Here is a 118,796-nt window from a genome sequence, read left to right on the forward strand (position 1 = left end):
CATAGTTAATACCGGCAAAAAACATTCAAAAGGGCCCAATGTCTACAGGGCCCCCAAATGAGTAGAACCACTGCTTTTAAAAATGTAGACTGGGGGAGCAGTAACAATGTACTTACCAGTAGGAGTCTTGTGAGTGTGACACTGGGGAGAGGGGAGAGTGGTCGTCTTATATATGGCGATTCTGCAGGGACGTATTATGACTCCCCTGGCCCCTGGGCCAGACAGCAGGGAGGCCCCCCTCTCTCTGTGGTATTTTGAGGTTCCAAAAATGTGGGGTTTAGTGAAGATGTTAAGGAGCCTTCGTTGTTGGGGGGGGGGGGGGTGTAGTGTTTCCCCCCCCGAGAACATTTGAAAATATAGTAATTAAAAGTGCACTTTTAACACAATTTGAGACTACAAGTATAGACCAATGATGAAGTGTTTTTTGTTGCATGCAGGCTTGGGACTCAGGGCCCCCATGGGTCTTGGGCCCCTGGGTCTGGGCCCGATATGCTCGTGCTGTAATCTGTCCTTTCAATTCTCTGGCAAACAAAGTCCAGAAGCCTTCTGAGGAGATAGGTTGGTAGACAGGTCACAGTATCTGGATACCTGTGACTGGACATCGTCTCTGGGCCAACGTTCACTGTTGCGCAAGAGGAATGTATATACACTATGTGTTGTTATCAGTCATGATCAAGTCAGTGGGTAGAGTGAGGTTGATATGGGGAACTAGTAAAAACTGGTGCAATTAAAACATTTAGTTGAGTCAAGCCAGAGGGAAATTGTTCCGTCTGTTGAGCAGTTTTCAACTGTTTTCATGTGCACCAAGAGTTTATGATCCATATTGAAAACGACTCTGATACAGTCTAATGCAGTGGTTCTCAACTGGAACAGTCTTGGGACCCACCATTTTCCACTCTCATTCGGTCGCGACCCAATTTTTTTAGCGTTCAAGTCAATTCAATGCAATTCTCAAAATGTAACCAAGACTCGAATGACTGGTTGCACGCTATCTATCTCGCATAAACATTCAGATTGTATGTATGACAACAGATGACACAGAGGTCACTAGCCTATCAAAATAAAAGTTGTAAATTGTTGCAGGAAAAGTTGGATATTTTTTTTTTTAGAATTACGTTTTTTTTTTTAAACCAAGGTTCCGCGACCCACCCATGACCCCTCCGCGTCCCACTTTTGGGTCGCGACCCACCAGTTGAGAAACACTGGTCTAATGTAAACAGGCTCTTAGTTGACGCCTTAGGCGTCAGACATACCAAGGCGGAATGGAACGGAAGCGAGATGATTGAGGTCTTTCTGCTTAGTTTCGTCTGATGTGTTCTACTCTGCCTTTCACACTGACAGCGTCGGCGTGCGCGGCAAGTCCTGTTCAAAACCACCCCCCAAAGCTAGCGTGCTACTTTGCCATTCATTTGAATGAGAGCTCCTGGCCCTATGTGTTCCAGCTTGATTCCACGATTTTCAAACGAAGACCACTTGGCCCACAGCAGAGGCCTTGGTAACACTTTCTATGAAGACCATATCTATAGCGCATTATGAGCACATTTATAACAACGTATAAAGCGCATCATAATCATAGTGAATTTTAACTACACTCATAACGCTTCATGATGGAGTATATCAACAGTCATGAATAACTATAAATCTAGCTTATAATGCATTATAAATCTTGTGCTTGTGAATGGTTATAAACTACAGGCAGTGAAGGGGCTTATAATACATTATAACTGTCATAATGCACTATGATTAATTATGATGCGCATTATAAGTTATTATAAATGCGCTCATAATGCGCTATAGATATGGGCTTCATAGAAACTGTTACTGGGGCCTTTACATGCAGTGTGTGGTATTCAATTAATCATCAATGCATCACATTTACATTTCTACGCTGGCCCAGAATTGACACTGTAGCACTTTATGATGACCACCATTCTGCAACTGTGTCAAAGGTGACTGTGTAAGTGTGTCACGGTAGCCATGTAGGCCTAGTACAATACCTGTCTAAAATGCTGAGTGACGATGACTATACAGCCCCCTTATCAGTGACCCCCACTGTCTTTTGTTGGTGAGGGACGTGAGCAATCCATAGCAATCATTTACTGCAGAGATTCCCAAAGGAATTCCAAGTGGGACCTAAAATAATTGACTTAAAATTGAAATAATATGTGTTGCTGTTGGCTTTTTATTTGAGTTGTTTATTGTATTGGGTCAGAGGTAGGTCCCGAACATTTGACAAAATTTCAAGTGGGCCTCAAGTTGGAAAAGGTTGAGAACCCCGGATCTACAGTGGTCTGGGGCCGCATTTCAGCAGCTGCCCATGTCATGTGGACCTTCACCTCTAGTAATCTGACCCTGTCTGAAGCAGTTTCAATACACACTAAGTGAATATGGCCTTTTATTTTTGTGGTAAGCTGATTCGGACGGAAGACTGATAATGATGCAATGATAGCCATAGACTAGTAAAATAATTAATGACTAATTGATTGACAGTTAGAATTGTTTTAGAATTCTTTTGATTGACAGTCAAATGCAACGAGCCAGCGGTGTCGGCCTATCAGCGTTTGTTCTCAGCGTTGCTAAGGTACGTGTCCGGAAATTTTTGGCAGTCTCGCAGGTCTATCACTGAAGTTTCAAAACCGTTGAATGGTATACAGTAGCAGCCCGCTGTCTATTTACTACACACTTCAGTGCTCCCACCTCCACCCCTTTCCTCATTGCGCTTCACGTCCCAGATAGCATAGTGCATGGGTTCTCAACTGTTTCTTACTTTGGGGCCCACCTGAAATTTTAACAAATGTTCGGGGCCCACCTATGACCCGATAAACAATAAAAATCAAATAAATCAACAGCAACACACACAAAAATGTCATTTTGATTTTTAGAAAATGATTACAAGGCCCACTTGGAATACCTTCAGGGCCCATCAGTGGGCCCCGGCCCACAGTTTGAGAATCACTGGCATAGTGCATATTCCAATTGAAAAATAAATGAAAACATAGAATGCGCTTCAGGCCTATCACTGTAAAATGCCATGGTAAACGTTCTCTGAGGAATCTACAGCGGATTGGAAGAATCCTTTGTTTTCTTAGAGGTTCCTCACAGAACCTTTATGACTTCCCCTCAGTGTGTTCAGGGGCCGGATTCACAAAGCTTTCTGGTACTTTTCTCTTAACTTTTGTCTTAAGAACAAAGTTAAGAACATTCCATATTCACAAATAAACATCTTACATTTTTTCTTAACTTCCATCTTATCTTTTTTCTTAATTGTCGTTATTGACGTTAGTCTCGCAAAAGTTTTTTCCCCCCAACAAGAACGTTCGTTAAGAAGTTCTTAAGTCATAAATGTAAGAAGTTCGTAAGAAATGCCATAGTTCTTACGAAAATATTGAGGAATATCACTTAAGATAAATCTTAGGAACTTCGTAGTTTTTGTCTTAAGAATCGTCCTAAGATTAATCTTAAGAAAACTTTTGTGAATCCGGCCCCAGGTCAAGAGAGAACCTTGCTACCCTACAACAGCAAAGTGCAGTAACTATGCCAACATGGAAATTGAGAAAACGACCTTCAAAGTATTGGTATTAGGTTAGATGGCATAGCCATAGAGAGACTTGTTTTACCTATGGCAAACCAAAGTCATCAAATTCAGGATCAGTATAATTTGCTATCATGTGCACCTCTGTGATTTATGTGTCATCAGAGTTCTGATGTGGACAGTGTGATTGGGCAGACAGTGACAAGAGGGCACTAGGCTCTGACAACCTGGGAGTGCCATCGTCACTGAGACTCTATCGTCACTCTGATACGCAGCAATAAAACGCGGCCATCCACCTGTGGACTTTGCATGCCCCCCACATCGCAGCCCTGATTTGCATATATATACATATTTCCCCTGTCAGCCAAGACCCACTCACAATCACAGAGAGACACAAAGGATACCACTATACACATACAGGTAGGTGAGCCACTTACATGCACATTCTAATCAAGACATGATACTTTGGTTTTTAACTGAGCATCACTATTATGTCCATGTACTCTACATGTATATCTGTATGTTTTGTTTACCTTGTCATCACATTTATTTTGCAGTTAAAGAAGCTGAAGAGGAGTCATGAAGGCCTTCCTGGTTCTCGCATTTGCTATTGCTTCAGGTATGATTTCTCTATAACTTTTAAAATTATATGCAAAAAGGTCTGGAATTGAAAAATATACAGTATATACCCATAATAGACAGTTAGTGGGCTAATGAATGACAATAAGTGATTTTGTTTATATAACAGTTTGCCAAGGAGATATCTTGGCCCAGGACCAGACCTTGGCTAATCTGGACATGGTGAAAAATGCATTCTGGAACTATGTTGCCGAGGCAACGTTGACCACTGAGGCAGCCCTGCAGAAGATCAGGCAGTCTGAGCTGGGACAGGAGATGAAGTGAGTGACACTTCGACACATTTGTTAACCTGGGCCTGCCCATACCTCCTGTGATGCTGCAATGAGTTTCAGTCTGGCCAAGCTGGCAGTCCATTCAATTTCCAATTGCACACTGATTTGAAGCCAGTGAAATTTGAGCATTTTGTAATACAATACAACATAACACGTATTTATATAGCGCAGTATCATAACTATAAAGTAAAGTGATCCAAACATAGCCTAACTTCAAAACATGAAGACCTAGCTTACTAGCGCAGGAAGACTGTGTAGTTGTACTTCAGTGGCTCGAAGGGGCAGCTTTATGGTGAAGACACTCCTTCTCACAACAAGGCCTCACTGGAAGTTAAGTCAGAGGAAAGAGTGGTCTGACTGACCACTTTGATCAGTAGCACACAGAGACATTTGTTTGATGTGGGATTAAGCCTCTGAGAGCTCTGAAATCACCGGAGCCTGTCAGAAGATCGAGAGAACTTTGTCGTCGCGGTAGGCTGCTCACACATTTGTACTTTTCGTTGACCAATCTCAGATGCAAACTCCTCATTATGTTGTCCTGTTACTGAACTGCTGTGTGATTGTGTCTTATTCAAAGACCGTCTATACGGTATGTCAATATCTTTACTATAATATACATGTATTAATTATTATTGTTAAAATGATCACTATTTTGCAGCTCAAGGATTTCCAACAGTGCTGGTGCCATCAACCAATACGCAGCCACTGTTCGTGGTCAGGTGACCCCTCTGACCGAAGACCTGCTGGCCAAGCTATCCCAGGAGGCCGAGCAGCTGAAGGCCCGCGTGGAGAAGGACCTGAGCGCCATGGCAACCGAGCTGGAGCCCTATGCGGAGGAGATCAGACAGGACCTGCAGCAGCAGATGGAGGATCTGAAGAGGTCAGTAACTAACAAACATGTTTGGCCGGGCCCTAATAAATATCAATATGGGTCATTTCACGTGAAATCAGACACTTTGGGACCCGACCGACACGAATTTCAATCATACTTGCTGTGCCTGTTTAGTAGCAAGGTAGCACCCCAGAACTGCATTTGTGTGAATCTGACACCAATAGTCTATTAAGGGAGAAACAGACTAGCGAAGGTTTACATATGAGGGTAGGACACTATGCATTCAGCCTTGATTATATCAGTCAGTGTAAGTCACCAAAAAGGTGTCTGTGGTGTTATTTGAAAGCTCTTTTCTGATTTCTGATTTCACGTGAAATGACCCATATCAAACATTTTGTTATGTTACATTACGTTACATCACACTTAGCTGGCGCTTTCATCCAAAGCAACTTTCAGTTATTCAGTTATATCAGTACAGGGTATTGGTTACAGTCCCTGGAGCAGTGTGGGGTTAGGTGCCTTGCTCTGCTCACGGGCAGCCCTGGAGTCAGATGGAGTCAGCAGTGTGGGGTTCGGTGCCTTGCGGGCAGCTCAGCCATGAAATCAGTGTTTTAGGCTTGCCCATAGTATGTCCTAGATGTTGGGGATGTGCAATAACTAGGGCTGGGACTCGATTAAATTTTTTAATTGAATTAATCTTTAGGCTTTGAAATTAATTAATCGATTGAATCGCATTTTAATCGCATTTAAATATCTGACTTGAGAACAGTGATAATATTTGTTTTTTTCACATGGATTTTGAATAATTACAATAAATAAGCTTAATCTAAAAATATTATTCATTTTTAAAAGAAAAGAGAATTCTTCTTAATTTCAGCAGGCTGTTCACCATCAGGCGTAATACTGCCCTCCACTGGTCTAATCCAGAACTATGTAGCTATATTATACTGAGATTTTTTTTTTTTTAAATCACGTTAATTAATTAATCGCATCGCGTGATTAATTAATCGAAATGAATGCATTAATGTCCCAGCCCTAGCAATAACACATTTGGTACCCACCCACTGTGTTGACATGACACTTTTTTTTCACCCTTTAGGGACGTGAGGCCGTATGCCGAGGCCATGGACTCCGAGGCCCTGAGGGCCTCTCTGATGCAGAAGACCGAGGAGCTGAGAGGCGGCCTGGACCAGAACCTGGCCCAGATGCAGACCCAGCTGGGCCCCCACACCCAGCAGCTGAGGCAGAGCGTGGACCAGCACCTGCAGGACTTCCAGAAGAGCGTGGCTCCCCTGGCCCACAGCTTCCAGACGCAGCTGGCCCACAGGAGACAGGAGCTTCAGCAGAGCCTGAGCCCTTACGCTGAGGAGCTGAAGGGGAGGCTGGATCCCCTGGCACAGGACCTCAAGAGCCAGCTGGTCGGTCTCTGGGAGTCCTTTGCTAAGGACCGCCAGTAAGACCTCTCTGTTTGTAGTATGTGGGGTCAATGACGTTTTAGTAGTAGCACACGTCAGGATGGGGCAACTAGAGCTAATGCCATTGTGTGGATTTTTTTTGTTTTGTTATTTATTGGATCATGTAATAAGCATATTCATTGCAGTGCATTAATTATCAATTATTCATTAATTCATGTGCATTATCTGTGGTTGTATCACCTGAAGTCTGTGAGCCCAAAAAATCGTCATTCACCCATGAGCGCCTGTGGCACTGGCCCGAACACTGAATGATCTTGGGTCAAGTCATGGGCACCCACGAGGAGGACTTTACTGCAAGGGAATCAAAGAAGAACTTTTGGAAAACCTCATAATGTTGGCCTTATTAGATCGGCATGGGTATAAATTAAGTCATTGGTAGCTTAGTGTAACAAGATTAATTTTATTGGTGTAGTGAAACAGTGAGACCAACATATATTACTCGCTGAGGATCCCTTTAAAGGACCTTGTAGATTTTTGACACTTGTGATAAATATTTATATTTTCTGAGATGACTGCAAGATGTAGAGTCATAGGCAATCTTTGCCTTTTATGTATTGTCAAACAACAGAGACACCGTATGTAGGAACACAAATAGTTAAACAGGTAGGAATGAACTGAAATAGCTGCTTCTTGTGAATATTTTTGTATTTATTTATTAAGCAACATTTTTATTTTCTATTTCAAAATACTGCAGTAATAACATTAAATAAAATACCTGTACATTTGCATATCGTCTATTTTTTTTATTTAATACTTAATATCCTAAAGACAGAATACTTAACGTCCTGTAGAGTGGATTGATACAGAAGGGGGGGGGGGGGGGGGGGGGGGGGGGGGGCGTGGGGGGGGGATGAAGTTCCTAGATTTCGTGGTGATTTTGACAACCAAATTGGCAATGACATTTTGACAATCATGGATCCATGATCCTTTCCCCAAAAGCTTCCCACTATTGGCCTTTAGTAAGGTGGGCACCATCTAGTGGTTAAGGGGGTTGGTGTTGGAAATCAGAAGTTTACAGGTTTGAAACCTGTACTACTGTGGGGCACTGTGGCGCAGCACGCTAAGCCCCCCACATTTGGGCTTGCATGCCCACGGGGACCCCGGTTCAAGGCCGGCCGGGGTCATTTCCCAATCCCACCTCGTCTCTCTGTCCCTCTCGCTTCCTGTCACCATCTCAGACTCTCCTATCAAATGAAGGCATAAAAACCCTCATTGCGAAACACTATCCTAAAGAATACTTCTGAAAAAATGGTCTGGTGTGAAATAGACAGCTTGATCATTGTTGTAACTGCACAAAAGAACAAAACAAAAGTGCAGCAATTGGTGCATCTCACCAGGTCCTTGTATATTTATGTTTTCGTTTCAGAGACCAGTTGTGGCCTATCATATCCCAGCAGGGCCACTGACAGCTTTGGTCAGGCCCGGGACAAAATCGACTTAAAGGGCCCCCGATCCAATACATTTAATGTAACGAGGACCCAATTCTGGGCCCCTTCCCTGGGCCCGGGACAACTGACCCCTGTCCCCCCCTGTCAGCTTCCCTGTATAGTCAAACACAACTCCCCTTCAGGAGAGAGACTTTGTTCTCAGGGGTACCTATAAATAGAGGGATTTCGACTCTGAATAGGCTACCACTGACAAAACCATATAGGCTGGCGCATCAAAAACACATCAACACATCATATTACATCTAACAAGGATTTCAAGAACTGCAGGTCATTTGGGTGGGGATTGTTTATTCACACACAACTGAATCTTTTATTTTCAAACAAACCAGCCATGAAGCTTTTGCAGGTACTTCTATTTGTGGTTCTGGTGGTAAGTAACAGTATTCCCAAGTTACTATTTTACACTAATAATAATGGTACCACATGTAGAAATCGATTAAAAGGCCTATTTGTAATCCAATGTAATATATATATATATATAAGACTGACACTCTCTGACGCACTCTGAATCAGACCCTTGGTTTTTTTCCTCAAATGATTGTACGCTGGTGAATTAATGTCAAAATGAATGTAAACAAAAAGAAAAATGGGTAAATGTGACTTCTCTGCTATGACTGTGATCACCGTTCATGGTTAGGAGTCGTTCAAAAGAATCAATTCATTCTTGAATAACACAACGCTACTTTGCCGTGGCATACAGTGGCATACAAACTCTTCTTTTGCATGATTTGCAATACATGCTACTTGGAAAAGGAAAGGATGATTCATTTAAGCTTTTCATTTTTTTTTTATCAGTATAATAATTTCCTTGTGTTTAATTAATCGATCATAATCAAGTCCCATCCCTGTAAGATATAGTATGCAAAACTGCATATGATGTGTTTTGCCACTGCTTTGCAACTGAACTGGGTGAGGGTGCAACAGTAAATGGAAAATTAAAAGCAGCATTTCTAACCTTTGACATTTATTTGTACATTTGGTCTACCCTAAAGACATTTGCAGTTGGAGATTGGGATGAGGATGGTATTGAAGAAAGTGTCTTTTATGATGACTATTACTCTAGGCGCCCTGGGCCCCCTGGGCCCAGAGATCGTAGCCTTTTGGACGCGATCAGAAACACTGCTCTGGGCAAGGAAATCACGTGAGTCAGAATTATACAATCGAGTCACTACATGCACTGTACTTTTTTCATTCCCTTAAAGAAAATCTTTTTATGTAGTTATGCTTCAAACAATTATTCCTCAGACATCAAATATTTTCAGACTTGGGTTATGTACACCCATGCAACAGCCTAACCCGTAGACCTAAATTAATTTAATGATAAAAAACAAGAGACACACACACACCAAAGTGGAAAAAAAACTATTCCCAAGATTTTGACCAAATTCTGTGTTAGTTCCATGAATTCTGCATCCTGACGCTATGCTGCCATTCGGTCCGTAAAATAACCACACTGTATTGGTACAGGTTGCAGTATTCACTTCTGTCCATCTGTCTTCTACAGTGACAAGGTCTCAGAGAACTTTGATGCTGTTGGCCGGTATTTCACCAATGTGGGGGAGAAATTGGAATTGGACAAGCTGGCCCGCAAGGCCGGAGAGCAGGGGGAGAAGTTAGTGAAAATGGACCAGGATTTCGAGAGGCTGGGAACAGCTCTGGACACTCAGATGCAGACTTTTACGCAGGACCTCGAGAACAGGACCGTCGCTCTCGTTGGAAGCATCAACGATGAACTCAAACAAACGGCTGAAACTATACGAGTCAAGGCGGAGTCTATCATCGGGTCATTGGGGCAGAGTGTGCAGGCCCAGCTCTCCTCATTTTGGAAGTCTCTGACTAAAGGCAATGAATAACTACATGAGTAAAGAGAATGGGGGGTTGGGGAGGTTAACAGGTCATGGGGAACCATGCAGGCTTGAATCTGGCCAAGCCGCTGTGGTCATTTCCCAATGGCACTCTGTCCTGTCTGTTCCTCACTTCTCTTTCTAATAAAGGTCCATAAATAATATAATGTATGTCTCATCTGATTCACTTCTCAATGTCGATTTCATTATAGCCATTGTAGACCTATTGTATGTTTTATTGCAAGATTTAATGTTGAAAATAAAACAAATGCTCTTGTATTATAATGTTGTTTATTATTATAATGTCATTTTTAAAATGAAATAGTTTGACCCCACCAGTGTGAGGGTCACCTATGAGCATGAACATTAAAGAATTTGAATAACAAAACATTTCAATATATTAGTAATGGTCTTAAATTCCTGAATTATTAATATTTGTAAATGCAGTATTTTTTATCCAAGAGTGGAAGCTTTTGTTTGTAAAAATGCAATCCTTGCACTGTATATGAAGTAATATTCACAGACTTCCTGAATTCAATGGCATGCAGGGCTGCCTGAAATGATGAAACTGATTGACAGGAAAATGCTGTTAGTTATGTACAGTAAACACCATAAACATCCTTAGTGCCACACAAGCATATTAATCTGTAAATAGATACTTTGTTTAAATCAGTGTTTCTCAAAGTGGGGCGTAAGCCCCCCTGGGGGGCGCGGAGGCATCTCAGGGGGGGCTGGTGACATGTGATTTTGGATTTTTTCCCCCAAGGAAATGATTTCCTGTCTCGCCAATAAGCACATACGACTTCATTGCGAGCGTCGACGTTGCGCAACGCACGTCAGCGAGAACTTGTTGTCACGATGTGGGTGTTATTAAATACAGCGCATTTAAAGTCGGCCACAAATATGAACGAGACGATGAGCTCGCACCGGTTTGCTCTACTAACACACCACGTGTGATGAGTGGGGGGACAGGCAGTGAGGAGGAGCTGAAGTGGGGACCTGTGCAAACTTGTGTAGAGGTGTGAGACAAGACCCATAAACACACGTGAGTGAGTTGTTGACCAACCAGTTCATGGACGCGTGACCTCGGAGGCAGTCCGCCGACGAGCGCCGACGAGCGTTGAAGGGGATAAGCAACTGCAGAGGTTGCAAGATCTGACTGCACACGCATTCATCCCGCGATAGTTTTACACCATGTGACATGTCACCTCGTCAACGCAACGTCGACGAAATTTCGAAGTTTGACAGGAAATCTAACCGTCATGCAGCATTTTCCATCCAGGGTGCATTGCTGTGTAAATGCGCATGCATGCGTTAACACATCTCGATCGCACCTACTATGTCAATAAGTTTAAAGAGCTCACGCCCCCCTGTCTGTGCGCTTTGTGCCAAACGTGACGCACAACAAAACTAAACAGTGGAGATTTAACAACTCCCTGCTAAACGACAATGATTTTGTATCTATGATAGAGGACCGAACACAAGAATTTTTCAGTTTTAATTTGACACCGGATATACCTATTCAGACGGTCTGGGAGGCGTATAAAGCAACATGTAGGGGTTGGATCATAGGCCACGCGTCGGCCAAGAAAAAAGAGAAAATCACCAAAAAACAAATCGTAGTTAATAAGCTCAAAGAGATGGAGTTACAACACATGGAAGACCCCACTAATATCCAAATTAAGAAAGCTGTAGATGTCATTAGGACAGAACTTAAAGCCATCTTGCATGAGGAGAATTCATATGCGCTGTTCCAGTTGCGTCGTAAAGATTATGAATTTGGTGATAAATGTGGAAAAATGCTAGCCCTTAGATTAAAACAACAAGAATCCCGTCAGACTCTCTAGTATTTACGATGCAGATGGAAAATTGTGTAGTGATCCACTTAAGATTAATGAAGCATTTACTGAGTACTTCAGTGCCTTTATCAATCAGAAAGCTGTGGCTCAGAGGATGAGATGGATGACTTCTTAAAAGATATTGAACTCCCATCTATCTCAGCGCATGAAAAAGTTCTGCTGGACACTTCTATCTCTGAGAATGAAATCCAGCAGGCTATTAAATTACTATCTACTGGGAAAAGTTGTGGTGAGGATGGTTTTAGTAGTGAATATTTCAAATGTTTCCAAGGAGTTTTAATACCCATTTTGAAAATGCTGTTCTCAGATATTGTCTCAAAACGATCCATGCCGTTTTCAATGCGCCAGGCATCTATATCTCTCATCCCTAAACCAGGGAAGGACCACCTGCAAATGGGAAATTATAGACCATTGAGTATCTTAAATACTGACTATAAAATATTTGGTAAAGTACTGGCACTGAGAATTGAAAAGGTCATCCCTTCCCTGATCCATGTTGACCAAACTGGGTTTATAAAAGGTCGTTACGCAGGTAACAATATGCGGAGGTTGTTCCAGGTCATGCACTCTGCAGAGACCTCACAACAACCAGCAATTGCAGTGTCATTAGACGCAATGAAAGCCTACGACTACTTGGGGTGGAAATATCTATTTTATGTATTGCCTAAATATGGATTTGGGCCAATGATTATGAACTGGATAAGAGCATTATATTTTAAACCAACCGCCACAGTGAAAACGAATGGTATTAAATCCAAACTTTTTGAGCTCCATCGGTCAACCCGGCAGGGCTGCACCGTGAGCCCCCTTATTTTTATCCTGGCATTGGAACCATTAGCGTGCGCCATACGCGCCCAGAAGGACATATGCGGCATAACCATTGGCAACCACGAGTTTAAAGCCAATCTATTTGCAGATGACATTCTACTAACACTAACTAATCCACAACAATCAATCCCACAAGTATTAAAAATCATAGACGACTTTGGTAAATTGTCTGGATATAAAGTTAACTATTCTAAAAGTGAATCCATTCCTCTGAACAATTATACTTTTCAGTCGCACCTTGGCTCCGCCCCCTTTAGCTGGAAACCAGGAGGAATGAAATACTTGGGAATCAAGATACAGGCCCCTATTGATAAAGTGGTTGAACTAAATACCTCAGAGATGCTAAAGATGCATGAGGGATGACACCAAACGATGGTCTGTGTTACCTATGTCTCTCTGGGCCAGAGCTGAAATTATTAAAATGAATCTCTTACCAAGATTGACTTTTATAATCTCGTCCATCCCACTTAAATTCCCCACAAGCTGGTTTAAGGAGGTAAATAAAATACTGCATGGATTCCTATGGAACTATAAAAAACCGAGGATTAGCCAGAAAAAAATGAATGAACCACGGTCTAGGGGTGGAATAGCATTACCTGACATCTACCAGTACTATATTGCATTTAATTCACGGTATCCACTGCAATGGGGCTATAATACTGAGAGAAAAATTGGAAGCTGGGACTGGCTGGAAGAAAAGATAATCTCAGAACATTGTAAAGAGTTGACATTAAGTAAACTATGGTATAACCCAAAGACGCGACTAAATAACCCAATACTCAAATTCTCATGCGAAATTGTGTCAATAATACAAAAAGGCTTGTCTTTTACTGGATATTCACTGCCATCCTGCCCACTGTGGCGAAACTTCTTGTTTGAAGCGGGCGGGGTAACACTTAAAGATAACCAATGGCAGCAACATGGTGTAAACCAGGTGGGGCAAGTAATACAGAATGGGAAAATAGTGGCTTTTAATGACTTGAAAGCAGAATTTGGGTTGACTGATGTACATTTCCTAACTTATAATAGATTTTATTCCATATTTAAATCATTGATGTCAAAGGGTATACAGCTGGGAACACACAATGACCTGGAGAACAAGCTAATTACAGCCATAAAAGGAAAAGGCACTGTGTCAAAGATTTATAAACTACTATCCTCAGCGAAACCATGTGTGAATTTACCAGTAAAAGGTCAATGGGAACGTGAAATGGGATTGCCCATCTCCGAGTCACAATGGAATGCAGCGCTTAGAAATAGCACAACTAGTTCAAAATGTGTCAGATACAAATTGATCCAGTTAAAAACAATTCACAGAGCTTACATTACCCCAGAAACATTGAATAAAATGGACCCTTCTGTGTCCAATAAGTGCTGGCATGGTTGTGGCTCGGTAGGGACATTGACTCACATGTTGTGGAATTGTCCTGCTGTTAAGCAATTTTGGCAGGACATCATTAACAAGTTGAATTCTGTATTTAATATATGTATTACCCCTTGCCCAATTGCATGCTTGCTTGGAAATGAAATAGATGGAGTGCAAGCAAGGAAAATACAACATGTACTCTGTCTAGCGTTTCTGGTGGCAAAGCGGACAATCCTCATGAATTGGAAAGTACGCAAGAACAGCTGCTTCAACATGGACCAATGGCAAAACGAATTTATGGATACCCTAGCCATGGAACAGGCGGCCCTATCTTTAAAGCCAACAGAGAGGCCTGGTGGCACACAGGGACCCTTGGACTTTATAAGAACACAAATCTGAACTGAACTCTGAACACTGCAGCCCCCCCCCCCCCTTCCTTTTGTTTTGTGTATGTGAAGGTATGTGTATATGTTTGTGGTGTATGATTGTGAGAAAAAGTAATAAAAATTTCAATATCAAAAAAAAAAAAAAATTAAACATTTGTTGGGCATGTATTCGCAAGTGTCTTGTTCATGCACAATAAGGGATTTATTACCAATTTAACCTTAGTAAGCGTTTGCTTAGTACATGCCTTACAAGTTACTTATGCAGGTATTAACATTGTATGTATTAGTGCTAATAGATGTATCCCTAAAATAAAGTGTTACCATGCCCATTAAGGACTTTAAAATTACCCACAAAAAAAAAAAAAAAAAAAGTTTAAAGAGCTCACCAACATTATATTATTAATTTTCATGAATTTGAATAGCATAGAAAATGAACACACATCTGCATTTGACTGCAGTCCCTCTTCTTTTCCCTCTTTGTTAAATCTCACCAGTCACCTTTCCTTTGATTTTGCGCAGCGATCGCAAAATCAGTCTGCGCGAGTGGGGGGGGCTTGGAAGCATTCAGACACTCTGAAGGGGGGCATGATGGAATAAGTTTGAGAACCACTGGTTGAAATGCAGTTGAAAGGTGATAGTGTCCGTCTATTCTATCTATATGCTGATAGGCTACTTTAAAAACAACATCTAATCAACACGGTGGCGTTACATATGATGACATCATACTTGACTTTGGCATGCTGTGGGCAGAAAAGCCTGTTGCCACCATGGCAACTGAGATTTCAGATTAGATACACACACTCAAGTGGTGTGACTATAGCATAAGAAAAGGCATCCAGTTATTTGTTATATCTTCCAACCTCTCCCATCTTTTATGACGTGTCCTGTATTTGCCCCATCTATCATCTCTATCTTTTCCTCTTCAGCAGCAACACTGCATTTGACTATGAGCTCGCCTTACAGGTTGTTTGTGATGCCACAAGACTAAAGACTCTTTTCCACTGCCAGTTTTCTAGTAGGCCTACAGCTCGACAAAGCATGACTCGGACGCCACTTTTTGCTTTTCGAATAGGCACGACACAGCTCAATCGTAAATCCGTGGCAGCTATGTCGACCTGTAGGTCTACCAGAAAACCGGCAGTAGAAAAGAGGCATAAGGTCATCCCTCCTGACCTTTAAGAAGTTTGTGAAAGCTTCATATAATTTATAGACTACTTTACCTGAGTAGAACTTAATATTGAATATAATAACATTGGTCTCTAATGTAATAATGTAAGGTAATGTAAACTAATATATTTCTTTTAATATTTTTTTGGTCTTTTTGACTTTATTCAGGATAGTACAGTGCAGATGGTGACAGGAAGCGAGTTGGGAGAGAGAGATGGGGAAGGGTTTGCAAAGGACCCGGCCTGTTGTGTGACAGAACACTTGCACACAGAGCCCAAGTGCAAAACACTGATAGGGCCCCCACCACCAATGCAAGAGAGCCCTTGGCCCGGGTGCAAATTCCCCACTCGGAGGTTGTGGCCTTGGCGGTGTGCCATCTCGGAGGGTGTGCGTGCACTTATTGGCCATTTCCCAAAGTCTAGTGCATGAGCGCTGGAAGTGTGTCAGCCTAATTAGTCACGCCCAGTGATTGGATACTCCGCAGACTTCACCATAGAGTATTCAATCACTGGGCATGATTACGAAGCCTGATACACTTGGAAGGGCACACACTAGACTTTGAGAAATGGCCAGCGTCCATCATGGTATTCTTATTTGTCTTTGCCTGTATTGTTCAAGCAATGAGATCTCGGAGGGCGTGGACATGGCGGTGCGTCTGGGCCTATCGCTGGTGAGCGAGGTGCGGGACTCGAGCGAGGGCGTGTGGGAGCAGATCTCGGAGGAGGCAGAGCGGCTGGCCAGCCAGCTGGAGGAGGAGACGCGGCGGCGCGTGGTGGCCATCGAGAGCCACGCCGAGGCCTACGCCAGCTGGCGCTTTCATCCAATGCAACTTTCAGTTATTCAGTTATATCAGTACAGGGTATTGGTTACAGTCCCTGGAGCAGTGTGGGCTTTGGTGCCTTGCTCAAGGGCAGGCCTGGAGTCAGATGGAGTCAGCAGTGTGGGATAGCTCAACCATGGAGTCAGTGTTTTAGCCCATTGTATGTCCTAGATGTTGGGGATGTGCAATAACACATTTGGTACCCATTGTGTTGACGTGACATTACACTATATTTATTGAATACGATGACCATTTTTTTCACCCTTTAGGGACGTGAGGCCGTATGCCGAGGCCATGGACTCCGAGGCCCTGAGGGCCTCTCTGATGCAGAAGACCGAGGAGCTGAGAGGCGGCCTGGACCAGAACCTGGCCCAGATGCAGACCCAGCTGGGCCCCCACACCCAGCAGCTGAGGCAGAGCGTGGACCAGCACCTGCAGGACTTCCAGAAGAGCGTGGCTCCCCTGGCCCACAGCCTCCAGACGCAGCTGTCCCACAGGAGACAGGAGCAGCAGAAGAGCCTGAGCCCTTACGCTGAGGAGCTGAAGGGGAGGCTGGATCCCCTGGCACAGGACCTCAAGAGCCAGCTGGTCAGTCTCTGGGAGTCTTTTGCTAAGGACCGCCAGTAAGACCTCTCTGTTTGTAGTATGTGGGGTCAATGACGTTTTAGTAGTAGCACACGTCAGGGTGGCGCAACCAGAGCTAATGCCATTGTGTGGATTTGTTTTGTTTTGTTATTTATTGGATCATGTAATAAGCGTATTCATTGCAGTGCATTAATTATCAATTGCTCATTAATTCATGGATATTATCTGTGGTTGTATCACCTGAAGTCTGTGAGCCCAAAAAAACGTCATTCACCCATGAGCGCCTGTGGCACTGGCCCGAACACTGAATGATCTTGGGTCAAGTCATGGGCACCCACAAGGAGGACTTTACTGCAAGGGAATCAAAGAAGAACTTTTGGAAAACCTCATAATGTTTGGCCTTATTAGATCGGCATGGGTATAAATTAAGTCATTGGTAGCTTAGTGTAACAAGATTAATTTTATTGGTGTAGTGAAGCAGTGAGACCAACATGTCTTACTCGCTGAGGATCCCTTTAAAGGACCTAGTAGATTTTTGACACTTGTGATAAATATTTATATTTTCTGAGATGACTACATGATGTAGAGTCATAGGCAATCTTTGCCTTTTATGTATTGTCAAACAACAGAGACACCGTATGTAGGAACACAAATAGTTAAACAGGTAGGAATGAACTGAAATAGCTGCTTCTTGTGAATATTTTTGTATTTATTTATTAAGCAACATTTTTATTTTCTATTTCAAAATACTGCAGTAATAACATTAAATAAAATACCTGTACATTTGCATATCGTCTATTTTTTTGTATTTAATACTTAATATCCTAAAGACAGAATAGTTAACGTCCTGTAGAGTGGATTGATACAGAAAGGGGGGGGCAATGACATTTTGACAATCATGGATCCATGATCCTTTCCCCAAAAGCTTCCCACTATTGGCATAGTAAGGTGGGCACCATCTAGTGGTTAAGGGGGTTGGTGTTGGAAATCAGAAGTTTACAGGTTTGAAACCTGTAGTACTGTGGGGCACTGTGGCACACTGTGGCGCAGCACGCTAAGCCCCCCACATTTGGGCTTGCATGCCCACGGGGACCCCGGTTCAAGGCCGGCCGGGGTAATTTCCCGATCCCACCTCGTCTCTCTGTCACCATATCAGACTCTGCTGTCAAATGAAGGCATAAAAGCCCTCATTGCGAAACACTATCCTAAAGAATACTTCTGAAAAGACGGTCTGGTGTGAAATAGACAACTTGATCATTGTTGTAACTGCACAAAAGAACAAAATAAAAGTGCAACAATTGGTGTATCACACCAGGTCCTTGTTTATTTATGTTTTCGTTTCAGAGACCAGTTGTGGCCTCTCATATCCCAGCAGGGCCACTGACAGCTTTGGTCAGGCCCGGGACAATATCGACTTAAAGGGCCCCCGATCCAATACTTTTAATGTAACGAGGACCCAATTCTGGGCCCCTTCCCTGGGCCCGGGACAACTGACCCCTGTCCCCCCCTGTCAGCTTCCCTGTATAGTCAAACTCAACTCCCCTTCAGGAGAGTTTACATTCATTTTGACATTAAGTCACCAGAGTACAATCATTTGAGGAAAAAAACCAAGGGTCTGATTCAGAGTGCGTCAGAAAGTGTCAGTCTTATATATATATATGTGAGTGATTCTACGATTCCCCTACGCTTTTGGCAAAAGCAAAATGTCAATTATCAGTATTTTTTTTCAACTAAATGACCTAGATGTTTACATAGTGTATATATTTAAGTTTCCAAACAAACAAATTGCCAAGCTTAATCTTAAATCATTTGATAAATACTCTAATGAAAGCGAACATTTGCTTAATTATTTTGTCAACAGTGTTATGGACAAATACTATGTCATTTCAAACATATATAAAAATAGCCTGAGTATCATCCTCCGTAGTGACCGCGCTGGCTCAATAGTCTAGGCAGAATTTCAGAAAATGTGCTTATTTAAGGTCCTGAAGGCAAATCATGTTAATTTTTGGTATACAACTGATTTAGGGGTATTCAAGGGTGCTGAATCCAAATCTGCTGTATACCGGGCGCAAAAATGTACGGAAATGCCTCAAACGGGCAAAATCCAATATGGCCGCCGACACCAGGTTAAAATCTCGCAATCCCTTTTCTTTTTGACTAAACAAGGTATGAATATGAAAATAAGACTTATTTTTAAGTTTTCATATATGGGGAACCCCATTCTGTCATCAGATTTAAGGTCAGATTTGAAGAAAATGCTTATATAATTGACTGGCAGTTTTTTTAAAACAGGGAGTCTCATATTGTCAACGATTTTTAGCATTATGATCAAACTTTCAAGATCCACAGAAAGTAATGTCTGATGTCTTTGTGAACACCAATACTGCCAAAAACTGCACTGAACTGTCTACTTTCACCTGAAAAAAGAAGTTTGTGTCTACCTATTTCCATTCTTTAGTTACTGGCAGTAGAACATGGGATGACACCACCAAAAAAGCACTGTTTTTTTTACCCAAAAATGCTACACTTCTGTGTCCATATTTTTGCTTGCAGGATAAAGTGTCTTTTTAGTGTTCATGTTTGGTTTACAGCATTTTCATGAGTTTTGAAAGATGTTTAACTTAAATCTGCTGTATACCAGGCTCAAAAAATCCCATAGTACCTCAAAATGAAGGAATCCAATATGGCCGCCATCACCAGAGATATACAGTACATGTCTGTGATTAAACAAGGTAATCTCTTAAATATATTATGCCAGCTATAGTTTTTCATACATGGGGAATTCATTGCTGTGCTCGGGTTTAAGATTTGGATGAAAAGACATGATTTAGACCTGCATACATGTTTAAGACTGTTAATAAATTGATCATTTATATTGGAATATTTCCCCTATTTCAATTTAATCCGGCATTAATTAAATGTATTGGTCTTAGATAACATATCTTGTTTTCAAATAGGCCCCCGGTAGAGTCCATTACAATACGAACACTGTCATTGAAGAGACAACACTTACTACCCACATACACTACATTCACTCCCTCATCCCCTCCCTGTCGCCACTCTTAATGTAAATAACAATCAAGCATAACATTGCATTGTTCGGACGGACCACACATTGAGAGAGTACATACACACACAAGTGTGGCAGAGAAGACACTCTTATTGGAACACCAACGTACACATACGTACGTATACAGGCGCTTTAATATACACTCAGGCAGATTTCAATTCAATAATTGAGGCATTATACCATGATGAAATGTTTCCATCTCAAACCACGTCCCATGCTCCCATCTTTTCAACCATAAAAGTAAGTGCACACACGAGTCTGCCTAAATAATTCTTTTTATACAACTTTAAAATGGAAATCACTGTTTGCCAATTTTATTGATGTGCTCATTCAATCTATGAATAAAGGAGGATTGAGTGGTGAGCTGATGTGTAGAATAGAATAGATTGGAATAGAATAGAATAGAATAGAATGGTGTTTGTCACTATGCACATGTTCAATGAGATTGAAAGCAACACACTTCAGAGCACACATTTAATTCACAAAACAGTTTTGGTGAGCAGAATATACAATTAGTAGTGCCAAAAAAACCCATGAACAGAGCAGGGAGTGCATACGGTGTGTGTGTGTGTGTGTGTGTGTGTGTGTGTGTGTGTGTGTGTGTGTGTGTGTGTGTGTGTGTGAGAGAGAGAATATATACACAGAGGACATACTCATGTATTGGTACTCATGCCATACTCATTGGTATCCAAGAGTTATTGCATCGATTGTCTTGCTCAATGTAGATATTACAGTAGCGGTGGCCCACTCTGCAAACACAACTATTTTACATTGTGCTGTATCAATTAGTCTATTGCAGAACACCAGATGGATGGAAAGAGATCATTGGATTGAGGGATACCAATGAATGGTCATTCTGTGCATGTGCGTGTGAAATGTGGTTATGGTCCTTTGTTGAGTTGTTTGTTCCTTGCTTTGACACACCTGTACCAAGAGGACAGCAAGGCAAAGAGCTGAGGACCCGATTGGAGGCTTTCCTAGATAATGTTTTAGCTCTGTTGATGCAGCAGGAGGATTAGAGAGGGGCTAACTTTTTTCCTCTTGTAGGTGTGCCTCCTGAAGGCTGCAGTTATCTCTGGTTTTCTTTGCATTCAAAGATACAGAAATTATTCTCTGTATACCAGACTACCACCTTTTGCTGGCCACAGCAACTTCCATCTGGAGCTACGCCATAGGCATAGAGGTCCAAAAGAGTGGAGTTATTTAAAGAAATCCTTGCACTTATGACACATTTTGTGTCACATTTGTCTGAGCTGCGCTTTAACTATTCACAGATTCGAAAAGTGACTCATTGGAGCAGTCATTCTTGCTGAAAGAACTACTTTTTTCACTTATTTAACTTCTCACCACCATACATTTTGACTGTGTCACATCTCTGAAAAATCAGTGATCCTGATTGGTTCTACGGTATTGTGGTTTGCGATCAGGGCGAATCCGAAGGATTATAGGTTATCTACTGTACGTGATGGAGTTGTAATCCCATGTGAGGGATCCAAGTGATAGGTGAAGCTTAGATGATGGAGCACACTGGATGAGAGACGCACAGTTGTGTGAGGGACACCATGGGGGTGAAGTGCAAGTAAGGGGAAGGCAGCGTGATATTGACCATCACTAGGGTTGTGGGTGTGCTCTGACTGTCCCACTTATGATCCAAGCCCTTTGGAGTAGAAGTCAGAGCCCTAGGTTAACTTATTCTCAATTACCTCTCCTCCTCTCCAGTGATTTTGAAGGAGTTGTTCGCTTAAATGGGACTGCTATGTATGCCCAAGACAAATGTATCTTATTTGCAGCAACTGAATGACTCCATGTACTCCATGCCTCTTCTTGCAAATCCAGAGGGGGATGAGGCACTCCTTGGGGCGAGCACAAGTTGTGATGTCTTTTCATGCTTCGTGAATGGCAGATACAGGAGTAGTGGGACTAATGCCCCATTCAATTTCATCCATCCCGTTTCAGTGACTGACAGGAGGACAGGGTGGAGTAGTATGTGATCCTGCCTCAGTACATTGGCTTGATAATGTGGGGGCACAATATGCCATTGTGTGGCTTCTGATGTAGATAGCAAAGACTCTATGACTAGGACTAATCACTGCAAAACAACTCCATTGCTTTCGCTACATCTGCAGCAAAAGTACAATGTAGTGCCTGGTGTTATGTAGTGTCTAAACATGTAGTGGCCAAATCACTGAGTAGGAGGAGCTTGATAATGATTGGAGATAGCCTAACTATCAAGAAAGTAAATATTTCACAATGACATCAACCTGTCTTTTGTTCCACCTTTCTACCGTTCAAGGATTTAATCTAAACAAGGCAATACAATCAGCAGACAATAACTTCCCAAAACTAGATATTCATATTAGATGAAGGTACATTCAGGCATACAGACTTATCTGTGTATAGTTTTGTCATAATGGAAGAGGTGGGCTGAGGTGAACACATTTCATTGTACATAAGCAATTGAAATAAGACAAAACATTTCAATAGAAATTAGCCTGTCAGTTAATTGGCATGAAAAACAATGGTTGTAAACATGAATTCAGACTACACTGAACTGCCTGACTGACTACCTTTGATTATAATTTTAAATTTGATTACATACATTATTTCCCCATGTATGAAAAGAAAACATATAGCTACATAATGTTTTTAAGAGTTCACCTTGTTTAATCAAAGATATGTATATCTCTGGTGACGGCGGCCATATTGGATTCCTTCATTTTGAGGCATTATAGGATTTTTTTGAGCCTGGTATACGACAGATTTGAATTGAGCATATTTCAAAACCCATGGAAATGCTGTATACCAAACATGAACACTATAAAAAGGCACTTTGTCCTGAAAGAAAAAATATGGACACAGAAGTGTACTATTTTTGGGTCAGAAATCAGTGCTTTTTTAGAGGCGTCATCCCATGTTCTACTGCCAGTAACTAAAGGATGGAAATAGGTAGACACAAACTTCTTTTTTCAGGTGAAAGTAGACAGTTCAGTGCAGTTTGTGGTAGTATTGGTGTTCACAAAGACATCAGACATTATTTTCTGTGGATCTTGAAAGTTTGATCATAATGCTAAAAATCGTTGACAATATGAGGCTCCCTGTTTTAAAAAAGCTGCCAGCCAATTATATAAGCATTTTCTTCAAATCTGACCTTAAATCTGATGACAGAATGGGGTTCCCCATATATGAAAACATAAAAATAAGTCTTATTTTCACATTCATACCTTGTTTAGTCAAAAAGAAAAGGGATTGCAAGATTTTAACCTGGTGTCGGCGGCCATATTGGATTTTGCCCGTTTGAGGCATTTCCGTACATTTTTGCGCCCGGTATACAACAGATTTGGATTCAGCACCCTTGAATACCCCTAAATCAGTTGTATACCAAAAATTAACACAATTTGCCTTCAGGGTTCATCTTTTGGGAAAATTGACCCTGACTACAATACTTTCACTTGCTGACCACGGAGTCTGACCCTGCAGCCACCCCCGGCAGTTGGAATTCAGATATTCGTTCAGTATCTGAATAGCCAATAGGCTCGCTGATAGTCTAAGCCCCTCCCCAAGCCCTCTTACATATTCAACTGAAATACAACAACTTGATGATGGCGATGTGATGTCTGTAACCAGGACATTTGATAGTGCTTGGTGTAAACTGGGACATTGCCGTCTGCCAAGACCTTTGACGGGCTTTCGGCACTGACACTGCGCAGCTCTTGGGCAGTCACACTGGGCGTTTCTCTTCTGTTCACTTTAATGGTTTTAGTTGACAGTTAATATCTTCATAAAAAGGTTGGAACAAGCGCAGCCCCATTTCAGTGTTACTTTTTTTGCTGTCACACTCGACGCATATTGTTGACATATGTGTATGATTGACTGTGTGTATTCTGTACCAGTACTGATCTGTTCCACGCCACAAGGGGGTGTTACCTATATGATATGAGATGTGTATGATTGGTGACGTCACACCCCCTATATAAATGTATGTTCTGGAATCGATCATTCTCTTGAGTGTGCTCTTGAGTGCTCTGACCAACCGCTCCTGAGCAGTGTGTTTATCATACTTAAAATAAATATGCCTTGAGGCTGACTAGAGTTATTCGTCTACGAGTCCTTTCTGAAACCTGCACATTGTACTTCTGCTGTGGATTGGTAGCGCTCCTGCTAACAGGTTATGGGCCCAGTATCGACGACAATGTGCAGTAACGGAAAGTGGCGAACGTTAGCTAGTCAGCTAAAGTGTGATAGCTAGGTTAGCGCGGTAAAACCGGGAACGCTACGAAGCTGAGGAGAATGGCGCATCAAAAAGCAAAGTGGCCGGTGTTTGACGGTAGGGCTGAAGAATACGAGCTCTGGGAGGAACGGATGCTGTGCTGTATGCATCGTGTCGGTTTAAAACACACTATTCTTCACGAGCCTGGTGGACCGCTGACGGCTGAGGACCGAGCCAAGGATGACGAGCTGAACGCTGATGCTTACTGCTCGTTGGCGCCATTACTCGATAACGTGAGTCTGGGACTGATATTCAGAGACTGCAAAAATAATGGACGTGAGAGTCTGAAAGTGCTGAGAGAGCACTACATTGGCAAAGGTAGGCCAAGAATTGTTTCGTTATACATAACGTTAACCTCGCTGAAGAAAGCTGAAACAGAGACTGTGACAGAGTACATTATCCGGGCAGAGCAGATCTTCACAGCGCTCCGAGGTGCGGGCGAGGCACCGAGTGAGGGACTGATGATGGCAATGATTATGCGGGGACTGCCAGAAATGTTTAAACCGTTTTCGCTGATGGTAACCCACGGCGTAGCGGAGATGAAGCTAGCAGAATTCAAAGCTAAGCTACGAAACTTCGAGGCTTCGGAGGATGCTGAGCCAGTAGCTGAGTTGGCGGGAGAAAGGGTTCTGAAGGCTCGCGCTGCGCTGAGGAAAAAGAACGGCGGCGGATCTTCGACAGAGATGGCGTGTTGGCGGTGCGGAGAGAAGGGACATCGGAAAGATGACTGCGCAAGAAAAGTTTGGTGCGGTTCCTGTAAAAGCACCAGCCACAGCGACAAAGCCTGCAGGAAGAGCGAGCGCACACAGAGGGCCAGGTGTGCTCGCGCTGAAGACCACGGCGGTGGCGGTGGTAGCAGCAGTAGCAGAGGCAACGGTAGCAGCGGTGGTGGCGACAGCAGAGGCAACGGTAGCAGCGGCAGCGGTGGTGGCAACAGCAGAAGCGGCGGTGATGGCGGCGGCAGTGGTGACAGTAGCAGAGGCGGCGGCAGCGGCAGCAGTGGTGGCGGCGGTGGTAGCAGTGGCGGTCGGGCAGCGAGTGGTGGTCGGATCGAGGCGCGGGGACCCGCGAAAGACGACTTCACATTCCGGGTGGACACCTGCAAGCCAGCGCAGCAGCGGCAGATCGAGAGAGGGCTGATCGTCGACACAGGCGCGACATCCCACATGCTGAACGACAGGAGCCGATTCAAGTCCTTCGACAGCTCGTTCAAGCCGGAGAGCCACAGCATGGAGCTGGCCGACGGGAGGCGGACATTCGGGTTGGCGGAAGGCAGAGGAGACGCACAGGTGTGTCTCACTGACAGCGACGGACGAATATGCACAGTGACTCTGTACATCCCTTCGTTCCCACAGGAACTCTTCTCCGTGAAGTGTGCCACTGCACACGGTGCCAAGGTACTTTTCGAAGAAGGTAACAATGTTCTTGTGGCGCCTAATGGTGCAAGGTTCAACATTGATGTGTGTGACAGAATGTACTACTTGCCGACCGAATGTGATGAAAGTGATGTGTGCAATGTTAGCCATGATATCCAAACCTGGCATGAGATAATGGGGCATTGTAATTACGATGACATACTGAAACTGCAAGATGTTACAGTAGGCATGCACATTAAAGGTGCAAAGCGTAAGCCTGACAAGGAATGTCATGTATGCATAGAGGGGAAGTTTACTCAGTCGAGAAACCGAAATGCAACTGACAAGGTGAAAACACCACTTGAGCTGGTGAATACTGATCTAGCTGGTCCAGTGACCAATGGTTCCATTGATGGGTACAAGTACATGCAGTCATTCACAGATGTGTGCACAGGAGTAGTTTTCACATACTTTCTGAAAGCGAAGAGTGATGCCGTACAGGCTACTGAAAAATTCCTGGCAGATGTAGCGCCTTATGGCGATGTGAAATGCATCCGGTCAGACAACGGGACCGAGTACACAAGCAGAGAGTTTAAGACACTCCTGCGAAAGAACAAAATCAGACACGAGACGTCCTGTCCTTACTCCCCACACCAGAACGGCATAGCTGAGAGGGAAGGGCGTACTCTCTTTGAAATGGCAAGGTGTAAACTGATTGACAGCAACTTACCTAAGAGTTTATGGCATTATGCCGTTCAGGAAGCTGCATACACCAGAAACAGATGCTTTAACAAGCACATTGGCACAACACCGTACACAGCACTGACAGGGAAGAAGTGTGATCTAGCCCAGATGCACAAATTCGGGTCCGAGTGTTATGCGTACAAACAAGACAAGGGTAAACTGGATCCCAGGTGTGAGAAGGGGCTCTTTGTAGGGCACGACAAGGGCAGTCCCGCCTATCTAGTTTACTACCCCACTAAGGGAAAAGTGCAGAAGCACAGACTGGTTAAGTTTATTACTAAAACCACATGTGACAGTGAGACTCAGACGCAAGACTTAAGACTTGACCCTATTGTACATACTAACAAGACAGACGCACCACAGCCCAGTGCTCAGAGCACAGACACCCAGACTGACAGTCCACAATCCCCAGAGGATGATGGTGAGGAGCACCACATGGTGACACCACAGGCCCCAAGCAGTGGGAGGTACCCCACTAGAGAGCGTAAGCCCCCGAGTTACCTCAGTGCTTACTCTACTCAGGAAGACAGTGATGGTGATGATGATAGTACACTCACCAGTGTCGACTACTGTTACCGAGCAGTGTGTGGCGTGCCACTGACCTTTAAGCAGGCTATGGCATCACCACAAGCAGGTAAATGGAAGAGGGCAATGGACGAGGAAATGCAGTCATTAGAGGAGAACCAGACCTTTACCCTGACCAAATTGCCAGAGGGCAGAAAGACAGTGGGAGGTAGGTGGGTGTACTCAATTAAAGAGGGTGGTGACGGACGTGAGCAGTACAAGGCCAGATTTGTGGCGAAGGGGTATAGCCAGAGAGAGGGGATAGACTATGGTGAAACATTCTCCCCCACGGCAAACATGACGAGTGTGCGTGTACTCATGCAAAAGGCAGCACAAGAGAACTTAGTTCTACACCAAATGGACGTAAAGACGGCATACTTACACGCACCCATTGACCGAGACATTTACATGGAGCAACCTGACGGTTATGAAAAAGTAGGAAACAACCTAGTGTGTAAACTCCAAAAGTCAATTTATGGTTTAAAACAGTCGGGACGTAACTGGAACGAAATGTTACACAAATGTTTGATTAATGATGACTTCACACAGAATCCAGCAGACCATTGTGTATACACAAAAGAGTCAGAGCAGGCAGGGAAGGTCATAATTGTGATTTGGGTGGATGATCTTATCATCGCAGCAAGCAACACGAGAAGCCTAGAGCAGGTAAAAGCAATGCTCTCCAGCAGATTTAAAATGAAAGACCTGGGCAAGTTAAAACACTTCCTAGGCATAGATTTCAGTCAAACTGATGAATGTGTAACCATGTCACAACAGAGGTACACTGAGAGGATTCTCAAGCGTTTTGATATGCAGGATTGCAGAACACGCGAAACACCATGTGAACAAAAGGTTGAATACACTGACGATGCACCCAAGATGACAGATGTAACTAAATACAGGGAAGCTGTAGGTAGTTTGATCTACTTAGCTACTTGTACGAGACCTGATCTTAGTTATGTGGTTGGTAAGCTTTCACAACACTTTGCAAACCCCACAGAGGAAAACTGGGTGACAGTTAAACATGCACTGCGTTATCTTAAAGGTACAACTGACAAGAAGCTGACTTTTAAGAAAAGCAGCGATGGTTTAGGCCTTCGGGCATACAGTGATGCAGACTGGGGTGCAGACACCAGCGACAGACGGAGCACGTCTGGCTACTGTGTGAGCATGAGTAAAGAGAGCTCACTGGTATCGTGGAAGAGCAAAAAGCAGCCCACAGTAGCATTATCCACATGTGAAGCCGAGTACATGGCTTTAGCTCTCACAATACAGGAGTGTATTTATCTAGAGCAATTACTTAAAGGTATGGATTCCTATGAATATGTTCAAACTGTTGTTCATGAGGATAACCAGGGCACCATTGCACTTGTGAAGAACCCTGTGTGCAGGCAGAGGTGCAAACACATCGACATCAAGTATCACTTCATAAGGTCTACTATTAGAGATGGGAAGATGACACTTGTTTATTGTCCTACTGATGAAATGGTAGCAGATGCTATGACCAAACCTGTCTCAAAGGTGAAATTACAGAAATTTACAGGAGTCATGTTTGGTAGTAGTGTCTGACATGTTGTATATACGTTAAGTACTGTGTGTACTATATAAACTGTTTTTGATTTAATTCTGTGTATATTCTGATTGTTAAAAGCTGTACAGGATACGAGTCACTCATAAGTGGGAGTGTTGACATATGTGTATGATTGACTGTGTGTATTCTGTACCAGTACTGATCTGTTCCACGCCACAAGGGGGTGTTACCTATATGATATGAGATGTGTATGATTGGTGACGTCACACCCCCTATATAAATGTATGTTCTGGAATCGATCATTCTCTTGAGTGTGCCCTTGAGTCATGGACCAACCGCTCCTGAGCAGTGTGTTCTTTTCATACTTAAAATAAATATGCCTTGAGGCTGACGTGAGTTATTCGTCTACGACTCCTTTCTGAAACCTGCACTTTGGACTTCTGCTGTGGATTGGTAGCGCTCCTGCTAACACATATACACAGACACAAACTGGGAAGGAGAGAGGGTGGGGGCTGCTCCGTGGGCTGTGCATTTGGCGCATATTAAACAACGCAACTAGTAGTTTCCCAATAAAATTTGAATCATAATGCCGTGGATCCAATACTATAATATCATATAATATTGTCCTTAAGTCTGAGCGATGCATTGATTATTTGTTTAGGGTACGTTTTCTGCCAGCTAAATGCAAGGGGGAAGGGGGCTATATTAGCAAACAAGACGATTGCACAGTTAGCCTGCTAATTTTAAATATGATCACCTGGAGCTAATAGCCTTCACATGGCTTAATCCATCCCTGTTATCAGTCCGCTTGAGGTTTTTGCTTCGGGAAAGTGAAAAAATGAGGTCCTAATTAATCTTCAGATGGTGTCGGACCCTGACGGTGCCATAGGCACACGTTGTATGTCTCCCTGAAATCGTAGGTTTTTGACGGAGTCGGACCTCGACAAGTTCTACACTCCTTAGTTACCGTTGCTGAGCTCGGATTGGTTGGCGGCCGTTTGTGGGAGGGGTTTTGCGAAAGGCTAATTCCCTCATTAAGTGAGATAATTTCCAACTGCCGGGGGTGGCTGCAGGGTCAGACTCCGTGGTCAGCAAGCGAAAGTATTGAGCCAGCGCGGTCACTACGGAGGATGATACTCAGGCTAATATAAAAATACTACAGAGTTGAAACAATATATGTTTGAAAGTGCTTATGTCCCTTAGCAGTAATGTTGTCATTAATATGTGCAACTGATATAGAAAATGTGATTGTTGAGCTTCATAAGTAGGATTTTATGAGTCACTGTGATACAGACTGACACATTTTTCATCATAAATCCCTGTAACGTCTGATTTGAATATAGTCACCCTCCTTACACAAGACTTCCTTCTCCAGAGATAATCCCTAGTGAATGTTCATAGGATTTTTCCAACACATAGGCCTAAGGGATCAATAGCGCAAAAACACTTTCAAAACAGTCAAGCGTGTTACTCAACTGTGTTACGGTCAACAGTGCAGGGGAACAAGTCGGCACTTTTTTAGGAGAAAAAACAGAGCAGACAAACCCATCTCTCTAGAACACAAATTATTATGTTTGTTTGTCTGTCAATAAGGATACAAATTGGCAAAAACATACTCCTCCTCAACTGTCATCAGTGTTGCCAGATTGGGCTGGTTCCCGCCCAATTGGGCTGCTTAGGATGGCCGTGTGCGGGTAAAAATGGCATCTATCAGAAAAACCTTCCCACTGCCATATAAATCAATAGAATTGGGCGGGTTTTTAGGGCGGATTTTGATCATTTTTTGGGCTGGAAATCATCAGCCTCATCTGGCAACCCTGACTGTCATACTTAATTGTAACACCATTGACGGTAACATCATTGACATTTCAGCCATTTTTATGGTGTTGTGCTAACTGAGGACCTCAGAAGTTCCACCACAACACCTTAATCAATTCATGTATCTGTATGCTTTATCTGTGTTTTTCTACATGTGATTTCTAAATCAGATTCTTATGAATATGTTGATAACACAGTTGACAGGCAATTTTCCCGCTATGAGAACATGAAAAAGAATGGATTAAATTATGGAAGGATGGAGCTCAAAATTTACCAAAAAGTCTTCCTGTATCCTGCCAAAGAGGTTATGACATCACGTGATGTTATTCGTATGGCCTAAGACCAAACCATTACTGATTTATGGAGGAGGTTTCAGACCGTGACACGGTTAACACAGTTTTCGTGGACACAGACAAAATGGCAAATTTCATGTATAATGGAAAGGACAGTGGTCTTTCTGACAGTTTTGTCATATTGTGATGATTACTGTGAATCAACATTTGCAATCGTGTTGGGCAAAACAAGTTTCTTTACATGCTAATATGAAGACTGAATCTGACATTTGGAAAACAGGACGGCATGAAAACGCCCAAAACCAGTATTAAATATTCATTCTTGCTGAGGGAAATAATGCTATGTCTACACTTTCTGTATTATATGAAAGATAAATGTTTTCTAATGTCCAAAACATCATTGGATGCAGTTAATAGTTAGTGGAATTGCCAAATAAAATCCACGGACTTAAAAGTGTAGGCGAATTAGAGAATCACTCATATATATTACATTGGCTTGCAGGCTTGAATCTGGCCAAGCCGCTGTGGTCATTTCCCAATCGCACTCTGTCCTGTCTGTTCCTCACTTCTCTTTCTAATAAAGGTCCATAAATAATATAATGTATGTCTCATCTGATTCACTTCTCAATGTCGATTTCATTATAGCCATTGTAGACCTATTGTATGTTTTATATTGCAAACAGGTAGGAATGAACTGAAATAGCTGCTTCTTGTGAATATTTTTGTATTTATTTATTAAGCAACATTTTTATTTTCTATTTCAAAATACTGCAGTAATAACAGTAAATAAAATACCTGTACATTTGCATATCGTCTATTTTTTTTAATCTAATACTTAATATCCTAAAGACAGAATACTTAACGTCCTGTAGAGTGGATTGATACAGAAGGGGGGGGGGGGGGGGGGGGGGGGGGGGGGGGGGGTAAGGGGGTAAAAGGGGGGGGGGGGGGGGGGGGGGAAGAAAAATGAAATTCCTAGATTTCGTTGTGATTTTGACAACCAAATTGACAACGACATTTTGACAATCATTGATCCATGATCCTTTCCCCAAAAGCTTCCCACTGTTGGCATTTTTTCATTTCAAGTAGAACAGTGGTTCTCATGAGGCTACCAAAGCCCCCTTTTTAAAAAATAAAATAGGCTAATGCCCCCCCAATATATTGAGATGACTGCATGATCTGCATCTGTTGTATTTATGGAGCCTTTAGTAAGGTGGGCACCATCTAGTGGTTAAGGGGGTTGGTGTTGGAAATCAGAAATGTACAGGTTTGAAACCTGTACTGCTGTGGGGCACTGTGGCGCAGCACGCTAAGCCCCCCACATTTGGGCTTGCATGCCCACAGGGACCCCGGTTCAAGGCCCACCTCGTCTCTCTGTCCCTCTCACTTCCTGTCACCATCTCAGACTCTCCTATCAAATGAAGGCATAAAAACCCTCATTGCGAAACACTATCCTAAAGAATACTTCTGAAAAGATGGCCTGGTGTGAAATAGACAACTTGATCATTGTTGTAACTGCACAAAAGAACAAAACAAAAGTGCAGCAATTGGTGCATCTCACCAGGTCCTTGTATATTTATGTTTTCGTTTCAGAGACCAGTTGTGGCCTATCATATCCTAGCAGGGCCACTGACAGCTTTGGTCAGGCAAAATCGACTTAAAGAGCCCCAGATCCAATACATTTAATGTAACGAGGACCCAATTCTGGGCCCCTTCCCTGGGCCCGGGACAACTGACCCCTGTCCCCCCCTGTCAGCTTCCCTGTATAGTCAAACACAACTCCCCTTCAGGAGAGAGACTTTGTTCTCAGGGGTACCTATAAATAGAGGGATTTCGACTCTGAATAGGCTACCACTGACAAAACCATATAGGCTGGCGCATCAAAAACACATCAACACATCATATTACATCTAACAAGGATTTCAAGAACTGCAGGTCATTTGGGTGGGGATTGTTTATTCACACACAACTGAATCTTTTATTTCCAAACAAACCAGCCATGAAGCTTTTGCAGGTACTTCTATTTGTGGTTCTGGTGGTAAGTAACAGTATTCCTAAGTTACTATTTTACACTCACACCTGACCGCCACAGAATATGACTTGGTAATAATGGTACCACATGTAGAAATCGATTAAAAGGCCTATTTGTAATCCAATGTAATATATATATATATATATATAAGACTGACACTTTCTGACGCACTCTGAATCAGACCCTTGGTTTTTTTCCTCAAATGATTGTACGCTGGTGAATTAATGTCAAAATGAATGTAAACAAAAAGAAAAATGAGTAAATGTGACTTCTCTGCTCTGACTGTGATCACCATTCATGGTTAGGAGTCGTTCAAAAGAATCAATTCATTCTTGAATAACACAACACTACTTTGCCGTGGCATACAGTGTCATACAAACTCTTCTTTTGCATGATTTGCAATACATGCTACTTGGAAAAGGAAAGGATGATTCATTTAAGCTTTTCATTTTTTTTCTTTATCAGTATAATAATTTCCTTGTGTTTAATTAATCGATCATAATCAAGTCCCATCCCTGTAAGATATAGTATGCAAAACTGCATATGATGTGTTTTGCCACTGCTTTGCAACTGAACTGGGTGAGGGTGCAACAGTAAATGGAAAATTAAAAGCAGCATTTCTAACCTTTGACATTTATTTGTACATTTGGTCTACCCTAAAGACATTTGCAGTTGGAGATTGGGATGAGGATGGTCTTGAAGAAAGTGTCTTCTATGATGACTATTACTCTGGGCCCAGCCTTTGGGACTCGATCAGAAACACTGCTCTGGGCAAGGAAATCACGTGAGTCAGAATATTACAATCGAGTCACTACATGCACTGTACTTTTTTCATTCCCTTAAAGAAAATCTTTTTATGTAGTTATGCTTCAAACAATTATTCCTCAGACATCAAATATTTTCAGACTTGGGTTATGTACACCCATGCAACAGCCTAACCCGTCAACCTAAATTAATGTAATGATAAAAAACAAGAGACACACACACACCAAAGTGGAAAAAAAAGTATTCCCAAGATTTTGACCAAATTCTGTGTTAGTTCCATGAATTCTGCATCCTGACGCTATGCTGCCATTCAGTCCGTAAAATATCCACACTGTATTAGAACAGGTTGCAGTATTCACTTCTGTCCAATTGTCTTCTACAGTGACAAGGTCTCAGAGAACTTTGATGCTGTTGGCCGGTATTTCACCAATGTGGGGGAGAAATTGGAACCTGTGATGGGCAAGCTGGCCCGCAAGGCCGGAGAGCAGGGGGAGAAGTTAGTGAAAATGGACCAGGATTTCGAGAGGCTGGGAACAGCTCTGGACACTAAGGCGCAGGCTTTTACGAAGGACCTCGAGAACAGGACCGCCGCTCTCGTTGGAAGCATCAACGACGAACTCAAACAAACGGCTGAAACTATACGAGTCAAGGCAGAGTCTATCATCGGGTCATTGGGGCAGAGTGTGCAGGCCCAGCTCTCCTCATTTTGGAAGTCTCTGATTAAAGACAATGAATAACTAAATGAATAAATATAATGGCCGTGAATCTGCCCAAGCCGCTGTGGTCATTTCCCAATCGCACTCTTTCCTGTCTGTTCCTCACTTCTCTTTCTAATAAAGGCCCATAAATAATGTAATGTATGTGTTATTGCGAGATTTAATGTTGAAAATAAAACAAATGCTCTTGTATTATAATGTTGTTTATTATTATAATGTCATTTTTAAAATGAAATAATTTGACCCCACCAGTGTGATGGTCACCCATGAGCATGAACATTAAAGAATTTGAATAACAAAACATTTCAATATATTAGTAATGGTCTTAAATTCCGGAATTATTTTGGTAAACTAGGCTACCCCGTGTCCCCTTCCCAAACTGAAGGACCATGGGAAAGGAAAGGAAGTGGCCAGGCTTACCATGAGGTTTCACCCAGCACCACAGGATGGGTTAATTAATACAGTATTCATTTCTTCCCATGGGTGTTTACCTGAAATCATCAGAAAAATATCTGCCATTTTTAATGCTGCAAAAAGAGAACATCAATTGCTGCCCAAAAGACTGTGACTTCAGGGGGGCACCACACAAGATGTGCAGACAGGACAAAAATCTTCAAATTTTCAATCAGTCCTCTGTCTTAACAGCTTGAACAAAAATACACACACAACAAAATATTTGTCCAACTGGTATTTGCTTTGGACATCCTCAGTTGATCAGGGGGATGAGAGTTCATCTGGCACGTTTCCAGCTGCACAATAGTTCAGATAAGAGACTGGGACTTTACCCCGCCAACATCCACCACCCGGGCCGGAGTAACCCACAGGCTGGATATGGCTGCAGACTAGGGGGCCCCACCTGGCAGCCCCCCCCCCCCCCCCCCCCCCCCCCCCCCCCCCCCCCCCCCCCCCCCCCGATTGGCCAAAAGTAAAACCAAAAATACAGAATTATGACACGATGTAATATTGAGTTCAACAAAGTTGCTTTTGCACACATCTGTAGTTGGGCAGGTGCGTAGGATATTATCCCAGTCGGGTTGTCATTCAAGTGTGTAAAGAAATCCCAAGGCACTGTCCATTCCACCAACAAACTTTGGTAACACTTCATTTTAGGGATACATCTATTAGCACTAATACATACAATGTTCCTGTATATGTAACTTGTAAAGTACAAAGCAAAATTAAACATTTATTAGGCATGTATTCGCAAATGTCTTGTTCATGCACAATAAGGGATTTATTACCCATTTAATCTTAGTTAGGACCTAGTAGGCCTTAGCATTTGCTTAGTACAGGCCTTATATGCAGGCATTAACGTTGTATGTATTAGTGCTAATGGATGTATCCCTAAAATAAAGTGTTACCCAAACTATAATACAACGTTTCGGTCATCCAACCTTCTTCAGGTAGAAGACTAAAGATAAGAAGGTCGGATGACTGAAACGTCGTATTAAAGTTTGTTGGTGCAATGGACAGTGTGCGGGATTTCTTTACACTTGAATGATGTAATATTGAAAAATGCATCTGTCATGTCACGTATAGTTTTACATCTCGTTAATACTCCTCTCCTTATCTGGATCCTATCCTATCCTGTCTGCTTCTGTCTATGCAAGTTTGTCGCAAAATTTGCCCTCCAGAGGGCCCCACATCCACCTGTTGCTTAGGGGCCCTGGGCCATCTTAATCCGCCCCTGTCCACCACAGTCAATGCTAAGACCAGGCTTCCCCCTCTGCGGCTGCAAGGGTCTTCTCCCCTGCTCAAGGGTCTGTTTCATGTCTGTTTTCACAAGTGGAATGCCATTTTGAAATCAAAATATGATTCCTTACCACACACTGATGTATAGCATCTGTACACATTCAGGTGTATTATTTATTATGTAGACATTGCACCTCTGCATTCATGTAACACAGGTCATGGAGGAAGGCCATGAATGAAGGAACGCTATCTCTTCGGTTTATATCGGTGGACTTGGAGCTGTTTGGCTGTCCATAAGTTATACAACACTTGAAGGAATCATGCGATTGCGAGCACAAGTCTACTCCAACAGGTAGCAGCTGTCTAACGGTGAAGTTTGTTTTGTTTTGTCGCGTCTGTTTTTGTTGTTATTGTTGTTGTTGCTGTAATGACTTCAACATACGGAGGAATACAAAACTCAATCTGAAAGTGATCTTCAATCTGAAACTTTTTTTTGTCTTCCAAGGACTAGTCAAGCGAAGTGATGAGGTTGTCTGGAGCGGTCGTGCTGGTGTTGATCAGCGGTAAGTGGAGTGCTGTGGGCATCTTGACTATGCTGCTCCTGTCTGACACTTCAGGGGGCTACACTAAGAAGCTGGCTCAGGAGAACACCAGGGGAAGTTAAGAGGTAACTTGTAGAGAGTTACTTGTGCACAATCACCAAAATCCACAAAAAGATTACGTAGGCCTATTTTCTGAAAAAAGGTTCGCACACTCCTTTGGATTTTTTTCTTCTTTAAGTTATTTTTTTCTTTTTATTCATTCATTCAATGGCGCCATTGCCATTGAATGAATGAATAAAAACAAAAAGAAAAAATAACTTAAAGTAGAAAAAAATCCAAAGGAGTGTGCGAACCTTTTTATAGAAAATAAGTTTAGAGGTAAATCATCTAATAAAAGAGCCTGGAGTCCTCATTTTCTTGAGGACTCCAGGCTCTTCTATTAGATGATTTACCTCTTATCTTAACTTGGTGTACACCTGAACCAGCTTTTTAGTATAGGCCCCTGTTCTGTTCTGTTTCTTGTTTCTTGTTCTGTTTCAGAAATCTGTTTTATGTGGTTGTCTGTCTGTGTTGTACTACCCAGGCATAAATGATTGGCTTTATTAAAACCACAGGTGCTACTGTGTGGCCTACAATGAAAGACTGTGATGATCACACTGCGATGTCAGTTTGAATTAATATTTGTAAATGTAGTATTTTTTTTATCCAAGAGTGGAAGCTTTTGTTTGTAAAAATGCAATCCTTGCACTGTATATGAAGTAATATTCACACACTTCCTGAATTCAATGACATGCAGGGCAGCCTGAAATGATGAAACTGATTGACAGGAAAATGCTGTTATGTACAGTAAACACCATAAACATCCTTAGTGCCACACAAGCATATTAATCTGTAATTAGATACTTTGTTTAAATGCAGTCGAAAGGTGATAGTGTCCGTCTATTCTATCTATGTGTTGATACTTTAAAAACAAGATCTAATCAACACGGTGGCATTACATATGATGACATCGTACTTGACTTTGGCATGCTGTTGGCAGAAAAGCCTGTTGCCACCATGGCAACTGAGATTTCAGATTAGATACACACACTCAAGTGGTGTGACTATAGCATAAGAAAAGGCATACAGTTATTTGTTATATCTTCCAACCTCTCCCATCTTTTATGACCTGTCCTGTCTCTGCCCCATCTATCATCTCTATCTTTTCCTCTTCAGCAGCAACACTGCCTTTGACTATGAGCTCGCCTTACAGGTTGTTTGTGATGCCACAAGACTAATGCCTCTTTTCCACTGCCAGTTTTCTAGTAGGCCTACAGCTCCACAAAGCATGACTCGGCCTCCACTTTTTGCTTTTTGAATAGGCACGACACAGCTCAATCGTGAAGCAAAAAGTGGCAGCCGAGTCACGCTATGTCGACCTGTAGGTCTACCAGAAAACCGGCAGTAGAAAAGAGGCATAAAGTCATCCCTCTTGGCCTTTAAGAAGTTTGTGAAGGCTTCATATAATTTGTAGACTACTTTACCTGAGTAGAACTTAATATTGCATATAATAACATTGGTCTCTAATGTAATAATGTAAGGTAATGTAAACTAATATATTTTAAATATTTTTTGGTCTTTTTTGACTTTATTCAGGATAGTACAGTGCAGATGGTGGCAGGAAGCGAGTTGGGAGTGAGAGATGGGGAAGGGTCTGCAAAAGGATCCGGCCTGGAATCGAATCCGGGTCCGCCGCATAGCAAACAAGTGCCCTACCATTTATGCCACGGTAGGGCCAAACTAATATACTTTTATGTAATAAAATGTAATACAATGTGATATGTGCTCTACCCAGCGGCCTGTCATGGCTATGAGGCGCACGTGTTGGTGGAGGGCGTGCCGCTGGAGCTGTGGGGGCTGGAGGAGGGGGCAGAGCCCTGGGACGCCCTGAGGGAGCTGGGGGCCGAGATGCACCGCGCCTTCAAACACGCCGTGGGCGGCGAAGTCAGGTGGGTGCCGCTGCCGTTTTGTTACCCATTGTGATGATGTATACCGTGCAGCCGTGGCCTAGTGGTTAGAGAGTTGGTCTTTCAATCTAGGGGTTGCCGGTTCGAATCCCACTTGACCTCTCCCTACATCTCCATCCATGGCTGAAGTGCCCTTGAGCAAGGCACCTAACCCCACATTGCACCAGGGACTGTAACCAATACCTGTAAGTCGCTTTGAATAAATGAAAGCGTCAGCTAAGTGCAATGTAAAAATGTAATGTATACATGGGTTGCATGTTTGTAAACACCCCCAGCTGCTGCTGCGCACACCTGACTGCACTCTTCAACCTCAGATTGTTGGAAACTGCTGTCACACAAAAAATGAGCTCACGAGGTTGGCTGCTTAGCATCTTGCCCCTCCTCACAACACTGATGTTTGTTAACGTGAAACCTACGTATGTACTGTATACCCAGACCCTTTATGCAAATGTTGGCCTATATCAGGGATGTCGACTCGGGGGGCCAGGGGGCCAAATTTGGCACAGGGAGTCATTCTATTTGGCCTGCGAGATCATTCCAAATGTTTGCCCACATACACCATTAAAGGATAACTCCAGCCAATTTGTAATGCTCACACTACCCTGGACTTGTCAGTACCTGAGATTTTTTTTTCTTCTTCAGCCTTTTCCGAGGTCCTGGTCATTGTTATAGGGACAGTTGTTTGTTTACATTAAATGTTCTTAACCTAGGCCTACTCCAAATATTTTCCCAAAAGGTATCGCTGTTTGCTAGTTGTCTGCTGATGTTGCATAACCTTTTGGATGTTTTTGGGAATAAATAAAAATGTTTTTTTGAAATGTAAACAAACAGCTGTCCCCATTACAATGACCAGGATCTCGGAAAAGGCTGAAGAAGAAAAGAAAATCTCAGGTACTGACAAGTCCAGGGTAGTGTGAGCATTACAACTGGATGTTGAAATTGGCTGGAGTTAGTTATCCTTTAAAGCAAGTGAATACGGACCAGTAACATCTCACACTCGTATACTGCAGAATATGTGCAGGGCTGGCTCCTTTGATCTACTATATATGATTGGAGTGAGTGTTTGTGAACTTTGCCTTTGAGTATTACACTAAACACACGCAAACACACCTTTTTAATTTTTATTTATTTATTTATTCATTTTTTTTTTTTTTTTAAAAAAAGTTGAGTTCGGCCCATGACTTTGTCCAGATATTAATTTTGGCCCACTGTGAATTTGGCATCCCTATACAGGTATATACTGTATCTTTGTACAGTGTTTACAAACAAATGTGCAGATAGATACGAGTTACCAGGGAGTGTAGTAGTTTGGTAATGTGCACACTGTCGATTGTGCAATGTACACAGACAAGAGGATCTATGTTGACACACTCAGCTGTGTTAGGAAAGCCCGACATTGAGCTGTGCCACAAAAAAAACATCTTTGCTGTCCATCTTGTGCAACATGTGTCTCGTCAGTTCGGCAAGGCCGAAGAACACTTGCACACAGAGCCCAAGGGCAAAACACTGATAGGGCCCCCACCACCAATGCAAGAGAGCCCTTGGCCCGGGTGCATATTCCCCACTCGGAGGTAGTGGCCATGGCGGACGGTCGGAGGGTGTGCGTGGCGTACACTTTCCCAAAGTCTAGTGCATTAGCCCTGGAAGTCTGTCAGCCTAATAAGTCACGCCCAGTGATTGGATACTACGCAGACTTCACCATACAGTAGAGTATCCAATCACTGGGTGTGATTACGAAGGCTGATACACTTGGAAGGGCACACACTAGACTTTGAGAAATGGCCAATGTCCATCACGGTATTCTTATGTGCCTTTGCCTGTATTCTTCAAGCAATGAGATCTCGGAGGGTGTGGACATGGCGGTGCGTCTGGGCCTATCGCTGGTGAGCGAGGTGCGGGACTCGAGCGAGGGCGTGTGGGAGCAGATCTCGGAGGAGGCGGAGCGGCTGGCCAGCCAGCTGGAGGAGGAGACGCGGCGGCGCGTGGTGGCCATCGAGAGCCACGCCGAGGCCTACGCCAGCGAGGTGCGTTTGGCGGGGAAAAGACTTCTTGCTACATCAGCGGTGCCCAAAACGGGCAAGTCGGGACCCCTAGGGTGCAAAGAGGGTCCTGGCAGGAAAAAATTGGGTACCACTGTGCTACATACAGCATATTCTGACATTAGGGGAATGGGGTATAGTGGTGTGTGGGGGATATTGTCTTAGCACACTTTGGGCCCCTTATGTCTATTGTCTATATGTTTGTTCTTGAGGAGATGTGTAACGGTCAGCACTTGAGTTACCCCTGGGGGATATAAAGTTTACCTTGCCCCAGTACCAATTAAGCATCGTTGCAATGCCACAGCATTGTAAACGGTGTCAATGTACTGTATGTTTGTAATTGTAGGCTATATGAGATGTCAGTCACATAAGATCTGACTATGGCTGAACCTGAAGAAATGGACTTGTCCGATGTGAAAACAAATACCTGTATCCGTATGGGCCAATAACTTGACTTGACTTGAAAGCTTTAATGTCCTTAAAAAGGCAATTTGTCTTACAGCACAGCAGAATGACATAAAACACATAGGCCAAAAAAAACCCACACAGGAATAGGAATCTAATCCAGTGTTTCCCAACCAGGGGTACGTGTACCACTAGGGGTACGCGAACACACTGCAGGGGGTACTTGGAAAAATGTTACTACAATAACAAATGTATGGACACTGGGATAGAGAAAACGATATACAGTAGAACATGAATTAGGGGGTACTCATGGCACAACTTAGAGTCTTAGGGGGTACACGAGACAAAAAAGGTTGAGAAAACATGAATTAGGGGGTACTCATGGCACAATGTAGAGGCTTAGGGGGTACGTGAGACAAAAAAGGTTGGGAAACATTGATCTAATCCATCAATCTAATCGATCAGGTGCGGCGTAAGATCGACCAGAACCTGCTGGAGATCCAGAGGAACACGGTGCCCGTGGTGCACACCTTCCGCGGACAGCTGGAGCAGACCGCCCTCAACATCCGCAAGAGCGCCCAGTCACTCCTCGGAGGCTTCGCCACACTCTGGGAGTCCGAGTGAAGAAGACATTGGGTCTTTCTCAAAACCTAGCCCAGTGTCCTTCCAAGTGTATCAGCCTAATTAGTCACGCCCAGTGATTGGATACTTTTTGGTGAACTCTACAGAATATCCAATCACTGGGTGTGACTAATAAAGGGTATCCAATCACTGGGCGTGACTTATTAGGCTGATACACTTGGAAGGACACTGGCCTAGGCTTTGAGATTGACCCACTATCAGGGGCGTTTGTGATGGCACATGGCTCCTTTTGCTGTGCAAGCGCGTATGCACACTTTGCCATTTCAGTACATTTTAGAATGCATTTGAAATGGCAAAGTAGGCATGCGTGCTGCACAGCAAAAGCAGCAATGCGCCATCACGAACGCAGCCAGAGAGTTTGTCATGGGTTACATTCCATTATCCTATGGGTGCATTCCAATATGTACACTCCCGTCCTCCACTTGTGCTTGTGGCCTCGCCCCGCCTCCTGGCCCTGCCTCCATGTAGAAAGCAATTAAGTTTCCCAGCTGTCAGCCTAGCCACAACAACTTTTGGGGGACTGTTTTTCATTCACCATCCCAGTTGCAAATGAGAAAATGACATTGGACTTGTGCTTTTGCAAGATATTGAATTAATTTTCTGTCGCCAGTGACATCATCATGAGGTCACAAGCAGGCAAGTGAGCAAGGGAGGATGGAAGTCCGCAGATTGGAATCCACCCTATGACTACCGTCCTCCTTGACCTGTGCTTGTTTCCCCACAGTCAGTTTCCCTGCTGTCAGCCAAGCGGCCACAACTTTTGTTAGACTTTTCCCCATTCAAACCCCTCAATTGTAAATGCAAAAAAAGTTCTTTGAATTGCGCTTTTGCGAGTCAATGGTGTTGCCACAAGCACAAGGGAAGATGGGAGTTAAGAAAATGGAAAGAACCCATGCTGTTTTATTTTGGCTGCTTTGTATTATAACTTTCAGGCTGGACCATAGATGAAGTTTTATGTAGATTTAGAGGGACATGTCTGTAGACTTGCAGACACGATGAATTGAATAGCCAAAATAAATTAACATCCGCATTGGATTTGGTTGTTTTGAGTCCCTTATCATGGTGTATAGGCTACGAGGTAAAATAAATTCTACTAAGTATTAGTAGAATTGAAAAAAAAAAAGTTTTATTTATTTCTCATTTTTGGCAGGCCCACATTGTAGTGGTTGATACATTCAGGCTGGGCCACAACATAGTTGCTTTGTAGATATATTATTTAACTTAGTGCCTGTAGATTTCTGGCAAATTAAATAAACACATGAACTCTGCATTGGCTTTGGTTATTTTGAGTCGTTTAGCAAGGTGTAGGTAATCCAATTGTACCCAAACTGGGGGTCGGGGGGGTCACAGACAATATTGATTTGTAAGGTCAATAAGTGTATTGACAGCTTTCGTGTAGGGAATTTAAAAATTACAATTTAGCTAATTTGAAAAGGAGAACAATTTTTACCATTTGGAATATGACCGGGCAAGAGGGGGGGTTGTGAAAATATTGTCAGGTCAAAAAGGGGGGACCCCAGGAAAAAAAAGTTTGGGAACCACTGAGGCTGGTCTCCCCTCAAAAGAATAACACTGCATAGTCCAACATTTTCAAAAGAAACTTCATTTATCTTTGTTCCCCAGCAGATATGTACAGGTAATACATATACATACATATATATTTATACATATTTATGTATTTCATATATATATTTGGCATGATGGAAAAAAGGTTGATAAAAATTTAAACGTTGGAAACAAACAAATAAACAAAACAAAAACTAACAAAACGATGTACCATTGGAACATTACAGAGCATGGAGGCCCAATGAAGATCAAACCGTACAAAATAATAGAAAAGAAAAAAACAAACTCCGGAGCAAAAACAAAAACACAACGTAACAAAACGGTTATACTAAAAAAAAATATGATGTAACTGGATAGCATCTCGTGCATACACATTTGAAATAGATCTCTCTGAGATTTCGAGGTGTACAGTATAGTAGTAGTCGAGCTCTTCTTGCTCAGCGTCATTTTCAAGTCCATCAGATCCAACCCTCCCTTTGCCATAACCCCCCTCCAAAGGTTGACCAGGAGGTTGTCCCAAGAACATGGTTAAGTGATAAACCAGGCTCAGTTAACCTGCAGGAAGTAGTGAACCTGCTAATAGATATACCTGCATGCATTATCTAGTTAAGAAAATGAGGACTCCAGGCTCTTCAATTAGATGATGTACCTCTACCACAAGGTTAACTTCACCTGGTTTACTACTGAACCAGCTTCTTAGTATACCCCCCAGCTCTTCACAGTAACGCCCACCTATATACATGACAGGGACAGACACACAGTACAGTCAGGTGCTTGACACAGAGACTTCCAGCGACATTATGACATCTCTTCTCCAGGCACAGCGTCTGATGAGGAGAAGAGGAGGAGGAGGAGGAAAAGGAGGACGGGCATCTCCTTCGCATCTTTAACAGATTCATCTTCGTCACGAAAAAGAGAGAGCAAAAGATGGAAGGCAGAAATAATAATAATAAAAAAACCCAAACAAGAACGTGGCAATAAAAGAGCTGTCATGTTTGAAGACACACACACACCTTTAGGGCGATGGAAACGAGCGCTATCAGGAGGAAAAGGTTTTGCTAGCATCAGGAGATCAGGAGAGAGAGTTTTGCTACCAGTCAATGCACGGTTGTGGTTTAGTCAGTTTTGTCAGTCCGGGGTCTACTATGTTAACCAGTCTGAGAGTCAGTGGTGTCAAATGGGCCATTAGTGCGGCCCGCTGTAGAGTCCATGAGGTGGAAGGAGGATGCCAGTCAGTGATGGGCAACCTGCATTCAGAATCTACAAATCCAGTGCCACACATTGCAAATTACATGGTTAATAACCTGTCCAATTCAACCAGGCGATTGCCTAATTGGACAGGTAAAAATTAAGTCATTTGGAATATGTGGCACTGGATTTGTAGCTTGTGAATCCAGGCTGCCCATCACTGCAAGCCGTGCCAGGCGTACCAAGCCGTCCCAGGTGTGGAGCGCAGGCAGGCGGGTTGGCGAGCAGGTGGTCGGGCCTAGCCGATGGTGATGCCAAATCCGCACTGGAACTTGTTCTTGCGGTGGTTGAGGAACGCGCCCAGGGCCAGCGTGAGGGGGAGGGGCAGAAGCTTCTTCTCCAGCGTGGCACCCACCACCCAGTTACTGTCGACGGAGCCTGGAGAGAGACAGACAGGTAGGTAAGTAAGTATGCCCTTTATTAGATAGTAGATAGTAGTAGCTTTATTGTCCCCCATGGGGGAAATTTCTTCTAGTGAGAGGAGCGTAAGACATGAAAACAAACACAATACAGTCAGATTACCAAGCACATTTACCCCTAGCAACACAGACATACCGGTACGTAAAACCATCACCACAGCCACCACCAAGTAACTCTCAACTGAGCGTGGATAGAGAGAGAGAGAAGTAACACTATTACTGTCAACGGAGCCTGGGCTCGCACTCACGCACGCGCACAAGTTAAACACTTGAAAATATCACCACCATCAGTCTCAAAGGCCGTTATAAAAGGTTGATTGCAAGCGATTCAATATTTTTTCAGAATTGCCTTTTGATTACACAGCAACCGTGCCATAAGGGTTTGAAAACGCAAAAGACTCCTTCAGAGGGGAGTTTTGAAGACGAACCAGGCTGCGTCTACGTCCAAACGGCAAAACAAGGAAAATATGTTCACGTTGCAATCCACCTGCTCGTCACAATTTCAGACCCCAACCGTGCGGTTGCCATGTGTATGAAAGACACTTCCTAGAAAATATTCTGTCGTCTTCACCAGCAACTGTCCTCGAACATTAAGAGGACGAGATACCACTTTTGTGTCGTCTGTTTTGATCATTTCCATATAAACGGAGCCTTACCCTTGAAGAGCAAGTTGGCTTTGGGCAGATCCAGCTGGTAGCCAAACGTCACACTAGTGTCCTGCATGCGAGCACTGGCCTCAAACTCCACACCCAGCTGGAGCTGAAAAGGCACAGAATACAATACAATGGACTCACTAAACAGAACAAAATATAACAGTGAAATACAGTTGCATAGAACAGAGTAGAACATCATTTACGGGTTGGTTCTTTCAATGGAATTGGGAACTCGAGCAATATAGCACAAGCACCCAACGACATTATTGAACAGCTAGAAGTGTATGAATGAATAATAAATAAGAGTGCAGATCAAAATGCTACTGCAGATGATGGATATATATGAATGTCAGGAATTATAAACTTTCTGTGAGCTTAAAATATGCAGAGGGGTTATCAGGGTTATCAGTAACACTAATGCACACAAATCAATATCTCTACAGAACGTGACTGACAAAGACCTACACATCACCAATCGAAAATCAAAGAAAAACTGTTTAGTTTCCACGGTGGGTGCCCGGGCAGGCAGACACACTCACAGACCTCTTACCGTGTCATTAGCCTTGTGGTAATAGGAGCAGTGTGCACCAGCTCCCCCTAGTGTCATTGTGGCGATAAAGTTGCTTCCTTGAAAAGGAGAAAAACACAAAACCAACAACATATCAAAGTCATGTAGAAGCCATATGATTGACATGTATGCTAGGGGTGGGGTGGGGGGGGATACACTATCCAGTTTTAACCAAACCCAAACAGAACGCACACACATACACCAGTGCTAACATACGCACACCAACCCACCCCTCTATTAAAATTATAACCCTTCATAACCTTTTTTCCCAGATATAAACAAAAGATATAACAATCATTAGTGAAACAATACACAGTATACATTGTAGTGTCATAATGTCGAATGTAATAGTCTTCTAGGTGGTCCTACTCCATAAGTGTTGAACAAACACAACAACATTTAGGAGTTGTTTATACATGGTTTACAAGCTGTTTACACATCGGTTTCTGCCTCACCAAATTTACACGTACACCAAGTTTTAGAAAGTGCATTTAAAACTCTGGTTTAAAAAAAAAAAAAAAAAAATCACTTTAGGGGGATAAAATGTCACAATGGAGTTTTTATTTGTATCCACATGTAGTGTTTACATGTATATGCATAAAAAAAAAATCTGATTTTATAAATATCCGCACACGTGTAACAACACCTACAGCAAGTCCACGCCTGGGCCTGGTGCAGCACCTGAGCTCACCTGCGTCTCGTCTGGCCAGGGACGTGACTGAGCTCACTGTCTGACTCTGATTTTTCATCTTTCATCCGATTCCTTTTTTTTTTTTCTTAATCTTTTTTCTCTCTGTTTCTTTTGTATTGTTGTTGTTAAATCTAACTGTTAGGCACATGGGGATGCATATCTTGTTCGACTTGTGCTATACAAAAGTTGTTATTACTCTTACCTGTGTATCGTCCAGCCAGGGACATGACCGTGCCCTCCTCCCCCGGCCGCCGGTGGTACACCAGCTCACCGCCCAGCGCCAGAGACGGCGTGATGGACTGCAGATAATGGGCTACAAGGATACCTGGAAGAAAGGAGGATAAAAAGAAAGAAAGAAAGAAAGAAAGACAGAAAGAGAGACAGAAATAGAGAGGGGGGGGGATAAGATAAAGAAGGAACATGGTGAAAAAGAGAGATGTTTATGTGATATGGATGGAATCCAACAGCTAGGAGGGATCGCGGGTGGAGAAAAAAAGGGGATGCATACAACAAAGGACATTATGGGACATAACAAGCAGGGCTCGGATTTTATGTCCAAAAGTTTTGAGATATTTGATATGTTAAAGGGACACTGTGACAGATTTTTAGTTGTTTATTTCCAGAATTCAAGCTGCCCAATGTTACCTTTTTCATGAATACTTACCACCACCATCAAATTCTAAGCATTCATTATGACTGGAAAAATTGCACTTTTCCTACATGAAAGGGGGGATCGTCTCCATGGTCCGCCAATTTGAATTTCCAAAAATAGCCATCTTTAGCTGCAAAAATGACTCTACTTGGACCATACTAGAAAATATTGGTTTATTACTTAGTAAACTTTCGTGTAAAGATCAAATTTGGCAATAGGCAGCCCAGTTTCACTGAGCAGCATAGTTGCAGTACCTTTTTTGACCATTTCCTGCACAGTGTCCCTTTAAATATATAAACGGTCTGTAACACCTTTATTAGCCAAATTGCTACAAGTGAATGGATGCAAATAAAAGCATCACTATTTCTTCCTACAAAGTAATAAAGTACAGTATGTTTGAGTCATCCATGTAACGGTTTCAAAAGGCATTTCCCCCCTTATGTTCAAAGTTTGCATAGTAACTGGACACTGACTTCATAGCGCATTATGTAAGGGATAATGTATTGTCCACACGTGACTATAGGAAAATATTTGCCCGACGAGGCGAATAACACCCCCCGACGCCGAAGGCGGAGGGGTGTTATTCCGCTTCGAAGGGAAATATTTTCCTATAGTCACATGTTGACAATACATTATCCCGCTTATTATACGGCTTTTACCAACATTAGAAAACATAAATAGTTAACAAGTAGTTTAAAATAACATGTTTATTGCCATTTTATAGCGTGCGCAAAGAAAGATAGTTCGTGGAACGCTCATAATTTAAAAAGGTTACCAAGCAACAGAGTTTGGCTACTTTCTAACTTGTTACAGCCACGTTGCGCTTCATACTGTTTGCAGGCTGCCTCGTTCACTGCGCGATATCTAGGCTACTAAACCTGGGTTCTTAACAGGAATATTTATATCTAATCGGCGACAGTAGGCTATTCCAGAAAAAAGCATAGCAACCCAAGCACTGCTGTGCGCCCTGACCATGCTGTGCGCTGGATGGTTGGCTGGAGGAGGCAACTTCTAGCCTACAGGCTACACCCTTAAGGAAACTGTCAACGAACTCCTCACTTGTAAAAAAAAAAAAATGAAATAAAAAATACTAGGCAATAGTGTTAATAAAAGATGTCACGACAGCGGCCGGCGGACAGTGACAGTTTGCTTTGTTGGAACAGCAACACTCGGACATGAAATGTTGCTGATGAATCCTGATGGGCTACCACTCTGCCTTTTTTGTTATTAACTTCGTCAGGATGACATATCTGTTAAAATTAATCGCTGAATGAGAGTTCTAGTGTTGTTGCAATTCGTCTTGAGACGTTTGAGAAGTGGTTGGTTACCGGAGCATCAGTGGGTTATCAGCAGCGTGCGTTAATCGCGCTGCTGCCATTCTGCTAAAAATCAGAAGGCAAGACATATCAGTGAAGATATGACCGATCTACTTGCGGAGTGATCTCTGAAGTGACCAAACTCGTTGCCATTGGCAGCGGGTATTATTAGGTGGGCATTACAGAAAAGTAGTGACCACCGAACGTTGGGTCCGCCCATTGAAAGTGAATGGGAGCTCTTGCACCATTCTAGAATGCCGTATAATAAGGGGAAATAAATAATAATAATAATCATCATCATTTTTATTTGGACTGCCTTTCAACCCAAGGACACTTTACAGGGCAGAATGGTTACATTGTCACGTGTTAAGTAAGTAGAGGAAGTAGGTTCCTGCTTACCAGATCCCACGAGCACGTCCGGGTTGCCAAACGTCACGGCCGCTGTAAAGTCCTCTCCTCTGAACTCTGCGTCAGTCTGCCAGTTCACAAACTTCTGCTGCTGCGTCTGTTTGCGTCACAGGAATTGAGAGTTTGAAATATAAAGCTATGAGCAAGATCTTCAACCTCAACAACACACGGTAAAATGCATACACACACAAACAGATACGAACACACACAGATACACAAATTACCTGTAGGGCCACTTTAGAGCGTATTCTGTCTGTGACCTGGTGAATGATCTGTGCATTTAGACTTCCGCTGTTGTCCATGTCTCCCACCATTACAGGATACGACTAAAGCACAAGTGGACAGACAAACAAGCAGAGTTACTCCATCATACGCACAAGTATAGCTTTGAAAAAATGATGAATGCACCAATGAAATGTATTGGCAGACTGTGTACAAATTAGGTGTGGCGAAAATGTTAAAAAAATCTTAACCGGCTACTGAGTTTCATTAACGGGTGGTTTACCGGTAATCTTAAATAATACAACGTCCACCTGCCTGATATGCACAGCACTGAAATGTTTATTTTATTTTATTTTTCACATAAACCTTTTTTTTAGCTGCACAGACAGGACCCATGTCACCTCATGTCCAGCGGCGTACAAATAGAAACTATTGGCTCTGTGCTGTGGTTGCGCTAATTCCGCTATGGGACGACTCATGCTCACATTTATCATATTTAGATATTGGGTACTCAGGACACTCAAGTATGGCCAGCAAGCACACAGCAATCACGTGTGAAATTGTAATATGAAATCGTGTGATCAAAAGACCAAGTCCCTAACTAGTAGTCCACAGCAGATGAGGTGAGGCCAGGGGGATATATGGATGTAGCCAGGGAGACGATGGAAGAGGAGAGGTGAGGCCCCGGCCGTGGCTGAAACAATTAGGGCATTGACTGTTACACCTAGGACCACAGTTCGATTCCTGGGTCCGAGGTCATTTCCCCCCCCTGTCACCATCTCACACTGTCCTTACTAATTTAGGCATAAAAGCCCCTAAAATACATTTCAAAAAAGAGAAAGTGGAGAAGAAGAGAGAGAAGGGAAAGGAAAATAAGAAGGAGGAGAGGTAGAGTACCTCAGCGGGACCCGTCTGCTTGGCTCCCACGTACGTGGCCCCAAACCGGTAACTGGAATCTCCCAGAGTGCTCAGCATGACAGTGTGGTTCACCTTGGGAAAGACAAGAGACCGAAGACGAGAGGCAAGGTCAGTCAGACTCAAAGTCAAGGAGTCTGTACTTTCCCCAAAAGGACAACTTCTGAATGTACAAACTGACCAAACGCTGCAGCAAAAGCAGAAATAGAACAGTAATTCAAAGAAATATAGTAATAATGAGATGAATAGAAAGCAGCCAGGAGGCATGGGGATTAATGCACCATACTGCAAATACGGGGCTAGGAGATTTATTTCGCCTTAATTATGATAGATCAGTGAAGATTGGATAGGAAAGTGGTGAGAGAGAGACAGGGTAGTAGGGATGGTATCGGTTTCGGTATCGGCACCCGATACGGCTCATTATACTCGTCCTCGTCAAGCACTTGCCGATACCAGGAACGATACTGCTATTACACAAAACAATGCAAAATCTTGTCACATTCTGTGGACTTGAAAGCATTATGGAAAAAGTGCCACCTCATACATTTACTAACATTTAAATCTACATGGAAATGGACAATAAAAATATCACAGGTGGAAAAAAACAAGGCCATACATTTATTTTCATTGTATTTTGGTGGTAAAAGGTATCAGTATCGGTACTCGGTATCGGCAAGAACACACATTAATGTACTCGTACTTGTATCGGTTTTCAAAAAAGTGGTATCGGTGCATCCCTACAGGGTAGGGCTGGGAAATTAGTAGGCCGAACTCAAACCCGGATCCCCCGGTACACGGAAAGGATGTTCCATGCAGAGCATCACAGCACCCCGTCCCACCTGGACTTAGATTTGAGTCTGATCCATGGCCATTTCCTGAGCCTTTCCCCATCTCTCTCCCGCTAATTTCCTGTTTCGTTCTCTCACAAACACACTTTCCTATCAATAGAGGCAAAAATTCCCTAAATATATATAAAAAGGGCATTGGGAGGACAATATTGGCAGTCAATGTCATCAAGAGAGAAGCTATGCTTCGGTTAATGATTAGGAGCTATGATACAGTTTGGCGTGCATTCCTCAAACACTAACGTAGTCCTCTGATCTGATCAATATGCACACCAATAATTCCGGTAAATAACTACTGGTACAACAATGCTCTTGCAAGTCAGATGTAAATGTAAGAACTTCAAAGTCAAAACGAGTGCATAGATTTCCACAGCATCACGCAAGTCAAAACACGATACATCTACTGCGTATTCTGTGCACTTCCACTGTGCTGCTCCATTCTAAGCCCTTTTTCAAGGACAGCTTATTTGCACAGAGGGTCTGAAGCCTAGGGGCTATGAATACACACTACAGTGTTTTTCCTAGAATTAATCAAAAGACCTCAAGTGGAAGCAACAGAAACTTTCAGGCTAAAACTTAAAGGGGTATGCCACTACCACAGCATGTCGCTAAGCTACCGAAAGTCAATGCATCCGTGTAGCATGCTACAATGCTACACGGATCCACTGACTTTCAGTAGCTTAGCGACATATTCCCTCTTTTAACTTCTCTTAAAGCAAGACAACGCTTAACATGAAAAATAAGACACTTTACCATCTTTATAAACCCCAGCCAACGATTTTAACTGCATTAAGCCCCAAAATAGTGGCATACCCCTTTAACTCTTCACTAACATCGCTAGAATGAAAGATTGCACAAGGATGCAATAGAGACTCATACTCCTACGCACTACAACTGGCCATGCTTACAACATCTTTCACCAAAACCATATAGAAAAAAATCCTCACAGGAACAAGAGTTAAACGCAGTTGATTAGACAGGGAACAGAAAAACAGAAGGAGAATGTCCTTATCTGTCAGTTGCTGTGAGTGTGCGACTGACCTGAAAATAGTTGCTAAGTCCCTTGTTGACAGTCAGCCTCACTCCTTCCATCTGCATGGGGAAGACCTCTACAGGGAAAGAAGGAGTCGGGAAATTTAAGTTTAAGCACAATACAATACATCACATCACACCATCACATCATTACAGCTCTGACATTTTGTGTTTTTTTCAAAGGTCAAGCATCCACCTCAGGCATCTGTCATTCTAAATGCTAAAACCTGGAAGTCTTCTGACTTCCAGTGAATTAGCAGCTACAATTTATTACAGCCTCAATACAGACTTGAAGGATGATATTTGAGGTGCAGTACAAACCAACAACATATGCACGGCCATTTGGGGCAAAAATGTCAAAGGCCGTATCAGGACATCACTGCGAAGAGTTATGAAACAATATGATGGTGACCGTTAAAACCTTTGGGGAGAGTGCACTTCTGTATTGAGCAGGGCTTCCTAGCATTGTCTGAAGACCAAAGATACCCTACCAGAGAGAGCAAGCCACATGCAACCCAAAAACTGCAACGGTTTGGTGACAGTGTCAAGAGTACACTATTGCTGTGAGTGAGTAAATAACTGGTCATAACAGTCTTCAATTGCTCCTGATAGGACTACACCAATGGCCTCTCACTAACCTTTGCACTTGCGGTGACACTCCTCGAAGGCTCCAGGGTTGGGCAGCGGGGTCTCCGACTCTGAGGCCGGGGTGGTGGAGGCTCCACCGGGCGAGACAGGTGACACGGGGGGCATGGTGAAGCCTGGGGGCACGGAGACCAGACCGGCCCCACCTGCACTGCCGCCCGGAGGTGGCACTGGTGGGCTCGGAGAACTGGCAGCTAGCACACTGCCCATGCTGAAGGAGAGGGAGAGGGAGAACGAAACGAATGAATGAATGAATGAATGGCCGATTGAATGAATGAGCTAAGACGCTGTGAAGTACCGAAGCAGTTGGGTTGAATACTAATGATGATTCATATTTGTATTTAACCAATTGCATTTCAGGCAGATTACGTACTGCATTTACAGTGAAGATAGTAAATGGTCATGACATTGGCCACTGAGTGTCAATGTAGGCTAGCTACAATGGAATCAGCTACCCTTTAATGATGAAAATGTTTAGCCTGATTCGCAATACTCCAATACCAGCAATCAGATTAGGACATACGGAAATCTGTCAGAGGAACGAACATTGGTCTATCAAATCTGAACCCATCTTGCTTCCAAGCAAGACATCACCTGTCCAAGCAAGGATAGGTAACGAGTAATGACCAATGAATTAGCTAGCTACCCAGCTAGCTATGCTTTGCTTTCCCCGAAGGAAGACACAACGCATACACCTAAATCCAATAACCAAAGGAAAGTTTGCTTCATGATTAATTTCCGTCATTGCCACGTTTTTATAAACCCCGTGATATAAAATTTGATACTCACGTTGTGACTCAGAAGAGAAGGACGATACAACACCCGGCAGCAGAGCAGTCACGAAGTGGTAAACCAGCATGAGTTTTCAACACTGGTCCCGCCTTCCTTTGGTAGCAGGACATTTGATTGGACAGTCAGCACAACCGTTGAACAATGTGTTGCCTTTTCACCTGTCAATCCATACAGCCTAGACAAGCATGTGCGATTGATACCGGAGACGTGGGCGTGTCTTAACGTGCGATTTGACTTGGTGGATGTGATGCAAGTGAAATGTGCAAAGGTGGTTGGGTCCAAAAGCTCAAAGGAGGTGGGTCTTAAGAGTAACACTTCAGTCGATTGGGTTACAAAATGCGTCAAGACAGCTTGGTTGAGGAGTGGAATGATTTTTTTTGGTCCATGAGGTAAGATTTCCCCCTGAAGGTCATGATAGAACTGTTGGGGCCTGTCGTTCTACCCTATGGATCTTGATTTTCAACACATGACATGGCAGTAACAACTATGTTCACCCATCATTGAAAATTATGCAGTTTTAGTACAGTGTCCAGCTGGATATTTAATACCATTCAGTCACATAGTATTATTTGAATGAAAGATACTGTATACAAAATACAGCCATTCAGTAGGCCTAGGCCTCATTCACTGATGTCTACAGACAGAACTAAAAACAAGACACACAGGCGTTTAGTTGCAGTCAATTGTCTCAATTTTTTATTTTGTCAAAACCTTTTGTATCTTTTCTGTTAACACAAGTCATTTCGATGAGAGAGGTAGAAGAGAAAAAGAAAACATGACAATCAAATGAGGTGGTAGGCCTATGGCTGGTGACATTACCTTCAACACAAGAGGGGAAAAAAAAGAAACATTTTCACATACCAAATCAATATGCCAAAAATATTGGGAAGAACATCTAAACCACAAAATAAAAAAATGAAAATAAAATTAAGACATTTGGGTTGAGACTGGTCCAACTAGGTCTATCTCCCTGCTCCAAAACACAGGACGTGTGGGGAACAAGGTCAGTGTCAGACCCAGAAAGCTTCTCGGCTGTAAAGAAATTATAATACTGAGCTGGTGACCTAGTTCAATAAAAGTTCTACCTCTCTCATTCACATTCTGGTTTGACATATTCCAATTGTTTCTCATTTTGTTTTTTTAAGAACAGAGAAGGAAAATGTTTAAAAGAAAGAAAGAAAAAAACTCCACCAAAAATGTAACCATCTCCACTCAAAAAAAATAAAAAAAAAATGGAATTGGAATAAACTGAACTTTGCCCCCACCATGTTTTACTTGGGGCTGTTATACACAGACATACAACAGTTCACATTATTCATGGGGCACCAAATTTAGACATTAGGGTTTGTATTGGTCAAAATTAAAATAAAATAAAAAGAAATAATTTAAACATTTTGCACACTTTTTTAGACACTTGTCCTTTAACGGGCAAGCAGACGTTTTTTCAATATGGTGGGGTTAATCAAATTTGCGTAATTGAACAAATACTAGGCTCTCATCACTGGACTGGAGGGGATCCAATGTTTTGTCTGAGAGATTCCAAAGCCGTGACCCAATTTCGGCTATGGGAATGTTTTAATCCAAGTTTAACTTCCTGTTTGGAAGACAAATGTCTATTGAAACTAATGTTTGGATTTTTTCTTCTTCTCCATGGTGTGCAAAACACTTGCACCCTCCACTACCTCCAAGACACCCACACAGGTACTTTGACTGACACACACACACACACACACACACACACACACACACACACACACACACACACACACACACACACACACACACACACACACACACACACACACACACACACACACACACACACACACACACACACACACACACACACACACACACACACACACACACACACACACACACACACACACACACACACACACACACACGACTGTTTGCCACAGCCAAACATTCCATTTCAGGCAACGAGTGGCTACCACACAGTTAAGTCATCATCACACACACACGCACACACACACACACACACACACAGTTCAACATCTCCAACACACACACACAGTTTAAACTCACTCACACACAGCCAACTTACAATCCAAAAGCCACAGAGCTCCTAACATTAAGCCCACACAGCCACTCTTCGCAGGGAACGATACAGCATTCTTTCACAGATTCTTGGGTTTTGATTTCTCACTCACTCCCACAGAAACATTCACACTTGAGTTTTTGTTCTCGCTCCCCTCACACTACCATACATTTTCTAGACTTTCAATCACACAGTACAGATACAGACGTGCTTCCATCCGTCCACCCACCATTGTAATACATTCACACTTTTTGGTTTTCATGAGTCCTGAAAATGAGCTTTTTTTAAAATATTGTTTCTAAACCCAACTTGGACCCAACCATGTCTGGTCCAAAACCGGCTCATTCTTTGCTTTTCAAACCTGTAAACGGCAAAAATTACTCTGTAAACAAGTCTGCATTTACAGGTCCCCGCTTTACCAGATGACAACCCCCCTTCAAGGACAATACACCAAAGTCCCAACCCCTGACTAAGCTTGTCGTAGGTCGGTGCGGGAAGGGTGCAAGGCAGGGCCAGGAGGGATTTTGGTTAAAAGAAAGACAAGACAGGCACGTTTGCAGAGCTTGCCATGCACTTTCTTGGAAACTTACACAAAAAAAATTAACTCCTCGACTGGCTACAACCCTACGAAAATCTTCAGCAGTACCGATCCAATAGGCGTCAACCATACAACACCTCTGATGGCCAACAATCTCCCTGTACAACTTCTTCACCCTGAAAAGCCACTGGCACAACACCAGGTCCAATAAGCTGCAGATCTGTTGATGCACCTCCCCAAAGCACACGGCCAGGGGCCTGTACTACGACGCTGGTTCAGGAGTAAACCAGGTGAAGTGAAGAGGTAAATCATCCAATATAGAAGCCCGGAGTCCTCATGTTCTTAAGAATATGAGGACTCCAGGCTTCTATATTAGATGATTTACCTCTTGAGTCCTCATGTTCTTAAGAATATGGAGGACTCTGGACTTTTCTATTACATTATTTACCTCTTAACGTAACCCGCTTTACTCCTGAACCAGCTTCCTAGTACCCTCTGATGTCATTTTACAATTTACCATCGAGGAAACGAATCCCCAATCAAGACCCCCTACAATTGCCCCTCATCCCCAACCCCACTCGCTCACACGCATACTTGGCTCAAGCGCACCCCCACCCCACATACCCCTTCTGCCCACAGCCAACCCACCCCACCCCACCCCTCCAACCAGAGGGGTATACACCAAGAAGCTGGTTCAGGAGTAAACCAGGTTGAAAGGGAAATCATCCAATACTCGGTATACTCCTGAACCAGCTTGTTAGTATAGGCCCCTGGCTTACGCTGCGTGCTCCCTGCCACTCCATCAATATTTGGCCCACCTCTCCTGTGCTAGCCCCGCTCACTTTTGGCAATACGCATCACTTCTCAGCCCAACCACAAAAACAACATTTCACTAACCCACCCGAGACCCAAGCCAACCCCTGCCCTCCCCCCTCCAAAAATAATAACGTTTCCCACACCCTCCCCTCCTAAACCCTACCCCCCCACTACGTTCACCTGCAGCAGGGAAAAAGACCAAACTTAAAAAAGTACGTCACAGCTGCCAGTTAGAATATGCTACAGTTTATGCTTCAGAAGAGCGCAAAAACCCCAAATAAAAACAAAACAAAAAAACTCCAGTGAGTGTCAAACAGACAGCCTGTCTCACAGGCAAAGACACACTACAGAGAGAGGACACGAGTCAGGTAGAAAATGGAGGTGCCAAGCAGGACACACAGAGGAGAGAGGGGAAGAGGAGAGGGAAAAAAAAAAAAAAAAAAATCTTAAAATAAAAACAAATCTTGCACACTCTGCATCGAAAAGGAAAGTGGAAAATAAGGACAAAGCAAGAGGAGCATTTAACAATTTAGCCTTTGACGACCATGTTTTGATGGCGGATGACAGGTTCAGCAGGACCACAGGGTATTTGGGTGGGTTTCATAATGAATAGGGGAAACTTTAGGGTGTTCCCCGCACAGTTGGCTTGTCATAGAAACGGGTCGCTTTACATTCACCTGTTAGCCAGAATGAAATACAAAACGGGGGAAAAAAACGAACAGCAAAGCATTAACAATTTTTTTTGTAAGCGAGAGAAAAAAGGGGACAAAATCATTTTTGTGCACAAAAGGAAGGCAGGCAACTCTTATTTCAACAGCATCTGCTTTAGCACTATTCTCCTGTCCAATCATATCCAAAAGAAGCCGGGCCACCCAACACAGAGCACACGCTACTGTGTGAATGAAGCTTTAGCTTCCCAGTTGAACTCCAAAGCAGTGTACTCCTCCAAATGCTCCGTTCTAGCGACCCACAGCACAGAATATATATATATACACACATAAAAAAACCTGCAATCGCAAGTTTGGAAACATAACCCGCCAGGCCATAAGGTCACAAGTGGTCTTCCATTAGGCCCAATACAATAAAGGTAATGCATGTCTAAGAACTAAACCATGATTGGCAAGTGTTTTTTCATGTTTGCGGTTTTCATGATGAAGTCAAATAACACAATGCAAAGAGCGAGAAAAAATAAATGTTGGCAGGATGTGAGTTATTGTGTGTCTATGGAAGGACTGAGGAACAGAGGGCTTTTTTTTTAAAGACGCCAAGTAGTTGTAGAAGAAATGAGGTGCGAAGCAGAGTAGTCAGCAAAAATGCATAGTTACCTGGGAAACGGACATTCTTTCAAACTCAAAAGGGCAGTTACGGGGCAAAAAAAGGAAAGAAAAAAGGAAGAGCCCTCATGAAATACGTTGCCCTGTGCCAATCGAAACAAAAATATAAAACTAGGGAAAAAAAAAACAAAAAAACAAAACCTCATCTCAATAATAGAGTCATCCTCACATTCTTACAGGTGCTTGAAAATAACCTATGAAACATCTAAATGAAAACCCTTTTCATGAAAAGAAAACTGCTCCAGCAATAAAAACAGATGACGCCTCACTTTAAAAAGCACCATAGGGTTTTGTGCTCTTATTTTTTGCAAATCCTCAGCCTCCAAAATGTTTTTCTTATGGATCAGACATGCCCTAAACTCAGAGTGTGACAGACAGCCACACTGAATGGACAGTTCTGCCCAACAAAACTGAGCATTTAACTATTCGGTCTCATTTAAGTCTTAAAAAAGAAAAAAGAAAAATCCCAAATGCATCAGGATGATGCTATTTAGGATAGTCAGCGTTTTCCTATTCGACATCTCTAGACCTACTGCTGGCCTGTCAGAAGTTAAGGCACTTAAGTGACAGATCGTGTGTTTGTTTTAAAAGGGCACACACTTAAAAGTAACTGTGCGCACGCAAACTGTTGCACAGCCCCTATTGAGCACAGAACACATGACTATTGTGCCCCGTGTGTGTGTATATGCAGGTGAACCCACCTCTGTGTTTCTGAAATCATCCCTGTGAAACCATTTCATTTTTTTTCAATATTTTTTAAACTTAAATATACCAAAACCATCAAGAGGAGTGACAGCTGTCGTATTATACCCGCCAGGCCCTCGGTCCTGTTTGTTTATTGCAAGTCACACAGAGACTATGGAATGTTTAGGGTTCCTTCAAAGAATGGGCCACACGAGCCGCCTGCCTCAGATTTGTGCACAAGAACGAAAAACTTTTCACCATAATCTGGCACAAACATGGGGGAGAAAACAAAACAGAAAACGAACAAAGGAACAAAGGGTACAAGCCAAAGGGGGATTTTTTCTTCTATTCTTATAGAGGAGTGTGAAGCTTTTGTGCAAAAGCAGATGTCATCGCAGAATCCTGTGGTCCTGCAGGGGAAAAACACACACACACACACACACACACACACACACACACACACACACACACACACACACACACACACACACACACACACACACACACACACACACACACACACACACACACACACACACACACACACACACACACACACACCTGTTAGTATTGCAATCTTATTTTATATCCATTTCAAGTAGTGCTGTGCAATATATCGAATTCATAACACCGATTTGAAACAATATTTTTGTCATTTGTCTATACTGCCAAAAGGTATGTCATGCTAAGCGCAATACATTCCCCTCCACTTGAGCCATTGCGAGCACAGTGCAGACTTGCTACCCAACAATTGCTACCCTAAAATTCTCTCTTCATTTGCATGATATTAAACTTGGCCGAATATTTTTGCGTCTGCCCCATTTGCTTGCCTGCGCCCAATTTGGTTCCCTCAAGGGACTAAATGGTGACGTTCCCTCTGGTTGGCCAAATTCGTGTGCATGTGTCCCCGGCGTTAAAACCTCAAAGTAACCCCTCTCTCTCACCTGCTGGTCGGTCGTTCGCTCATGGCTTCACCTTTACGGCTGGTTGGGTGCCGAGATGGCACGCCTGGCCTCCGTTTCCTCTTCCTCGTCTGCCCCGGAGATGCAGTGGTACTCTGCCACGTACAGGCTCTTGTCAATGCTGCCGGGGATGGGTTTGATGTCGGTCACCAGCTGCTCCTCGATGGCCTTCAGGTTGAAACGGTCGTCAGACGTGATCAGGTTGATGGCCAGGCCCAGGTGCCCAAAGCGGCCTGCAGGAAGGAACAGAGGAGGGAAGACGAATGAACGTAGTTAGTTAGTATAAGAAATATAGTACACGAGTACACTAAGGCTGTAACGATATTGCATCGAACCGAGGTATCGCGGTACGCAGACCCACGAACCCCTATCGCGAAACTGCCTCGCAGAATCGCGATGCGCCCTTTAAAAGTTGTTACCAAAGTTCTTCCCTTACAAAATCTCTGTTGTTACTCCTCAGTCTAGAAAACCGCAGCATAAAGGCAAATGTTTGCATATGCGCTTAAAAAAGACAAGTAGAAAAGGGGCGCACATGTGCGAGTAACACTTCCATTCATCCCTCTCTTATACAATGTTCCGTCCAACCAGCACGTGCATTTGTTATTATCAATTGCCTGAGCAACCTCCGCGAGACGAAACACTTGGAAACGTCGGAAGGTAAAGCACAGAAATGAACAACAGACCCAAGAAGGCTTTATCAAACGTGTGAAGGTGTTAAGATTCATGCATGCGCCGATGCTGTTGAGTGGAGATAGACGTTGAGCAGAGAGAGAGAAAGAGAGCGAGAGAGCGAGATGCTCCGCCTGCCCAAATTCATAAACCACGCGACGCTCTATCAGGGAAGTGTCTGAAGTCGGGCGAACGTTGAGGTCGATGTGGATATTAATAGGCAGCGTTATTCTTCCCCGCATTGACCGCCTGCCTAGCGAAAACATGCTCCATTTCAGCCTGCATCCATTCCCGCTCTTGACAAAATGTCAAATCACAAAACCAAACAAAGGACAACGTGCCTGTTGCAATATGAGAACATAGGTTAACTGAGTTTCGAGTTTTGTTTGTATAAGCGTGCGCGCGCTGCTGCACGATCAAAAAAGTTAAAAAAAATAGGCTATTAAACATCAAAATTAAGTGTTGCATTTTTGTAAGTAACTTCACACAACATGTTTCCTGACGAAATATGACCAGTGTTGTTTCAGTTAATGTTTGGATATTAATTGGATAATGTTTGATAATGTGAGACAGTTGTTAGACTAATACTATTAGTCTAACAACTGTCTCACATTATCAAACATTAAATCCTATTAGTAATAGGCTACCTACTGGAAACCTGACCCTTCTCTCTCCGTCTCTGTCTCCCTCACACACGTTCAGCATCTCAGCATCATATGATCTAAGCCTATTAATAAGAAGCCTACTTTTCCTTGGTGAACTAATATCCCTTATTGTGCTTTGATGTCAACACCTGGGGAACAGGTTGCAGTGGTATATCTGCAGCATCATTTAGGTACACCTACAAAATTAATGTAGGCAGGTAGGCCTACATGCAAAAAGAAATCATATATATAGCCTATATAGGCCTATAATTTATTTTCTTCTTTTTTTCCTTTAAAAATAAAATAAAATCGTGGGGCATATCGAACCGTGGGTCATATATCGTGATACAAACCGAATCGTGGGTTGGGTGTATCGTTACAGCCTTAGAGTACACCTGTAGCCTAATGGTTAGGGAGGGTTGCCGGTTTAATTTCCACCCTTACTTCTCCCTACACCTCCATCCTTGGCTGAAGTGCGCTTGAGCAAGGCACCTAACCACAATTTGCTACGGAGACTCTAACGAATACCCTTTAAATAATAACTTCCTCAGCGTGCAATGGCGATCCAGGCAAAAACACATGACTTGGTTACTATGGTGACTACTACACTCACCGGCCACTTCATTAGGAGCACCTCTCTACCGCTGGGTTGGACCCCTTTCTGCCTTCAGAACTGCCTGAACTGTCCGCAACAATACTCGGGTAGGCTGTGGCATTCTAACAAAGATAAATTGATACGAATTGGCCGAAATTGTGCTGAGAAAACATCCTTATGCCGTTATATCTCCAGCCTGAAACGTTGATGTAAGGCAGGGTTGACCCATGTTTTCACTCTGTTGACGCCAAATTCAGACCATTCCACCCGAGTGTGGCAGTAGATATCTCAGAGACTCATCAGACCAGGCAACATTTTTCCGATCTTCCAGTGTCGTTTATGGTGAACCTGGCCAAATTGTTGCTTAATTTTCCTGGTCTTAGCTGAAAGGAGTGGCACCTAATGTGGTTTTCAGCTGATGTAGCCCATTTGCCTCAAGATTTGATGTGCTGTGTAATCGGGGATTTTCTTATGCATACCTCGGTTGTAATAAGTGTTTTTTTTTACTTAATGGTGCCTTTCTATCAGCTCCAGCCAGCCTGGCCATTATCCTCTGACCTCTGCCATCAACAAGGCATTTTTGCCCACAGAATCACTGCTCACTGTATTTTTTCTTTTCCCCACCATTCTTGTAAACCTTGTTAAAGTGGCCCCATTTAGGCCCTACCGTGGTCTAACGGTAGGGCACTTGTCCACTGTGCAGCCGACCCGGGTTTGATTCCCGGCCCGGGTCCTTTGCTGGTCCTTCCGTCTCTCTCTCCCCATCTTCGCCGTCAAAAATAGTCAAAAAAATATCTTTTTTTTAAAAAGGGGGAAAAAAAGTGGCCCCATTTACCCACCTGAACGACCGATGCGATGCAGGTAGGTCTCTGCGTTCTTCGGGAAGTCAAAGTTGATCACCACGTTCACAGCCTGAATGTCGATTCCTCTGGTGAACAGGTCTGGGACACACAAGACAGTAACTCTTTACTTTCAATGCAACAAACCCTAAACCTATATGGAAGAGCAAGATTCTAGAACTGACTGTTAAGTGTGTACCATACACAATAGTTACAATTAAAGGCAGTCTATACCATTACTCATGCACACAAACACACGTGTCCCACAGCAGAAATTACAACAGTTCTTCAAGCACTCACCAGTGCACACTAGGTTCCTGCAGAGGCCATTTCTGAAGTCATGGAACACACGGTTTCTGTACTCCTGTGAACAAAAAGGAAAAAAACCCCACAAAAAACCCACACAATTATCATCAGCTCATCCATCAAAGGCAGTCTACACAAGGCTTGTCAGTCATACTGGGATTTTGTACCACTTGCATTGGCTACTGAATCACTCTGTGCATACTTGTATGGTATTCAAGCCATCCTTTTAATACTCAAACCAAGTCCCTAGTGATTAGGCAACAGCCACTAGTCCATGCAATTGCAATCTGCATAAACCATCTTTAGCTGGGCCAAACTGACTTTCTCCCAGGACAGGGTAACAGGGTTGTTAGTTACAGTCCCTGGAACAGTATGGGATTAGGTGTCTTGCTCAAGGGTGCCTCAGAAATGGATTGTGGTACGGAGTGGAAGTGAAGGATTAGAACCCGCAACCAAAAAAGGTGGATCTAACAAGAAGCGTCATTTGGTTTCCTTTCCGGTATCCACTTAATGTCGGGTGAACGCCCCTTTAGGAGACCTTCGTTTAGGAGACCTTCGGAGTCCTGAGGTTGAGAATGAATAGCCTTAGTCTCATTGCAGGGCCAGCCCCGGGCTGGCCCGGACAAAAGGGGGCTGACGGTGATCTCATCAAAAGGGGGCTAGGTGCTAAAGATGGCCGCCGGGCCAGGTTGTGGGGCTAAGGGCCGCTTTCCCTGGCCCATCGAATTCGATGGGCCATCAAGCACCGCTGAGGCTCGGAGGCGGGGTCAACCTCTGTGTAATGTGGCTGCATGGGGGACTTATCGCTAAATTCTGGGCAAATTATGGTTAAGCATTAGTTTGGGGTGTTTGGCTTTCTTATGGCATAATTTCATAAGATGCAACCTTGGCACTTCTGTTTGTGTTTTTAAAGTTATTTAGCCAACATAACTTTTTTGTTGTTATCAGGGCATCATGGGCACCACTACACTTAAACTTGGGATGTCATAGCTAAGTCATGTCGGCTTTTTTCTGCTTTTAGCCGCCAACTCTTGTGCCATTATCGTGATTTGGCATGCTTTCCACTGGACACCAATAAAAAGTGTCTCACAAATACTCACACATGACATTTATGTCGGCTTATTTAGCTTTTGCGCTATTATCGCCGAAGGTCTGGTAGGCTATATCGCACGTTTCAGACAGATCGCCAAACACAGTTTGAAATTTACACAAGGGCTTTAATGTCAAATGGATGGAAATAACATGAATGAATAGACAGGTGGCACGCCGCAACGAGGGGGTGTGTCGCTATGTCCGGGGCTCATAATTTTCTATAGCAACTGATGAAGGTGCTATGTCTCCGGGATTTGGTCTCCTTTCACATGGTAACTTATTCAATTACCTGCACATTCATGTCTCGCTATGTCCGGGGCTCGTGCTTCTGTGCGCGATTGGGGGGATTAACTGGGCATGTTCGCACGTCTCCTTCTGTTCACTCTCAGTTGTCGAGCTGCTCGTATTTTCATGCGTCTTTGTCTTCTTAACATGCGCTGCGTCCCATACAGCTTCTGAATCGACAACTTTGCCATGTAATAAAACTGTTCTTGAAAGGCAAGCCATTTTCTTTGCAGTTCTTGTCGTCTTTGTCCGTAGGCTACGAGCCAAACGGCGACCTGCTCCAGCAGAGTTTGCTCCATTTTCTTCTCCTTCTTTGTCGTTGTTCTGTTGTTGTCCTTCTGTGATTTGGGGCGAAAGTGGGCTGTGCCCGACTGACGTTTCACAAACAAGGCGTGTACCTGAATGTGCCTGGGGTCGGCTATGAGTCCGATCAGGCAAAAAATGGCCCGGGGCCGGCAGCTCCGAGCCGGCCACTCTCCTGAGCCCCGGGCGGCCCCGGGCCGCTGAAGCGCGGCTAATGAGATCAAGGCTAATGAAGTCCCCTTAGCGCTGTAGATGGCGGTAGCGCACATCTTGCGCAAACACCTCAAAAAGAGAAGTGGGGGACAATGCCCCCTTAGGAGACCCAACTTGAGCACACGCTTTTGCAGTGAGTGTGCGTGTTTTGCTATATCTTGGTCTAATTCAGTATTTTTGCCGCAACCCTCTGATCTAAAGGCCATCCCCCTCATCATTCCAGCACGGCTGCCCCAAACACACTGTACCTGCATCATCTTGGCGTGGATGTAGAAGCAGGAGTAGCCGAGCTGGGTGATCTTTTTGGCCAGCAGCTCGACCCTCTGGGTGGAGTTGCAGAAGATGATGGACTGATTGATCTGCAACTGTAATAGAGGAGAGAGGGAAAAGATTAGGGAGAATCTCTAGGAAAAAACCTTAAATAATTCTATGTCTGACTGAAATATCGGTGCGAGTGATGAGTTACAAGTCAATGATAGACTTATCCGCAACTATAGAAGAGGAAAAAAATATTCGGGTAATGAGGCATAATGTCTGACTGAAATGATTAAGTTTTTATCATTTCAGTCAGACATTATGCCTCATTACCCAAATATTTTTTTAAGTGTTGACTAGGGATGCACCCATACCGATACTGGTATCGGTATCGGCACCCGATACTGCTTATTATACTCAGGAACGATACTGCTATTACACAAAACAACGCAAAATGTTGTCATGTTCTGTGGACTTGAAAGCAGCATAGAAAAAAGTGCCACCTCATACATTTACTAACATTTAAATCTACATGAAAATGGACAATAAAAATATCACAGGTGGAAAAAAACAAGGCCATGCATTTATTTTCATTGTATTTTGGTGGTAGAAGGTATCGGTACTCGGTATCGGCAAGTACACACATTAACGTACTCGTACTTGTATCTAGGGACCGACCGATATGTTTTTTTCAGGGCCAACACCCGATATGTGCAACGGATATATAGAAATATTGTTCATAATAAAATGTAATGAAATATAAATTATTATTATATATACACATACATTTAGTCATAATAATGAACTCCTATGGACTCGAAGTGGGGAGAGCAGAATAGAAGATGCATTCAGAACGAAACGGCTGCAAAATTGGTTGTGAAAGTTATACAAACTTAACGGTGGAAATTTATTGAACGTATGGGCGATACCGATATCCCAAAAATGCTAAATATCGTCCAGAAACATCGATGGGGCCGATATATCGGTCGGGTCTTTCTTGTATCGGTTTTCAAAAAAGTGGTATCTGTTACATCCATGAAGAATAGAATACTCAACACTAGAGATGCAATCACATGATCCATAAATGACAAAGTATGCCATCAAGTCTCATGTCAGCACCAAGGGAAGTGGACATATGTAGTCAACAACATAATGCTTGGAGCCGAAGTGAGGTTTTTAAAAAATAAAATTAAAATTATATATATATATATATTTCTAGGGTTTTTGCCTTTCTGTGGCCACGGTAGGGCCAAGGTTTTTAAAGTTAGCCCCGCTAGTACAGAGTCCTGTGCAGAAAAGAATTAAGCTCTCGTTGGAGTTTGATTTTATTTTTTTGCATAAATTGCTTGTACAGATGGGTTTTTTTGTATTCAAATTTTCATCATCCATCTTTGTTGTTACCTCCGCCAAGGAGATCATGTAACCAAACACAACAAACTCAGATGTTAATTCGTGGTGCGTGTGTTACTGTCCAACAGAGGATGGAAGTGCACTCTGAGCGCTTTCCGTATTTTCTTAGAGTAGCAGCCCAAATAAGCAAAGCGTGATGCGATATTGTTGTTGTTGCCCTTTCTTTGAAGTTAATTGTACCTGCCAAACCTTTGTCAATAATGGGACAGGGTTCCCACTCTAATTCAGATATAAAATTCCATGATTTTCCATGACTTTCCAGACCCAAAAACTGAATTTCCATGACCATTTCGGTGAAATTTTTTTTTTTAAAGTTTGTTAAAGTGTGAAAACTGAAGATTATCTTCAGCCCTAGAGCCGACACCAAGCCACCGCCAGACTTCAGGGGGCTGATTGCATTCTAAAATGTTGCACATTACAGTGCAAAACTTAACTGTCTCTGGCGAAGCGTTGTAGTATAACCAGTAAGAAACAAATGTTATACCGAACAAAGCAGTTTTTGATTTTACACAACTGTTAAGGAAATTCCATGATATTCCATGACTGTGCATGCAAAATGGTAAAATTACATGACTGGAAAAACATTTTTGAAATTCCATGATATTCCAGAAATTCCATGACCCGTGGGAACCCTGATGGGAGATCAATGTCAGGCTTACCCTGGAGAAGAGTGTGTTGAGGCAGTGGACCTTCTGTCTCTCGGTGACGTAGGCGTAGAACTGGGTGATGCCCTTCAGGGTCAGCTCCTCCATCAGGTTGATCTCGTATGGTTTCTGCAGGTGCTTGCTCTACAGGACACATTGCATTACAAATCAGTGTTTACCGCAGAAACTTTGTCAGTCAAGGTGGTGGGTGTTTAAAGTATATATTTTTTGGTTCTGCAATTTTAGAAATTTCACAACATGAAATCTTTATCTTTTCAGGGGACCATAGTCAAGGTGGTAGGCGTTTCTCGTCAAGGTGGCCGCCTTAGCAATAAAGTGCTGGGGGAGGCCTGTCCAGGAAGTGATGGGTCACCCACACCAGTTACAAAAGGGAACTAAAGTGTTAATTGGCTAACAACCCGCTGTCATACAATTTATTTCACAGCGTTTGATAAAAGTTGCGGATGTCTACTTCAGTAATCACGGTTTGCCTAGAACAAATACCTACTTTGTTCACAGCACAAGTAAGAGCCTTGAAAAAACGAATCCTTGATCTTAGCTATTTTATATCATAGGTATTTAAAAGTATAAAAAGTTCTACTGGAGTAGGCAGCAGCCTGACAAAGCCATAATAGCAATGATGTTACATCCAAGTAGTAGCCTATATAACTTTTCATATATATACTGTATATACATTTCGAACAGAGTAGTATCGGTATCGGCCGATACTGCACAATCAGGTATCGGTATCGGGGCTAAAAAATGGTATCGGTGCAACACTAAGCACAAGTAAGAGCCTTGAAAAGAAGTCTGAGGTCAGGTGCAGGAAACGGCACATTTCTATGCAGCCTTGCCAGAGAGAGTAGAGAGAGAGAGAAGTTCCATTGACCCATTGTTTCCGGGTTCTATTATTGGGGGGGGGGATCCCCCTTTAGGCAGACCTAGGCAGACCTGAGGACTGTTCTATTCAATGCTAGGAGCATTATGACACGTCCCTTTAGGCAGACCGTAACCTGGTCATGTTAGGTGCCCATAGCAACCTATTATGTTGGCATATCTCTATACTTAAAGAATCTATGCAGCCTTGCTACTCACCATGAACTTCTGCACGCTGATGGGGAAGGTTGCAGAGTAGAGCAGGATCTGACGTTTCTTGTCCAGGAAGCTGATGATATCCTCGATGAGCACCACAAAGTCCTGAGAGAGCAGCTTATCTGCCTGAAAAAGCAAAGAAATTAAACATGCGGTCAAATTTTGAACCCATGCTCATTTTGGAAAAGGAGAAACACGCGCGCACAGACACACAATTTAAAAAATCTCTCTTAACTCAAGTCCTCCTTGGTTTGTGTACAAACGCCTTTAGACGCATCAAATATCAATTGTCAAAATAACAACAACAATAATAATAACACTAAAAGTCATCTACTCACTTCGTCCATGACCATCATCTGAACTCTATCCACTTTGGCCACACCCTTTTTGATCAGGTCGAGGATTCTCCCCGGTGTCGCGATGACCACATGAACTGAATGGAAAGAGCAGAGATTAGCGCTATGAGTAACCTGGCTGTAACCATAATTGTAGTGATTTTTATATTACCGGTAGTTGCGGCAATGTTGATTTTAAGGAAGAAAAATCCGCACTCACAAACTGCGTCTCATTATTTATTTATATTACCACCATGTCCAAAAAGCAAACGCGTTTCGGCTATCAAGCCTACCACGCACTGATGAAGGCTTGATAGCCGAAACGCGTTTGCTTTTTGGACATGGTGGTAATATAAATAAATAATGAGACACAGTTTGTGAGTGCGGATTTTTCTTCCTTAAGTTGATCCATTTTATCGCGCACCTTAAGACTTTCGTTTTTCCAAGAAGTTGAGCGCGTCCTTTGCCTAAACTTGAAGGCAATGTTGATTTTGACACATTCGTCAAACTTAAGACCACCACCAAAACGTCTCATTCATCGAGACAAATTTTGTGAATGCAATCACAAAACCTCCCTTGTTTTTAAACCAACGTCATGCTAGCTTATCTTGCATCTGATTTATACGTAGTAACCAGTTGAACACTCAGCATTTCATCAGGTCACTATACAAGGAGACAAGTTACAGCGGTAAGATCAAAAGACCTCTGCTTCTCACCGTTCTTTTTCTGACTCATACCAGTTAGTTGTATTAATATTGCTTTTTAGAGAATTTTTTTTAGCCTTTATTTAGACAGGACAGTCGAAGATGGTGACAGAAAATCAGTGGAAGAGAGAGACGGGGTAGGATCGGGATATGACAGAGGCCGGACTCAAACCTGTGTCCCCATGGGCATGCAAGCCCAGATGTGGGGGGTTTAGCGTGCTGCGCCACAGCACCCCCCCAGTTAGTTGTATTTATGACTGCGCATTTTATAAGCTACTCATCTTCAATCCACAACCTTGACATACAGTATTTTATAGTGTTGTTGACCAGTGTTGGGCAAGTTACCTTTGATGAAGCAACTAGTTATAGTTACTTCTACAAAAAGTAACCAAGTTACTTCACTAGAGTTTTTAGGTTTTTTATTTTATTTTGGGCTATATGCTAGGAACTTTGAATGTATAGAAGTTTAACAGGATATTCATCCTTGTACAGCATTTATTTCTACAACCAATCCCTTCTGGTGACTACGAATGAAAAGCAATACTGACCAGTCTCGTCCAGGCGCATGATGTCATCGCGCAGGTTGGTTCCGCCGGTGGTGGCCATGACCTTGACGCCGCCCAGGTGCTTGCTGATCTGAATGGAGATCTGGCTCACCTGTAGCGCCAGCTCACGCGTGGGGACCATGACCACAGCTGCAGCCAGGGGACCACAACATTACATTACATTACACTTAGCTGACACTTCTTTCATCCAAAGTCACTTAGCGATTTTCAGCACAGGGTGATATTGGTTGATTTACAGTCCATGGAGCAGTGTGGGGTTAGGTGCCTTGCTTAAAGTGGAATTCACCTCTGGGCATTGTGTGCTGCCATCACATGTAATTTACCCTCATTTTGCATTTTACATGAGGAAAATAAAGTAATTTGCATTACTTTGTTTAATTTAAAATAGGGCTGTCAATATTAACGCGTTAATCGCGATTAGATTAATAACATTCTTGATCGCGAATATTTTTTTTAATCGCGATCAGACTTCGCCAGAATCTCCCCACTTCTACCGTCCATATGCAGCTCCTCTGTTAGTAGTCGGATCAGCACTGTCTTCTTTTTGTCCCTTTTATGTGTCCGTAGGTAGCGCGAAGGAGTAGTTGATACCGTAACCATAGAAACCTCTTGGGCTGTGTGTTGTAGTTGAGACTGAGAGGAATTCCGTTAACGTTTGGTGAAGTCAAATTCGAGATCCGGACAATGTCGGGACCCCTCAACGGGTTGTTTGAATTTAATAAACTACCCGACGGTAATGTAGATAAGACAACGGTTAAGTGCTCTCTGTGCAAACAAGAGTTTCAATATCACCGAAGTACGTCTAGTTTAAAGTACCACATTCAGGCCAAGCATCCACTGACGACAACTGCTAGCAAAGAGCAGCCACAGCTTCGCCAGACAACCCTGTGGCCAAGTCAAAGATGCGATGAATCGACAAAAAAGGAAAGTTACGACGGCGATTGCTAAGTGGGTTGCGGTGGGACTGCAGACCTCTTAGCATCGTCGAGGATGTTGGTCCTAAGGGAGGTGCTGAAATAGCCTTCTCAGACTCCTACACTGTGCCATCGAGGGGACCATTACGAAGCGTATTGGGGAGATATACGACACGGAGAAAGCAGCGAAGATGGCCCTGCTGCGAAATGCCAACAAGGTGGCTCTGACCGGTGATTACTGGTCGTCGGTGAGTAACCAGGCCTACCTTGGAGTTACTGCGCACCACATCGACGCTGACTGGAAAGCTTCAAGTCATTTGCGCTGACAGTTCAGCACACTGATGACAGGCACTTCGCCGAAACGTGTGCCCAGCATTTCACCGAAGTGGCTGAGCAGTGGGGTGTTGCGGAGAAGGTGTCTACAATCGGTACAGATAGTGCCAGAAACATGGTAGCAGCAGCTAGGATCCTGCCCTACACGCATATGCCCTGTATCGCCCACAGTGTGCAGAGGTCGATAACAATAGCCATCCGTGACAGCGGCCTAGAGAACATCTTGGGGAAATGCCGCAAAATTGTTGGGCATTTTAAACACAGCCCAGCTAATGCAGCTGAACTGCAACGCCAGCAAGTTGAGGATGGGCAGAAAACAGGAGCCCCTCATACAAGACGTTTCCACTCGGTGGAATTCAACGCTTGCCATGATCAGCCGTCTCCTCCGGAACAAGGATGCTGTCAGAGCAACACTTGACCTCCATCGGCAGCAAAGAAGCACACCGGCCATGGTGACGAATGGTGAGCTGGAGAAGATGGAAAAGCTTGAAAGCCCTTCTCGAGCCTTGCAGGTAAGCCACTTCGAGATTCATTTTATTAATGCATGAAAAATGTAAAATGATCAGTTATTTTTGTTTTTGACTACTTACTTGTCATGGTGTAGTATGCAACACTTTTGATATGGTCATCCTATTATTTTTGTGGACGCATGGATGGCAATGGTGCTATATTGCCGTGATAGCATTGGCCTTCATAATTGAGATAGATTTCTTAACTAGTTGCCTAGCCTAGATATTGTTTTTTTGAAAAATGGCCAATTGGAATGAAACGTGCTCAAAACGGACAACACATGTTGCACATTGTTGGGATTTTGAGAACGGGGATTCTCTCTCTCCTCCCTGTGTGGTACATGCACGCTTGCACTCTTTCTCCTTGCCGAGAGCACACTTCTTTGCGCGATTCAAGCCGTCACTTTGGGCAGAGGAACGGAGATGCGTGTATTTAATTCAGGCCTATGTGTTATTAGATCCTGTGTTTTAGTATGTATTTTGTGGTGTGAGGCAACAAATTAATTTCTTGCAGTTGAATATTTAATTGCTTTGGATCTTATGTGCTGGAATAATTGAATTGAATTCGGTCATATGTAACTGGCTATTATTAATCAATTGTACTTTTTTTTTTTTTTCGTTTCAGGTATGTGACTGAGCTTCTGGGAGGAGAGCAGTACATCTCTTGCTCTGTGGTCCTGCCTGCACTCTGCCATTTGTTCCGGAAGATGGAGAGGATGTGATGACGATCCGGGGTATGTGGTCCGGTTTAAGGCAGCCTTCACATGTGACCTGATGAAGCGCAAAGAAAATACTGATATCAAATGGTTGAGCATGGCATCGGCTCTTGATCCCAGATTCAAGGATCTCAAATGCCTCCCCAGACCAGACAGAGAGGAAGTCTGGAAGGCACTTACTGAAGAGAGTGCCCAGCAGCCAGAGGCTTGCAGAGAAATCGCCCCTGAACCGCCTGCGAAGAAAATGAATCTCCTGTTGTCAGTGGATTCAGATGAAGAAGAGGACCCAGCATATGACATGGCCGTGGACCGGTACAGAGCAGAACAGAGCATCTCATTGGAGGACTGTCCCTTGCGGTGGTGGTCTCTACACGCTCCGGCATATCCAAGTCTGGCACCTCTCGCGATCAAATATCTCGCCACACCTGCAACCACAGTGCCATGCGAGAGACTGTTCTCTCTCTCTGGGCACATCTTGCAAAAGAAGAGAGCAGCTCTCTCCACTGATAATGTTAACAGACTGGTCTGCATTAGCAACTGGCTTAATGAAAAAAAATAGCCCCCCCCTCCCAAAAAAAAAAGATGGGCAACTTCACTGTTGAGCAGTTCCAATCTTGCATTTTTTCTATGAAGCTTTTTGTTTGTGCGCAGGTTTTTAAAATGTTCAGCACTACCAGATCCTCTTGTACACACATACAAGCACACACACACACACACACACACACACACACACACACACACACACACACACACACACACACACACACACACACACACACACACGGACACACGGACACACGGACACACGGACACACGGACACACACACACACACACACACACACTCACACTCTGTGGGATAGTGGAACTGAGATGCCGGGGAGGAGTGAGAGGTAAGAGGTAGTGGGGTATACTACAAAGCTGGTTTAGTGTTAAGCTAACCTTAAGGTAGAGGTAAATCATCTAATAGAGGAGCATGAGGACTCCAGGCTCCTCTATTAGATGATTTATGTCTACCTCAGGGTTATCTTCTTAACACTAAACCAGCTTTGTGGACTAGCCCAGAGATGCCAGTTTGTGAAGTGAGTATGGCTTGCCTGTAAGTGTGTGATGTGATTGTGTATATCCAAGTTCTGAGTCAGTCCCAGCACCTTACACGCTCCCCATTTAAAAATTGTGTGGGGCAGTTCTGAAAAATGTAAAACATTGTTACAGCTTTGCAATTATTTGACAGTTATGTGTCAGTTATTGGCAACTACTTGACTAAACTCTTATCCTTATAGGTGATGAATTACTTTTATGTATGATTTTTTTAATTAACTTTAATGTTTAAGATGATATTGAGTTCTAAGAACTAAGAAGTATTGGAAAAAAAATAAATGAATGGCCTGAAAGGCAAAACAAATCAGTCTTTGTCTCGATCCTTGTTTTATGCCAAAGAAGACATAGTGATCAGAAATACTGTGCATTAATGGTTTCAACTATCTTGAATTGCAAACTAACCATTTAAAAAATGTAAAATAAATAACGATTAATCGCGATTAACTTCCATATTTTTATGAGATTAATCGCGATCAAAAAAATTAATCGTTTGACAGCCCTAATTTAAAAACATTACGCTTTTATCCAAGGTCACTTAGCTATTTTCGGCACAGGGTGATATTGGTTGATTTACAGTCCATGGAGCAGTGTGGGGTTAGGTGCCTTGCTTCAAGGGCACGTCAGCCATAGATAGAGGTGTAGGTAGAAGTCAGGTGGGATTCAATCCAACAGCACCCAGATTGAAAGACCAACTCCCTGACCGATGCGCCATGGCTGCCACACAGAACAGCTGAAACGGATTGGACCACATGAAATGGTAGACTGAACCATAGTGGGGGTAGCAGTGGCCTATTTGAAAAGGAGCCGGGTCTTAGGATGGGAAGGTTGAAGGTTCAAACCCTGCTGCATCAGTAGGTGCAGGTGGTCACCAACACTCATCCATAGCTGAAGTTACCTTGACCAATCTACCTCAGCCCACACTGCTCCAGGGACTGTAAACCAATAACCTGCAAGTACCTACTTTACAAAGGTATGATAAACATGACTCGAGTGAGTATGTTCTAGGTACTAATGTGTTGAATGTGGCCCTGGTGACTATCAAACGCCAGTCATAGGGAACGCAGCCCTCATGGTGTTAGCGAAAACCTGGCCGGGTCACTCTTGCACACTTCCGACACCCACACACCAACGTTGGTGCCAGGCTTTAACAGAGTGCGATGGATAAAACAAATTAATATTATGGCTGAATGAAAACTGTTTCACTAAAAATTCAGCACTGAAATGTTGCAGAAAAAAGGTTTGCAGATAGGCAACACATTTTCTTTCTTGCAAGTGGTTGGCAAAAAAAGGCCCTAGATTAGAATACTCTGGAAACAAAAACTAAGTGGATGGCAAGAGGAGATAAAGACAAGAACAGCAGCATCATATTTCAAATGAAACCGCAAAACATAGCCTTTCCAATGATCAGTCATACGTCTCCAATACTGGCTAACCCACAGCCACCTTGACTAACAAATGCTTGGCGAAAAAACGTGTACAGCAGGAGAGAGAAACCTTTTTCATTCAAAGGGCCACTTCAAATTTTATCAAGTCCTCCAAGGGCTTTACTATGAACACAAAATCAGGATTTCCCACTGCATTTTAGGTATATATATTGAGGGCAGACACCTTTACAAAAGACCCCAGCATCCCTAGGTCCCCTGAAAAATTTAACCGCATTTCAAATGTTATTTCTAACATTTCCTAACAAAACATGGCTTTGAAACCATTACTCTGGATGTGCAGTTTCAAGTGAAACTGCATAACATTAAAATTATGCTGGGGGGCTGATAGGACGGCCTTAAAGTGATACTGTCCCATTTTTGGAAATTATCATTTAACATCAACTCAAGGAGAGGTGTAAAATAAGCTTGAGTTTTACCTTTCTCCTGTACTTCCTGCCGTTCTCTGTGTATGGCAGTGCAAATTTTACCTCCAAGCTAGCAATTAACAGTGAGTCCTATGAGACCAGTTAGCCGCCAGCTGGTCTCATAGGACTCACTGTTAACTGGTAGCTTATATATATATATAGTATAGCCAATTGGAACCAATTGGAGCCAATTTTGGTCCCCTAGGGGAAATTCTTTCTCTGCACTTTATCCCATTTGGACTAGTGAATCACATTGAAGTACACACACTAGTCCGTAGCAGTGGGCTGCCTGCTGAGCGGCGCCCGGGGAGCAGTGTGGGGGTTAGGTGCCTTGCTCAAGGGCACTTCAGCCGTGGTCCGGTCGGGCATTGAACCGGGAACCCTTGGGTTGCCAGCCCAATGCTCTAACCACTGAGCCACGGCTGGAGCTTAGAGGTAAAATTTGCACCGTCATACTCAGAGAACGGTTGGAAGTACAGGAGAAAGGTAAAACTCAATCATTTAACTCAAGGAGAGATGTAAAATAAGCTTATTTCCAAAAATGGGACAGCATCACTTTAAGGGCCGTAAACGGCCCTCGAGACATAGGTTTCCCACCCCTGCTGTACAGAGGAAGAGAGATGTCTGCTTACCCTGAATGTGGTCTTTCTTGAGGTCTATCCTCTCCAGGAGGGGGATGAGGTAGGCCCCGCTCTTCCCCGTTCCGTTTTTGGCCCTCGCAAGAATGTCTCGTCCGGAGAGGGCGATAGGAATACTCTCCTCCTGGGAACGCAACAGACATGTAGATTTCCATGATCAGAACAGCAGGGTTTTTGTGTGTCATCTCTCTGACACTACGCTAAGCTAGTATGTAATGCTATGTAAGCAACAGTGTGTGTAACATCACGTGGGCAATGTCTTTTTGTATTTATGCTACTTGACACCTTAATTTCCCCCTGGGATCAATGAATGATACTCTACTCTAAGCTGTGCTCAAACTACACGATTATCAGCCCGATTCTCGGAAATTCCCCTGAAAATCCACAATAACTGGTGGAACGTTACCCCCCAGGGCCATCATAAGTGACTGAACGGACACGACAAGGAATTCTTACCCAACAAAGTCACCGCTCGCAAATTGTGGACAACAAACAATGTTTGATATTTACGACTCAAATAGAATATCAGGCAAGGCCTCACTATTTTTCCCAAAGTTTCCGAAACAGACATTGTGTAATGTTTATTTGAAATCATAACAAGCATTCCAACCAGTGTTAATTTTGTCGACTAGACTAAGACTAAATATATTAGTCGACTAACCTTTTGAGAGTTTAATTGACTAAATTCTGACTAACAAAAATGATATGTTAAAGACTAAAACGAGACTAAAATGTTGAGGACTTTTAGTCGACTAAATAATGACTAAACAAAAATGATTTGTGAAAGACTAAAAGCGACTAAGAACTAACTTTTAGTCGACTAAATTCTGACTAACAAAAATGATTTGTGAAAGACTAAAAACGACTAAGACGTAGACTTTTTTGGGGGCTCAGACATAAATTGGTACAACCACAACTAAAACCTATAAATTAATTGTTAATTGGTAATCAACCTTTAAAGGGACACTATGGGATTAAAAAATGATTAATTACAGCTGAATCCATCCACCGATACTTATTTGAGTCATTAGTAAATGAATGCTCTGGACCACTTTCGCACCCCACTGTCAGAAAATCCTGAATGTAACTTTTAGCAGACTGACCCTAACGAATATTGGGGGAGAAGCTTCTCAAACAAAACAAAAATCCCTTTACGAATATGTAGCACCAGCGACATATTCACATTTGTATGCACTATTGACTGCTGGCACAGTGGGATTAAAAACATTCTCACCAAAAGCTTAGCTAGGTTAGATTTAGAGACAGGCCTGACATTGGCACATAAGTCTACATAGTGTCCTTTTAAGACACAGTGTTATAAATTTGCTATTACCAGAATGACAATAACCAAGTCCTAGTGCATTACTAAAGGCCCTGTGTTTTATTGTATTGTGACTTAAACTAAAGACTAAAATGTTTAGACTAAAACTAGACAAAAATGTTGAGGACTTTTAGTCGACTAAATAATGACTAAACAAAAAATATTTGTGAAAGACTAAAACTAGACAAAAATGTTGAGGACTTTTAGTCGACTAAATAATAACTAAACAAAAATGATTTTTGAAAGACTAAAAGCGACTAAGACTAAGAATGGACTTAGACACAAGACTAAGACTAAACTGAAAAATGGATGACAAAATTAACACTGATGCCAACATTACCATTGGCTGTGGAGGCTTTTGCCGAACCGCATCATAGCCAATTTGCATAATATTTCTAGGAGTTGAACTCTAGAAAATGTCGTTCTTGTCATACGAATCGCCTCTAGTCGCCAGAATTGCTTTTGTCGAACGACTCAATACAAGGTCAATTACTTCCGTCGCTCGCCTCGCTCAGGTCGCGGCCGGTGTATTCGTGCAGTTAGGACGCCACTCTCGCCTGCTGATCTTGTTCCACTGGGATCGGTTCCAAGAGGTCATAAACATAGAAAATCACCACCACTACTACGATTGCATCCAAGTCTATTGTAGTGCCAACATCACTGATCAACAAAGCTATATACTGTAGCAAAACAGAGTTTAGACTGCCTGAAGATTCTCATTCAATCAGGTCGTCTTGTAGCCTCCCGCACCATTCTACATACTTCCGCCAAGAGACTTGGCTCTGCACTACGTCTGGTATCTGTTTTCTGTGGAGCGATGTTGAGCGGCAGGATCTAGTCTGTGTTCTGACAAATGGTCCAACGTTGAAATTTTATCCTACGGTAGGATGTTCTGTCAGACATGTCTGTTAAACGGTCCTACATCGCCAAAGAGACGTCAGACATGTTTGTTCAACAACTTATCCTGATTTTCCTGAAAATGTCCTTCCCGCTTTCTGCAATCGTGTCAGATCAAACAACCCCCAGACCATGAATATGAAATGAAATCGTTGTATTATGGGATGGTCAGGACCAGGCAAGTCGTCTTGTAGGCAACTGGACTAATTCTAGAGGCTTTGCCCGTTTCTGGGCAGCCATGGTCTAATGCTTAGGAAGGCGGTCTTACGGTCAGAGGATTGCAGGATCAAATCTCACTTACCCCTGACTAAACGTCTATCCATGGCTGCAGTGCCCTTGAGCAAGGCACCTAACCCCACATTGCTCCAGGGACTGTAACCAATACCATGTAAAATAACTAAGTCGCATTGGATAAAAGCGTCAGCTAAATGTAATGTACCGTTTCTCTACTTGACTTGCTCAAATGCGTTCAAGCGACAAAGTCCAGCTGCCTACAACTTGACTCTTGATAGTTTAGACTGGAAACCTGAATTCGCAAGTCTTGCAGCTAAATAATGGGCAGGCGCCCACACCACACATGCAAAGGGAGGGGGCATTAGTCCGTTTTTTTATTAAGCGGGCTTGCGGAGCAAGGACCATGCAGAGCATGGCCCTTGCAGAGCAAGGCCCGATTATAGTAATCTCTAAGTCCTGTTTCTTTATTATTTATTATTGGTTCTCTTGTGCAGGGCAGTAAAATAGAAAATGGATCTCCTCCTAGGCCTTTCGAGATAGAGACACCGTTCAAACACTAAAACGACCGGCTCGGCTTGGAGATCGCGTATAGTTACAGGCTTCTCCGTGTCTCTTGTCGTTTTCCCGTTTTTGGCGATTTTGTTAAAGCCTGGGTCCCCATTGAAAACAGTGGTGGAACCTCCATGAACCAAAGTTCCGCCACTCTAAAGATTAGAGTGTAGGAGGCTTTTTCGGTCATAAAACATCAACACTTTCACCTCAGTGTTTCCCATACATTGAGGAAACTATGGCGGCCCGCCATAGTTTAAATTTGGCCGCCATAGTTTACGAAAATGTAAAAAAAAAAAAAAAAAATTTTTTTTTTAACTTTTTTTTTTTTTAAAACGATATCCGTTTTTGTTAAAAACGATTTGAATTACGATTTTGAATTTCCTTCGCATTTTCCTCCTGGAGTAAATACATCCTACAGACTCTGTATTGGTTAGATAAGTATCCCACGGTAACAGAATGAGGGGAAAGCATTAGGAAGTGACCGTAAGGGTATTACAGTTGATCCATGTGTGCACACATGTAACATCGGGTGAGTAACAGAACATGTGCGCAACGATGCGTTATCAGTCCAAATCGCTAGTCGCATGCATCATCGCTAACTGCGTTTACATCGCGTGCCGCGTGTAAAGGAAATGTTTGTTGTTGACATGTATGGAATTCACTTCAATTTGTGCTGTTTCTTGCTTCAGTTGTGGACAAAACGATTGGCCAAACTCACAATAGAAAGCCTTTGCTGTGCTACTGCCCCAGAGAGCTGAAAAAAAAAACCTTCATAGAAGAAGTCACACTTAACAGGGGTGTTAACCAATCCAATGAGTTCTCTCATTGCTCTCTCTCATTGCTCTCTCTCATTGCTCTCTCTCATTGCTCTCTCTCTCTCTCTCTCTCTCTCTCTCTCTCTCTCTCTCTCTCTCTCTCTCTCTCTCTCATAGTAGCCTACTATTTACCCATAACAAATGGTGAATTTCTGAGCCCTTTTTAATTTGTAGCCTATACCACTGAAGGCATGATAATGCTTCATCATATTTTAGAAATAGGGCCTATGTGCCTTTTATATACCAAATGTTTATCATTTTGAAATTGTTTCAGTTGTTTATGACTTGTGTATGACTGAAATTATCTCTGCATACTATCAGTGCTGCATTGCTTTGTAAAGATAGGCTATTCAACACACTTTAAAAACACACTGAAAAGATACGGCCATAGTAGCCTACTAAAAACATTTTGTTCATAATAATGGTGATTAATAAATGGTGGTCTTAAATTTTCATACTGACATCCTTAAATTTGACTTGATAGGTCACGGCAGACCATCAAGTCTTCAAAAGTAGATCTTGGTTTAAAAAAAGGTTGGGCACCCCTGCTATAGAGAGAACCACAAGTGCTTGAAAGACAGGGATCAAAAGCCTAGTCAAGTTGTTGTAGTTAACTTGGGTTTGGGAGCAACATAAAAAACCTTCAGAGAAGGGACAGTTGGGATGAGTTTACAAACACTCCCTAGGCTTTGTTTTACAGTTGTAATGAGTTTGCTGACAGACATGACACAGCAGAGGAGACATCGGGCTGCATATAGAAATTAATGTGTAATGAATGTGAATATAGACATAAATGTGTAATATGTTGTTCAGCCCTTTTAATGGGAGGAATTTGGAAAAAACTGGCCCTGTGACCAGCACCCCTCATGAAGAATGTGTACGCCTACAGATATGTGTGGGGGAAAAGGCATAGCCTACCCTCTAAGACCCTTTTTGTCTATGCGTTAACAATTTCACAGTGCTCTTAAATTCTTATCTCTGCTCCAATTTTGTTTTATTTCCCAGACCCCTGCATGAGGGACGAATGAAACTGTGTTGTAAACCGAAATTATTCACTGTACTGCATTTTTTGACAATGACAATGTACTACTATTATACAAGTCATGGGTAAAATCTTATGTAGCCTTAATTCTCAAAATATAAATGGTTGAAATATAGGCCCAGGCCTACAGTTTCTCCATGCGCCAATGTCATACTGTAGTCATTGTTTTGCCGTTTTGCATTTACACTGCAAGAATACAAACACCCCCCCCCCCAAAAGGCCCGCGTGAGAACTACACCCCCCCCCCCCCCCCCCCCCCCCCCCCGTGACAAAATAAACACCGGCTGCCCCCATAGTTTCCAAAATTTCTGTGGGAAACACTGCACCTAGAAGTTTAGTTGGCGCGTCAGTGTTTCCCATACATTGAGGAAACTATGGCGGCCCGCCATAGTTTAAATTTGGCCGCCATAGTTTACGAAAATGTAAAAAAAAAAAAAAAAAAAACTTTTTTTTTTTTTTTTTAAACGATATCCGTTTTTGTTAAAAACGATTTGAATTACGATTTTGAATTTCCTTCGCATTTTCCTCCTGGAGTAAATACATCCTATAGACTCTGTATTGGTTAGATTAGATAGGCCTAAGTAGTCCCACGGTAACACAGAATGAGGGGAAAGCATTAGGAAGTGACCGTAAGGGTATTACAGTTGATTCATGTGTGCACACGTGTAACATCGGGTGAGTAACAGAACATGTGCGCAACGATGCGTTATGACACGCCGATATGCGAGGATCTTCGTCCAAATCGCTAGTCGCATGCATCATCGCTAACTGCGTTTACATCGCGTGCCGCGTGTAAGGGAAATGTTAGTTGTTGACATGTATGGAATTCACTTCAATTTGTGCTGTTTCTGGCTTCAGTTGTGGACAAAACGATTGGCCAAACTCACAATAGAAAGCCTTTGCTGTGCTACTGTCCCAGAGAGCTGAAAAAAAACCTTCATAGAAGAAGTCACACTTAACAGGGGTGTTAACCAATCCAATGAGCTCTCTCTCTCTCTCTCTCTCTCTCTCTCTCTCTCTCTCTCTCTCTCTCTCTCTCTTCTCTCTCTCTCTCTCTCTCTCTCTCTCTCTCTCTCTCTCTCTCTCTCTCTCTCTCTCTCTCTCTCTCTCTCTCTCTCTCTCTCTCTCTCTCTCTCTCTCTCTCTCTCTCTCTCTCTCTCTCTCTCTCTCTCTCTCTCTCTCTCTCTCTCTCTCTCTCTCTCTCTCTCTCTCTCTCTCTCTCTCTCTCTCTCTCTCTCTCATAGTAGCCTACTATTTACCCATAACAAATGGTGAATTTCTGAGCCCTTTTTAATTTGTAGCCTATACCACTGAAGGCATGATAATGCTTCATCATATTTTAGAAATAGGGCCTATGTGCCTTTTATATACCAAATGTTTATCATTTTGAAATTGTTTCAGTTGTTTATGACTTGTGTATGACTGAAATTATCTCTGCATACTATCAGTGCTGCATTGCTTTGTAAAGATAGGCTATTCAACACACTTTAAAAACACACTGAAAAGATACGGCCATAGTAGCCTACTGAAAACATTTTGTTCATAATAATGGTGATTAATAAATGGTGGTCTTAAATTTTCATACTGACATCCTTGAATTTGACTTGGTAGATCACGGCAGACCATCAACTTCAAAAGTAGATCTTGGTTAAACAAGTCCGACAGGCGGACAACAGATGCGTCCGTCTATGCCCGTTCTGAACCTTTTTTGCCCAAACGCCCCCTTGGCCTCCTCATAACCTGTCAAGGCAATTTATCAATAAGCCTACCATGTACTGTATAAGCCTGGATTTGAAAAAGTACCATAGGATTTCAACAGTGTTGGGCAATTTACTGAAAAACTGTAATGCATTGCTGATTACATGTTACTGTCTTTTCAAAATAATCCCTTACACTACATTTAGCAATGTGGGGACCTAAGGCGAATTTAGCTTAGGGGGGCCATCGGTCCATCCCATATCACATTTTTTTTTAACATAAAATCTCTATTTTTGTTAGGCTATTTTTTTTTTTTAAATCACTTTTTTTTTTTTTTTTAATTACAAACATAAAAAACAGGCAAACATTACAACCCTTTCTGGACAGATTTCAATGAATAGGCTATTTGCAATTTTGCATAGGCCTACATTAAATAAACTAAAATGTGAAATTCTCTTTTCACTTTAATATGAGAGCAGTGATGTCCCCCCCCTCACTGAAGTGTTATTTCATGTGTGAGCATGATGCTGTCACCTATTTGAAGTGACGTTGATGTTGGATTTCATGGAATACTTTTAAATGCCGCTTTGGGAAGAAAACAGAGTAGGCGACAGGTGAACTGTATTTCTGTCAAAACAGTGGTTTGCAGGCGTTTGCGTTTTCACGTGGATATTGTCTTCGTGGACCGTAACAGACAAATCGTAAGTTCCATAAACTAATCAATGAGACATTGGCTACGTGTACATGATGTTTTTAAGTCCGATTTAATAAATGCGATTTAAATAGATCGGATTAAGAGTTATTTTGCGATGTGTATACATGGCACTTTCACTGAAATGCGATTAAACGAAAATAAAGCATTGCGATTGGACTGAGGACGCACGTGCTGAGCGAGCCAAATAAGGCACGGGGGCGTGGTTCAATGCCACCGAGATGCAGGTCATCTTCCCCACGAAAATCGTTGCCTCAGGCGGACTGAAATCACAACATTTCCCCCTTTCTCCCTGGATCATTTACAATGCTACATTAGCTACCCTGTTAGCATAGAAAAACGAGTGGTCAAATGGTAATGTGGAGTAACTTTGTTGTGCTTCATTACTTCGTGGGGCACTTTTACATCAATATATGGAAGCCACAACATTTATAGTCGCTTAGGGACTTTAAATTAAGCAAAACTTTCATGTGAAAATCAACAGGAAGTGCCGCCATGTTTTTCTCACTGGCAAAGAGCACGGTTGGTTTGCACGCATGAGCTCCAGGCCAAAACTGAGCGACTGCCACCTTGTGGACACAAGAGGGAATCACAGGAGGGAATCACAATTCAGAAACGCATCACGGGAGGGAAACACATCACGGGAGGGCGGACGGACGGACGGAGGGACGGACGGACGGACGGACACCAAAGCCTCTTATAGAGATGCGTGGGACGCATCTAAAAAAGGTTGGGCACCCCTGCTATAGAGAGAACCACAAGTGCTTGAAAGACAGGGATCAAAAGCCTAGTCAAGTTGTTGTAGTTTACTTGGGTTTGGGAGCAATATAAAAAACCTTCAGAGAAGGGACAGTTGGAATGAGTTTACTAACACTCCCTAGGCTTTGTTTTACAGTTGTAATGAGTTTGGTGACAGACCTTCATTGACACAGCAGAGGAGACATCGGGCTGCATATAGAAATTAATGTGTAATGAATGTGAATATAGACATAAATGTGTAATATGTTGTTCAGCCCTTTTAATGGGAGGAATTTGGAAAAAACTGGCCCTGTGACCAGCACCCCTCATGTAGAATGTGTACGCCTACAGATATGTGTGGGGGAAGGCATAGCCTACCCTCTAAGACCCTTTTTGTCTATGCGTTAACAATTTCACAGTGCTCTTAAATTCTTATCTCTGCTCCTATTTTGTTTTATTATTGTTTCCCAGACCCCTGCATGAGGGACGAATGAAACTGTGTTGTAAACAGAAATTATTCACTGTACTGCATTTTTTGACAATGACAATGTAGGCCTACTACTATTATACAAGTCAATATAAATGGCTGAAATATAGGCCCAGGCCTACAGTTTCTCCATGCGCCAATGTCATACTGTAGTCATTGTTTTGCCGTTTTGCATTTACGCTGCAAGAATACACCCCCCCCCCCCCCCCAAAAAAAGGCCCGTGTGAGAAGACCCCCCCCCCCCCCCCCCGGACAAAATAAACCCCGGCTGCCCCCATAGTTTCCAAAATTTCTGTGGGAAACACTGCGCGTTGTTAGCGAGCTCTATGGGATGTCTCCAAATTGTCAAAGTTTCATCTCCCAACTCCCAATACTTTTTAAATGGCAGGTTTGTAAAAAAAACAGGCCTAGGTCTATGGAGAATCCCAGTCTTTCCAAAAATGCATTTTTCAAGAGATCAGCGCATGTCCCACACGGAGGTCCATTTGTGCCTGAACCCTTTAACCTATAAACTTCATTCAAAGACTGTTAGAGAGATCACAAGTATGACTCCGATCTGTGAAAAGGACACGTGCCAACTCCTTTTAGTTTTTTTACAACGATGTTGTAAAGACAAAAAACTCATTGTCATTCTCTCCTCTGTTTAGAGCTCAATACTAACTGTCTTTCAGTCAATCACAACAGGTGCAGCCAATGAAGTGTTCCATTTCAACTGTCACTGTCTCAAGATTCTATTCTTAACGAGCAGGTGCGAGCAACCATTCTAGAAGTCTATTGTTCAACTCTGCAATGCAATGTAATATAGTCTTGCTGGACTGTGCATGACAGCTAGCTGCTTGGCTTAGTGGTAATGCATGCTGCTGCATTAGAGATATGGAGGTTGAGGGTTCGAATCCCACCCGAAGCCATGTTGATTTTCAAAATTATATCATATGCAGTGTTCCTTGGCCAACTTAAAATGTCATGTATGTCATTTAGTATGGATGGCAAATGTGCTGAATTACAGATATTGAGGTTGGGGGTTCGAACCCCAGTCAAAGCCATGTTGGTTTTCAAAATTATATCATATGCAGTGTTCCTTGGCCAACTTAAAATGCCATGTATGTCATTTAGTATGGATGGCAAATGTGCTGAATTACAGATATTGAGGTTGGGGGTTCGAACCCCAGTCAAAGCCATGTTGATTTTCAAAATTATATCATATGCAGTGTTCCTTGGCCAACTTAAAATCACATGTATGTCATTTAGTATGAATGGCAAATGTGCTGAATTATAGATATGGAGGTTGCGGGTTCGAACCCCAGTCGAAGCCATGTTGATTTTCAAAATGATATCATATGCAGTATTCCTTAGCCAACTTCAAATATCATGTATTGTATGTCATTTAATATCAATGGCAAAGGGGCTGGATTACAGATATGGAGGTTGTGAGTTCGAATCCCGCTCGAAGCCATGTTGATTTTCAAAATTATATCATATGCAGTGTTCCTTAGCCAACTTAAAATACCATGTATGTCACTTAGTATATCCCCAAAACGCAGAGCTACAACACTTTCAAGATGGCTGAATCCAAGATGGCTGAATTGTTTGGCCCATAACTTCTGACTGGGTGGATGGAGTTTTTCCAAGATTTCTTTTAGCTTTGTTTTCTCATTAGTACTTTGTTTCATCTCTGCCCCAAAAGGCAAGCCCGCTTCCAGCATTTTCTGTGAGAATGCATTTCTAGTTATTATTATTATTAATAAATATATATTTTTAGGGGCTTTTATGCCTTTATTTGATAGGACAGTCTGAGATGGTGACAGGAAGCGAGTGGGACAGAGAGACGGGGGTGGGATTGGGAAATGACCCCGGCCGGATTCGAACCGGGGTCCCCATGGGCATGCAAGCCCAAATGTGGGTCCGTTTTATTTTTTAATACTAGCGGGGGCGTTGGCAAGCTTATGATGAGGTTCAGGGGGCGTTGGGAGGCTCATTATGAGTTCAAGGGGGTGCTTGTTCAAAAAAGGTTGAGATTTGGTAGAAGAAGGTACCGCACACTCTTGTCCATCGTGCTGCAATTTATTGACAAACAACGTTTCGGCCCGTATGGCCTCTCAAGTTTTACTGTAAAACTTGAGAAAGGCCATACGGGCCGAAACGTTGTTTGTCAATAAATTGCAAGACGATGGACAAGAGTGTGCGGTACCTTCTTCTACCAAATTGATCCTGCACCCGCTACCTGCACCTCGAAACCTCTGGTGTGCGTTGGTTTCCTCCCTCAAAAAAAGGTTGAAAACCACTGAGTCCCCCTACCTGAATGGGGGAGGGTTTCTCCCAGCCCATCTCGAATATGCCCATCAGCAGCTCCCGCTTCAGGCAGTAGTCTTCAAACTCGTTCCCCTTGGTCGAAGTCACATCCTGACAGAAAAACGGAAGACCGTTAAGACTGGATGCTGTTGAAATCTTGCATATGCACTGTAGATGATTGGCGCATTTTAGTATTGGACAGTTAGATGCAATGACAACTATTTATACAGCATAGTATTGAAACTATGCAGTTGACTCAAAGTGCAAAAAACACATGCACACACACATTCACGCACCAGCTTTGGAGGCTGTCAAGAAGGCGCAAATTGTGAGAAAGTGCACAGATACAAACACGGACACACAAAAATAGTAACTTACAGAGGTCTTGACCCTTGTGTCTTTGGGGGGAAGCTGTAGGGCCTTCTTCCAGTCATCGCCAAACCTAAACATTGGAGCACATTGAAAAGAAGAAAGTCCACAGAATGATTTTGCACATGGTCATCAGAAAGCCAAGTCATAAAAGGAAGATAAAATGCAGACTATGTTTTCATAATGAATAACAATCCATCACTCGTGTATCTACACAACATCAAAACAGCTACAGTAAAAAAAAAAAAAAAAACAATAAAAAAAACACACACAACTCAAAGGAGTTCAAGTCCAGATGGACTATGAAGAGTCACACTATAGCATAGAACAGTATTAACACCACTGATGACGACGATTCACTAAACAGATGGCTGATCAGCGGTTCACAAACAGTCAGGCAGTGATGCGGGGCACTGGGTCACCCATCTAATTTCTCCTTCCACTCACATCTACCCACAATAATAATCGAACACTCTGAAGTACACAAGCATACTCAAATGGTTCCAAATACAGATAAGCAATATTGAAGTCATAACAGCACCAAAAAAGTATTAAATCAACACTAATTGTGTTAAATCACCCAACAGGTGGCTGATAAGTGAGTCAAGCGGTGATGTGGGCCGGGTCACGTACCTAATTCCTCCTTCCTGGGGTCCGCCTCCTGGCTTTGGGGCGCCGCCTCCCCCTGGCACCTTTCCCGGTGGCGTGCTCACAGCATGGGGTCCTGGCTGGGACACGGCTTTAGGCGGCTGTCCTCGGAGCTGGCCGTTCTGCTTGTTCAGGCCCATCATCACGGGTCCCATGCTTTCTGTTCTTGCAGTTGCCATTTTGTTTTGCTTTGTGTTTGTTTTTTTCTGGTTTGTTTTCTTTTTTTTTTCTTGTACTCCTCGTTTGCTCCTTGCTGATGCTGCTTCGTTTGCTGCTTGTTAAAGTCTTTTTGCTTTGTCCTCTCTGAAAGGTTTCAACGCCCTTCCCAGAGTATTAATACCAACAAAAAAAGAAACTAATAAAGCATTTATAATGCACTCTATTTCTTAAATCCAAAGTTATTTAGAAGTGTCTTTGTAGTATTTACATATACACAAGTGCACGTACAGTGTAGCCTCTTTCAAGAAGAGCAACTGACGTCATGAAAAATAAGTGTCACTCCAGCTCTTCCAAATGAAGAGAAATGAGCATTTATATGCATAAATATAGAAGACCTGACCACAATATAGAAAATTATATGCAGACAAGTCTCACAAAAGTACAAATCCTGCAACTGCAACAGCTAAGGCAATACTGAACGAGGGAGAGAGTCTGAAAAATATCCACGTCTCGTGCTTAAGCAGTTCAATCTCTCCTTTTCCTTAGTCTGCTATCCAAAAACAAAAAGGTTAGTTCATCAAAACAGCTGTGTTTCTCTTGGGTACAGAGTCTATTCCTGCTTTTTCAGAACGCTTCAAAAAAATGGAAATAATTTGTTCACTCCAATTCGAAGATGTGCTGATAGTGAATCTGAATTTGTGAATCCTCTTGCTTCTTGCTTTATGATTAAGTTCCTGACGGTTCCAAAACAAAACAAATCTTGGGATGTTGTAGTCCAAAAACTCCCAATAACTCACTTTGCCTCGCTGGGTCAACCAAATGTAATTCAATGTAGAATTTCGTCCAATACCATTGCTCCACAGATCTCAACTGTGTGGGGTGCGTGCGTGTGCACTTGTGTGTCAGTTTGCATGTGTATGTGTGTACAAGATGAGAAGCCAGTCGGGTTTCCTCCAGTAAACAGACCAGCAACTGAAAACTCGGTCACCTGCCACAAAGAATGGAAATGGAAGCGCGTTTATTAACAATAAATATAGCATTTATTCTACGCTAGTTTATTATTAAGAATGATTGTTAGTGGCCTGGATGCTTTCAACACATGTTCAACGTAAGTCCTGTATCTTGCACACAAAAAACACTTTCAACCATTTTAAATAGCCACCTGACTTTGCCACACGTGCATTTGAAACCTTTGAATTTGTACCATTTCGCCAAAAACAAGAACTAGGCCTCGAGACGCACTGCGCGCCGTCCCAAACTGTTCGAAGTGTTACACCAGGGAAGAAACTTAGTCCAAATGGCTGGTTTATACTACTTTTCGTGGTTGCAGTTGGACCACGCGCCTCATGTTACTCTGTTTCCAACGTTTCCAACACGCGGCAAGTTATGTTCTTCATAGGTGATGTAGAAGTACATCTAGTATTTGGTTAAGACAAGTATTTAGACTATGTATAAAGACATACTTTCATGGAGCAGATGGACTAGCAAAAGATTAACTCATAATCAAGCGCAAAGTGCAATGTAAGGCCTTTCAATCGATATATAAACTTAATAAATGGAATTAAACTGAAAAGCAGCTATGGAAAGTAAATGTAAATTGACAATACCAGTTAACGGGTTAATGCTAAAGACTTGGAAATAAATAAGCTGCTAACAAGTGCAATCCATCTACGCAATAGCATGCTGTGTCGAGCTAACGCTACATCCTCCAGCAGCTAGAGTGTTATCTCGACTCTTGACTGCATGGCAAAAGAGCAAGTCTGCAGCATTCGGTTAAAATCGTAAATAACATATAGCAGACAGTGCAGTAATTTTGTCATGTTTTGGGTAATACATTGGTCCCAGACAAGTCAGCTGCTACTACTAAGCGTCTCGTTACTGCTTCGATATGATAGCCCCAGCTACTTGCAACTAGACGTACTCGGTGTCTGGTTCATTCTCAATTTCTCTCAATTTTAGTAAATTGTGTAGTCGCTGCATGAAGTTGACAGAGAAATTAGTTGAAAGAATAACATGAAATTGAGAATGCAAACAAATTTGAGGCGAATAATCGACATTAGCCAGTTAGCATTAGCTTAATTTACCAATTTGGCTTTGCTAGCGTTAACAGCTAGCCACGGTTAGCAATACTGTATGCAAGGAAGCCGTTCTCGTTTAATAACATGGAAGGAACTTGACCCGATTCGAGATACGTTACCTTTTTCTCCACCGTAAGTTTTACCTTGATGTTAATCTAGATGCTGATCAAATGTTCGTATGTGTAACGCAACTGAATCTCAACTCACATTTACCACTTTGTCTATTGTGTTTGCTCTTGCTAAATCAACATGGTCGCCGTCGCCTTCTTCTTCCTACCCTTCTTTGTCGTGGCGTCGCTACTTATCTGACAGCAACAGCAGCTTGTTAGTATTACTACTGCCATCTGTTGATGCGGTGGAGGTCTTGCTATTACCCCTCAGCAAAAGACAAGTCAAGTGTCCTGGCCTGACAGTCATGACCAGTTGCATGAACTCAGAATAGAAAAGCTCTCTTTTATCATTGCGCACATAGCCTGCATGTCTATGTAGAATATTTTTAAATGCTCACAGGCCTAGGTTAACCTGAGAACTCCCATACTGCCTTTAGTTCTACACAATCATTCCGATCTGTGATTAGATCTGGCCTAGGTGACTTTTGTCTGGGTTCTTTTGATTTCATAAAATGGTAAGAATTGTTGTGGCACAATATACACATTTATTCAAACACATGGACACATTTGACAGGTATTTTATTGTGAAAACACATGAGGCTGAGTATGTCCTCCCAGTTAAATCCTTAGTTGGAGGCCATAGTTGACTTGATCCAATCAGTGAATTTGCAGACCTACAAGAAAGAGAACAAGAAGTCATCTTACAGTGCCCGCAGTAATAAGATGCACGGCAGTGTACTACTGTCACGTGGAATCACAATCAACATTCAGCACAAGCACAGCAGTCACCAGTAGGGTGATGCAATTCTTACACTGTCAATAACAAAAACAACCATAACATACAAAGCATCCATAACATATTAAAACAAAAAAAGTCTGAAGATGTTATGAGAGGTTTTAACCATTGAAGTGTCGCCATGGGGCCATGTAATGAAGAAGACACTGTATGAAAACAATGTGGTTGACAGATGTACCTTTGCGTACACTCCAGGGCGATTGGCCTCAGCACATCCCCATCCCCATGACACCACTCCCTGGAGCTCATTGTTGCAGACCAGAGGACCACCAGAATCACCCTGAGAGAGAGAGAGAGAGAGAGAGAGAGAGAGAGAGAGAGAGAGAGAGAGAGAGTTAGAGAGAGATTTAATTTAGAGAATGCAAGTGATGTTCTCAAACATGGCAAATGTACTCATTGTATCAGAGTATTCTTACAGAATGATGCAAATGCCACCCCTCCTGATACTGATGGCATGTAGCCTACCCTACATTCAAAATGTATATCATATCCAAATAGCACCCTCACTGTTGTCATATACAGTAGCTGTAAATTAGGGCTGACAATTTTTCACGTCATACAGTTTGTTGTCATGTGAGTCTGCCCAGTCCAGTCAACAACAGACAAATAGTCAGCAGTCACTATGGAAAAAACACATGTTTTATGCGATTCCTAAAGTACTGAACAGATAAAACAACCATGTTTAACTCACGACACGTGCCCTGTTCTAGTTCACTGCTCGGGGCTCAAACCCACAACCTGCAAAATCCATAATCCAGTTCGGGCATGGGAAGCACAGCATGATACCGCTGAGCTAAAGGTCCAGACCGATAGGGCACCGCTACCGATACTGTATGAGGCTTTGGCAGGGAGGTTCTAACGTTTGACGCTGAACTCTACTAGTTGGCATTCGTTACACACACACACCTGGCAAGAGTCCTTGCCTCCCTCCAGGAAACCGGCACAGAACATGGAGTCGGTGATCCTATCAGGGTAGGAGTTCTCACAGTCCTGCTGGGACAGGATGGGCAGATCCAGGCAGTTCAGACACCATCTGCAGCCAACTAAATCCAAGAGATCCACCGGAGGTTTGAAGAAAAGAGAGGAAAGAGTTAAGTTTTCACTTCCGTAACAATTCAGACTATAATAAATTACATGTAGGAATTAGTTTAGTCTTTCAGATTTTTACAAAATGTGAAAAAAACTGTAATACGTACTCTAACCTGTACTCTCTAAGACTTCAATGGTACGGTTGAAATTCTGCACACTTGAATGAATGCTATACAGAGCAATTTTTGTTACATTTTGATATGGGAGTTCTACACCAGTAGTTCTCTACCTTTTTTGAACAAATGCCCCCTTGACCTCACAATAAGCCTCCCAACGCCTTCTTGATCACATCATAAGCCTGCCAACGGCCCACTTAATATTAAAAAAATATGAAGGGTCCCCTAACGTACCCTGGGGGGCTGTAGGGCCGCTGTTGAGAAACACTATTCTACACATCTGATCTGTAATTACACCTGAACAAAACAACTCACATACTACGAGGGAGGTCAGTTTCCAGAGACATGAAAACGCATCTGAAGCAATGTAGACTTCTGTTTTTTTTTTTTTAACGGAGTCGACCTTTAAATACCCCTGTATCTGTCCCCCATACTCACATGGGCTCTGAGTGGATCCCCATCCAGACACCAGGCACTGGGTGCCAGCAGGGGCGCAGTTCTTGGGCAGGGCCATGGTCTGGACGTACTGGTTGAGGGTGACGGGGGTCTTCAGCTTGACCAGCATGATGTCGTTGTTGATGGTGTAGCGGTCGTAGTCGGGGTGCTTGATCGCCAGCTCGGCGCCCACCTCCTGCTCCGTGCCCTCGCCGTAGCGGATCTCATGGTCACCCAGCACCAGGGTCAACTCACCGGCACTGCAGGGAAGGAAGAGAACATAAGTTGAATAGAATATAGTTGAATATAATAGAATAAAGGTAGAATAGAATAGCATAGAATAAGAATAGAATAGAGTTGAATTAAATGGAGTACAATAGATTGGAATAGTTTATTGTCACTACAGTATTTTAGTGAGGAGTAGTGAGTTTCATTGAGGAGTTTATTGTCACTACACTACATGTACAATAGGAAACTACACACACACTGTACACACAACTCGCCGATACAGCATACAGTGCAAATGCTGATGCATATTATCAAATGCATGGCAATTATTTGAAGATTCCAATGATGTGACAAAATATTGGGTCACAACGTAATGACCATGGCAAATTGTGGGTCCCAAGACTATTCCAGTTAAGAACTACTGAGGTTTTCAGTGCACTGAAGGCCTATGCATGTATGATGCAAACTAGTATACACACATGCATACACTTGGAAAGTTATTTGGCTAAAGAAGAGAAGAAGAAGTCATTATCAATGAATATCCTCAAACAAATTCGGACAGACAAGAGTGCCGGACACGATATCACATATGAAATAATCTTATATCACAAAGAAAATGGTCTGTCACTGTAAGCAGCCGTTTTGTACATTTCCACACATTGCCACATTTCATATGAATACCACCACATCAACTGAGTGCCACGGCTAACTCAGTGGTCACCCTGATGTCACTGATGGCTGGACTGATAATCTGGCATACAGGATCTTTTCCCGGTTGGCCAACAATTCTCATAAGCTGATGGTATTATTTTTTTGTTAACTTTTTTTGTTTGTCTGTTTTTTTCCCTTGGAGACCGACCCACAATTCTGATAGGGTGGCCCATTGGTCCATTTAATGTAGACAGTGGACTGAGCTAATCATAATATCGTAACAGTGGTGTCCAAATGGCGGCCCGCGCGCCAGATCCGGCACAGGCACGGCAAATATTTGACCCGCCATGTGGTTGGTTGGAACAAATGAAACCATATAGGCCTATGTAATGTATGTGTGCTGTCTGGCCATATGGGCGGACGATTTGTTTAATTGGAGATCACAGTTGTAGAATCTGAGGGGCTGCTATGTTAAAAAATGCCCAGGTTGTTTTTCTATCCCAGTCCAGTCCAGTCCTGGCTTTCACCCACTCTTTGTGAGTGGCAGACGATTTGTTTGGCCCTCAGCCTGGCCCTTTTCTGGCAAATAATTGGAGACCACTGTCGAAGATTATGAGGGGCTGCAATGCTAAAAATGCCCGGTCAGTTTTTCCATCCTTGTCCAGTACTGGCTGGCTTTCACTCACTCTTTGTGACAGTGGGCTGCAGAGACCACCCAGCGATCACTGATGAGGGTGCCGCCACAGAAATGCCAGCTTGTCTTCAGGGACACCTGCCAGGGTGCAGAGTGGGGCTTGCACTCGTACCCACCCACAATCTTATCGTCCACCTCAAAAGCCACTGCAGAAGGAGTGAGAAGAGGTCCATGATAGACAGTTTAGTGGAAAGTATCGAAAGGAGAAATTCTGTGACGGTATGAGAGCTAAACTGAAGTAACATATGGATTGAAGAATACAGAATCAAATACAAAAGGAACCTTGCGTACATTGTAATAGAACACCAATATTCCTATATGATAGGCCTCAACAGGCTCTACACAAATGGCACTTTACATAAATGTATTCCTCCTGTTTCTAAAGCCAATACATGTTTGTGGCCTTAACCACTCAGTCATGAACACCAGAAGAGTCGTGGCCAAAAATCAGTCGCACAGCAATTCACACACACACACACACACACACACACACACAAACACTCACACACTCACCAGAGGCTCCGAGACACAGCAGGAGGATTGCTAGGTGCATAGCTGTAGGTGTGTATGGTTAATATGACTCAGTGGAGTAAGGTATGATTGTCGTCCCCCATGGCATTAAAAAGTCTCCCACAATCCTTGGTGATGCCACGCCTCTGTGACATGAACCAGTCATGGCTCAGCGGTCCCACACGTCCAGCTATTGACAGTGGAGGTGGTCCCCCAAAAAAGTGGTAGATTAGACTGAGAACAGCAGTTAATCAGTAATACCAAAGAATGATAATGCCGCTAGAGCACATATGTCTCATAGTGTCAGTATTCCCACACACAAAGAGACATGTTCTTAAAGCAACACTAGTTTACTGGGAGTCATTTTTGTTTTGGTCACCCTACACCAGGGGTGGGGAACCTTTTTCATTCAAAGGGCCACTTCACATTCCTCCAGGGGCTGTAAAAGTCCTCCAAGGGCCGTACTACAAACGTAAACCAGGATTCCCCCTGCACTTTAGGCCTATATTGAAGAAGGCCAGCTTTAAAACAGACCCCACCTTCTCTAGGTCCCCTGAAATATTGCTAGGCCTATTAATTATAACTTAATTGTATTGCAAATGTAATTTCCAAGATTCCTTTACAAAACATGTCATATTTCATGTGAAACTGCATAACATTAAAATTATATCAGGGGCCGGATAAGACGGCCTCAAGGGCTGAAAATGGTCCCCATGCCATAAGTTCTCGCAACCCCTACCCTACACCCTACAGTGGTTCTCAACCTTTCTAGAACAAACGGTCCCTTGCCTCATCATAAGCCTGCCAACGCCCCACCACCCAACATCGTGATGATAACACTGCGCCCCTCCCCCCCAGCGGTCTCCTACGCCGATCTGGGGGGCCGACTCTAGCCCCCGGAGAGAAACACTAGTTCAGAAGGAGAATTGTGTCACATAACGGCGAATGCAGTCTAATCATCCACACTCATGCGATTAATTGGGTTCAGTTTGGCAAAGTGAGTATGTACTATAAGTGTTATCACTCTGCTAACAATTCAGAAACATAATTTTAAAGAAGGAATTACTTAGTGTTACTTTAATGACAGAATGTGTAAGCTACTTTTATTTAGTTCTTGAATGTTGATGTGGATTAATGTGACCATATAGGAAGGTGGAACTACTTAGCTCAGCTAGAGTGACAGGTAGTTTAAGTGACTTCTATTTAGCCCTTGGACAGGGCAGCCCTATTTCCCTGGTGCGTTGTCAGATGCTGCCAAGTGGAGCTCTTCGCTGGCCAAGACTGGACCTGGACTTTCACTGCCCATGAAGACATATGGACACTGCAGTGCCTTTATCAAATTAACCCGTGGGATGCATGCCACTTTGTTTCAACGGCCCTGACTGAGGCTCCCCCCGTTAAATGGTTGTGAATGATTTTCGTTCTGCTGCCAGCGGATGGTTGTTGATGCAGCAGGATCGGGCTTCTCTGCAGAGGATGGGGGAGCATGAGCCGCAGTAGTGTACTTCAAAGCGTAACTCTCCCTGCCCGCCCACTCACACGCACACACATACACACACACACACACACCCTTGCCAGCTGAGTAAGGGTGATACTCAGCAGATCTCTCTGGCCTTGTTTGCCAGAGTAGTGAGATAGTGTCCAGCAGAGCAAAACCCGGCCGGCAGCTTTGTGTGCAGATTAACAGTACAGTACAGGGAGATGTGGGAAGAAGTGGAGGAAAGAGCAGGTTGTACAGGGACATGATGAACCCAGACAGACAGTGTTGGGAGGACATACAGATGTCCTGGGTGGTTATGTTCAGGACTGTGTGACTTCCAGTTTGATGTCATGACTTTGACACGAGTATACTGGTCAATGATGGGGTTTTTTTTTGGCTCAGATGTCAGGTGGTATAACCGCAGCAAATGCCCATAAATGAATTAGTAATTGGTTATGAATGTGCTACAATAAATAGGCTTCTTAGATAATCCACTAAAAGACAAAACAAAACAAAAGCTGTGGTTGCACCACCCTGACATGTGCTATTACTAAAACGTGACACATACACAACTCAATAGAACATAAAAAACCCAGACAAGCCATTTTGAGGGGAGATGACAAGAATGTTTTCTTGAAAGTGGTAACATTTAGAGGGTCCTGAAGTTTGACATGAATTTGAGCAGTCCGGTGTGAAAGCGCAGTTTAATTATGTTCATTTTACACTACAGACATGAATCAGAAAACATAAGTCACTGAGTTTTACATTTAAAATATAAATATTTTTTCCAACATTTAAATTCTAGGAGCAGTGCAGAGTAGAACCCAGAGTTTTGTCAGTAAACATAAAGGATACAGTAAACTGACTAGTCTTAATTCAAGACTATTCCCGTATTGCTGTTAGATTAAGGCATTCCGGATTTTCCCACAGGCCATTGGTAAACGGCTATTGCTATGTGAACCTTTAAAAGGTATAAACATTAACATTTATGAAAAGGTTAAAAGCCCAACATTTAATTCCAAGATGATATATTATATATACTGATATAAAAGGTATGCATACATGATCATATGCAAAGGCGAAGAGGGTAAAACATATTTTTTTCCTTTTTGTCCATCTGCAATGCTTTCGTTTACATTCAATTTTTAATATTGCTACATAAGCATAATGCACAGTGGTGCACAGTACAGTGGTCCCTTTAATAGAACTGCATGGTTATTGCCACATGGTCTCCAAACTCCAAAGACCAATCAGGCCGTTCGTCCCGTTACAATCCCCTTTAACCCTTTGAGGAGTAAGGAATTTCTAGAGGTTCTTCTAGAATTTTACTGGAACACTCTACAGCTCCCATAGACGTCTGTGTTAAAAATCTCGCAAAGACATTATGACATCATAATGAGAACTCAAAATTTGGGCAAAATTCTAATCACATATTTGTGATGGTACTCCTCAAAGCGTTAATCACTCAGCTCGTCCGCTTCCTCGTGTCTTCTGGCCAACCCAAAGGGGTCCGCCACCGGCCTGATGTGGTTGTTCATGTCCACTGCTGGCCGCGCGCAGTTCGCAGAGGGCGGGCCTTGTTCAAGGACCTCTCTGATTCGCTGAGTGCATATTTCCGAGGCCTCCTGGGTCTCCTTGGAGAGTTGCGATAGGCTGAGGAAGCCGTGGGGGAGGTCCTCCACCACCGTCAGGGTCACCGTTTGGCCGATGCTTCGGAGCCGCTTGGCAAACATCACCGAGTCGTCCAGCATGGCGTCCAGAGCAGACGCCTGTGGAAGGAAGATAGACCAACACAGGGAAAAAGGTCACCGATGTGTGAAAATGCAGATCTATTAGTGGGCTAGTCTGAGGTCATTTGACTGGCCTAAAACAATACATTGCCAAAGAGCTATTTTGTTAGGAATGAAAGCCAACATACCACATCCTACCCACCCGTGCTGTAAGTGTTATTGACATACCAGACACCCGGAAACATCTCACTACTTCAAGGTTCAAGATTCAAGACTCCTATATATATTTATACTCATAACATTTTATTACATTATAGATGTATAAGAGAGTACAATTCTTTGTGTTTTGTCTCCTCAAAGGATAAATAAATGAAAGATTAACCTTTAACCTCACTAGACCACTTTGTTGAATGATTGATCAATGATTGTTTCTTTGTTGACCTCACTGGCCTTGCCCTGATTGTCTTCTTTTATGATTCAACATCACTCTCTGTCCAAAAAGGTTCTCAATTCTCATTCATTCAGGTGACGTTAAAGCTTAGTTATAAGCTTTGGGGCAGCCCTGGTGTCAGATCAGAGGGTCTCAGGTAATGCAACGTCTCTCACGACTATGTGTAGAGGATGTCGTCCCTTGATTAGGCAATGTAAAGTAATGTAATGTAATGTAATGTGAGGTCTCTCACCACTATGTGTAGAGGAGGCAGTCCCTTGAGCAGGTCAGTGGGCGCCAGCAGGGGCGACACATACGGGTTCTTCAAGATGGCCGAGTTCGGAGCCCGCACCTCCGACAGCTGCTCTGAACGCAGAGGCACAAAGCCTTCTGGGTAATCCAGCCGGCCGTCCCTGCCGTTCGTCCCCGGTGCGTCGCCACCTTCCTCCCGCCCTCCAGCCCTCCGTCGTTGTGTCTCCGGCGAGCGGTCGGTGTCCACGGCGGAGGACATGGAGAGGGAGACGGGGTCCAGGAGGGACTGGAACCAGCTGGAGGCCCCCTGGCTGAGGTCCGTCAGGATGGTGGCCGTGTCCCGGCCCAGGGCCCCCAGCGTGCTCAGCTCCTCACTGCACTCCACCTTGCCACACTCCACACCTGGGACACACAGAGGAGGGGCGGGGGCGGGGGCAGGGGAGGGAGAGGGAGAGATGAGGGAGAGGGGGACAACTATATTACATTACATTACATAACATAACACTTAGCTGACACTTTTATTTAAAGTAACTCATTTACAGAATATTGGTAACAGTCACTGGAGCAATGTGGGGTTAGGTGCCCTGCTCACACCAGGGACACATGGAAGAGGGAGAAGAGGAGAGAGAGGGGGAGAGAGGGATAGAAGAGGATACTGTATATGATATGAACATAACTTTAGAATGACCAAAGGTGCCAGAGGGATACTGTTCCCTTTTCTTCAGTCCATCACAATTTTTTGTTTGTCCAATACTGCAACTTTCGAAAGGGTGGATTGATTTTCACCACAGTTAAGACTCTCTTTCTCTTTTGAGACTATTTACTACACTGATGCCTGGGCTGGCCTTGACACAGGGTAAACTTGTTTGGGTGTGTAGTATACTCTACTCTCTTGAAGTTAAAATAAATAAATTAAAAAACACTAACCCTACTTGGTCTCTGCACTTCATGTTCTGTATATGTCCTGTGTACTTGTATCTGCAAGTGTATGCTATGATTATGTCCTCGATTGGAAGTCGCTTTGGATAGGAGCGTATGCCAAATGTTAAGTAATGTGATTGACCAAATTTTGTGTGCTAATACTCTAAGCGACCGGCCTGTTTTTGCGACTAATCTGACCGAGCGGGGTCATTTATGACCCCAAGGAGTTTATATAGAAATACCATTATATAAATTATTTTTTGGGGTTCATTCAAATTTATTTACATCTTGCACATACTTGTCCCTCATCTAAAGCAAAAAAATGTGAATTTGAACATTTTATTGATTTGCTAAAAATTAGTCAAACTTACATACTCATATGCTAAATATGATGTATGACCTCATTTGCATATGTAAACATCAAAATACAAAAAACATCCAATACATTTTTTTCTTCTCTCATCATCAGTAATCAACTGAGAAAGTTTCATGGTGATATCTATCATTTACATTTTTTAGCCTATTCACTTGTAGTAATCTTACCATAATAATACAGTATATTTATGCTAATTATGGAAATTGCTCAAAGTGAAACTTTGGGAAACCAAGCTAAATTCTATCCATTAGGCCCATAGATTATATTTCTGCAATAAAACTTTAGGCTACTCAACATTTCTGGGTTCATGAAATCACAAGATCAGAGAATATGGTAATTTACATAGACAAAACCATGATTCTCTGAAACTTTTTCTGGACATTGCAGCTGTGAAAAGGTGTCTTCCATATATATTAGAGCAAAGAAATGATTCAACTGATGCTTCAGCCTTTGTATAGCCATATAATAAGGAAAATTCTAAAAACGCCATTGATTTCTACACTGATGACTTGTTTCCTCCCTCTTTGTTCATCAGGATGACTTCCATTTCATATTCTCATCATGTGTCTAGGACCAGTGTGCCATGACATCAACAAATATGGAGCGATAACATAGGAAATGCTACCTAGGTGCCCTCACAATATGCTTCGCTGGCTATCGCAGGGGTGCCCTATTCATTTATATAATATACAGTTGTGCTCATATGTTTACATACCCCAGCAGAATAAACGCTTTCTTCGCGATTTCTCACAAAATATGAAGGATTACACAAAACCTTTTTTTTCACTCATTGCTAGTGACTAGCTTAAGATATTTATTAGCAATATTCTGTGTTTACTCTTTCAAAAGCATGATCACAACCCAAACTACCCAAATGACCCTGTTCAAAAGTTTACATACCCTAGTTGCTAATGCTGAATATGGCCCTGTTTAACATCAGGGACCGCTCTAAATTGTTTGTGGTAGTTGTGGATAAGGCTCTTAATGTTCTCAGATGACAGAACAGCACATTCTTCCTGGCAGAATGGTTGTTTCCTATAATATTTTTGGGTGTCTTGCTGGAACCTCACATTTGAGGTTTCCCCTGAATGGCAATGATGTTGAGATCAGGAGAGTAAGACGGTCGCTCAAATACATTTTATTCTTTCTGAAGCTAGTGACGGGTTGATTTGGCTTTCTGTGTTGAAATATTGTCATGTTGGCATGTCCAAACAATGGACCATGTGCAGTTTCAAGGCTGATGTGTGTCAAGTTTCCTCCAGTATTTTTCACAGGGCAATGTATTCATCATTCTGCGAGTATGGATCAAAAGTATAATGCATTTGTAACTCAAATGTCCCCATGAAATCAGTGGTCCATGACCATGTTTCACAGAAGGGTATGGTGTAACTTTCATCATAGGCTCCATTGACTGTTCTCCAAATGGTACTGTTAATAGTGGCCTAAAAAAGTTCCATATTGATCTCATTTTTCCAAATGACTTTGTCACAGGCATTTTGATGCTTCTCACTGTGCTATTTGGTGTATCATATGCAAAATAACATGTTTGCATTTTTGTGGTAATGGCTTTCTCCTGGCAACCCCCAACAGCCCATCTTTCCTCAAGTGCCAACATTTTTTCATGTTGTCCTATATTTCACCTGAAGTTATTTTTTGGTTGTCCTATGCCTCCTGAACAATTTCCCTTGCAATGATCATTGCAATGCAATGATTCCCTTGCCCATTGGCTTGATTCCAACCAAACTCCTCATATTGCATTTCTGAATTGAAATTCCAACGGTGCCAACATGACAATATTTCGACACAGAGAGCCAAATCAACCCGTCATTAGCTTCAGAAAGAATAAAATGAAGGTTTTTGAGCGACCATCTCACTCTCCTGATCTCAACATCATTGAGCCACTCAGGGGAAACCTCAAATGTGAGGTTCCAGCAAGACACCTAAAGATATTATAGGAAACAACCATTCTGCCAGGAAGAATGTGCTGTTTTGTCATCTGAGAACATTAATAGCCTTATCCACAACTACCACAAACAATTTAGAGCGGTCCCTGATGTTAAACAGGGCCATATTCAGCATCAGAAACTAGGGTATGTAAACTTTTGAACAGGGTCCTTTGGGTAGTTTGGGTTGTGATCATGCTTTTGAAAGAGTAAACACAGAATATTGCTAATAAATATCTTAAGCCAGTCACTAGCCATGAGTGAAAAAAAAGGTTTTGTGTAATCCTTCATATTTTGTGAGAAATCGCAGAGAAAGCGTTTATTCTGCTGGGGTATGTAAACATATGAGCACCACTGTATTATATTTTAATACTATAAATGTTTATATTATGAATATTTTAAGTCTGCTGACCATGGCTTGCCCAAAGAAACAAAATACAAAAATCAGAGTTTGAAAATTACAACAACAATGGCCATTATAATGTTGAGTATCTCATGGATCCTCTCGGGGTCATAAATGAAGGAATTAAGCATTTATATCTAATAATTAGGCTAACCTGCATAGGCGTTGATGCACTTGCAGAGGACCCCGAGCGGCAACATGGGATCGATGAGCGTGAGGAGTCGCGAGGGCGAGGCGTCGGCCGTGAGCAGCGTGGCGGGGTAGGCGGCCATGATGCCGTCGGGTACTCGCACGCCGTTGGACATGGCGCGCATGGACACCGTGATGCACAGGTTGCCCCCAGCGCTGTCTCCTGCCAAACACACACGCTCCGCTGTGGAACCTACACCAGAGAAACAGACCATTTATAGACATCAATTCTATTCTATTCAAATTACTAGACAAAGATTAAGATAAGGACACAAAAAATCTGCACTCCACATAGAATGAGAGTAACCAAACCACCTCGTTCAGAAACAGGAAATGCACCCTGAGAGTACCACGAGTGATGATTCTGTTCTTCCTAAAAGTTCTGTGTTGTGAGGAGGGATTAATTATGTAATTGTTGCAAGTGCCCATCGGCCATGACAAGGAGCTGTAGTTGCAAAACTCACCCAGCAGGTGGCAGTTCTGCAGGGCCCAGCAGTAGGCGTAGAAGCACTCCTCCAGGGCCCGGGGGAAGGGGGCCTCAGGGGCCAGGGAGTAGTCCACAGACAGGATGGGCACCGCCAGGTCTCTAGACCAGCTCTTCAGGTAGCTCTGGTTGACAAATGAGAGGAAGGTGAGAGAGGGAGAGAGAGAGGGGGGAGAGAGAGAGAGAGAGAGAGAGAGAGAGAGAGAGAGAGAGAGAGAGAGAGAGAGAGAGAGATAAGAGTTTTAGATTAGATCACTTTATTAGTACCCAAATGTAGAGTTGGGTACATAAAAGGGATGGCCTAGTGTGCTCAAGATTGCAGTTCCGACCACCAGACCATTAATGCACCTGAGTCCCCATGGGGTGGGAGTGAGAGTGAGAGAAATTAACAAATAAAACAAAGGAGATAGCACTCCGCGCTTTTAAATTAACAATCCGGTGCAACCAGAGCAAGACTAAATAATAAGTACAAAGGAAAAATAATCTGGTGCCACACAGATGCCTATTTTTTGTTATTTATTGTTTCAGAGCAGTAACGTTTCAACATGCATCTTCATCAGAGAAATTAACAAATATACTATCATTAATAATAAAAAGCCTTAATAATAAAAAACAGCCACAAATCCACCTCAAAGACCGTTTTAAATGGAAGTACCCGGGTTTCTGAGTACAGTTTATGATTCACCATGTGCCTGTCCAAACAAAAGAATTATTAATTACTAGGCTCTCGCATACAATCCCACATTGATATTTTACATAGATACTTTCATGCTTCTTTGTGGCCATGCTTTTGTGTATCCAATTTGGTTAATCTCCTTGTGCAGGTAACCATAAAAGTGTTCACCTTTTATATATATTAAAAGCACACACCTCATGGGATTTGGAGGTCTGGGCCACAAATCCGCCCCCGTGGAAGTGCACAATGAGCCAGGGGGAGAGGGGTCCCTTCTGTGGGCGACGACCCAGGGGAGAAGACTTGGCGGCCACCGAGCCCTCGGGCTGGGAGTAGGCCAACAGCTCCTCACTGTCCTGCACAAGGGGGAAGAGGAGACACACTATTATACATCTTTAGATGAAGTGTGGTCTACTCCAAATGATTTAAGACTGAAGTCGTCAGGTGCATGAATCAGGTTGTTCAATTGAGTCACAAGACGCAACACTTTAAAATCATATTAGAAAATCCTTGTGATAATCCCAATAAATCATCACGAGATTTATATTGTTATATTTATATTTATATATATATATAACAATAGTGTGTTGCCTTAGTACTAAGCAGTATGACCAAACATTATGACATTTATAACAGTATGATCAAACATGATATAACAGCTTTCTATACTGTCCTACAAAGGCAAAGTGCAGTAACTACGCCAACATTGAAACTGAGAGAAACGCCAAAGCTTAAAGCTTAGGAATTGTTTTGAATATTGTAGTTACTGCAAATTTGCAGTAGGCCTACTACTGCAAATACTGACAAAATATGTAGGCTAGTTACTGCACTTTGGCTTTGTGGGGCAGTATAAGCTTTCCGCTGGGGGGCACTGTGGCGCAGCGCGCCCACGGGGACCCCGGTTTGAGTCCGGCCGGGGTCATTTCCCGATCCCGCCCCGTCTCTCTGTCCCACTTGCTTCCTGTCACCATCTCAGACTGTCCTGTCAAATAAAGGCATAAAAGCCCCTAAAAATATTTGTAAAATATTTTTTTTTAAAAGTATAGCTTTCCGCTGAAATGGCCTTTCCAGACACTAGAGGTTCATTCCAATATGCAGACTCCCATCCTCAGCCTGTGTTTGTGGCCTCGCGTTTCGCTGACGACCTGCCTCCGCGGAGAAAACAAAGTTTACGCCGCTGTCAGCCTAGCCACAACAACTTTTGGGGGACCATTCTTCATTCACCATCCTGATTGCAAATGAGAAAATGACATTAGAATGAAACTTTTGCGAGATATTGAAATTACACTTCTGTCGTCAGTGACGTCATCACGAGGCCACAAGCAGGCAAGTGAACAAGGGAGGACGGGAGTTAGGATATTAGAAAGAGCCCTAGTATTTGGAGTTTTGATATCTAGTGCTAGAAAGACTGTTACAAGACATTGGCTGCAGCCAGATCTACCCACTATAACAGAGTGGACTGATACAATTGAGGACATTTATTTGGTGGAAAAGATCACTTTTGCGCGTAGATTGCGAATGGGGAGGTTTAGGGAGGTGTGGGTGGAGTGGGAGGGTCGAGGATGATGTGGGGCGAATGATTCTTGTGTTTTTTAGTCTTTTTCCCATTGTGTTTGTTTGTTTTTTACTCATTGTTCAATAAAAAAAGAATTTACAAAAAAAGGAAGGAAAGAAAGAAAGAACCCTAGAGCTGGACAGGCAGCCATGACAGGCAGAACAGGTATTACAGCTCCTGACTGCCTTGGACAAAGGAGGACAGGGAAGGGCGTAATGACACAAGTGGAGATGGTCACAACCAATGGTTGTACATTACAGTGATTATAATCTAAAATCAGAAATAATTCTGGAAAAAGCTACTAAAAAATAACAAGTCCGACAGGCGGACAACAGATGCGTCCGTCTATGCCCGTTCTGAACCTTTTTTGCCCAAACGCCCCCTTGGCCTCCTCATAACCTGTCAAGGCAATTTATCAATAAGCCTACCATGTACTGTATAAGCCTGGATTTGAAAAAGTACCATAGGATTTCAACAGTGTTGGGCAATTTACTGAAAAACTGTAATGCATTGCTGATTACATGTTACTGTCTTTTCAAAATAATCCCTTACACTACATTTAGCAATGTGGGGACCTAAGGCGAATTTAGCTTAGGGGGGCCATCGGTCCATCCCATATCACATTTTTTTTTAACATAAAATCTCTATTTTTGTTAGGCTATTTTTTGTTTTTAATCACGATTTTTTATTTAAAAAAATAAATAATTACAAACATAAAAAACAGGCAAACATTACAATGAATTACAATGAAACATTTCAATGAATAGGCTATTTGCAATTTTGCATAGGCCTACATTAAATAAACTAAAATGTGAAATTCTCTTTTCACTTTAATATGAGAGCAGTGATGTCCCCCCCTCACTGAAGTGTTATTTCATGTGTGTGCATGATGCTGTCACCTATTTGAAGTGACGTTGATGTTGGATTTCATGGAATACTTTTAAATGCCGCTTTGGGAAGAAAACAGAGTAGGCGACAGGTGAACTGTATTTCTGTCAAAACAGTGGTTTGCAGGCGTTTGCGTTTTCACGTGGATATTGTCTTCGTGGACCGTAACAGACAAACCGTAAGTTCCATAAACTAATCAATGAGACATTGGCTACGTGTACATGATGTTTTTAAGTCCGATTTAATAAATGCGATTTAAATAGATCGGATTAAGAGTTATTTTGCGATGTGTATACATGGCACTTTCACTTAAATGCGATTAAACGTCTGGGGAAAATAAAGCATTGCGATTGGACTGAGGACGCACGTGCTGAGCGAGCCAAATAAGGCACGGGGGCGTGGTTCAATGCCACCGAGATGCAGGTCATCTTCCCCACGAAAATCGTTGCCTCAGGCGGACTGAAATCACAACATTTCCCCCTTTCTCCCTGGGTCATTTACAATGCTACATTGGCTACCCTGTTAGCATAGAAAAACGAGTGGTAAAATGGTAATGTGGAGTAACTTTGTTGTGATTCATTACTTCGTGGGGCACGTTTACATCAATATATGGAAGCCACAACATTTATAGTCGCTTAGGGACTTTAAATTAAGCAAAACTTTCATGTGAAAATCAACAGGAAGTGCCGCCATGTTTTTCTCACTGGCAAAGAGCTTTTGGTTTGCACGCATGAGCTCCAGGCCAAAAACTGAGCGACTGCCACCTTGTGGACACAAGAGGGAATCACAAGAGGGAATCACAATTCAGAAACCCATCACGGGAGGGCGGACGGACGGACGGACGGACGGACGGACACCAAAGCCTCTTATAGAGATGCGTGGGACGCATCTAAAAATACACAGTGTACCTTTAAACATCTTTGCTATTGCATTTTTCCACTACTACTTTTCTCATTGCCTGTATTGCTGCTCACCTGTCCTTCTCGGAGCGTGTGTGAGATGAGCCTCATCTTGACGCAGTCGGGGCCCGAGTGGGCGACGGGCGGGTGGACGGCTACGCAGAGGCGTGGGTCGGAGGCCAGCGGCAGCCGCAGGGTCACCGGGGGAATAGTCAGGGTCAGGTTCACCTGCACCGTCTTGGCCGCTATACTGGCCAAACCCTGCATGTTTAAAGAGCATAGCAGTCAATTGTGAAGTGTTATGATGTTTTCAAAGAAATTTTTAAAAATAGTTTTATTCTTAATTAATTCAGAATTAAATCATGAAACAATTTAATATACTGGCCAAACCCTCCATGGGACACAGGATCACTGTGGGAATTGCCGGCCGGCCAATAAACGAACGCACGTGGGTGCATAATAACATACAGTACGTCATGAACGTCAACTGTCAGTGATTGGTCACCACTCATTTCAAGCCAGAGCTAAGCTCGTTCCTCCCACCCAAGCCCTCCAGGGCATGGAGGAAACAGACCAAAAATTAATTACGAAGTAATTAATGTGGTCTGGTAAAACCAGGCTACTGTACAGGAGCATCACTTTGATAAGTTTGATAGTAATAAACGAAATGACTGCAGGTATAAGTTTTTTTTCACTAATTGGCTTAGATGAGAGGAAAACCATGACAGAGGAGGACGATGGGAAAGGGGAGCTGTGTGGATGGAGGGAAAAGAAGAAGGACAAGGAAAGGAAGAAACACTGTCACTAGTGCTGACATATACATTATTTATCCTTCAGATAAGGAACAGAAATAAACTCCAACGCATATGTGTTCAAGAGTGCGCTGCTTGAGAGGAAGATTCATTAGACTAAACTAATTCCAGATTCCCTCTTAGAATACAGAAAAAGAGTTTGAGGAGAGCAATTGTCTTATTGTTGGTCTGAGGTCTCTTGCAATTCAAGTGAATAACAGCCATTGTGGTCAAGGGCCTTTGCTCAATAGCTGATTGTATTTTGTTCGGACAAGACAACCATTTATTGGTAAAGTGAAGGGGTACAGTTTGAAGGACAATGGAAGAACAGTCATTTAGCTGAATTGCTCCCATCTCTAAAGGAACAATCCTACATCACCCTACAAAGAAAGGCAGTCAAGATTGTTTTTATTCATGGCGACTTTCTAGTTTGAATGTCCAATACCTACAGTAGCTCTCTACAATTGACTTCCTGGCAGCCTGTCTAAGGTATTGGTTACATGTATGCGGACATTTTAACCCTTTTAAACACGACGTTATAAAATTGTTGTTACCAGAATGGCAATGACCGAGTTGTAGTGCATTACTAAAGGCGCTGTGTTATGTCACAGTAGAGTAGTACCAGAACCTTTCAATGACTTGCAGTGTGCCTCAGATGGTACGCCGTGCATTAAGAGGCTACAATGTGGATATATATTTTTTTATCCCTTTACGTCGTGTAAACACATCATGTGGTTAATAAAAATAAAAACTCCATGTTGATGTCCAAATGCACATTCTAAAACTCTATTCAAGTGTAAATTACAGGCCAACATCAATGTGTTTTCAAAAATATCTACATACATGTTAACAGCTTCTAAACAAACCTATACATGTCACATATGGCCTTAGTCAACAACAGCTGTGCACTTCGGCCCGACTGTGGTCTACATGACCTTTGCCGTGTGCTGTAGTTCCCAAGGTAACATCATGAAATGACCACATGTTTTGCATGTTCTTTTCATGGGCTGACTTCGGGTGTTGAACACTTGGGTTACAATGTGTTTTTATCACTTCGTATATTTTACTACTTGACTGCTGAAGTTGTTTACTACAGGAGACTACTACAAAACTATCCCATTTCAAATCAGATTCTGAAATGTTTACATTCAAATCACATTCTGAAATGAACAATTTATGCTATACTTATGCTGACACACACAAAAAAATTAGCTCACGCACACACACACACACACACACACACACACACACACACACACACACACACACACACACACACACACACACACACACACACACACACACACATACACACACACACACACACACACACAGACTCACTGAGATGAGCTCGGACTCTGTGAGGTTCCAGAAGGCTTTCCAAAAGTGCATGTCCAGATTCTGAGTGATGCGTTCAAACTCCGCTCCCCTGAGCTCCGGGTCCACCACGTATTTCCCAGAGGTGAAGAAAGAGAGGGCTGCCCGGCCTGCAACATATTATATTAAATTACATTACATTACATTACATTACACTACATCATATTATACTACATCACACTACACTACATTACATGTCATGGGGCAATCATGGGGCGGTAAGTGCTTTCCCCCATCCTCCTCCATGACTGAGGTACACTGAGCATGGTACCGTCCCGCCGCACTGCTCCCTTCCGGGTGCCATTGGGGGCTGCCCCCTTGAACAGGTGAGGCATAAATGCAATTTTGGTTGTGTGCAGTGCACAGTGAATACTTGTGTGCTGTGGAGTGCTGTGAGTTGGGAGTTTCCCATTTGGGCTTTCACTTCACTAGATAACATTACATTACATTATACTACATTGCATTACATTACATTACGTTTAGATGACGTTTTTTTAAATAGTTCCGTCGAGTTTTACTTTGATCTTTCATTTAGTTCCGAATTGTGAAGTGTTTACATGACGTTTTCAAAGCGGAATTAAGCTTTATTCAGAATTTAAGTTAAGAATTTGAGTTAATTCTGAATTAAATGTTGCATGTAAACGTAGCAATTATCTAGATGTGTAGAGTTAGTAGAAGTGGAAGAAGTAGAGGGCTGCCCAGCCTACAACACGGCACAAATGGAGAACAATGACAGGAAGCAGCACATTAAAAAGCCAGGAAGTCACACTTCTTCTAACTTATGAATAAAGAGTGAACTTATGACTTATGAGTTATGAGTGAAATCAAACTAAAGGGTATATTCTGTTAGCCTGATTATCATCGCCTATCAAATCTCTTCTAGACTTGGTCTGACCAAGACCATAACAATTACAGTAATATTTCCCAAACGGCATGGTTGACCAGCCTCCCTTGGTTTGCTAATGGTTGTTTGATTCCCGACAAAGTGGGAGGAGTTCCCAATTTTTCGGGAGCCCAGAAAGTACTTGCATTGCTCTTGACTTGACTAGTAGCAACGCTGAAGATGTTGCGACACTAGGAGGGCACGGCCAGGCAAATATTCTGTAGCCTGTTTGAGAAAATATGTAATAAATAATGTAACATGTGTCAGCAGGCTCTTCTGTGAGATTTACAATATTAATTATACAATGCCTGCCTTAAACACGGTATGTGCTCTACTGCTATTCCATACAAAATCTAAATACATTTTTGTCTATATAAACGGTTGCTTGTTTTGCCATATATGACATGCCATATATGACATTTAGACGTGCATAAATGTGGGATTGTTTGACGCAAATAGCTGTTGACAGTAGTTGTAGCTATTTCAATCAGTCAGCTGATGTGTGCATCGAGCGGAACGCATTAAAGAGCAATGGTTCCCAAACTTTTTCTGCGGGGACCCCCAATTGGCACATAAGAATGATTTCACGACCCCCCACCCCACCCCCCATATTCTTGGCCATTATGTTCATGATTTATATGGCTAGATTTTCCAAGAATATTTTGTCTGCTAATATTGCTAGAAATCCACAGGAAAAGTGAATACTGTTACAAACCAATTTATGGAATTATTTTTTCTGATTTTTTTTGCAAAACCCCTTCTGTCCACGACCCCCCCAGGGGTCCCGGTCTCCACTTTGGGAACCCCTCCTTTAGAGTAACAGGCTGTGACAGCACTGACCTATCCCAGACTGCTGCTTCTTCCAGTTCTCCCCGAAGGAGACCATGCCGATCACCACCGTCTGGAAGAAAGGCCTCAGGGCTGGGGAGAACTGGAGAGAGAGAGAGAGAGAGAGAGAGAGAGAGAGAGAGAGAGAGAGAGAGAGAGAGAGAGAGAGAGAGAGAGAAGGGTGGAAAGGAGAGGAGAGGAGAACAAACCAAGGGTTATTTATAACTCACACAGACAGACAGTACTCAGTCAAACAGACAGAGCATACATGAGCACACACAGACAGATGAAGAGAGAGACCCACCACACATGCTGTACACCCCCACCCACACCCCCACCCACACTCTTAATCTGACAGCTTTGCTGATCAACAGCACAGGGTTAGAGGTGGGTGGATAATCACATCTACTTAATAACAATTTGAAAAACAGGACAAACATGTTTTATCATGTGTTGTTGACGGTTTGAAGCCGAGCATAAGCAGTTAATTGGCTTACCCTCTACAGACAGTTGAATTATCACTTTAACAATAAAATAGAATACATACTTACTTCCCTTAAAGGGACACTGTGTGAGATCTGTAGTTGTTTATTTACAGAATTCATGCTGCCCATTCACTAATGTTACCTTTTTCATGAATACTTATCACCAGCATCAAATTCTAAGTATTCATTATGACTGGAAAAATTGCACTTTTCATACATGAAAAGGGGGATCTTCTCCATGGTCCGCCATTTTGAATTTCCAAAAATAGCCATTTTTAATTGCAAAAATGACTGTTCTTGGACCATACTAGAAAATATTTGTTTGATACTTAGTAAACTTTCATGTAAAGATCAAATTTGGCAATAGCCAGCCCAATTTCAATATGCAGCATAGTTGCAGTACCTTTTTTCACCATTTCCTGCACAGTGTCCCTTTAAGGATAAAGGGTGTTTCTAGCCTAGAAATCTAGACGCCCCTAGTGGCCGCAAAATGAATTTGCTCCCGGGGGCACAGCTTTGCTGTAGGGGTTTTTGGCGCGGCCAGGCTAGGGTGTTTCATCTACTCTATACAGTACATGGGTTTCCTGTTTGTAAACAATCCCTGTCTGCGCATCCCTGGCTGCATACTCTGATTGTTGGAAACTGCTGTCACTCAAAAAAATGAGCTCACGTGGTTAGCTGCTTAGCATCTTGCCCCTCTTCACAGCGTGAATGTTTGTAAACGGGAATGTCTGTAAACCTATGTATTTTACAGTGTGCATAGAAGCAAACCTTGTAGTGGTTGTGAAGGAAGCTGTGACTGAGGCCTTGGATCTTTCACTACAGAATATCTCTCTCTCTCTCTCTCTTTCTCTCTCTCTCTCTCTCACAGACACAAACACAGACACAGACATATATACACACACACACCTATAAACAACAGCCATGTACCAGCACAGACCCACCTACTATTACTACACACACACCTTACTCACCCATGCACCAACACAGCCACACCTACTCGAAAGCCAAATCAGGTAACTGTGCCGGGACACTCGTAGAGGATGTTGTAGCTAAGGCTGAGGCCTATAAGGTCACCCCACTCTTACTATATACACACACAGAAAGACACACTCCACAAGGGTTGCCAGATGTACGGTAATTATCATATTTGTACCATAACTGTGTCCTCTGTACGATCAAAAACACATGGTGTACGATCATTTCAGAGTTTTCATTCAGTTGACTTAAAGCAACCATTTGGCTCCGTGTACGATAATTTCTTCCCAAAGCCCCCCCCCCCCAAACAATAATTTTCGATATTTTTCGATAAGATATAGTTCAACATTTACCATCTGGCAACACTGCACCCCACATAACCATGCAACCACATACTACGTAACTACACACACACACACACACACACACACACACACACACACACACACACACACACACACACACACACACACACACGCACACACACACACACACACACCGAACCAAATAACGACAAATCAACCCAGCTCACCTGAAAGCCCAGGCAGCGTCCGTAGAAGCAGGCCTTGTGCAGGGACATGTACTCCTGCAGGAAGGTGCGGCTGAGCCCCTGGTCCTGGGTGGAGTAGAGCTGCTCCACGCCGTTCTCCGCCAGCAGCCTCTGGCCCAGGTGCATGAGCGCCCGCAGCTGGCACAGCGCCTGGCCGTACGCCTCCAGCTCGCCGGCGTTGTGCTCCGTCCGGAAGAAGGCGCTGCCGCAGTTGGCCGCCACGTAGCGCGTCTTGTCGAGGATGTGGAACAGGCAGGCGCGCACCACCTGGGGAGAGGAGAGAATATAACTGAATAGAATATATTTTTATATGCTTATTTATTTATTTTTTAAAAGATTTATTGACAAGACAGTTTGAGAGGTGGACAGGAAGCGAATGGGGAGGGAGACGTGGAGGGGTCGGCAAATGACCCGGGCCAGGAATCGAACCCGGGTCAGACGCATGGTAGACGAGTACCCTACCGGTTGGCCACGGCAGGGCCTTTTAATAAACTATTTTTTTTTTGGGGGGGGTGGGGGTGCTTTTCAGCCTTTATTGTTTTTTGTGAGAGAAGATAGTGGATGAGAGACAGGAAGTGAGCTGGGAGAGGACCCGGACCGAAAGGACCCGGACCGGGAATTGAACCCAGGTCGGCCGAGTGGTAAACATGTGCCCTACCATATCAGCCACGGTAGGTCCTGTTTATAAGCATTCTTACATGTTTATAGCAATGTCTTTTGGGGGCAGAGTTTTTTGTATATTGGTGGGGGCGGGGTTTACAGTGGTGCTGCCCCCCCTCAGGACCACCAGTTGTACAGAGTTGAATTCTAACTTTTCTACTCCAAACTGATATATCGTAAAGGTAATTTATGACTCAAATACCTTCAACAGAAAAACAGAGGAAGAGAGAGAGAGAGAGATGGAGAAAGGAGGATTGGGGTGGGAGGGGCATCTGGAAATGGAGACATGACGAAACAGAGGTTTGTAAAGAGGCAAGGGGGATATAGAGAAAGAGAGAAAGTTGGAGATGGCGAGGTGAGCATGGGGGGCAGGGGGCATGGTGTGTGAGAGAGAGGCAATAGTGGAACGAAGGAAATGGAAGGTACTTTCTATGAAGATGCAATATACTGCATTTATTACATCTCACAGGCAGCTCCAAAGACTGCTCATTAGCAACTCATGTTCACATGCAGTAAAATCATTCAATTTAAGAGAAATGAAGATGGATACCATAATAATTATCATTATTACAGCTGTTGCCATTGTTATTACCGCTTTTGTTGTTATTGTTGCTGTTGTTATGAACCACCAACAACTCCAGCCAACATGTGGTGTCAAGGTGCTGCTGCCTTTATTTTTAGTAACCCTTCAAATTGCAGCAGACTGTATGCCGTCTGCAACAGCTGCCTATTTCAATTGCGTAATGCGAAAGTTAAAATCTGTAGCCTCACATAATGACGCTGCTTGTGAAATCTACCACATCCTTCCTATTTGCCTTGTGGTTTGATGTGATTGGAACTAGTCAATCATTGGTGGCTAAATGTTGCATCAATGTGTTTTTAATGAGAGACAGGGGAGTTTTAGATAGCGTGAAAAGTGGATCTGAGTTGCTGAGTTGCTCCACTTGTAGGGGAGGGTGGGGGGTGCATGAGGATTCTAGTATTGTATTTTCAATTGAGATCCCATGAATATACTTGTGCATACGGTATGGCCTGGTATTTGGTACCGTGTCTCTGCTTAGATTGAACATTAAAAGCAAAGCAAAGCTCAGGAGTGAACCTGATGAAGCAACAGCGGAATGTGTTGTTCACCAAATAAACTACCAGCAAAGAATACCAGTGTGCGGTGATTCATCCTTCCTTTACTTGGATTACTTTTACTGCACATCACCAGCACCTGGACAGTGGTTGTGCACAGGGACGCTACTTTGAGTACTCAGAAGTTTAAAGGGACACTGTGTGAGATTTTTAGTTGTTTATTTCCAGAATTCATGCTGCCCATTCACTAATGTTACCTTTTTCATGAATACTTACCACCAGCATCAAATTTTAAGTATTCGACTGGAAAAATTGCACTTTTCATACATGAAAAGGGGGATCTTCTCCATGGTCCGCCATTTTGAATTTCCAAAAATAGCCATTTTTAGCTGCAAAAATGACTCTACTTGGACCATACTAGAAAATATTTATTTATTACATAGTAAACTTTCATGTAAAGATGAAATTTGGCAATAGGCAGCCCAGTTTCAATGAGCAGCATAGTTGCGGTACCTTTTTTGACCATTTCCTGCACAGTGTCCCTTTAATGTTCAAATGTATGGGCATCAGGAAAAACAGCTCTGTGTTAATGCACACTCATGCGTTTCCTCACTGATCTTTGTTTTTTCGTTAACCATCACCAGTCTCAAGTCTGATGGCTATCTAAGTGCTACACATAGTTGGTGTTCTCTTCCTTCTGCTAATCTACAAACCATCTTCACCGTGTGTCTTTCTATCCCTCTAGTTCCTACACACAGTGTGTGCTGTGCTGCTATCTGATTTCAGGCCAGACTTTTGTCTGTCTTTTATCAGCTCCCTGCTCCTGCAAGACCTCTTGGGTAGCTCCAAGGTTACCATGGCAGCAGGTTAACTGTTAGTTTAGAAAAAACAGTACTGGCGTTCCTCCAGAACCGTGATGTCAGCCTGTCTGCAAAATAACTCAATACTGCTGCTCTAAAATCCCTCTGAAGTCAAACATTGCATACATGCAAACACAAGAGAGCATCTTGCCCAGAACACTAAAGACAAACAGTGATGATGCTTCAGACAGCAAGACCCCTGCCAAACATTTCCAGATCCGACTGATATTAAAGTCGTACACAACTTGGAGAAATCACCTTTCATGAGAATCTGTCTATATTGTGGGGTTTCTACTTGCTGAGGACCATAATATCATTATACTTAGTTGATGTTTTCATACAAAGTGGTTTAGATATTTAGACCAGGTATTAGTTACAGTTCCTGGACAAAATGTGAGGTTTGGTGCCTTGCTTAACAACACTTCAGTCATGGAGGAGGATACTGGAGAGCACTCATAGTCATCCTAGTGGAAAGTGATTCGAACCAGAGCCCTGCACAGGGTCGGGTACCCGCGGTTCACACGGTTTACAAAACGGGCAACCTTCCGACCACAAGATTGAACAGCTTAACTATTCAGGCTACAGCTGCCCCTTGACAGAATTGAAAACTTGGCAACTGCCTTGAAGCGGACACAACATGGTAAGATGGCAGGGTTGCATCTTACTGAAGATAGAAATGACAACTTTGCAAAGCCTTTTGCTGCGGATGGTTAATGTCGGCCGGCCGAGTCACTCTGTGTTGACAGACGGACAGACAGGTGCACACACACAAACACACTGACAGCTTTGGCTGGGCCCATGACAAAGACAACTTAGAGCGTTCCCCTCCCAATATAGTGTATATAATGTAATGAGGGCCCAAGGGGCCCCCCTCTCTCCCTGGGCCTGGGACAAGGACGATGGCAGTACCTTAACCAGGGTGCGGTATCCATTGGCAGGCGTCTGAGGGTCCAGGTCGAAGTGGTGGTACACGGTGGTGAAGTGTTTGACCAAGGGCTGCAGGGCGCGCCCGTGGACCTGGATGAGCCGCACCGACTCCAGCAGCCGACACGAGGCCGTCTCGCCGTCACTCGCCACCACCGTCACGGCCGGCGTCCCCGTCCCCGTGGTCCTGGAGAGCGCGGCGATGGCATCTTCACACGCAGCCTCCAGAGCGGAGAACACAAGCTGGTTCTCCTCCATGGCAACCACACTGGAGATGGGGAGGAGAGAGGGAAGGAGAGATAGAGGGAGGAAAAGATAGAGGGAAGGAGAGAAGGAAAAGGAGAGGGAGAGAGGGGGGCGGGGGAGGGACACACAGATGTAGACACCCAGACAGAGAAGGAAAAAATGAGAGGAACAGGGAGGGGAGGGGGGGTTGGTCAACAGGTGAATGAAAACAGAAGTGAACATGGAGTGACAGAACTATGGAGTCAGAACCATCTGAGCTGAAAGTGGGCACCATGTGATCAATAATGACAGAAAGGCCCTCTGAGCCATTCAGACAAACAGGGCGCCGCTTATCAATAGAGGGAACAAACAAAAACATCCCTCCCCATCTCTACATCTGGGGCCGAAGTCTGGAGCTCAGGGAATTAAATCCCAGTTTTAGGACATTGACCTACATACAGTCCGTTAGCCTGGTGGGTTTTTGGAAATGGCAGGAATGCGAATCGTGCCCACCTAGTTAAGATTTTCTGTGATGCTTCGGGGTAGGCTACTATTCCAAATCGATAACACCATTTGATTATTAAAGAGCACGAGGCGATAGCCTGATGATGGCGATTGAACACTGCTGTTACATGCCATCATCACTTGTTATAATAGATTAACTAACTACACTTGTTACATAATTTATTTTAAAAGCGTATTCACAAACAGATCAAAGGAATGACCGTTGCGTGGCTACAAAGCAAAAACATGTTTGTGGAATGGGAGACATAAAATAACATAAACGAAAGTGAAAGGCGGTAGCTTATGCGAAGTAGATACATTTTAACTTGTCTTCTGTATCTATCTCGTCGATTTGACAGCGCAGCAGACATTCCATCGCAAGTATTGAATGCTGAACACAATGCGCGCAACAGATGTGAATTCAAACCCATACATAGTGGCAGTGTCACATCATCGATGTTTTACATATGCATGCCATTAGGTAGTAGTAGTAGACATAGGCAAGACAGTGCAGCAACCCATCAGTTAGCACGCAGAGACTTACCAAGAACTGAGACAACGCTATCAGCTTTCGAGACAGCGGGTTATACGGCTATCATCTTTCCAACAGCACGGAAGGAGGCAGTGGAGACATTCTTCGACTCCAAACAAGACTCGTCCAGCGGTGAGGCGTAGCTCTATTCAGCTAACAAAAAAGACATCTCAATCAAGAATACAGTATCTCTTAACGTTAGCCTGTGAGTCTGTGCCAATGAGTCAGAAATTCGGCACTTTCCGAAAACGCGGAACTTGACGCAAGATCCGACCACCGGTTTTGGTGTGACTGACAACAACAATCAAGTAACTGTAACGACAGAGTGACAATAATGTAGCCTAATGGTTTTGATCGGGGGCAAGCAGTATCCAAAAGTAGGAAACACGTTTCAGAAACGCTACAGGAAAAGTTATGAGGATTTTGACGTTCGGTGTAAACTTACCCGAGCGGCTCGTGCGTCCCTCCTCCAAAGGCACCCTGGGAAGGGTAGTCGCGTGCGCTCGTGGAACTAGATAAGAAACCACATCTCAAGTACCCAAACGCCTGCCAGACTACTGGTGTCACCAGGTCACCAGCACCTGCACAGAGCCACCTGAAATGGCCTATTATTTCAAAGAACGACCTTCTCTAATAGCCTAGTTTTGGCATCCAAAATTGACTAGAATTCTGCACACGGCGTGCTTTCATGTACATGGTGTGTTTGCACCCAACTTGAAATTGTATAGGTTCTATTTTGTTAATAATTGATGAGAGTGCTGATAACATGCCCCCCCTCCTTGATGTCACTGTAAACAGATAAGAACTTGAAGCAGACGTTTTAAATTTAAAAGACAACTGGTCATAATTTCACTGATAGTAGCAGACTAACAGTTGCCCCTACTGTATTTTACTAGTGTGTTAATTTGTATATTGCCCTTTTCCTCTAGAGGGCAAGCCTCACTTACAGTATTTTAATCTATTGCAGTACCAGCTTTGCCCACAGTCCCATAGTCTTTTATACATTGGGTAGTATAGAGGGAGAGTTTCCAAATGACTTCTGTTGCCAACACCTCGACAGAGACAAAGGGAAACCAATTGCAGCAGTTGGCAGAATGAAGGCATATTGCAGCTCTGCCGATGATAAGTGCAGACCATCTAAGTAGAGGAGGGTTAACAGGCAGGCGGACAACAGGGCCCAGGCCCAGAGGTGGCCAAAGTAAAAGTAGAAGTAAAAAATAAAACTTGCCATTGTTTCTAAGACAAGTAACTTCACTGAGTAACTGGTTAATAGTTAGCAGAGTGATGTGCCTGATTCTGCATTTTTAGTTTGGTTT

The 118,796-nt window shown here is 43.1% G+C and overlaps 7 protein-coding genes across 8 annotated transcripts; 3 read left to right on the forward strand and 4 right to left on the reverse strand.

Moving 5' to 3' along the window:
• Positions 1-4,072: 4,072 nt before the first annotated feature.
• LOC134435888 (apolipoprotein A-IV-like) lies at positions 4,073-7,455 on the forward strand. Its single transcript, XM_063184928.1, has 4 exons — positions 4,073-4,151; positions 4,281-4,431; positions 5,102-5,323; positions 6,375-7,455. Exons 1-4 carry the CDS (start codon positions 4,112-4,114, stop codon positions 6,730-6,732), a joined length of 771 nt encoding a protein of 256 aa, XP_063040998.1. The 5' UTR covers positions 4,073-4,111; the 3' UTR covers positions 6,733-7,455.
• An 8,836-nt stretch (positions 7,456-16,291) lies between these two features.
• Positions 16,292-17,816, forward strand: LOC134436013 (apolipoprotein A-IV-like). The gene is made up of 2 exons (XM_063185043.1): positions 16,292-16,507; positions 16,718-17,816. Exons 1-2 carry the CDS (start codon positions 16,292-16,294, stop codon positions 17,093-17,095), a joined length of 594 nt encoding a protein of 197 aa, XP_063041113.1. The 3' UTR covers positions 17,096-17,816.
• Positions 17,817-36,053: 18,237 nt separating this feature from the next.
• LOC134435889 (apolipoprotein A-IV-like) lies at positions 36,054-41,548 on the forward strand. Its single transcript, XM_063184930.1, has 5 exons — positions 36,054-36,272; positions 36,409-36,466; positions 38,280-38,433; positions 40,283-40,475; positions 41,361-41,548. The coding sequence occupies exons 2-5, from the start codon at positions 36,427-36,429 to the stop codon at positions 41,517-41,519; spliced, it is 546 nt and encodes a 181-aa protein (XP_063041000.1). The 5' UTR covers positions 36,054-36,272; positions 36,409-36,426; the 3' UTR covers positions 41,520-41,548.
• A 1,574-nt stretch (positions 41,549-43,122) lies between these two features.
• On the reverse strand, positions 43,123-53,611 carry tomm40l (translocase of outer mitochondrial membrane 40 homolog, like). Its single transcript, XM_063184931.1, has 10 exons — positions 53,507-53,611; positions 52,711-52,928; positions 52,082-52,149; positions 50,178-50,270; positions 49,283-49,384; positions 49,050-49,155; positions 46,885-47,007; positions 45,974-46,050; positions 45,427-45,529; positions 43,123-44,729 (listed from the first exon to the last, which is right to left on the reverse strand). Exons 2-10 carry the CDS (start codon positions 52,925-52,927, stop codon positions 44,590-44,592), a joined length of 1,029 nt encoding a protein of 342 aa, XP_063041001.1. The 5' UTR covers position 52,928; positions 53,507-53,611; the 3' UTR covers positions 43,123-44,589.
• A 3,454-nt stretch (positions 53,612-57,065) lies between these two features.
• Positions 57,066-90,239, reverse strand: LOC134436566 (probable ATP-dependent RNA helicase ddx6). Its single transcript, XM_063185841.1, has 14 exons — positions 90,074-90,239; positions 87,703-88,864; positions 87,079-87,142; positions 86,707-86,811; positions 75,910-76,039; positions 69,840-69,986; positions 68,591-68,685; positions 68,256-68,378; positions 67,176-67,304; positions 65,100-65,216; positions 62,953-63,016; positions 62,653-62,754; positions 59,888-60,138; positions 57,066-59,353 (listed from the first exon to the last, which is right to left on the reverse strand). The coding sequence occupies exons 2-13, from the start codon at positions 87,894-87,896 to the stop codon at positions 59,921-59,923; spliced, it is 1,488 nt and encodes a 495-aa protein (XP_063041911.1). The 5' UTR covers positions 87,897-88,864; positions 90,074-90,239; the 3' UTR covers positions 57,066-59,353; positions 59,888-59,920.
• Positions 90,240-90,655: 416 nt separating this feature from the next.
• On the reverse strand, positions 90,656-94,744 carry LOC134436564 (trypsin-2-like). Its single transcript, XM_063185838.1, has 6 exons — positions 94,587-94,744; positions 94,066-94,219; positions 92,504-92,760; positions 91,767-91,903; positions 91,039-91,140; positions 90,656-90,738 (listed from the first exon to the last, which is right to left on the reverse strand). Exons 1-6 carry the CDS (start codon positions 94,624-94,626, stop codon positions 90,691-90,693), a joined length of 738 nt encoding a protein of 245 aa, XP_063041908.1. The 5' UTR covers positions 94,627-94,744; the 3' UTR covers positions 90,656-90,690.
• A 1,969-nt stretch (positions 94,745-96,713) lies between these two features.
• lipea (lipase, hormone-sensitive a) lies at positions 96,714-118,020 on the reverse strand. 2 transcript variants are annotated; one of them, XM_063185840.1, is made up of 12 exons: positions 117,926-118,020; positions 117,493-117,633; positions 116,205-116,487; positions 112,681-112,965; positions 110,698-110,788; positions 108,939-109,084; positions 106,882-107,067; positions 103,662-103,820; positions 102,772-102,916; positions 102,273-102,500; positions 98,477-98,877; positions 96,714-97,832 (listed from the first exon to the last, which is right to left on the reverse strand). In XM_063185840.1, exons 3-12 carry the CDS (start codon positions 116,475-116,477, stop codon positions 97,521-97,523), a joined length of 2,226 nt encoding a protein of 741 aa, XP_063041910.1. In that variant the 5' UTR covers positions 116,478-116,487; positions 117,493-117,633; positions 117,926-118,020; the 3' UTR covers positions 96,714-97,520. The 2 variants fall into 2 exon arrangements, with proteins under 2 accessions (XP_063041910.1, XP_063041909.1); XM_063185839.1 differs by lacking the exon at positions 117,926-118,020 and having other exon boundaries at positions 117,493-117,893.
• Between the last annotated feature and the right edge of the window lie 776 nt (positions 118,021-118,796).

Source organism: Engraulis encrasicolus, chromosome 20 (assembly GCF_034702125.1).
Source record: "Engraulis encrasicolus isolate BLACKSEA-1 chromosome 20, IST_EnEncr_1.0, whole genome shotgun sequence".
Taxonomy (NCBI): domain Eukaryota; kingdom Metazoa; phylum Chordata; class Actinopteri; order Clupeiformes; family Engraulidae; genus Engraulis; species Engraulis encrasicolus.

Excerpts from the sequence above, each read along its gene's own strand:
- lipea (XM_063185840.1), bottom strand. The coding sequence starts at position 116,477 with ATGGAGGAGAACCAGCTTGTGTTCTCCGCTCTGGAGGCTGCGTGTGAA. Across the intron at positions 107,068-108,938 it reads CAGAGTCCGAGCTCATCTCA|GGTTTGGCCAGTATAGCGGC; the intron begins GTGAGTCTGTGT and ends TTAAACATGCAG. Across the intron at positions 97,833-98,476 it reads TGCCTCCTCTACACATAGTG|GCGTCTGCTCTGGACGCCAT; the intron begins GTGAGAGACCTC and ends TTCCTTCCACAG.
- LOC134436566 (XM_063185841.1), bottom strand. The coding sequence starts at position 87,896 with ATGGCAACTGCAAGAACAGAAAGCATGGGACCCGTGATGATGGGCCTG. Across the intron at positions 86,812-87,078 it reads ACACAAGGGTCAAGACCTCT|GATGTGACTTCGACCAAGGG; the intron begins GTAAGTTACTAT and ends TTTTTCTGTCAG. Across the intron at positions 76,040-86,706 it reads AGAAACCCTCCCCCATTCAG|GAGGAGAGTATTCCTATCGC; the intron begins GTAGGGGGACTC and ends TTGCGTTCCCAG.
- LOC134436013 (XM_063185043.1), top strand. The coding sequence starts at position 16,292 with ATGGCGGTGCGTCTGGGCCTATCGCTGGTGAGCGAGGTGCGGGACTCG. Across the intron at positions 16,508-16,717 it reads TTCAGTTATATCAGTACAGG|CCATTTTTTTCACCCTTTAG; the intron begins GTATTGGTTACA and ends TGAATACGATGA.
- LOC134436564 (XM_063185838.1), bottom strand. The coding sequence starts at position 94,626 with ATGCACCTAGCAATCCTCCTGCTGTGTCTCGGAGCCTCTG. Across the intron at positions 91,904-92,503 it reads GGGATCCACTCAGAGCCCAT|TTGGCTGCAGATGGTGTCTG; the intron begins GTGAGTATGGGG and ends TCTTGGATTTAG. Across the intron at positions 90,739-91,038 it reads GCCCTGGAGTGTACGCAAAG|GTCTGCAAATTCACTGATTG; the intron begins GTACATCTGTCA and ends TCTTTCTTGTAG.
- LOC134435888 (XM_063184928.1), top strand. The coding sequence starts at position 4,112 with ATGAAGGCCTTCCTGGTTCTCGCATTTGCTATTGCTTCAG. Across the intron at positions 4,152-4,280 it reads CGCATTTGCTATTGCTTCAG|TTTGCCAAGGAGATATCTTG; the intron begins GTATGATTTCTC and ends TTTATATAACAG. Across the intron at positions 5,324-6,374 it reads CAGATGGAGGATCTGAAGAG|GGACGTGAGGCCGTATGCCG; the intron begins GTCAGTAACTAA and ends TTCACCCTTTAG.
- tomm40l (XM_063184931.1), bottom strand. The coding sequence starts at position 52,927 with ATGGGCAGTGTGCTAGCTGCCAGTTCTCCGAGCCCACCAGTGCCACCT. Across the intron at positions 47,008-49,049 it reads GGACGTGCTCGTGGGATCTG|GTATCCTTGTAGCCCATTAT; the intron begins GTAAGCAGGAAC and ends CCTTTCTTCCAG. Across the intron at positions 46,051-46,884 it reads CCTGGCTGGACGATACACAG|GAAGCAACTTTATCGCCACA; the intron begins GTAAGAGTAATA and ends CTCCTTTTCAAG.
- LOC134435889 (XM_063184930.1), top strand. The coding sequence starts at position 36,427 with ATGAGGTTGTCTGGAGCGGTCGTGCTGGTGTTGATCAGCG. Across the intron at positions 38,434-40,282 it reads GCCGTGGGCGGCGAAGTCAG|CAATGAGATCTCGGAGGGTG; the intron begins GTGGGTGCCGCT and ends GTATTCTTCAAG. Across the intron at positions 40,476-41,360 it reads CCGAGGCCTACGCCAGCGAG|GTGCGGCGTAAGATCGACCA; the intron begins GTGCGTTTGGCG and ends CTAATCGATCAG.